The 144179-nt window shown below is 43.2% G+C and overlaps 1 protein-coding gene and 1 long non-coding RNA gene across 6 annotated transcripts; both read left to right on the top strand.

The window, feature by feature from the left end:
- Positions 1 to 27738: 27738 nt before the first annotated feature.
- LOC121564195 lies at positions 27739 to 29135 on the top strand. The gene is made up of 3 exons (XR_006657508.1): positions 27739 to 27816; positions 28512 to 28574; positions 28687 to 29135. It is a non-coding gene; the product is annotated as an uncharacterized LOC121564195 (long non-coding RNA).
- A 1787-nt stretch (positions 29136 to 30922) lies between these two features.
- Positions 30923 to 113295, top strand: arfip2b (ADP-ribosylation factor interacting protein 2b). Of its 5 annotated transcripts, none has more exons than XM_045208215.1 (10): positions 30923 to 31229; positions 72307 to 72417; positions 84194 to 84226; positions 97352 to 97460; positions 99613 to 99669; positions 102336 to 102451; positions 103418 to 103639; positions 105836 to 105993; positions 112015 to 112189; positions 112754 to 113295. In XM_045208215.1, the coding sequence occupies exons 2-10, from the start codon at positions 72331 to 72333 to the stop codon at positions 112907 to 112909; spliced, it is 1113 nt and encodes a 370-aa protein (XP_045064150.1). In that variant the 5' UTR covers positions 30923 to 31229; positions 72307 to 72330; the 3' UTR covers positions 112910 to 113295. The 5 variants fall into 5 exon arrangements, with proteins under 5 accessions (XP_045064150.1, XP_045064148.1, XP_045064151.1 ...); XM_045208213.1 differs by having other exon boundaries at positions 84194 to 84250; XM_045208216.1 differs by lacking the exon at positions 99613 to 99669 and having other exon boundaries at positions 84194 to 84250.
- The last annotated feature ends 30884 nt before the right edge of the window (positions 113296 to 144179 follow it).

Below are 144179 nucleotides of genomic sequence, written 5' to 3'. Positions count from 1 at the left end.
GCACACTCGAGGTTGTGCAAAACAACTTTTTTGCTGTGCGGTATCAGAGAGAACAGTATATGGTCTTTGACACATTTTTTGGGCCTGGCCATCCCTTGGAGCCTGGTTCCTCTCTAGGTTTCTTCCTAGGTTCCTGCCTTTCTAGGGAGTATTTCCCAGCCACTGTTTCTACATTTGCTTTGCTTGCTCTTTGGGTTTTTAGGCTGGGTATCTGTATAAGCACGTTGTGACAGCTTCTGATGTAAAAAGGGCTTTATAAAAATAAATTTGATTGATTGATAGCAATTGTTTTAGATAATTTTTCCTTCTGATCGATGGAGACGAATGTGAAACTAGTCATGGAAGCAAACCGAAAAGCTTATCAACATGACAGGCATTATCGCTTAGACCTTATGCATCATTTTAATTGTATAGCCTTTAAACTTGCAGTGATGAAACTGGGAGACGCAAGCCAAATGGGTAGCCTACTGCAATCTGGTGCAAGTCATAATGATACAAAGCATTGTGCAATGACAGTCAAGCCGAAATTTAACCTTTGGGCACTCGCAAATGTTTTAATTATATCCCTCGACTTTCTCTGTTTCCTACTATTTCTATCATGTAAAATATTAGCCACTATTAGTATCGACCGTCAGTAATACCCACATACATATTATAACTGTCACGTTAGCGTTAGTTCCCTAAAGTTCGTATGAATTCATTTAATGACATCGTTTTGTTCACCTTCATTTGCGTCCTGTGTAAACACCGTCACGTCCGTATGGTTGTTGCTGACGATCACTAGTAATAGCTGATAATATGTAAAAAAAAATAATAATAATAAAACAATTGGCTAATTAAATCGTTATGGAGAGCAGACCAAGCTGTGGCGGTTGGAACCTGGCTCATGGCGCACTACTTGGCCGTGTCATCACACAGTTTCATGGTTAGTGCAGGCAACAGACGAGGGTTTAGCCTACTATTGTACACTATGCACCCTATTATAATGACATGTTCACTAATCTACCAGGTTAATGAATGAATAAAACCACCGGTTTCTTTTCTTTCTCCAATAATTTTTTCCATGAAGTCGGGTTTCATGAAAACTTCTCTAAACATACATATTGTGAAATATCGGCTGTTGTCAAATCTAGGCAAGTATGGGTAGCTGGAGCCCAATATGGCGACCGGAGTATAGTGCCGTGGATTTGTCGAAAGGAGTGGGTATGAGGACAGCTAATTGGGCAGATTTGTTGCCACTCAAGACCGTTTTGTTGATTGGGCTGCACGACATAGAACGGCGACCAGCCGGAGGTGCTTCCCACTGGGCAGCTGTATGGCGCCGCCGGTAGTTACCATGGTGACCAGTACACCAGTGTTGTTTCGATGTGCCTGCTGACCGGAGGTGCTTCCCACTGGGCAGCTGTATCACGCCACCGGTAGTTACCATGGTGACCAGTACACATTTTACATTTTAGTCATTTTAGCAGACGCTTTTATCCAGAGCGACTTACAGTTAGTGAGTGCATACATTTTCATACTGGTCCCCCCATGGGAATCGAACCCACAACCCTGGCGTTGCATGCGCCATGCTCTACCAACTGAGCTACACGGGACTACACCAGTGTTGTTTCGATGTGCTTGTTGACCGGAGATGCTTCCCACCGGGCAGCTGCACGGTGGTGTCGCCGACGGTAGCACATTTTTCCCCTCCCATGATTATATTTTAAGTAGGGTAGCAGCCTTCACAATAAATAACTAATACTGATAACTATATACTGTAGATGTCACCTTGAGACATACAGTCTAGTCAATGGGGAGGGCATGAACGGCAACAACACCGGGACAGCGCCCTTCGCTCCTGCTTGACAAGCACTACTGTCCGGCAACTGCGTGAAGTAGCTACCTAGTAGCCAATATCAGGGTGACAGTCGCAGTAAGCACACGCATACAACTCATGAAGCAAGCCTACTTTTAATTACAAAATAAACAATCGTCAGTTTTATAACTGAAAATGTAGCATGTGTAAAACTAACAGTGAAATAGGACTCAGACTCATCCTCAAAACAGAAGTCCAAACTCTCGTGGTATGGTAGCTCAAATGTGCGGTAGTTGCGTGATAAGAAATTGAATAAAAAAACACTGCTCAATCAGAGCCATCTAACCTATAGCAGAGCGCTTTGACACGCCCACTCCTTTCCACACGCCCACTCCTTTCCTTTCCACACGCCCACTCCTTTCCACACGCCCACTCCTTTCCTTTCCACACGCCCACTCCTCTCCTTTCCACCCGCCCACTCCTTTCCTTTCCACACGCCCACTCCTTTCCTTTCCACACGCCCACTCCTTTCCTTTCCACACGCCCACTCCTTTCCTTTCCACACGCCCACTCCTTTCCTTTCCACACGCCCACTCCTTTCCACACGCCCACTCCTTTCCTTTCCACACGCCCACTCCTCTCCTTTTCCACACGCCCACTCCTTTCCTTTCCACACGCCCACTCCTTTCCTTTCCACACGCCCTCCTTTCCTTTCCACACGCCCACTCCTTTCCACCACGCCCACTCCTTTCCTTTCCACACGCCCACTCCTTTCCTTTCCACACGCCCACTCCTTTCCTTTCCACACGCCCACTCCTTTCCTTTCCACACGCCCACTCCTTTCCTTTCCACACGCCCACTCCTTTCCTTTCCACACGCCCACTCCTTTCCTTTCCACACGCCCACTCCTTTCCTTTCCACCCCCCCTCCTTTCCTTTCCACACGCCCACTCCTTTCCTTTCCACACGCCCACTCCTTTCCTTTCCACACGCCCACTCCTTTCCTTTCCACACGCCCACTCCTTTCCTTTCCACACGCCTCACTCTTTCCTTTCCACACGCCCACTCCTTTCCTTTTCCACACGCCACTCCTTTCCTTTCCACACGCCCACTCCTTTCCTTTCCACACGCCCACTCCTTTCCTTTCCACACGCCTCCTTTCCTTTCCACACGCCCACTCCTTTCCTTTCCACACGCCCACTCCTTTCCTTTCCACACGCCCACTCCTTTCCTTTTCCACACGCCCCTCCTTTCCTTTCCACACGCCCACTCCTTTCCTTTCCACACGCCTACCCTTTCCTTTCCACACGCCCACTCCTTTCCTTTCCACACGCCTACTTTCCTTTCCTCTCCTTTCCACACGCCCACTCCTTTCCTTTCCACACGCCCACTCCTTTCCTTTCCACACGCCCCTCCTTTCCTTTCCACACGCCCACTCCTTTCCTTTTCCACACGCCCACTCCTTTCCTTTCCACACGCCCACTCCTTTCCTTTCCACACGCCCACTCCTTTCCTTTCCACACGCCCACTCCTTTCCTTTCCACACGCCTACTCCTTTCCACACGCCACCTTTCCTTTCCACACGCCCACTCCTTTCCTTTCCACACGCCCACTCCTTTCCTTTCACACGCCCACTCCTTTCCTTTCCACACGCCCACTCCTTTCCTTTCCACCCACCACTCCTTTCCTTTCCACGCCCACTCCTTTCCTTTCCACACGCCCACTCCTTTCCTTTCCACACGCCCACTCCTTTCCTTTCCACACGCCCACTCCTTTCCTTTCCACACGCCCACTCCTTTCCTTTCCACACGCCCACTCCTTTCCTTTCCACACGCCCACTCCTTTCCTTTCCACACGCCCACTCCTTTCCTTTCCACACGCCCACTCCTTTCCTTTCCACACGCCCACCTCCTTTCCTTTCCACACGCCCCACTCCTTTCCTTTCCACATGCCCACCCTCCTTTCCTTTCCACACGCCACTCCTTTCCTTTCCACATGCCCACTCCTTTCCTTTCCACACGCCCACTCCTTTCCTTTCCACACGCCCTACTCCTATCCACACGCCACTCCTTTCCTTTCCACACGCTCCTTTCCACCGCCCACTCCTTTCCACACGCCACTCCTTTCCTTTCCACACGCCCACTCCTTTCCACACGCCCACTCCTTTCCACACGCCCACTCCTTTCCACATGCCCACTCCTTTCCTTTCCACACGCCCACTCCTTTCCTTTCCACATGCCCACTCCTTTCCTTTCCACACGCCCACTCCTTTCCTTTCCACACGCCCACTCCTTTCCACACGCCCACTCCTTTCCTTTCCACACGCCCACTCCTTTCCTTTCCACACGCCCACTCCTTTCCTTTCCACACGCCCACTCCTTTCCTTTCCACACGCCCACTCCTTTCCTTTCCACACGCCCACTCCTTTCCTTTCCACACGCCCACTCCTTTCCTTTCCACACGCCCACTCCTTTCCTATCCATACGCCACTCCTTTCCTTTCCACACGCCCACTCCTTTCCTTTCCACACGCCCACTCCTTTCCTTTCCAAACGCCCACTCCTTTCCACACGCCCACTCATTTCCTTTCCACACGCCCACTCCTTTCCACACGCCCACTCCTTTCCTTTCCACACGCCCACTCCTTTCCTTTCCAAACGCCCACTCCTTTCCTTTCCACACGCCCACTCCTTTCCACACACCCACTCCTTTCCTTTCGACACACCCACTCTCCCATACTCTGGTCGCCGAAGCCTGCCCGAACAAGGAGAGGAGGCAGCTTCGGAGGAAGTCGTGACAGTCAAGGTAACCTGCCTAAATGACTATCGCCATGTAGCACTCACATCTATAGCCATGAACTGTTTTGAAAGGCTGGTCATGGCTCACATCAACACCATCCTCCCAGACACCCTCCAATTCGCATACCACCCCAACAGATCCACAGATAACACAATTTCTATTGCATGCCACACTGCCTTCACCCATCTGGACAAAAGGAATACCTATGTAAGAATGCTGTTCATTGACTACAGCTCAGCATTCAACACCATAGTACCCTCCAAGCTCATCATTAAGCTCAGGACCCTTGGACTGAACACCTCCCTCTGCAGCTGGATCCTGGACTTCCTGACGGGCCACCCCCCAGGTGGTAAGGGTAGGCAACAACACATCCGCCACGCTGACCATCAACACGGGGGCCCCTCAGGGGTGTGTGCTTAGTCACCTCCTGTACTCCCTGTTCACCCACGACTGCTTGGCCACGCACGACTCCAACAACATCTTAAAGTTAGCTGACAACACGGTGGTGGTAGGACTGACGATGAGGCAGCCTATAGGGAGGAGGTCAGAGAAGTGGCAATAGACTGTTCTCTCTGAAACCACACGGTAAGCAGTACCAGTGCAAGTCTGGAACCAACAGGAAATTTAACAGCTTCTACTCCCAAACCGTAAGACTGCTAAACAAGATAATAAAATGGCAACACTGGACTCTACCCCCACACTGGACTCTACCCACACACTGGACTCTACCCACACACTGGACTCTACCCCCACACTGGACTCTACCCACACACTGGACTCTACCCCCACACTGGACTCTACCCCCACACTGGACTCTACCCCCACACTGGACTCTACCCCCACACTGGACTCTACCCACACACTGGACTCTACCCACACACTGGACTCTACCCCCACACTGGACTCTACCCACACACTGGACTCTACCCCCACACTGGACTCTACCACCACACTGGACTCTACCCACACACTGGACTCTACCCACACACTGGACTCTACCCCCACACTGGACTCTACCCCCACACTGGACTCTACACCCACACTGGACTCTACCCCCACACTGGACTCTACCCCCACACTGGACTCTACCCCCACACTGGGCTCTACCCCCACACTGGACTCTACCCACACACTGGACTCTACCCCCACACTGGACTCTACCCACACACTGGACTCTACCCACACACTGGACTCTACCCCCACACTGGACTCTACCACCACACTGGACTCTACCCACACACTGGACTCTACCCACACACTGGACTCTACCCACACACTGGACTCTACCCACACACTGGACTCTACCTTCACACTCCCACACACTGGACTCTACCCACACACTGGACTCTACCTACACACAAACTGGACTCTACCCACACACTGGACTCTACCCACACACTGGACTCTACCCACACACTGGATTCTACCCACAAACTGGACTCTACCCACAAACTGGACTCTACCCACACACTGGACTCTACCCACACACTGGACTCTACCCACACACTGGATTCTACCCACACACTGGACTCTACCCACACACTGGATTCTACCCACAAACTGGACTCTACCCACACACTGGACTCTACCCACACACTGGATTCTACCCACAAACTGGATTCTACCCACACACTCACACACTCTGGACTCTACCCACACACTGGACTCTACAAACACACTGGACTCTACCCACACACTGGACTCTACCCACACACTGGATTCTACCCACAAACTGGACTCTACCCACAAACTGGACTCTACCCACAAACTGGACTCTACCCACACACTCACACACACTGGACTCTACCCACACACTGGACTCTACAAACACACTGGACTCTACCCACACACTGGACTCTACCCACACACTGGATTCTACCCACACACTGGTTTCTACCCACAAACTGGACTCTACCCACAAACTGGACTCTACCCACACACTGGACTCTACCCACACACTCACACACACTTGACTCTACCCACACACTGGACTCTACCCACACACTAGACTCTACCCACACACACTGGATTCTACCCACACACTGGATTCTACCCACACACTGGACTCTACCCACACACTGGATTCTACCCAAACACTGGATTCTACCCACAAACTGGACTCTATCCACACACTGGACTCTACAAACACACTGGATTCTACCCACAAACTGGACTCTACCCACAAACTGGACACTACCCACAAACTGGACTCTACCCACAAACTGGACTCTACAAACACACTGGATTCTACCCACAAACTGGACTCTACCCACAAACTGGACTCTACCCACAAACTGGACTCTACCCACACACTGGACTCTACCCACACACTCACACACACTGGACTCTACCCACACACTGGACTCTACAAACACACTGGACTCTACCCACACACTGGACTCTACCCACACACTGGATTCTACCCACACACTGGTTTCTACCCACAAACTGGACTCTACCCACAAACTGGACTCTACCCACACACTGGACTCTACCCACACACTCACACAAACTGGACTCTACCCACAAACTGGACTCTACCCACAAACTGGACTCTACCCACACACTGGACTCTACCCACACACTGGATTCTACCCACACATTGGATTCTACCCACAAACTGGACTCTACCCACAAACTGGTCTCTACCCACAAACTGGACTCTACCCACACACTCACACACACTGGACTCTACCCACACACTGGACTCTACCCACACACTGGACTCTACCCACACACACTGGACTCTATCCACACACACGTGACTCTATCCACACACTGGACTCTACCCACACACTGGATTCTACCCACACACTGGATTCTACCCACAAACTGGACTCTACCCCCACACTGGACTCTACCCACACACTGGACTCTACCCACACACACTGGACTCTATCCACACACACGTGACTCTATCCACACACTGGACTCTACCCACACACTGGACTCTACCCACACACTGGACTCTACCCACACACTGGATTCTACCCACACACTGGACTCTACCCACACACTGGATTCTACCCACAAACTGGACTCTACCCACACACTGGACTCTACCCACACACTGGATTCTACCCACAAACTGGATTCTACCCACACACTCACACACTCTGGACTCTACCCACACACTGGACTCTACAAACACACTGGACTCTACCCACACACTGGACTCTACCCACACACTGGATTCTACCCACAAACTGGACTCTACCCACAAACTGGACTCTACCCACAAACTGGACTCTACCCACACACTCACACACACTGGACTCTACCCACACACTGGACTCTACAAACACACTGGACTCTACCCACACACTGGACTCTACCCACACACACTGGACTCTACCCACACACTGGACTCTACCCACACACTGGACTCTACCCACACACTGGATTCTACCCACACACTGGAATCTACCCACAAACTGGACTCTACCCACACACTGGACTCTACCCACACACTGGACTCTACCCCCACACTGGACTCTACCCCCACACTGGACTCTACCCCCACACTGGACTCTACCCACGAACTAGACTCTACCCACACACTGGACTCTACAAACACACTGGACTCTACCCACACACTGGATTCTACCCACACACTGGACTCTACCCACACACTGGATTCTACCCACAAACTGGATTCTACCCACACACTCACACACACTGGACTCTACCCACACACTGGACTCTACCCACACACTGGACTCTACCCACACACTGGACTCTACCCACACACTGGATTCTACCCACAAACTGGATTCTACCCACACACTCACACACACTGGACTCTACCCACACACTGGACTCTACCCACACACTGGACTCTACCCACACACTGGACTCTACCCACACACTGGATTCTACCCACACACTGGATTCTACCCAAACACTGGATTCTACCCACACACTCACACACACTGGACTCTACCCACACACTGGACTCTACCCACACTCTGGACTCTACCCACACACTGGATTCTACCCACACACTGGACTCTACCCACACACTGGACTCTACCCACACACTGGACTCTACCCACACACTGGACTCTACCCACACACACACTGGACTCTACCACACACTGGACTCTACCCACACACTGGACTCTACCCACACACTGGACTCTACCCACACACTGGACTCTACCCACACACTGGACTCTACCCCCACACTGGACTCTACCCACACACTGGATTCTACCCACACACTGGACTCTACCCACACACTGGACTCTACCCACACACTGGACTCTACCCACACACTGGACTCTACCCCCACACTGGACTCTACCCACACACTGGACTCTACCCACACACTGGACTCTACCAACACACTGGACTCTACCCACACACTGGACTCTACCCACACACTGGACTCTACCACACACTGGACTCTACCCACACACTGGACTCTACCCACACACTGGACTCTACCCACACACTGGACTCTACCCACACACTGGACTCTACCCACACACTGGACTCTACCAACACACTGGACTCTACCCACACACTGGACTCTACCCACACACTGGATTCTACCCACACACTGGATTCTACCCACAAACTGGACTCTACCTACAAACTGGACTCTACCTACACACTGGAATCTACCCACACACTGGACTCTACCCAACACACACATGCACACACTACATACGCCCCCACACACATAACTCGTGCACACATGTATATTGACGCCACACAAAACACCACACAGACACTCACACACACCACATACGCTGCTGCTACTGTCTATTATCTATCCTGTTGTCTAGTCACTTTACCCCTACCTACAGTATACTGCTGCTACTGTCTATTATCTATCCTGTTGACTAGTCACTTTACCCCTACCTACAGTATACTGCTGCTACTGTCTATTATCTCTCCTGTTGCCTAGTCACTTTAACCCTACCTATATGTACATAGTAACCTCAATTACCTCGTACCCCTGAACATCGACTCAGTACTGGTACCCCTGTATATAGCCATGTTAATACCTCATACCCCTGCACATTGACTCGGTACTGGTACTCCCTGTATATAGCCATGTTAATACCTTGTAACCCTGTACATTGACTAGGTACTGGTACTTCCTGTTACTGGTACTTCCTGTTCCTGTTACTGGTACTTCCTGTATATAGCCATGTTGTTATTGTTATTCACTGTGTATTTATTTATTTATTATTTATTCCTAGTGTCACTATTTCTATTTTTTATTTTATTTTGTATCTTTAACTCTGCGTTGTTATTAAAGGACCCTTAAGTAAGTGTTTCACTGTTAGTCTACACCTGTTGTTTACAAAGCGTGTGACAAATACTATTTTATTTGATAGATGTACAGTACAGTATAGTAGTAAACCTATCTTCTCTATAACCCTCCATACACTCTGAAGGGAATTAGAAGATATTTAATAGTTCTTCACAGAAGTGTCTTAGTGGTAAGTGATAGCCCTGTAAGAGTACTTCATAGAGAGAGAGAGAGAGAGAGAGAGAGAGGAGAGAGAGAGAGAGAGAGAGAGAGAGAGAGAGAGAGAGAGAGAGAGAGAGAGAGAGAGAGAGAGAGAGAGAGAGAGAGAGAGAGAGAGAGAGAGAGAGAGAGAGAGAGAGAGAGAGAGAGAGAGAGAGAGAGAGAGAGAGAGAGAGAGAGAGAGAGAGAGAGAGAGAGAGAGAGAGAGAGAGAGAGAGAGAGAGAGAGAGAGAGAGCGAGCTTTGGGTGTATTTACATTAAGAGTACTTCAGGCTGATAGGACTAGTGTAGATGACAAGTCATAGTAAAACGCTTTGAGAAGCACATTGATGAGTCAGCCTGTAAAAAAGCTAAACATCCCCAAATAAGTGAAGAGAGTTGGATAAAGTCTTCTCCTTTCAGTCTTACAGGAAGAGAAGAGAGTTGGATAAATTCCTCTCCTTTCAGTCTTACAGGAAGAGAAGAGAGTTGGATAAAGTCTTCTCCTTTCAGTCTTACAGGAAGAGAAGAGAGTTGGATAAAGTCATCTCCTTTCAGTCTTACAGGAAGAGAAGAGAGTTGGATAAAGTCCTCTCCTTTCAGTCTTACAGGAAGAGAAGAGAGTTGGATAAAGTCCTCTCCTTTCAGTCTTACAGGAAGAGAAGAGAGTTGGATAAAGTCTTCTCCTTTCAGTCTTACAGGAAGAGAAGAGAGTTGGATAAAGTCTTCTCCTTTCAGTCTTACAGGAAGAGAAGAGAGTTGGATAAAGTCCTCTCCTTTCAGTCTTACAGGAAGAGAAGAGAGTTGGATAAAGTCTTCTCCTTTCAGTCTTACAGGAAGAGAAGAGAGTTGGATAAAGTCTTCTCCTTTCAGTCTTACAGGAAGAGAAGAGAGTTGGATAAAGTCCTCTCCTTTCAGTCTTACAGGAAGAGAAGAGAGTTGGATAAAGTCATCTACTTTTAATCTTAAAGGAAGAGAAGAGAGTTGGACAAAATCCCCTCCTTTTAATCTTACAGAAAGAGAAGAGAGTTGGATAAAGTCCTCTCCTTTCAGTCTTACAGGAAGAGAAGAGAGTTGGATAAAGTCTTCTCCTTTTAATCTTACAGGAAGAGAAGAGAGTTGGATAAAGTATTCTCCTTTTAATCTTACAGGAAGAGAAGAGAGTTGGATAAAGCCCTCTCCTTTTAATCTTACAGGAAGAGAAGAGAGTTGGATAAAGTATTCTCCTTTTAATCTTACAGGAAGAGAAGAGAGTTGGATAAAGAGTGGATTCTTTTTTTCTCAAGTATTGTTCTCTCTTTCTTTCTGTGGACGTTCAGCTTTTTCAACCGGAATGCAGGTATTGTGGGTAATTTTGATTGGCTTACCCTCCCCAGGGCTGTTCCTTTAAATATCCCCTCGTTGAGACGGTATTATAGGATGACAGCAGTGGGAAAGAGGGAGGGAGATAAAGAGAGAGAGAGAGAGGGGGATGGTGTATGTGACTGGGAGCAATCTGGAGAAAGAGGCGAGAAGAGAGAACAAGGAAGAGGAGAGAGGAAGAGAGATGACAGTGATGGGGTTAGTGCCAGCGGGCAGGAGAGAGGAAGAGAGGGAGAAAGAAAGAAACAAAGAAAGAAAGTGGAGAAAGAGAGGAAGCGAGAGAAAGGGGGAGAAAGAGAGAGAAAAAAGAGAGAGAGAAGAGAGAGAGAGAGAGAAAAAGAGAGAGAGAGAGAATAGAGAGAGAGAGAGAAAGAGAGAGAGAGAGAGAGAGAGAGAGAGAGAGAGAGAGAGATAGAGAGAGAGAGAATAGAGAGAGAGAAAGAGAGAGAGAGAGAGAGAGAGAGAGAGAGAGAGAGAGAGAGAGAGAGAGAGAGAGAGAGAGAGAGACAGAGAGAGAGAGAGAGAGAGAGAGAGAGAGAGAGAGAGAGAGAGAGAGAGAGAGAGAGAGAGAGAGAGAGAGAGAGAGAGAGAGAGAGAGAGAGAGAGAGAGAGAGAGAGAGAGAGAGAGAGAGAGAGAGAGAGAGAGAGAGAGAGAGAGAGAGAGAGAGAGAGAGAGAGAGAGAGAGAGAGAGAGAGAGAGAGAGAGAGAGAGAGAGAGAGTGTGTTATGTGGGTAAGGAATCACACCATACTTCCTAATAAGGGCATTCTGGTCACGGTCTGTGTCAACCCACAGAGGCAGGAAGATGTGTTGCTCTTGGATGACCCTTCCATGAGAGAGAGTGTGGTGTACATGTGTGCGTGTGCATGTGTGTGTGTGTGCGTGTGATCTAGATTAAAGGAAATAACTGAATCATATTCTTCTTCTCTTCTTCTTTCTATTCTATTTAAGAACATGGAAACAAAACAATGTCCGAACTTTGCGTTTTGTGGAGGACTTCCGTTGTGGCGTTCTTGCCGTTTTGCGAACGTTAGCTAGCTAGCTCAAAATATCGTGGGATCATACCAAGAAAAACCTTTCAAAGTCGAATGGCAAGTCCCTGCCACATCTGCAGATTTTTCAAGAGTGGGAGGACGATATGAAAAAAAGGGCCACATATCACCTACGAAGACGTCTTCAGTTATTTGGTCTCGTCTCTCGGTGGGACGGGTCAGACATGAGGAGCTACAAAAGCACAGAGGCGTATTAATACCTCCACAGGGGTGCTTATTCACTGACTTGAGGATGACAACCTGGTGTTCCTCAAAGCAGACGTCCAGCCCAGTCAGAGCAAAACCACACCATCATTCTGCCTGGATTCTTGTATCATCTGTCGGCACGGTGGAGACTGCAGGGTGTTCTTGTGTTGCAGGGGAAGTCTTGCAGCCATGCAGCTGCAATACCATGGAAGGTAGCTAGCTCGCCGGCTTTTTTGTCTATCATAACCCTATCTATGACTGATACGTTTGACGTTAGCTAGTTACTTAGCTAGCTAGCTAATTGTGATGATACCATATCACTGACCAGAACTGATAACATTAACTATTACAACATGCACACAGAGGTTTTTGGTTTCAATGGCTCATTGTGTAAGTATATCAGTCTAATCTCGAAAGGCAATGAGGTAGGTACAGAATCAAGGTGAGTTTTACAATCAAATAGGAAATTACCAACATAACCTAAACCTACTAGTTAAAAAGAAACTGTGTAAACTAGTCAGCTGTGAACACCATGTAAACTAATGTTCTGTACTGTAATTGACTATTCTAACAGTAGTGTTTTGTTGAAGGTGCTGAATGCTGTGTATGGAGGATTGACAGGGATGTCCTGTACAGATGAGTAAGGCCAGTGGAACTCGGCGACGCAGTGGAATTTATCTCCAAGAAGGTTGAGTCGAGATCTGTTTAAAACGTCACAAACCAAGTGACGAGTTCTCTGACAGCACCCCGGGCCGCTTCTCCATCTCTACTACCTCCAGCCCCTGCGTAACACTCCCACAACGCACTTTAGAAGAGTCTGGAAGGGGTCAATGTTCCACATGGGGAGCCTTCTCCATCAAGTGCATCAAAGCTAAAAAACCAAACAGTCATCCGGCTCCAGCAGCAGCCACACAGCTACAGCAGCCTTGCGGTGAACACGGCAAAAAAACACGCAGTGTCAGAAATGCTTGTCATTTCATGACGTTTATGTTAAGCTGGAGGAGTGGAAATGTGACAGCTTGGAGGAGGTCGCTAAATCACATGCGTGCCTCCGATGCGTGGTGTGACGCGCGTAAACTTCGGTTCACTGCTAGCTCAGCAAAAGAAGGTTCCGGTGCGCACCTCAACAAATCCCGACAACTTTTGTGCGGGAGCGTCTCTTACCCCAGGTTCCAGGGGGAACTCAGCAGCCACACGTGACAAGGAGAAGGAGCAGGTGGCCTACACACGGATGGAGAGCTGCGGGTTTTAGTCTGGAGAGTAGAGGCACAGTAGTGAGTGTCAAGGAGCCTACACACGGATGGAGAGCTGCGGGTTTTAGTCTGGAGAGTAGAGGCACAGTAATGAGTGTCAAAGAGCCTACACACGGATGGAGAGCTGCGGGTTTTAGTCTGGAGAGTAGAGGCACAGTAATGAGTGTCAAGGAGCCATGGCTTTCTGCAAGCCCAGCAGGTGGAGTGTTAAACTCTCAAGAACTTCTAGAAATCAAATGTCCTGTTCGGAGTAAGAAGTGTGAGTCTCTGACCGAACTGTTCTCTACGCAAAACTCACCGACGTGAAGCTGGTGGATGGGGTTCGTCATGCTGCCACCTGATGGAGACCGTGGGTACTACATGCAGGTGTACATGGGCATGTTCTGCACAGGACTGGAGAGATGCAAACTGCTTGACTGGGCTCCATCCAAGCAGGCTGTTATTGATGTGCCTTTTGATGTGAAGTTCTGTGCTGATGTCATCCCTAAACTGAAGGTATTCTATTTCACACATATGATGCCAAGGATAGTAGATGAGTTCCAGTGAGGCAGACTAACTACGTGCTCCAAATATTTTCATCTACGTGGTATCTAGGGGCCTTGTGTTTTTAAATAGTTCCTATATTTAGTGCCTTGTAAAGCTCTCTGTCAGCGCTACCTTATTATCTAAGCATAACTCTTGATTGGTGTTTTTTTGTTGTTGTCTTGCACAGTTCTCTTCATATGCACATTTACCAGATTATATTTGCATAATTCTTTTTTTTTTTTATATCTTGCCTTGTACAGCTCTCTTCATACATGTTTATCTAATGACTACGGATAACTCCTTATGATTTATGAATATTTTGTATTGTACTTTGTATAGCTCTTTCTCTTCATATGGCACTTCAACTTATCCAAGCATGCCGTAATTCATCTCGCACTTGGTAAATTATGGTGTTAATAAAAACACTGTGAAATTCCACTTTGTTGACATTTTCTTTGATACTTAACATTTTGAAATGAAGAACGAGGAGGAATGTCTAAGGGTTTCAAATGTGTTTTCAGTTTGATTCTGGGTTTGGTTTTCAAGGGCACAAATTAAGAAAACAGTGTGACACTTCATAAACAGTTGTCTTCCCTCTTGGTCTGTTAGAGACATTTTGGTGTTGAAGAAAATGTGTTTTAATTAAAGATCGTACCCTTTTTTTCAATTATCGCCTATAATGACATACCCAAATCTAACTGCCCGTAGCTCAGGACCTGAAGCAAGGATATGCATATTATTGGTATCATTTGAAAGGAAACACTTAGAAGTTTGTGGAAATGTGAAATTAATGTAGGAGAATATAACACATTAGATCTGGTAAAAGACAATACAAAACAAAACAAAAACATGCGTGAATCCATGTTTGGAAAGTTGTGAGAAGCGATACTGAGTTACTTAGCTAGCTAGCAACTTAGCTAGCTGTGAACTATTGGCCGGAAGTGCTTAACTGGAAGTCCCCCACAAAAAAAAAAAAACTAAACAGACCCGCCCATATTTCCGTTGAAAATAAGGTGAATGCAATGTCCCAAATGGTGTTCTTACACTGAGCAATCCAAATGGTACCCTATTACCAAATAGTGCATTATTTAATTACTTCTATACCTGGTGACCAGAGCCCCATGGAGAATAGTGTCACGTTCGTCGAAGGACGGGACGGACCAAGGCGCAGCGTGATATACATACGTGTTTATTTACACTGAATAAACACACGACAAAAAACAACAAACAAACTAAATGTCCTAAGGTTGTACATACAACAAACCTTACCCGGAACAAGATCCCACAACTAGACAGTGCCAATAGGCTGCCGAAGTATGGTCCCCAATCAGAGACAACGAGCGACAGCTGCCTCTGATTGGGAAACCACACCGGCCAACATAGAACTATACATACTAGCATAACACCGACTGAATAAACACCACAAAGAATATACACACCCTGACTCAATATATAAGCGTCCCCTGAGTCAGGGCGTGACAAATAGGGTGTTATTTAGTATGTATAGTTCTATGTGTTTCAGAGCTAGATGTAGTTTGTTAGAAACATTCTGTAGAATTTCACCCCTGAAAAACCCATCTGGGTCTAGAACTCATTGACTGCATCCCAAATGTTACCCTATTCCTTCTGTAGTGCACTACTTTTGACCATGGCCGTAGTAGTCCACTGTTGGAGCTAGGAACACAAGCATTTCGCTACACCCCGCAATGACATCTGCTAAACATGTGTATGTGACCAATTAAATTTGATTTGATATATGGACTAGGGAGCCATTTGGGATGCAGCCAATCTGTTCATGGTAGGGGAACTCAGGGTCAGAGAGAGAGGAGAGAGAGAGAGATAGGAGAGAGAGAGAGAGAGAGAGAGAGAGAGAGAGAGAGAGAGAGAGAGAGAGAGAGAGAGAGAGAGAGAGAGAGAGAGAGAGAGAGAGAGAGAGAGAGAGAGAGAGAGAGAGAGACAGAGAGAGAGAGAGGAGAGAGAGAGAGAGAGAGAGAGAGAGAGAGAGAGAGAGAGAGAGAGAGAGAGAGAGAGAGAGAGAGAGAGAGAGAGAGAGAGAGAGAGAGAGAGGAGGAAAACATGGAGAGTAAAAAAAAGAGAGTATAAAGGCTTGGGTCCTGAGAGAAAGCAGGTGGTCTGACTTATACTCTGTGGGTTCAGTGTGTGTGCGTGTTTGTCTGTGTGTATGTGCGTGCGTGCATTTGAGAAGCTAACTTCTGGGCCATTAAAACCTCTGGGACGTGTGTGCGTATGTGCATGCATTTGTGTGTGTGTGTGCAATGGTCCCTTTCCATCGCTCATATCTTAACTAGTTCAGTTCATCAAATGGAAGATCATCAAGGACCCTCGAGCCACGGTCTGTTCACCCGGCTACCATCGAGAAGGCCGGAGACTGTACAGGTGCATCAAAGCTCGGACTGAGAAAATGAAAAACAGCTTCTAACTCCATCAGACGGTTAAACAGTCACCACTAGCCGGCCTCCGCCCAGTACCCTGCCCTGAACCTTAGTCACCGTTACTAGCCGGCTACCACCCGGTACTCTACCCTTCACCTTAGAGACTGCTGCCCCTATGTACATAGTCATTGAACACTGGTCACTTTAATAATATCAACATTCTGTTTTACCCACTTCAAATGTATATGTATTGTTTTGTATTGTTAGGTATTATTACTGCATTGTTGAAGCTAGAAAGATCAGCATTTCGCTGCACCTGCGATAACATCTGCAAATCTGTGTATGCAACCAATAAACTTTGATTTGATTTTGATTTTGATTTGATTTGAGCCACCAACACAGAGAATAGTGAGGCGATGGACAGAGGAGGCAGGCTGTTTTGAGAATACTGATTTGGAATATGTTCAAAGATTCATCCACCCAGGACTCATCCACCACCACTGAGGAATATACATTGTCAGTCACAGACTTCATGAGGAAATGTGTTGATGACGTTGTACCCCACAATAACAATCCGGACATACCCCAACCAAAAACCCTGGATGAACGGAGATATCCGTACCATGCTGAGAGCTCGTACCGCAGCGATGTCAGCAGAACGAACCCCGATGACACGGTGACGCACGACGCTTACAAGCCAAGCAGGTACGAGCTCCGCAAAATCCATTAGGGACGCTAAAAGACAATACAGACTCAAACTTGAAATCGAAGGTCGACAACTCAGACTCATGACGCATGTGGCAAGGACTACAGGCTATCACGGACTACAAAGGCAAATCCAGCTGTTTGGTGCCAACCGAAGCCTCCCTCCCAGATGAGCTTTACACATTCTATGCTCGCTTCGAGGCAGACATTACAGAGCCATCCAGGAAGACTCTTGCTGCTCCGGATGACCAGCTGCTTGTCCTCTCCGAGGCTGACGTGAGGGAAACTCTCAAAAAGAGTGTATACTCACAAAGCCGCCGGTCCAGACGGCTTCCCAGCGTCCTCAGAGTGTGTGCCGACCAGCCAGCGGGCATCTTCTCTGACATCTTCAACCTGTCCCTGTCCCAGGCTGTAGTCCCCACCTATTTCAAGCAGACCACCATAGTCCCTGTGCACAAGAACGTCAAGGTAACCTGCCTAAATGACTATCGCCACGTAGCACTCACATCTATAGCCATGAAATGCTTTGAAAGGCCATGGCTCACATCAACACCATCCTCCCAGACACCCTCCGATTCGTATACCGCCCCAACAGATCCACAGATAACACAATTTCTATTGCACGCCATACTGCCCTCACCCATCTGGACAAAAGGAATACCTATGTGAGAATTCTGTTCATTGACTACAGTTCAGCATTCAACACTATTGTTCCCTCCAAGCTCGACACCAAGCTCAGAGCCCTGGGTCTGGACACCACCCTCTGCAACTGGATCCTGGACTTCCTGACGGGCAGACCACAGGCTGTGAGGATTGGCAACAACACTTCCTCCACACTGACTCTTCACACAGGGGCCCCCCAGGGGTGTGTCCTCAGCCCTCTGCTGTACTCCCTGGTCACCCATGACTACGTCAGCAAAACAAAGGAATTGATTGTTGTCTTCAGGAAGCAGAGGAGGTAACATGCCCCGATCCACATCAACAGGACTGCAATAGAGAGAGTCAACAGTTTTAAGTGTCTCGGCGTCCACATCACCGAGGACTTGTCATGGACCAACAACTCCACCACTCTTGTCAAGAGGGAGCAACAGCGTCTCTACTTCCTGAGACGGCTGAAGAAATTCGGCATGCCGACCCAAGGGTCCTCTCCAAATACTACCACTGCACCATCGAGAGCGTCCTGACCGGTTGCATCACGGCCTGGTACGGGAATTGCTCTGTCCACGACCGCAAGGCCCTTCAGCGGGTGGTGAAAACGGCCCAGTATATCACCGGGACCATGCTCCCACCCATCCAGGACCTCTCAACTGGCTTACCTGGTTAAATAAAGGTGAAATAAAAAATTTAAAAAAAATTCCAGGACCTCTACTCAAGGCCCGCAGCATCATCAAAGACCCCACACAACCCTGTCACGAGCTGTTCTCTCCCTTACCGTTGGGCAGATGGTATCGGAGCATGAGGTCTGATACCAACAGGCTCAGAGACAGTTTCTATCTACAAGCCATCAGACTGCTGAACACTTGAACTGGACTGACCACCTGCACTGACTCTCCACACCTTAGCACACATTGTCATGCCCTGGCTCTGGGGACTCTTGTATGTTGAGCCAGGGTGTTAGTTTCTTTGTGTAGTGTCTATGTTTCGTTTCCTATGTTCTGTTCTAGGTTATGTGTTTCTATGTTGGCCGGGGGTGGTTCTCAATCAGAGGCAACGAGAATCAGCTGTTGCTGGTTGTCTCTGATTGGGAACCATACTTAGGCAGCCTTTTGTGCACTTGTGATTCGTGGGATCTTGTTCCGTGTAGGTTTGTGTATGACCGAGGACTTCACGTTTCGTTTTGTTGTTTTGTTGTTTTTGTATCGTGTTGCTAAGTACACTATTAAAGAGATGTACGCATATCACGCTGCGCCTTGGTCCACTCATTATAACGAGCGTGACACACATGCACTCTCTCACACACACACACACACACACACAGACATACACACATCCACACACACACATCACAACTGCTGCTACCCGACTCTTATTATGATTTCTAAATGCTGCACAATTTACACATTCCACCCCTCCCCAAAACATGTGTAAATATAGGAGTCACGGGGTCAACCATTGTTGTTCATTTATCTTTCTCTCTTCTGTTCAGGATGGGATGACCTCAGGCCAGGGGAATGAGGGAGAGGGAGAGGGAGAGGGAGAGGGAGAGGGAGAGGGAGAGGGAGAAGGAGAGGGAGAATACGCAAGAGAATAGGCGAGAGGGTATTTGTTTTATCAACAGGGATGGACGGTGAGAGCGAGGGAGATAAGGAGGGAGAGAGGGTTTTTGTCGTTTTAAGGAGTTCTGAGGGAGTGTTTGCTCACCCTCTTAACGTCTTGCTGGGGGGGGTGGAACCATCCATCTTTCACTCCACGCGTTTCAGGGGGAGCCCAGAAGGGGACGGGCCAGTGTATTTGCACAGCTACACAGGACTGCCCCACGGTACACATGAATAACACTACCATGGATCTAAATATCATGGTCCAGCTATGGTTCATATATTATGGACATCTAAACATCATGGTCCAGCTATGGTCCATACATTATGGACATCTAAACATCATGGTCCAGCTATGGTCCATATATTATGGACATCTAAACATCATGGTCCAGCTATGGTCCATATATTATGGACATCTAAACATCATGGTCCAGCTATGGTCCATATATTATGGACATCTAAACATCATGGTCCAGCTATGGTCCATATATTATGGACATCTAAACATCATGGTCCAGCTATGGTCCATATATTATGGACATCTAAACATCATGGTCCATCTATGGTCCATATATTATGGACATCTAAACATCATGGTCCAGCTATGGTCCATATATTATGGACATCTAAACATCATGGTTCATCTTCTATCATGTATATAACACTCTGATACTGAGTCATATGGAATAAAGTGTTAGACTTTAAAAAGTGAGGGTCAACATCGGAAAATATAAGCATAAGACTAATCTAGAGTTGTTTGCTGTTGGCCTTCAGACAGAGTGCAACAGGGAGTTGTTTGCTGTTGGCCTTCAGACAGAGTGCAACAGGGAGTAGTTTGCTGTTGGCCTTCAGACAGAGTGCAACAGGGAATTGCATAAAGTAGATATGAGCATTATAAGCAGAATGCTTTCTACATGGTGTTACATGGTTTGTAGCATGGACTCCAGACAATGTTTTCCCTAGGTCCATGACCTGCTGTTTTCCCTAGGTCCATGACCAGCTGTTTTCCCTAGGTCCACGACCAGCTGTTTTCCCTAGGTCCATGACCAGCTGTTTTCCCTAGGTCCACGACCTGCTGTTTTCCCTAGGTCCACGACCAGCTGTTTTCCCTAGGTCCACGACCAGTTGTTTTCCCTAGGTCCACGACCAGCTGTTTTCCCTAGGTCCACGACCTGCTGTTTTCCCTAGGTCCACGACCTGCTGTTTTCCCTAGGTCCATGACCTGCTGTTTTCCCTAGGTCCACGACCTGCTGTTTTCCCTAGGTCCACGACCAGCTGTTTTCCCTAGGTCCACGACCAGCTGTTTTCCCTAGGTCCACGACCAGCTGTTTTCCCTAGGTCCACGACCAGCTGTTTTCCCTAGGTCCACGACCAGCTGTTTTCCCTAGGTCCACGACCAGCTGTTTTCCCTAGGTCCACGACCAGCTGTTTTCCCTAGGTCCACGACCTGCTGTTTTCCCTAGGTCCACGACCTGCTGTTTTCCCTAGGTCCACGACCTGCTGTTTTCCCTAGGTCCACGACCAGCTGTTTTCCCTAGGTCCACGACCTGCTGTTTTCCCTAGGTCCACGACCAGCTGTTTTCCCTAGGTCCACGACCAGCTGTTTTCCCTAGGTCCACGACCAGCTGTTTTCCCTAGGTCCACGACCAGCTGTTTTCCCTAGGTCCACGACCAGCTGTTTTCCCTAGGTCCACGACCTGCTGTTTTCCCTAGGTCCACGACCTGCTGTTTTCCCTAGGTCCACAACCTTCTGTTTTCCCTAGGTCCACGACCAGCTGTTTTCCCTAGGTCCACGACCTGCTGTTTTCCCTAGGTCCATGACCAGCTGTTTTCCCTAGGTCCACGACCAGCTGTTTTCCCTAGGTCCACGACCAGCTGTTTTCCCTAGGTCCACGACCAGCTGTTTTCCCTAGGTCCACGACCAGCTGTTTTCCCTAGGTCCACGACCTGCTGTTTTCCCTAGGTCCATGACCAGCTGTTTTCCCTAGGTCCACGACCAACTGTTTTCCCTAGGTCCACGACCAGCTGTTTTCCCTAGGTCCACGACCAGCTGTTTTCCCTAGGTCCACGACCAGCTGTTTTCCCTAGGTCCACGACCAGCTGTTTTCCCTAGGTCCATGACCAGCTGTTTTCCCTAGGTCCATGACCAGCTGTTTTCCCTAGGTCCACGACCAGCTGTTTTCCCTAGGTCCACGAACGGCTGTTTTCCCTAGGTCCATGACCAGCTGTTTTCCCTAGGTCCATGACCTGCTGTTTTCCCTAGGTCCATGACCAGCTGGTTTCCCTAGGTCCACGACCAGCTGTTTTCCCTAGGTCCACGACCAACTGTTTTCCCTAGGTCCATGACCTGCTGTTTTCCCTAGGTCCATGACCAGCTGTTTTCCCTAGGTCCATGACCAGCTGTTTTCCCTAGGTCCACGACCAGCTGTTTTCCCTAGGTCCACGACCTGCTGTTTTCCCTAGGTCCACGACCTGCTGTTTTCCCTAGGTCCACGACCAGCTGTTTTCCCTAGGTCCATGACCTGCTGTTTTCCCTAGGTCCACGACCTGCTGTTTTCCCTAGGTCCACGACCAGCTGTTTTCCCTAGGTCCACGACCAGCTGTTTTCCCTAGGTCCACGACCAGCTGTTTTCCCTAGGTCCACGACCAGCTGTTTTCCCTAGGTCCACGACCTGCTGTTTTCCCTAGGTCCACGACCAGCTGTTTCCCCTAGGTCCACGACCAGCTGTTTTCCCTAGGTCCATGACCAGCTGTTTTCCCTAGGTCCACGACCTGCTGTTTTCCCTAGGTCCACGACCAGCTGTTTTCCCTAGGTCCACGACCAGTTGTTTTCCCTAGGTCCACGACCAGCTGTTTTCCCTAGGTCCACGACCTGCTGTTTTCCCTAGGTCCACGACCTGCTGTTTTCCCTAGGTCCATGACCTGCTGTTTTCCCTAGGTCCACGACCTGCTGTTTTCCCTAGGTCCACGACCAGCTGTTTTCCCTAGGTCCACGACCAGCTGTTTTCCCTAGGTCCACGACCAGCTGTTTTCCCTAGGTCCACGACCTGCTGTTTTCCCTAGGTCCACGACCTGCTGTTTTCCCTAGGTCCACGACCTTCTGTTTTCCCTAGGTCCACGACCAGCTGTTTTCCCTAGGTCCACGACCTGCTGTTTTCCCTAGGTCCATGACCAGCTGTTTTCCCTAGGTCCACGACCAGCTGTTTTCCCTAGGTCCACGACCAGCTGTTTTCCCTAGGTCCACGACCTGCTGTTTTCCCTAGGTCCACGACCTGCTGTTTTCCCTAGGTCCACGACCAGCTGTTTTCCCTAGGTCCACGACCTGCTGTTTTCCCTAGGTCCACGACCAGCTGTTTCTGTGTGTTTGGTTTCCACACCATGCTTCTCTTCTCTGGACCAAGAAATCCTGATATTCACCCTACACTCCCAGACCCTCACTCATACAGTGTGTGTGTGTGTGTGTGTGTGTCTGTGTCAGCGTAAGTGCGTGCGCTAAGTGTCTGTGTGTGCAATAACATATGTTTGTGGGTATGTGCTTTACTGATGAGAATACAGGTGTGTCCCAAGAGTACTATCAATAAAATCTCCAAAGACATCCAAGCGTGAAAGCAAGAGAGAGAGAGAGAGAGAGAGAGAGAGAGAGAGAGAGAGAGAGAGAGAGAGAGAGAGAGAGAGAGAGAGAGAGAGAGAGAGAGAGAGAGAGAGAGAGAGAGAGAGAGAGAGAGAGAGAGAGAGAGAGAGAGAGAGAGAGAGAGAGAGCGAGAGAGAGAGAGAATGTGAAAGAGAGAAAGAGAGAGAGAGAGAATGAGAGAGAAAGAGAGAGAGAGAGCGAGAGAGAGAGAGAGAGAGAGAGAGAGAGACACAGAGAGAGAGATCTCAGTCTGTTTGACATACAGCCCGTCCAGCCCATCCTGCAATCCATGGATCAACCCAACAAGCTTTATCAGCTGACACACACACACACACCCATGCTGCCATGGCGCTGTGCGTCATCAGTGCTAAATCAGGCTGCCGCGGAGCAGAACAGAGCAGAGCAGAACAGAGCAGAACAGAGCAGAACAGAACAGAGCAGAACAGAGCAGAACAGAACAGAACATAGCAGAGCAGAACAGAACAGAACAGAGCAGAACAGAGCAGAACATAGCAGAACAGAGCAGAACAGAGCAGAACAGAGCAGAGCAGAACAGAACATAGCAGAACAGAGCAGAACAGAGCAGAACAGAGCAGAGTTAGTGACAGTAGTCTGTAGCCGTGTCGGTGCGAACCTCGACCCCCACGTGGAGTCTGGGACTGTAGTTGACAGCCAGCCCTGACACATGATCACAAAATGGGCCTGGGAACCTCTGGGGAGCTGGCTGGGATCCATCATCCCCCCCTTATGCCTCAACACATCTGGCCCACTGGAGGACATCAGGGAGAGGTGGAGAGGAGGGAAGGAGGGGCAGAGCGGGGGGAGAGTGGGGAGGGTAAGGGAGGGAGAGGGTTAGGAGAGAAGAGATTAAGGAGGGGAGAGCGGGAGATGAAGTGGAGAGGGTAGAAGGGGGGGTAAGGAGGGGAGAGGGTTAGGAGAGAAGAGATTAAGGATGGGAGAGCGGGAGATGAAGGGGAGAGGGGACATATCTGTTTCGCCTATGAATCTGTTTCTCCTATGAATCTGTTTCTCCTATGAATCTGTTTCTCCTATGAATCTGTTTCTCCTATGAATCTGTTTCTCCTATGAATCTGTTACTCCTATGAATCTGTTTCTCCTATGAATCTGTTTCTCCTATGAATCTGTTTCTCCTATGAATCTGTTTCTCCTATGAATCTGTTTCTCCTATGAATCTGTTTCTCCTATGAACCTGTTTCTCCTATGAATCTGTTTCTCCTATGAATCTGTTTCTCCTACTGTCTCCATAATGTGTAAAAGACACTAAAGAAAGCAAGAAAACAAAGAAACAGTGAAGTACAGAGTGGAGTACAGAGTGGAGTACAGAGTGGAGTACAGAGTGGAGTACAGAGTGGAGTACAGAGTGGAGTACAGAGTGAAGTACAGAGTGGAGTACAGAGTGGAGTACAGAGTGGAGTACAGAGTGAAGTACAGAGTGAAGTACAGAGTGAAGTACAGATTGGAGTACAGAGTGAAGTACAGAGTGAAGTACAGAGTGGAGTAAAGAGTGAAGTACAGAGTGGAGTACAGAGTGGAGTACAGAGTGGAGTACAGAGTGGAGTACAGAGTGAAGTACAGAGTGGAGTATAGAGTGGAGTACAGAGTGAAATACAGAGTGGAGTACAGAGTGGAGTACAGAGTGGAGTACAGAGTGGAGTACAGAGTGGAGTACAGAGTGGAGTACAGAGTGAAGTACAGAGTGGAGTACAGAGTGAAGTACAGAGTGGAGTACAGAGTGAAGTACAGAGTGGAGTACAGAGTGGAGTACAGAGTGGAGTACAGAGTGAAGTACAGAGTGGAGTACAGAGTGAAGTACAGAGTGGAGTACAGAGTGAAGTACAGAGTGGAGTACAGAGTGGAGTACAGAGTGGAGTACAGAGTTTAGTACATAGTTTAGTACAGAGTGAAGTACAGAGTGGAGTACAGAGTGAAGTACAGAGTGGAGTACAGAGTGGAGTACAGAGTGGAGTACAGAGTGAAGTACAGAGTGGAGTACAGAGTGAAGTACAGAGTGGAGTACAGAGTGGAGTACAGAGTTTAGTACATAGTTTAGTACAGAGTGAAGTACAGAGTGAAGTACAGAGTGGAGTACAGAGTGAAGTACAGAGTGGAGTACAGAGTGGAGTACAGAGTGGAGTACAGAGTGAAGTACAGAGTGAAGTACAGAGTGGAGTACAGAGTGGAGTACAGAGTTTAGTACATAGTTTAGTACAGAGTGAAGTACAGAGTGAAGTACAGAGTGGAGTACAGAGTGAAGTACAGAGTGGAGTACAGAGTGGAGTACAGAGTTTAGTACATAGTTTAGTACAGAGTGAAGTACAGAGTGGAGTACAGAGTGGAGTACAGAGTGGAGTACAGAGTGAAGTACAGAGTGGAGTACAGAGTGAAGTACAGAGTGGAGTACAGAGTGGAGTACAGAGTGGAGTACAGAGTTTAGTACATAGTTTAGTACAGAGTGAAGTACAGAGTGAAGTACAGATTGGAGTACAGAGTGAAGTACAGAGTGGAGTACAGAGTGAAGTACAGAGTGGAGTACAGAGTGGAGTACAGAGTGGAGTACAGAGTGGAGTACAGAGTGAAGTACAGAGTGGAGTATAGAGTGGAGTACAGAGTGAAACACAGAGTGGAGGACAGAGTGGAGTACAGAGTGGAGTACAGAGTGGAGTACAGAGTGGAGTACAGAGTGGAGTACAGAGTGGAGTACAGAGTGGAGTACAGATAAAGGGAGAAATGAAATGATAGGGGGATGAAAACCACTTAGAAGGGTGATTACCAGTGGTTCTGCTATGTTTATCTAACTCTCTATGAAGGACACGCACACACACACACAAACACACACACACAAACACACACACAGCCTGCGGAGTCCTCTTTAGCCGGAGGGCGGTGGAACTATGTGTTATTGTTGCTATTGTACATAGCAGCGGTGTCCGGACACCAGACAATTGCTGAGTGCCAAATGCACCCTATTCCCCTATTTAGTGGACTACTTTTAACCAGAGCCCATCAAAAGTAGTGCACTTTTACACAGAGTGTACAAAACATTAAGGACACCTTCCTAATATTGAGTTGCACCCCATTTTTCCCTCAGAAGAGCCTCAATTCGTCGGGGCATGGACTCTCCAAGGTGTCGAAAGCATTCCACAGGGATGCTGGCCCATGTTGACTCCAATACTTACCATGACCAAGTTGGCTGGATGTCCTTTGGGTGGTGGACCATTCTACAGGGATATAGCAGCCACTCTAGACCAGGTGATTAATGGAACTACAGGGATATAGCAGCCACTCTAGACCAGGTGGATAACAAGGTTATTTGATGTTGTTTTGGTGGCCAGGCCACCGGTGTAGAGCCTTGCTTTCATATGCAAAAAGAGCATCAAGCATACAGTGCCTTCAGAAAGTATTCATACCCCTTGACCTATTCCACATTTTGTTGTGTTATAGCCTGAATACAAAATTGTTTATTTTTATTTTATTTTTTTGTGTGAAAAAGGTTCTATACCCAGTAAAGGCAAAGAACCTTGAGGGTTCTATCCCTACCCCAGAGTGTAATCGGGATTTTAGAAAACAACAGCAAACCCAGTCACATCAAACTCTGAATTGTACATCTACATTTTAGTCATTTAGCAGACGCTCTTATCCAGAGCGACTTACAGTTAGTGAGTGCGTAAATTTTTCATACTGGCCCCCCGTGGGAATCGAACCTACAACCCTGGCGTTGCAAGCGCCGTGCTCTACCGACTGAGCTACAGGAGGCCTTACGACAGCTAACATTCCCTTTTAATTTGTTTCAGCTGTTTTGCATTGACATTTATATCCATATTAATGATGCTGCATGATTTTGCCTGGTCAGAAAAATGGTTAGCTGACGTCAGAGTTTGCAAACAGGTCGAGTGGCAAACAGCTAGTTCAGAAAGCAAAGAAATATAATTTTGATAAAGCATAATGTTAATTAAAATGAACGATTAAAAAAGACCAGCATGCAAGAATCTGGGTGAAGGAGTACAATAGCACTATACGTAAAGGTAACAAAGTGAATGAATAAATATATGACTAAAATAGAAAACAAGGCTAGATAAATGAACATTATAACATTTTTAAAATGTGAGCATGTTTGTAACCTAGCTAGCTAGCTTACTTAGCTAACTAAACAGAAAAAGCTAGGCTACTTTAATTCACCACTTTACAAGCTCGCCAGTCAACTCTTTAAATAAATATATATTTGTATTATGGGATATACCAAATAGAGCTACAGACCCAGCCTGACTTTGGCAATTAGCTAATTGTTACTTTTCTTTTAGTATTTCAGTGTAGAGTCAATTGTGGGGACTATGTTTCATGAAGCCATTAGAAGACTGTTTGCTGACTGAGGGGGTATGTATAAAGTATTTATAATAAATTATGTATAATAAGTCTTGGTGATTCAATAGTCAAGTTAATCATTACATGACTTTTAACCAGTGGTGGAAAAAGTACCCAATTGTCAAAGTTGAGTAAAAGTAAAATAACTTAATAGAAAATGACTCAAGTAAAAGTGAGTCACCCAGAAAATTACTACCTAAGACAAAAGTCTAAAAGTATTTGGTTTTAAACATACTTAAGTATCAAAGGTTAAAGTATAAATAATTTCAAATTCCTTGTATTAAGCAAACCAGATGGAACCATTCTTGTTTTTTTTTATTTACGGATAGCCAGGGGCACACGCCAACACTCAGACATCATTTACAAACGAAGCATGTGTGTTTAGTGAGTCGGGTAGACCAGAGGCAGTAGGGATGACCAGGAATGTTCTCTTGATAAGTGCGGGAATTTGACCATTTTCCTGTCCTGCTAAGCATTCAAAATGTAATGAGTACTTTTGGGTGTCAGGGAAAATGTATGGAGTAAAAAGTACATTATTTTATTTAGGAATGTAGTGAAGTAAAAGTTGTTGAAAAGATAGATAGTAAGTAGTACTTTAAAGTATTTTTACTTAAGTAATTTACACCACTGCTTTTGTAGTACTTTAAGTATTTTTACTTAAGTAATTTACACTACTGCTTTTAACACACTATCTATGTTTTACTCAGTCTGGCAGTAACACAGAATGATCAGAGGATCTCTCTTTCGGCTGCTGCTGACAACAACTGCATGTAAGTTGTTCTTCTACATCATAATAATTATATGGCTGCATAGCATTCTTGACTTCATTTTGGCAGATTAACTCATGTTTTTACTTGTTTTTTTATTTTTCTCTGTAACCAGTCAGGCCACAACCCTGTACTGGTGGTAGTTGGACCTGTGGCCGAAAGGTGGCCGGTTCGAATCCCAGGCCGGGCCCTGGAAAATATGTGTGGAATTGATCTGACAACTGGAGGGCTGCTGAGTTCACATCCTCAAAACATTCCCCTACCATTGGGTTATTGAGCAAGGCCCTTAACCCAACAACATGCTCTCCATCCAGGGGCTCTGCACTGCAGCTTGATCCTGTGCTGGTCTCAACTGTATGTGTGAGGTCTGCTGTTTGGTGGGGTTGAGAACGGAGCAGAAGCCACATGTTTGCTGTAACTAATGGACAAAGCTGTATTGTATTGTATTGTAAAGAAGACAGACAGAGTTGATGTGGGTCATCATTCAAACAAAGAGATGCCTCCCTGGCCACCAGTGCACATTTCCAAACTACGTTTGCATATAATGAAACATTCTAAAAACTATGCTGGTATTCTTTTGTCAATTATTTAATTGTTTGTTAAATTATATTATTTGCAAAAAATATTACTGTTTAATAAATCATAAATGGCACCAGGAAGGGTTCCATATGGAACCATTTTGGATCAGTGAAGAGGAACCTCTATGGTTCTGATCAAAGAACTCTATAAAAGGGTTCTATATAGAAGCAAGCGACAGAACCCTTTTCGGATCTATAAGGAACCTTTTTTTCTAAGAGTGTGTTTTATTGCCGGAAGAGAAAACCATGCACGTTTAAAAAAGATATGCTACTTTATTATTTGTATCTATAAAATGTCTTGCACAACTAACTACATTTGTTTTTATCACTTTATACATTTATTTTGAGATTCCACCCTGTAAATGTAATTTGCCTGATGACGCGCAATTGCAGAAGGATAGTCTCATTTCATACAAGTGCATTTCCTTCTCCTCGCCGCCTCTCCTAGATGACCTTTGACCCTTTTCAAAAGGAGGCCAGAGAGGTTTGAGGAAAGAGGATGCAGGAGTTGAGCAAATCCAATTGAGAAAAGGCCCAGGTGTCATCAAGGATCCAGCCGATTCAGCACTTCCTGTTTTTTAACCAATCTTCTTCAGGGTCTGTTTTGACTTAAGACTTAATCACTCTCCTTACCGTAAGGACCGTGAGAGGGCAACCATAGTCAGAGGGCTAGTCATGGTTGCGGTCAACTCAAACACTGCCCAAAAAACTCTGAAAGCACACATCAGCAACTAATGATATTTAGGGGATATTAGCGTTCCTATCTGATGTTTGGTTTTCATTTTTATAATCACACTCTACCCAGGTGAGTTGGCATGGCAGATTGAGTAGTAGGATTAGTCATGCTGTTTCAGTTCTTACTGTATCCATTTCAATGTTATCCACTGATTTACTGTATCCATTTCAATGTTATCCACTGATTTGAAAAATAGCTAAACATTTTATTAATGGACTCCATCAGACACAAAGAGAGAGAGAGAGAGAGAGAGAGAGAGAGAGAGAGAGAGAGAGAGAGAGAGAGAGAGAGAGAGAGAGAGAGAGAGAGAGAGAGAGAGAGAGATGGAGACAGAGAGACAAGAGAGAGAGAGAGAGAGAGAGAGAGAGAGAGATAGAGACAGAGAGAGAAAGAGAGAGAGAGAGATAGAGACAGAGAGAGAAAGAGAGAGAGAGAGAGAGAGAGAGAGAGAGAGAGACAGACAGAGAGAGACAGAGAGAGAGACAGACAGAGAGAGAGATAGAGAGAGAGAGAGAGAGAGATAGAGACAGAGAGAAAGAGAGAGAGAGAGAGAGATAGAGATAACAGCCTGCTACCTGATTTCTAAAGTAACACTGACACCCGCTGACCAAAATACTACATGTACCCTACTCTCTTTGTCTCTCTCTCGTTTGTTTGTGTTTGTTTGTGTGTGTGTGTGTATTTCTTTCTGCCTATCTGTGTCTAGATAGGCAGCCCAATTTTGATTTTTTTCTCACTTGGTCTTTTGACCAATCACAACAGAACTTTTCACATCAGATCTTTTTCAGAGCTTATCTGATTGGTCAAAAGACCAATTCGTGTCTAAACGCAGTCTAAGTGTCTCTGTGTGTGCTTGTTTCTGTGTTGCTGTCTCTGTGTACTATAGCCTACAATCAGTCGTCTCCTCTCTTGTTTGGCTGAATTAGATGTTAGTCCAATTCCCTCAAACACGATCTGCAGTGCCCCTAGCTGTTCATTCCCAGAATAATCGAAGTGCGCGCACATAGTAGTCCGTGAACGCGCATCACGCTGTCCAGAAAAAAAAGGTGCTGAAATGTCGTCAGTTCCGCGAAGCATTTCTAGCCTGGAAAAGCGGGGTTGGACCTCTGTACAAACAACAAGCCGGAGAGTGATCAGCCTGTTTAGCAGCCATGCCATAAGACAACACTGAAACCAGATGAATCTGTCATCGGTTCGTAAATTAATTCGATCTTGTCATTTTCCACGACTGACGGACACGCACAACGCGTCTCGACGAAGCCGCGCATTAACTGGAATGCACTGACGTTAGCCAGTTGGCTAGCTAGCTTTCTGAATAGCTCATTCAAGACGAAGCTTCAACAGGTAACAACCATATGTTCTGTTTTCGGACCCCCTTTGTTTAGTTTGTTTCGGACATATTTGAAAGTAGCTAGTTAGCTGGCTTATCAAGAGAGCTGTGTATAGATGCTGATCTGGGTTAACAGTTAGGTAACGTTAGCCAGCTAGCTAACTAGTTATCCAGGCCATTTTACTGACCTGTTTCCCAACCGGACCTTGCTTATTTATTTACTCCAACGACGTTATTTTGTTGTAGAATTTGAGATGTCAGCTGTCTTGGCAGTCTTGGCAAGTTAGCTCATTGCCTTAATAGACATTTTATAACATTTAGCTTTATAACTAGCTAAAGAGTTTGTAGAAAGCTTTCTATTTGCCGCTAATAAACTAGACTCGCCCATGTCACCGCTGCAAACGTTACCTGTTGAAATTCACCTGCGCTGCACCTGCCTGTCTTGGTGGTGTCAGTTTAGACTGATTAATCAGGCTCTAATACACAATTAAATGGTATATACAGCCTGAAACTAATGCCTGCAAAATCGTGTAAATGTTCCTTACAAGCCGTAATGTTGAATAAATAAAATGTTAATTTACTCTACGGTTGCCTGTATGGTTTGACCTTAAGCTGTTCGAAATTTGAGACAAAATATCCACAGGAAAGTATTGTTTACCCGACTTTTTAGAGAGCCAGTAGATATGTGGTTCGGTCAAGTTAACTTGTTCGGTTTTCTCTCGTCAATAGCTATTGAACCAAGCATTCGTTTACAATGAATCATGGGAGGTTGGAGAACAATCAACACTTTTTGTGTGTGAATTCAATTTTTTTTAAACATTGAAACCCAAATAAAATAATACAAAATTCACACTGTCGATTGTTCTTCATCCTCCCCTGATTCAGAATATACCATTTTCATTGTCATGGCATACTTGGTTCAATAGCTACTGACGAGAGAGAACTGAAAATCCAATATAAATTAACTTTACCTTGGTGCTGAACTGAACCATATATACTGAACAAAAATATAAACGCAACATAGGCCCTAATCTATGGATTTCACATGACTGGGCAGGGACAGAGCTGTGCCTGGCTCCATAGTGGGTGGGCCTGGCTCCCAAGGGGTGGGCCTGTGCCCTCCCAGGCCCACCCACTAGGGAGCCAGGCCCAGCCAATCAGAATGAGTTTTTTCCCCCCACAGAAGGGCTTTATTACAGACAGAAATACTCCTCAGCACCCACCCAGCACAAGGTGCACCTGTGTAATGAGCATGTGGTTTAATCCGCTTTTTAATATGCCACACCTGTTAGGTGGATGGATTATTTTAGCAAAGGATAAATGCTCACTAACAGGGATGTAAACACATTTGTGCAGACCATTTTAGAGAAATAAGCATTTTGTGCGTATGGAACATTTCTGGGAACTTTTATTTCAGCTCATGAAAAATGGGACCAACACTTTACGTGTTGCATCTATAGTTTTGTTCAGTATAGATGCGGGAAGGAAACGATCTTGGAGGAAAGACCTCCGGAAGGTGGTGAGTGACTCCGCTGTCCTGGCGTCGTTAGGGAGATTGTTCCACCATTGGGGTGCCAGAGTAGCGAACAGTTTTGACTGGGCTGAGCGGGAACTGTGCTTCCGCAGAGGTAGGGGGGCCAGCAGGCCAGAGGTGGATGAACGCAATGCCCTCGTTTGGGTGTAGGGACTGATCAGAGCCTGAAGGTACGGAGGTGCCGTTCCCCTCACAGCTCCATAGGCAAGCACCATGGTCTTGTAGCAGATGCGAGCTTCAACTGGAAGCCAGTGGAGTGTTCGGAGGAGCGGGGTGACGTGAGAGAACTTGGGAAGGTTGAACACCAGACGGGCTGCGGCATTCTGGATGAGTTGTAGGGGTTTAATGGCACAGGCAGGGAACCCAGCCAACAGCGAGTTGCAGTAATCCAGACAGGAGATGATAAGTGCCTGGATTAGGACCTGTGCCGCTTCCTGTGTAAGGCAGGGTCGTACTCTCCGATTGTTGTAGAGCATGAACCTACAGGATCGGGTCACCGCCTTGATGTTAGCGGAGAACAACAGGGTGTTGTCCAGGGTCACGCCAAGGCTCTTCGCACTCTGGGAGGAGGACACAACGGAGTTGTCAACCGTGATGGCGAGATCATGGAACGGGCAGTCCTTCCCCGGGAGGAAGAGCAGCTCCGTCTTGCCGAGGTTCAGCTTGAGGTGGTGATCCGTCATCCACACTGATATGTCTGCCAGACATGCAGAGATGCGATTCGCCACCTGGTTATCAGAAGGGGGAAAGGAGAAGATTAGTTGTGTGTCGTCTGCGTAGCAATGATAGGAGATGCCATGTGAGGATATGACAGAGCCAAGTGACTTGGTGTATAGTGAGAATAGGAGAGGGCCTAGAACTGAGCCCTGGGGGACACAAGTGGTGAGAGCACGTGGTGCGGGGACAGATTCTCGCCACGCCACTTGGTAGGAGCGACCGGTCAGGTAGGACGCAATCCAAGAGTGAGCCACGCCAGAGATGCCCAACTCAGAGAGGGTGGAGAGGAGGATCTGATGGTTCACAGTATCAAAGGCAGCAGACAGGTCTAGAAGGACAAGAGCAGAGGAGAGAGAGTTAGCTTTAGCAGTGCGGAGAGCCTCCGTGACGCAGAGAAGAGCAGTCTCAGTTGAATGACCAGTCTTGAAACCTGACTGGTTTGGATCAAGAAGGTCATTCTGAGAGAGATGGCAGGAGAGTTGGCTAGAGACGGCACGCTCAAGAGTTTTGGAGAGAAAAGAAAGAAGGGATACTGGTCTGTAGTTGTTGACATCAGAGGGATCGAGTGTTGGTTTTTTGAGAAGGGGTGCAACTCTCGCTCTCTTGAAGACGGAAGGGACATAGCCAGTGGTCAAGGATGAGTTGATGAGCGAGGTGAGGTAAGGGAGAAGGTCACCGGAGATGGTCTGGAGAAGAGAGGAGGGGATAGGGTCAAGCGAGCTGGTTGTTGGGCGGCCGGCCATCACAAGTCGCAAGATTTCATCTGGAGAGAGAGGGGAGAAAGAAGTCAAAGCATAGGGTAGGGCAGTGTGAGCAGGACCAGCAGTGTCATTTGACTTAACAAACGAGGATCGGATGTCGTCAACCTTCTTTTCAAAATGGTTGACGAAGTCATCCACAGAGAGGGAGGAGGGGGGGAGCGGGAGGAGGATTCAGCAGGGAGGAGAAGGTGGCAAAGAGCTTCCTAGGGTTAGAGGCAGATGCTTGGAATTTAGAGTGGTAGAAAGTGGCTTTAGCAGCAGAAACAGATGAAGAAAATGTAGAGAGGAGGGAGTGAAAAGATGCCAGGTCCGCAGGGAGTCTAGTTTTCCTCCATTTCCGCTCGGCTGCCCGGAGCCCTGTTCTGTGTGCTCGCAATGAGTCGTCAAGCCACGGAGCTGGAGGGGAGGACCGAGCCGGCCGGGAGGATAGGGGACATAGAGAGTCAAAGGATGCAGAAAGGGAGGAGAGGACGGTTGAGGAGGCAGAATCAGGAGATTGGAGGGAGAAGGATTGAGCAGAGGGAAGAGATGATAGGATGGAAGAGGAGAGAGTAGCGGGAGAGAGAGAGAGCGAAGGTTGCGACGGCGCATTACCATCTGAGTAGGGGCAGAGTGAGTAGTGTTGGAGGAGAGCGAGAGAGAGAAAAGGATACAAAGTAGTGGTCGGAGACTTGGAGGGGAGTTGCAGTGAGATTAGTAGAAGAACAGCATGTTCACGTTATTGTAAATAAATAAATGTTTGACTACCACCGCTAACCAGCTTATACGAACGAGAGTTAGCGTTTAACAGTCACTTCTTCTAAATTGGACTTAAGTAACAACATTGTTGGCCTGTTACAATGCATAAATCAATGACGGATTTGACGAATATCCACTTTGTTAGATCAGATTTGTTGAATGTGCGACTCTGGCTTTACCTCATCTATACTTACCAGCTCTCTAACAAGTCGAGTAAACAATACTTTCCTGTAGATATTTTGTCTCAAATTTCGAGCAGCTGAAGGACAAAATGCACAGACAACCGGTAGAGTAAGATTTTTAAATGTAATTTTATTCAACAATCTGGCTTGTAAGGAACATTTTACACATTTGCAGGCAAGGTCTGATATGTTGCATCAGCCTCATAGAGCCCACAGTGGAGGTGTCATAATACCCATAAAACCTAGCGGTCAAACAGGGAAATGGTTCCAATCGTTTGGCGTAACGTTTTGATAACCATGTACATCTCAGAGAAGGTGACTTTTATCAATATATTGGGCTCTATTTACTCTCAGATTCTAAAATGCTAATTAGCATCAACGTAGACATCATGCAAGACTACAAATCCCTGTCTTGCAGGTCTCTAGCTGACACCTTTGCTAATATGTATTGTGTCAATTTCAAACTTGCACAAAACAGTACACAGAATTTAAAAATATTTAGCCAATTTATTCATTACTACATTAAGCTAACAGATAGTTAATCCAGAGATTCTTACCTTTGCCTCGATTTGGCAGTCTCGTCGAGATCATCATGGCATTTGTAGTTGTTTATGATGGCCACATTAGCATTTCATTTTGGGGGGGTAAATACAGGCGAATATATTGATAAAAGTCACCTTGTCGTAGAGAGATTTACACGAAAGACAGCCCTTATTTTAAGTGTTTCTAAAATCCCCAATGGGAAATATAAATGGTGGAAAAATGATTGGAAAGATTTCCCTGTTTGACCGCTAGGTTTTATGGGTATTATGACACCTCCACTGTGGGGCTCTATGAGGCTGATGCAACAGATCAGACCGTTTCGCTTAAAATGTTAATAAAGTTTGATTTCTTCATATTATAAGCTTAAAGCGCACATGGCTGTAGGCTGTTCGCGAATGTTCCAAAATGTAATTAGCGGGAAAACACTGTTATCAAAAGCACACCGCACGTGCGAGCGGTTTCATGTGACATTTTCAATGGCATATTAAGTGTTTTTATAGAATAATTCCGGTTGTATTTTGGCTAGGCTACTTTGAAACAAGGTAAGACATGCTTCTTAAAATTACATAAAACGTCCAGGTTGTAAACCGTTATGGTTAAATAGTTTGAAAATGCTGACTGCCTCCTCTGATTCAAGGTGGGTGATGTGCGGTGCGCAACAGGCACTGTCCTTCACTCTCCGGCTCTTGTGACCATTTTGATATGAACAAACCGTGTCTCGTTGACAGAATCAAGCCTTTAGACGTTAACGTTAATTATCCTTCATTATATTTGTCAAACATGACTAGCGTCTACATTGTTTTGCAAACGTATTCATCCCCCTTGGTGTTTTTCCTATTTTGTTGCATTACAGCCTGTAATTTAAATTGATATTTATTTGGATTTCATGTAATGGACATTCACAAAATAGTCCAAATTGGTGAAGTGAAATGAAAAAAATAACTTGTTTCATAAAATTCTAAAAATAAATAACGGAAAAGTGGTGCATGCATATGTTTTCACCCCCTTTGCTATGAAGCCCCTAAATAAGATCTGGAGCAACCAATTACCTTCAGAAGTCACATAATTAGATGAATAAAGTCCACCTGTGTGCAATCTAAGTGTCACATGATCTCAGTATATATACACCTGTTCTGAAAGGCCCCAGAGTCTGCAACACCACTAAGCAAGGGGCACCACCAAGCAAGCGGCACCATGAAGACCAACGAGCTCTCCAAACAGGTCAGGGACAAAGTTGTGGAGAAGTACAGATCAGGGTTGGGTTATAAAAAAATATCTGAAACTTTGAACATCCCACAAAACACCATTTAAATCCATTATTTAAAAAATTGAAAGAATATGGCACCACAACAAACCTGCCAAGAGAGGGCCGCCCACCAAAACTCTGTTGAGATGAGACTAAAAGCTTTTTGGCCATCAAGGAAAACGCTATGTCTGGCGCAAATCCAACACCTCTCATCACCCCGAGAACATCATCCCCACAGTGAAGCATGGTGGTGGCAGCATCATGCTGTGAGATGTTTTTCATCGGCAGGGACTGGGAAACTGGTCAGAATTGAAGGAATGATAGATGGTGCTAAATACAGGGAAATTCTTGAGGGAAACCTGTTTCAGTCTTCCAGAGATTTGAAACTGGGATGGAGGTTCACCTTCCAGCAGGACAATGACCCTAAGCATACTGCTAAAGCAACACTCAAGTGGTTTAAGGGGAAACGTTTAAATGTCTTGGAATGGCCTAGTCAAAGCCCAGAACTCAATCCAATTGAGAATCTGTGGTATGACTTAAAGATTGCTGTACACCAGCGGAACCCATCCAACTTGAAGGAGATGGAGCAGTTTTGCCTTGAAGAATGGGCCAAAATCCCAGTGGCTAGATATGCCAAGCTTATAGAGACATACCCAAGAGACTTGCAGCTGTAATTGCTGCAAAAGGTGGCTCTACAAAGTATTGACTTTGTGGGGGGTGAATAGTTATGCACGCTCAAGTTTTTTTGTCTTATTTCTTGTTTGCTTCACACAAAAATATATATTTTGCAACTTCAAAGTGGTAGGCATGTTGTGTAAATCAAATGATACAATCCCCCCCAAAAAACAATTTTAATTCCAGGTTGTAAGGCAACAAAATAGGAAAAATGCCAAGGGGGGTGAATACTTTCGCAAGCCACTGTAGCCTATGTATATGCAATTAAAGGTCTCATTAAAGTTTGGCTACATTTTCTGGCGCATGGGTTTGGACACGAAGCTGTAGTCATTATGCATATCACCTACACTTTGACCTGTAGGCTTTTTTTTATTTGTGTACATGGAAAAGAGATCCAATTCGGATCAGAGTAATTATTGTGATTTATTTGTTAGTTTTTTTACTTGTCCATTCAGACAAATTAAATGTATATTATTCTTGTCCTACTATAAAAAATAAAATAAAAAATTGTTACAGACCAGAGGACAAGCCTTAATGTTGAGCCCTGCATTACTAGCTACAGGTAACTGCCAAAATAAAGCAAACACTTGATTAAATGATAAAGTATATTGAAAGCAGGTGCTTCCAGACAGGTGTGTTTCCTGAGTTAATTAAGCAATTAACGTCCCATCATGCTTAGGGTCATGTATGGGAAAAAAAAAAAAAAAAAAAGCCCAGTTGCCCATTATTTTGGCTACCATGGCTAGAAGAGATCTCAGTGACTTTGAAAGAGTCAGTCACCAGATCTCAACCCAATTGAACACTTATGGGAGATTCTGGAGCGGTGTATGAGACTGTGTTTTCCACCACCATAAACAAAACACCAAATGATGGAATTTGCTGTGGAAGAATGGTGTCGCATCCCTCCAATAGAGTTCCAGACACTTGTAGAATCTATGCCAAGACACACTGAAGCTGTTCTGGCACTCTCTGATTGGCCCAACACTCTATTAAGACACTGTATGTTGCTGTTTGCTTTATTTCTGCAGTTATCTGTAGCTACCAAATGATTTGATTGTTCCATTGTGCTCGTGATGCACTGCCATGATGCCTACAGTGAGGGAAAAAAGTATTTGATCCCCTGCTGATTTTGTACGTTTGCCCACTGACAAAGAAATTATCAGTCTATAATTTTAATGGTAGGTTTATTTGAACAGTAAGAGACAGAATAACAACAACAAAATCCAGAAAAACACATGTAAAAAATGTTATAAATTGATTTGCATTTTAATGAGGGAAATAAGTATTTGACCCCTCTGCAAAACATGACTTAGTATTTGGTGGCAAAACCCTTGTTGGCAATCACAGAGGTCAGACGTTTCTTGTAGTTGGCCACCAGGTTTGCACACATCTCAGGAGGGATTTTGTCCCACTCCTCTTTGCAGATCTTCTCCAAGTCATTAAGGTTTCGAGGCTGACGTTTGGCAACTCGAACCTTCAGCTTCCTCCACAGATTTTCTATGGAATTAAGGTCTGGAGACTGGCTAGGCCACTCCAGGACCTTAATGTGCTTCTTCTTGAGCCAGTCCTTTGTTGCCTTGGCCGTGTGTTTTGGGTCATTGTCATGCTGGAATACCCATCCACGACCCATTTTCAATGCCCTGGCTGAGGGAAGGAGGTTCTCACCCAAGATTTGACGGTACATGGCCCCGTCCATCGTCCCTTTGATGCGGTGAATTTGTCCTGTCCCCTTAGCAGAAAAACACCCCCAAAGCATAATGTTTCGACCTCCATGTTTGACGGTGGGGATGGTGTTCTTGGGGTCATAGGCAGCATTCCTCCTCCTCCAAACAGTGGGCAAACGTACAAAATCAGCAGGGGATCAAATACTTTTTTCCCTCACTGTAGGTGTAGCCTATCTAATCAATGGGGTACAAAATATTTGTTTGTGGTACCTCATCTCTCCTAATCACAAGTGGTTTTCTTAAAGTGGCAATCAGCAGTTGAAACAATAACAAAGCGCCAAACCCAGCCCGTTTCTGTAAAAAAGCTGAGCGACGGGGCTGAAGAAATGTAACCACTCTCAAATTCATAGACAGAGCAATGGATTCAAGGACTGACCATCCATGATATCAACGTTTATAGTATTAACAATGTGTTGAGGCTATACACTGTTTGTTTACATTGTTTACAAAGATTGGAGTAAAACAAGCTCCTATTTGGGGTTCTGATGGGGAACGACAGTTGAACTAAGCTCATGAGGAATTTATAAGTGATATTCTTCAAGAATCAGTGGGTACATATCGTTCATTTCTAAGTCCAAAAATAGATGCAGCAACTGCAGATTGCCTCTAAAGACAAGGTGATCTGAAGTCAGTTACAGTGACAGTGATGGATCCAAACTGCTCTGTGCTTTAAAGACAAGCTGATCTGAAGTCAGTTACAGTGACAGTGATGGTTCCAAACTGCTCTGTGCTTTAAAGACAAGGTGATCTGAAGTCAGTTACAGTGACAGTGATGGATCCAAACTGCTCTGTGCTTTAAAGACAAGGTGATCTTAAGTCAGTAACAACTTTTTTTTTTAAAAGCTCAAACCGTATAACTACATATGCCACCCCGTCTGTTAGACTTCAAGGCTATTCAATCGTTTTTCTGTCCCACCATTGATGGTAATCTCATGCACTTTGGAATAGCGAGTGTTTTTATTATTGTAATTGAGTTTATCAGCTGCACATCAGTCCTCCTGAGAGCCATCCTAGCAGTTGTCATGGTGACAGGACAGACGCGGCCTTGCTGAAAGGACACAACTAGGCTATCTATTCTGTTGTCTGTAGAGAACCACTCTTCTGTCTCCTTCTCTCTCCCCCCCTTCACTCTTTCTCCCTCACCCTCTCTCCATGTCTCTTTTGTATAGCCCTAATGGTTTCTGCCAATTTTATTCCACTGTCAGTAGGACTTTTTGTGGGTTCCATTTGAACAGATCAGAAAAGGTTTTGTTCGTTTTTTATAAATGATTCTACTAGACATACAAATGTATGCAAATGTACAGTCGTGGTCAAAAGTTTTGAGAATGACACAAGTATTGGTCTTCACAAAGTTCGCTGCTTCAGTGTTATGAGATATTTTTGTCAGATGTTACTATGGTATACTGAAGTATAATTACAAGCATTCCATAAGTGTCAAAGGCTTTTATTGACAATTACATTAAGTTTATGCAAAGAGTCAATATTTTTCAAGACCTCTGCAATCCGCCCTGGCATGCTGTCAATTAACTTCTGGGCCACATCCTGACTGATGGCAGCCCATTCTTGCATAATCAATGCTTGGAGTTTGTCAGAATTTGTGGGTTTTTGTTTGTCCAGCCGCCTCTTGAGGATCGACCACAAGTTCTCAATGGGATTAAGGTGTGGGGAGTTTCCTGGCCATGGACCCAACATTTTGATGTTTTGTTCCCCGAGCCACTTAGTTATCACTTTTGCCTTATGGCAAGGTGCTCCATCATGCTGGAAAAGGCTGTGTTCTTAGGCGAAATTGTGAGTGAGCCCACTCCCTTGGCTGAGAAGCAACCCCACACATGAATGGTCTCAGGATGCTTTACTGTTGGCATGACACAGGACTGATGGTAGCGCTCACCTTGTCTTCTCCGGACAAGCTTTTTTCCGGATGCCCCAAACAATCAGAAAGGGGATTCATCAGAGAAAATGAGTTTACCCCAGTCCTCAGCAGTCCAATCCCTGTACCTTTTGCAGAATATCAGTCTGTCCCTGATGTTTTTCCTGGAGAGAAGTGGCTTCTTTGCTGCCCTTCTTGACACCAGGCCATCCTCCAAAAGTCTTCGCCTCACTGTGCGTGCAGATGCACTCACACCTGCCTGCTGCCATTCCTGAGTAAGCTCTGCACTGGTGGTGCCCCGATCCCGCAGCTGAATCAACTTTAGGAGACGGTCCTGGCACTTGCTGGACTTTCTTGGGCGCCCTGAAGCCTTCTTCACAACAATTGAACCTCTCTCCTTGAAGTTATTGATGATCCGATAAATGGTTGATTTAGGTGCAATCTTACTAGCAGCAATATCCTTGCCTGAGAAGCCCTTTTTGTGCAAAGCAATGATGACGGCACGTGTTTCCTTGCAGGTAACCATGGTTAAGAGGAAGAACAATGATTTCAAGCACCACCCTCCTTTTAAAGCTTCCAGTCTGTTATTCTAACTCAATCAGTATGACAGAGTGATCTCCAGCCTTGTCCTCGTCAACACTCTCACCTGTGTTAACAAGAGAATCACTGACATGATGGCAGCTGGTCCTTTTGTGGCAGGGCTGAAATGCAGTGGAAATGTATTTTTGGGATTAAGTTCATTTTCATGGCAAAGAGGGACTTTGCAATTAATTGCAATTCATCTGATCACTTTTCATGACATTCTGGAGTATATGCAAATTGCCATCATCAAAACTGAGGCAGCAGACTTTGTGAAAATTAGTATTTGTGTCATTCTCAAAACTTTTGACCACGACTGTAGTCAGGCAGGCCTGGGCTCTATTCACTAGAAACCAAACAGAAGCAAACGTTTTGCAACGGTGTCCTACTAATGAATAGACCCCTGGTGTGGATCAGTGGATGGATCATGGCCATATCGCCACGTTGCTTTTTTTACCAGCAGCTCTCTGTCTGCCTATCTGTCTCTGTCTGTCTGCTACAGTAAATACATCTGTGTGTGTGTCCTTACATTAATATCTTACATTGTAATGCGTAATAACCTTATTTGGCCTATGCCCTCCAACTAAAATTACCACACAGGCTGCAACCAACCAACCGACCGACAGAAATGAGGCTATGACTAAATATGAAAACAACCACTCCTCAATATGTCCACTGACTTAACTGACTGCAGTCTTTTGAGTAGTTTTTTCTTTCTTTCTTTTTAGCCATTAGTTGAGTCATAAACCAGGCTGTGTAATTAGTGTCCAGGCCAGGGCTTGGTGTCCCGCCCTAGGCCTACACTGCAAGGAGAGAGAGTCTCTCTCAACCCTCCCACTTTTCCCACCGCATTTAATGTCCAGGTTCTGGAGCCGACGTGGCCAAGTCGCCCTGTCTTCCTCAGAGAAAAACGGCTTGATTCTAGCCCTTAGGCTACCGTTCAAAAGACATGACCTGTAATACCGGCGCTACATTTTATTTATTTCAATCTTTCATTGGCAGGCCGCATTTTACATTCATAAAGCATATCGCGGGCTGTTTTAAGACGAGGCTACTTGCAGACTGGACCGTTAACCATTTGTTTAGGCTACAACTTGTTCAGTAATGTTACCTCATTAGCTAGCTATAGCTAACTACCTGGGGCGCGTTCAGCAGGACGCAACGTTTTGGAACCTTCAGATAGCATATTTCTATGTAGAAAAAACATTCATATTAATTAAGGAATAATTTCTATCTGCAACATTCAAGAACGTTTTTCAACTGAACGTGGCCATGGTAACATTACCAGTAGCCTACTGAACGTAGCCATGGTAACATTACCAGTAGCCTACTGAACGTAGCCATGGTAACATTACCCGTAGCCTACTGAACGTAGCCATGGTAACATTACCAGTAGCCTACTGAACGTAGCCATGGTAACATTACCAGTGGCCTACTGAACGTAGCCATGGTAACTTTACCAGTAGCCTACTGAACGTAGCCTTGGTAACATTACCAGTAGCCTACTGAACGTAGCCATGGTAACATTACCAGTAGCCTACTGAACGTAGCCATGGTAACTTTACCAGTAGCCTACTGAAGATAGCCATGGTAACTTTACCAGTAGCCTACTGAATGTAGCCATGGTAACATTACCAGTAGCCTACTGAACGTAGCCATGGTAACATTACCAGCAGTCTATATGCTGGGTTAATAACTCCTCTTACCACTACACTATATCTGACTGGGTAAATAACTCCTCGTCACTACACTATATCTGACTGGGTTAATAACTCCTCTTACCACTACACTATATCTGACTGGTTAATAACTCCTCTTACCACTACACTATATCTGACTGGGTTAATAACTCCTCATCACTACACTATATCTGACTGGTTAATAACTCCTCTTACCACTACACTATATCTGACTGGGTTAATAACTCCTCTCACCACTACACTATATCTGACTGGGTTAATAACTCCTCTTACCACTACACTATATCTGACTGGGTTAATAACACCTCTTACCACTACACTATATCTGACTGGGTTAATAACTCCTCTTACCACTACACTATATCTGACTGGGTAAATAACTCCTCGTCACTACACTATATCTGACTGGGTTAATAACTCCTCTTACCACTACACTATATCTGACTGGTTAATAACTCCTCTTACCACTACACTATATCTGACTGGGTTAATAACTCCTCTTACCACTACACTATATCTGACTGGGTTAATAACTCCTCTTACCACTACACTATATCTGACTGGGTTAATAACTCCTCTTACCACTACACTATATCTGACTGGGTTAATAACTCCTCTTACCACTACACTATATCTGACTGGTTAATAACTCCTCTTACCACTACACTATATCTGACTGGGTTAATAACTCCTCTTACCACTACACTATATCTGACTGGGTTAATAACTCCTCTTACCACTACACTATATCTGACTGGGTTAATAACTCCTCTTACCACTACACTATATCTGACTGGGTTAATAACTCCTCTTACCACTACACTATATCTGACTGGTTAATAACTCCTCTTACCACTACACTATATCTGACTGGGTTAATAACTCCTCTTACCACTACACTATATCTGACTGGGTTAATAACACCTCTTACCACTACACTATATCTGACTGGGTTAATAACTCCTCCTACCACTACACTATATCTGACTGGGTTAATAACTCCTCTTACCACTACACTATATCTGACTGGTTAATAACTCCTCTTACCACTACACTATATCTGACTGGGTTAATAACTCCTCTCACCACTACACTATATCTGACTGGGTTAATAACTCCTCTTACCACTACACTATATCTGACTGGTTAATAACTCCTCTTACCACTACACTATATCTGACTGGGTTAATAACTCCTCTTACCACTACACTATATCTGACTGGGTTAATAACTCCTCCTACCACTACACTATATCTGACTGGGTTAATAACTCCTCTTATCACTACACTATATCTGACTGGTTAATAACTCCTCTTACCACTACACTATATCTGACTGGGTTAATAACTCCTCTCACCACTACACTATATCTGACTGGGTTAATAACTCCTCTTACCACTACACTATATCTGACTGGGTTAATAACACCTCTTACCACTACACTATATCTGACTGGGTTAATAACTCCTCCTACCACTACACTATATCTGACTGGGTTAATAACTCCTCTTACCACTACACTATATCTGACTGGTTAATAACTCCTCTTACCACTACACTATATCTGACTGGGTTAATAACTCCTCTTACCACTACACTATATCTGACTGGGTTAATAACACCTCTTACCACTACACTATATCTGACTGGGTTAATAACTCCTCCTACCACTACACTATATCTGACTGGGTTAATAACTCCTCTTACCACTACACTATATCTGACTGGTTAATAACTCCTCTTACCACTACACTATATCTGACTGGGTTAATAACTCCTCTCACCACTACACTATATCTGACTGGGTTAATAACTCCTCTTACCACTACACTATATCTGACTGGTTAATAACTCCTCTTACCACTACACTATATCTGACTGGTTAATAACTCCTCTTACCACTACACTATATCTGACTGGGTTAATAACTCCTCTTACCACTACACTATATCTGACTGGGTTAATAACTCCTCCTACCACTACACTATATCTGACTGGGTTAATAACTCCTCTTATCACTACACTATATCTGACTGGTTAATAACTCCTCTTACCACTACACTATATCTGACTGGGTTAATAACTCCTCTCACCACTACACTATATCTGACTGGGTTAATAACTCCTCTTACCACTACACTATATCTGACTGGGTTAATAACTCCTCTTACCACTACACTATATCTGACTGGGTTAATAACTCCTCTTACCACTACACTATATCTGACTGGGTTAATAACTCCTCTTATCACTACACTATATCTGACTGGTTAATAACTTCTCTTACCACTACACTATATCTGACTGGTTAATAACTCCTCTTACCACTACACTATATCTGACTGGTTAATAACTCCTCTTACCACTACACTATATCTGACTGGGTTAATAACTCCTCCTACCACTACACTATATCTGACTGGGTTAATAACTCCTCTTACCACTACACTATATCTGACTGGGTTAATAACTCCTCTTACCACTACACTATATCTGACTGGGTTAATAACTCCTCTCACCACTACACTATATCTGACTGGTTAATAACTCCTCTTACCACTACACTATATCTGACTGGTTAATAACTCCTCTTACCACTACACTATATCTGACTGGGTTAATAACTCCTCTTACCACTACACTATATCTGACTGGGTTAATAACTCCTCCTACCACTACACTATATCTGACTGGGTTAATAACTCCTCTTATCACTACACTATATCTGACTGGTTAATAACTCCTCTTACCACTACACTATATCTGACTGGGTTAATAACTCCTCTTACCACTACACTATATCTGACTGGTTAATAACTCCTCTTACCACTACACTATATCTGACTGGGTTAATAACTCCTCTTACCACTACACTATATCTGACTGGGTTAATAACTCCTCTCACCACTACACTATATCTGACTGGTTAATAACTCCTCTTACCACTACACTATATCTGACTGGGTTAATAACTCCTCTTACCACTACACTATATCTGACTGGGTTAATAACTCCTCTTACCACTACACTATATCTGACTGGGTTAATAACTCCTCTTACCACTACACTATATCTGACTGGGTTAATAACTCCTCTTACCACTACACTATATCTGACTGGGTTAATAACTCCTCTTACCACTACACTATATCTGACTGGGTTAATAACTCCTCTTACCACTACACTATATCTGACTGGGTTAATAACTCCTCTTACCACTACACTATATCTGACTGGGTTAATAACACCTCTTACCACTACACTATATCTGACTGGGTTAATAACTCCTCTTACCACTACACTATATCTGACTGGTTAATAAATCCTCTTACCACTACACTATATCTGACTGGGTTAATAACTCCTCTTACCACTACACTATATCTGACTGGTTAATAACTCCTCTTACCACTACACTATATCTGACTGGGTTAATAACTCCTCCTACCACTACACTATATCTGACTGGGTTAATAACTCCTCTTACCACTACACTATATCTGACTGGGTTAATAACTCCTCTTACCACTACACTATATCTGACTGGGTTAATAACTCCTCTCACCACTACACTATATCTGACTGGTTAATAACTCCTCTTACCACTACACTATATCTGACTGGTTAATAACTCCTCTTACCACTACACTATATCTGACTGGGTTAATAACTCCTCTTACCACTACACTATATCTGACTGGGTTAATAACTCCTCCTACCACTACACTATATCTGACTGGGTTAATAACTCCTCTTATCACTACACTATATCTGACTGGTTAATAACTCCTCTTACCACTACACTATATCTGACTGGTTAATAACTCCTCTCACCACTACACTATATCTGACTGGGTTAATAACTCCTCTTACCACTACACTATATCTGACTGGGTTAATAACTCCTCTTACCACTACACTATATCTGACTGGGTTAATAACTCCTCTTACCACTACACTATATCTGACTGGGTTAATAACTCCTCTTACCACTACACTATATCTGACTGGTTAATAACTCCTCTTACCACTACACTATATCTGACTGGGTTAATAACTCCTCTTACCACTACACTATATCTGACTGGGTTAATAACTCCTCTCACCACTACACTATATCTGACTGGTTAATAACTCCTCTTACCACTACACTATATCTGACTGGGTTAATAACTCCTCTTACCACTACACTATATCTGACTGGGTTAATAACTCCTCTTACCACTACACTATATCTGACTGGTTAATAACTCCTCTTACCACTACACTATATCTGACTGGGTTAATAACTCCTCTTACCACTACACTATATCTGACTGGGTTAATAACTCCTCTTACCACTACACTATATCTGACTGGTTAATAACTCCTCTTACCACTACACTATATCTGACTGGGTTAATAACTCCTCTTACCACTACACTATATCTGACTGGGTTAATAACTCCTCTTACCACTACACTATATCTGACTGGTTAATAACTCCTCTTACCACTACACTATATCTGACTGGGTTAATAACTCCTCTTACCACTACACTATATCTGACTGGTTAATAACTCCTCTTACCACTACACTATATCTGACTGGTTAATAACTCCTCTTACCACTACACTATATCTGACTGGTTAATAACTCCTCTTACCACTACACTATATCTGACTGGTTAATAACTCCTCTTACCACTACACTATATCTGACTGGTTAATAACTCCTCTTACCACTACACTATATCTGACTGGTTAATAACTCCTCTTACCACTACACTATATCTGACTGGTTAATAACTCCTCCTACCACTAACCTATATCTGACTGGTTAATAACTCCTCTTACCACTACACTATATCTGACTGGGTTAATAACTCCTCTTACCACTACACTATATCTGACTGGGTTAATAACTCCTCTTACCACTACACTATATCTGACTGGGTTAATAACTCCTCTTACCACTACACTATATCTGACTGGTTAATAACTCCTCTTACCACTACACTATATCTGACTGGTTAATAACTCCTCTTACCACTACACTATATCTGACTGGTTAATAACTCCTCTTACCACTACACTATATCTGACTGGGTTAATAACTCCTCTTACCACTACACTATATCTGACTGGTTAATAACTCCTCTTACCACTACACTATATCTGACTGGGTTAATAACTCCTCTTACCACTACACTATATCTGACTGGTTAATAACTCCTCTTACCACTACACTATATCTGACTGGTTAATAACTCCTCTTACCACTACACTATATCTGACTGGTTAATAACTCCTCTTACCACTACACTATATCTGACTGGTTAATAACTCCTCTTACCACTACACTATATCTGACTGGGTTAATAACTCCTCTTACCACTACACTATATCTGACTGGGTTAATAACTCCTCTTACCACTACACTATATCTGACTGGTTAATAACTCCTCTTACCACTACACTATATCTGACTGGTTAATAACTCCTCTTACCACTACACTATATCTGACTGGGTTAATAACTCCTCTTACCACTACACTATATCTGACTGGGTTAATAACTCCCCTTACCACTACACTATATCTGACTGGGTTAATAACTCATCTTACCACTACACTATATCTGACTGGGTTAATAACTCCTCTTACCACTACACTATATCTGACTGGGTTAATAACTCCTCTTACCACTACACTATATCTGACTGGTTAATAAATCCTCTTACCACTACACTATATCTGACTGGGTTAATAACTCCTCTTACCACTACACTATATCTGACTGGGTTAATAACTCCTCTTACCACTACACTATATCTGACTGGTTAATAACTCCTCTTACCACTACACTATATCTGACTGGGTTAATAACTCCTCTTACCACTACACTATATCTGACTGGGTTAATAACTCCTCTTACCACTACACTATATCTGACTGGGTTAATAACTCCTCTTACCACTACACTATATCTGACTGGGTTAATAACACCTCTTACCACTACACTATATCTGACTGGGTTAATAACTCCTCTTACCACTACACTATATCTGACTGGGTTAATAACACCTCTTACCACTACACTATATCTGACTGGGTTAATAACTCCTCTTACCACTACACTATATCTGACTGGGTTAATAACTCCTCTTACCACTACACTATATCTGACTGGTTAATAACTCCTCTTACCACTACACTATATCTGACTGGTTAATAACTCCTCTTACCACTACACTATATCTGACTGGGTTAATAACTCCTCTTACCACTACACTATATCTGACTGGTTAATAACTCCTCTTACCACTACACTATATCTGACTGGGTTAATAACTCCTCTTGCCACTACACTATATCTGACTGGGTAAATAACTCCTCTTACCACTACACTATATCTGACTGGGTTAATAACTCCTCTTACCACTACACTATATCTGACTGGTTAATAACTCCTCTTACCACTACACTATATCTGACTGGGTTAATAACTCCTCTTACCACTACACTATATCTGACTGGGTTAATAACTCCTCTTACCACTACACTATATCTGACTGAGTTAATAACTCCTCTTACCACTACACTATATCTGACTGGTTAATAACTCCTCTTACCACTACACTATATCTGACTGGGTTAATAACTCCTCTTACCACTACACTATATCTGACTGGGTTAATAACTCCTCTTACCACTACACTATATCTGACTGGTTAATAACTCCTCTTACCACTACACTATATCTGACTGGTTAATAACTCCTCTTACCACTACACTATATCTGACTGGGTTAATAACTCCTCATCACTACACTATATCTGACTGGTTAATAACTCCTCTACCACTACACTATATCTGACTGGGTTAATAACTCCTCTTACCACTACACTATATCTGACTGGGTTAATAACTCCTCTTACCACTACACTATATCTGACTGGTTAATAACTCCTCTTACCACTACACTATATCTGACTGAGTTAATAACTCCTCTTACCACTACACTATATCTGACTGGTTAATAACTCCTCTTACCACTACACTATATCTGACTGGGTTAATAACTCCTCTTACCACTACACTATATCTGACTGGTTAATAACTCCTCTTACCACTACACTATATCTGACTGGGTTAATAACTCCTCATCACTACACTATATCTGACTGGTTAATAACTCCTCTACCACTACACTATATCTGACTGGGTTAATAACTCCTCTTACCACTACACTATATCTGACTAGGTTAATAACTCCTCTTACCACTACACTATATCTGACTGGTTAATAACTCCTCTTACCACTACACTATATCTGACTGGTTAATAACTCCTCTTACCACTACACTATATCTGACTGGTTAATAACTCCTCTTACCACTACACTATATCTGACTGGGTTAATAACTCCTCTTACCACTACACTATATCTGACTGGTTAATAACTCCTCTTACCACTACACTATATCTGACTGGTTAATAACTCCTCTTACCACTACACTATATCTGACTGGTTAATAACTCCTCTTACCACTACACTATATCTGACTGGGTTAATAACTCCTCTTACCACTACACTATATCTGACTGGTTAATAACTCCTCTTACCACTACACTATATCTGACTGGGTTAATAACTCCTCATCACTACACTATATCTGACTGGTTAATAACTCCTCTACCACTACACTATATCTGACTGGGTTAATAACTCCTCTTACCACTACACTATATCTGACTGGTTAATAACTCCTCTTACCACTACACTATATCTGACTGGGTTAATAACTCCTCTTACCACTACACTATATCTGACTGGTTAATAACTCCTCTTACCACTACACTATATCTGACTGGGTTAATAACTCCTCTTACCACTACACTATATCTGACTGGGTTAATAACTCCTCTTACCACTACACTATATCTGACTGGGTTAATAACTCCTCTTACCACTACACTATATCTGACTGGGTTAATAACTCCTCTTACCACTACACTATATCTGACTGGTTAATAACTCCTCTTACCACTACACTATATCTGACTGGTTAATAACTCCTCTTACCACTACACTATATCTGACTGGGTTAATAACTCCTCTCACCACTACACTATATCTGACTGGGTTAATAACTCCTCTTACCACTACACTATATCTGACTGGGTTAATAACTCCTCTTACCACTACACTATATCTGACTGGTTAATAACTCCTCTTACCACTACACTATATCTGACTGGTTAATAACTCCTCTTACCACTACACTATATCTGACTGGTTAATAACTCCTCTTACCACTACACTATATCTGACTGGGTTAATAACTCCTCTTACCACTACACTATATCTGACTGGTTAATAACTCCTCTTACCACTACACTATATCTGACTGGGTTAATAACTCCTCTTACCACTACACTATATCTGACTGGTTAATAACTCCTCTTACCACTACACTATATCTGACTGGTTAATAACTCCTCTTACCACTACACTATATCTGACTGGGTTAATAACTCCTCTTACCACTACACTATATCTGACTGGTTAATAACTCCTCTTACCACTACACTATATCTGACTGGGTTAATAACTCCTCTTACCACTACACTATATCTGACTGGTTAATAACTCCTCTTACCACTACACTATATCTGACTGGGTTAATAACTCCTCTTACCACTACACTATATCTGACTGGGTTAATAACTCCTCTTACCACTACACTATATCTGACTGGTTAATAACTCCTCTTACCACTACACTATATCTGACTGGTTAATAACTCCTCTTACCACTACACTATATCTGACTGGTTAATAACTCCTCTTACCACTACACTATATCTGACTGGGTTAATAACTCCTCTTACCACTACACTATATCTGACTGGTTAATAACTCCTCTTACCACTACACTATATCTGACTGGTTAATAACTCCTCTTACCACTACACTATATCTGACTGGTTAATAACTCCTCTTACCACTACACTATATCTGACTGGGTTAATAACTCCTCTTACCACTACACTATATCTGACTGGTTAATAACTCCTCTTACCACTACACTATATCTGACTGGGTTAATAACTCCTCATCACTACACTATATCTGACTGGTTAATAACTCCTCTACCACTACACTATATCTGACTGGGTTAATAACTCCTCTTACCACTACACTATATCTGACTGGTTAATAACTCCTCTTACCACTACACTATATCTGACTGGGTTAATAACTCCTCTTACCACTACACTATATCTGACTGGTTAATAACTCCTCTTACCACTACACTATATCTGACTGGGTTAATAACTCCTCTTACCACTACACTATATCTGACTGGGTTAATAACTCCTCTTACCACTACACTATATCTGACTGGGTTAATAACTCCTCTTACCACTACACTATATCTGACTGGGTTAATAACTCCTCTTACCACTACACTATATCTGACTGGTTAATAACTCCTCTTACCACTACACTATATCTGACTGGGTTAATAACTCCTCTTACCACTACACTATATCTGACTGGGTTAATAACTCCTCTTACCACTACACTATATCTGACTGGGTTAATAACTCCTCTTACCACTACACTATATCTGACTGGGTTAATAACTCCTCTTACCACTACACTATATCTGACTGGTTAATAACTCCTCTTACCACTACACTATATCTGACTGGTTAATAACTCCTCTTACCACTACACTATATCTGACTGGTTAATAACTCCTCTTACCACTACACTATATCTGACTGGGTTAATAACTCCTCTTACCACTACACTATATCTGACTGGTTAATAACTCCTCTTACCACTACACTATATCTGACTGGGTTAATAACTCCTCTTACCACTACACTATATCTGACTGGTTAATAACTCCTCTTACCACTACACTATATCTGACTGGTTAATAACTCCTCTTACCACTACACTATATCTGACTGGTTAATAACTCCTCTTACCACTACACTATATCTGACTGGGTTAATAACTCCTCTTACCACTACACTATATCTGACTGGGTTAATAACTCCTCACCACTACACTATATCTGACTGGTTAATAACTCCTCTTACCACTACACTATATCTGACTGGGTTAATAACTCCTCTTACCACTACACTATATCTGACTGGGTTAATAACTCCTCTTACCACTACACTATATCTGACTGGTTAATAACTCATCTTACCACTACACTATATCTGACTGGTTAATAACTCCTCTTACCACTACACTATATCTGACTGGTTAATAACTCCTCTTACCACTACACTATATCTGACTGGGTTAATAACTCCTCTTACCACTACACTATATCTGACTGGTTAATAACTCCTCTTACCACTACACTATATCTGACTGGGTTAATAACTCCTCTTACCACTACACTATATCTGACTGGTTAATAACTCCTCTTACCACTACACTATATCTGACTGGGTTAATAACTCCTCTTACCACTACACTATATCTGACTGGGTTAATAACTCCTCTTACCACTACACTATATCTGACTGGTTAATAACTCCTCTTACCACTACACTATATCTGACTGGGTTAATAACTCCTCTTACCACTACACTATATCTGACTGGTTAATAACTCCTCTTACCACTACACTATATCTGACTGGTTAATAACTCCTCTTACCACTACACTATATCTGACTGGGTTAATAACTCCTCTTACCACTACACTATATCTGACTGGTTAATAACTCCTCTTACCACTACACTATATCTGACTGGGTTAATAACTCCTCTTACCACTACACTATATCTGACTGGTTAATAACTCCTCTTACCACTACACTATATCTGACTGGGTTAATAACTCCTCTTACCACTACACTATATCTGACTGGTTAATAACTCCTCTTACCACTACACTATATCTGACTGGGTTAATAACTCCTCTTACCACTACACTATATCTGACTGGTTAATAACTCCTCTTACCACTACACTATATCTGACTGGGTTAATAACTCCTCTTACCACTACACTATATCTGACTGGGTTAATAACTCCTCTTACCACTACACTATATCTGACTGGGTTAATAACTCCTCTTACCACTACACTATATCTGACTGGGTTAATAACTCCTCTTACCACTACACTATATCTGACTGGTTAATAACTCCTCTTACCACTACACTATATCTGACTGGTTAATAACTCCTCTTACCACTACACTATATCTGACTGGGTTAATAACTCCTCTTACCACTACACTATATCTGACTGGGTTAATAACTCCTCTTACCACTACACTATATCTGACTGGGTTAATAACTCCTCTTACCACTACACTATATCTGACTGGTTAATAACTCCTCTTACCACTACACTATATCTGACTGGGTTAATAACTCCTCTTACCACTACACTATATCTGACTGGTTAATAACTCCTCTTACCACTACACTATATCTGACTGGGTTAATAACTCCTCTTACCACTACACTATATCTGACTGGTTAATAACTCCTCTTACCACTACACTATATCTGACTGGGTTAATAACTCCTCTTACCACTACACTATATCTGACTGGTTAATAACTCCTCTTACCACTACACTATATCTGACTGGGTTAATAACTCCTCTTACCACTACACTATATCTGACTGGTTAATAACTCCTCTTACCACTACACTATATCTGACTGGTTAATAACTCCTCTTACCACTACACTATATCTGACTGGGTTAATAACTCCTCTTACCACTACACTATATCTGACTGGTTAATAACTCCTCTTACCACTACACTATATCTGACTGGGTTAATAACTCCTCTTACCACTACACTATATCTGACTGGGTTAATAACTCCTCTTACCACTACACTATATCTGACTGGTTAATAACTCCTCTTACCACTACACTATATCTGACTGGTTAATAACTCCTCTTACCACTACACTATATCTGACTGGTTAATAACTCCTCTTACCACTACACTATATCTGACTGGGTTAATAACTCCTCTTACCACTACACTATATCTGACTGGTTAATAACTCCTCTTACCACTACACTATATCTGACTGGGTTAATAACTCCTCTTACCACTACACTATATCTGACTGGTTAATAACTCCTCTTACCACTACACTATATCTGACTGGGTTAATAACTCCTCTTACCACTACACTATATCTGACTGGTTAATAACTCCTCTTACCACTACACTATATCTGACTGGGTTAATAACTCCTCTTACCACTACACTATATCTGACTGGTTAATAACTCCTCTTACCACTACACTATATCTGACTGGGTTAATAACTCCTCTTACCACTACACTATATCTGACTGGTTAATAACTCCTCTTACCACTACACTATATCTGACTGGGTTAATAACTCCTCTTACCACTACACTATATCTGACTGGGTTAATAACTCCTCTTACCACTACACTATATCTGACTGGTTAATAACTCCTCTTACCACTACACTATATCTGACTGGTTAATAACTCCTCTTACCACTACACTATATCTGACTGGGTTAATAACTCCTCTCACCACTACACTATATCTGACTGGTTAATAACTCCTCTTACCACTACACTATATCTGACTGGGTTAATAACTCCTCTTACCACTACACTATATCTGACTGGTTAATAACTCCTCTTACCACTACACTATATCTGACTGGTTAATAACTCCTCTTACCACTACACTATATCTGACTGGTTAATAACTCCTCTTACCACTACACTATATCTGACTGGGTTAATAACTCCTCTTACCACTACACTATATCTGACTGGTTAATAACTCCTCTTACCACTACACTATATCTGACTGGGTTAATAACTCCTCTTACCACTACACTATATCTGACTGGTTAATAACTCCTCTTACCACTACACTATATCTGACTGGTTAATAACTCCTCTTACCACTACACTATATCTGACTGGTTAATAACTCCTCTTACCACTACACTATATCTGACTGGTTAATAACTCCTCTTACCACTACACTATATCTGACTGGGTTAATAACTCCTCATCACTACACTATATCTGACTGGTTAATAACTCCTCTACCACTACACTATATCTGACTGGGTTAATAACTCCTCTTACCACTACACTATATCTGACTGGGTTAATAACTCCTCTTACCACTACACTATATCTGACTGGTTAATAACTCCTCTTACCACTACACTATATCTGACTGGTTAATAACTCCTCTTACCACTACACTATATCTGACTGGTTAATAACTCCTCTTACCACTACACTATATCTGACTGGTTAATAACTCCTCTTACCACTACACTATATCTGACTGGTTAATAACTCCTCTTACCACTACACTATATCTGACTGGGTTAATAACTCCTCTTACCACTACACTATATCTGACTGGTTAATAACTCCTCTTACCACTACACTATATCTGACTGGGTTAATAACTCCTCTTACCACTACACTATATCTGACTGGTTAATAACTCCTCTTACCACTACACTATATCTGACTGGGTTAATAACTCCTCTTACCACTACACTATATCTGACTGGTTAATAACTCCTCTTACCACTACACTATATCTGACTGGGTTAATAACTCCTCTTACCACTACACTATATCTGACTGGTTAATAACTCCTCTTACCACTACACTATATCTGACTGGTTAATAACTCCTCTTACCACTACACTATATCTGACTGGGTTAATAACTCCTCTTACCACTACACTATATCTGACTGGTTAATAACTCCTCTTACCACTACACTATATCTGACTGGGTTAATAACTCCTCTTACCACTACACTATATCTGACTGGTTAATAACTCCTCTTACCACTACACTATATCTGACTGGTTAATAACTCCTCTTACCACTACACTATATCTGACTGGGTTAATAACTCCTCTTACCACTACACTATATCTGACTGGGTTAATAACTCCTCTTACCACTACACTATATCTGACTGGGTTAATAACTCCTCTTACCACTACACTATATCTGACTGGTTAATAACTCCTCTTACCACTACACTATATCTGACTGGGTTAATAACTCCTCTTACCACTACACTATATCTGACTGGGTTAATAACTCCTCTTACCACTACACTATATCTGACTGGTTAATAACTCCTCTTACCACTACACTATATCTGACTGGTTAATAACTCCTCTTACCACTACACTATATCTGACTGGTTAATAACTCCTCTTACCACTACACTATATCTGACTTGTTAATAACTCCTCTTACCACTACACTATATCTGACTGGTTAATAACTCCTCTTACCACTACACTATATCTGACTGGTTAATAACTCCTCTTACCACTACACTATATCTGACTGGGTTAATAACTCCTCTTACCACTACACTATATCTGACTGGGTTAATAACTCCTCTTACCACTACACTATATCTGACTGGTTAATAACTCCTCTTACCACTACACTATATCTGACTGGGTAATAACTCCTCTTACCACTACACTATATCTGACTGGGTTAATAACTCCTCTTACCACTACACTATATCTGACTGGTTAATAACTCCTCTTACCACTACACTATATCTGACTGGTTAATAACTCCTCTTACCACTACACTATATCTGACTGGGTTAATAACTCCTCTTACCACTACACTATATCTGACTGGGTTAATAACTCCTCTTACCACTACACTATATCTGACTGGGTTAATAACTCCTCTTACCACTACACTATATCTGACTGGTTAATAACTCCTCTTACCACTACACTATATCTGACTGGTTAATAACTCCTCTTACCACTACACTATATCTGACTGGGTTAATAACTCCTCTTACCACTACACTATATCTGACTGGGTTAATAACTCCTCTTACCACTACACTATATCTGACTGGTTAATAACTCCTCTTACCACTACACTATATCTGACTGGGTTAATAACTCCTCTTACCACTACACTATATCTGACTGGGTTAATAACTCCTCTTACCACTACACTATATCTGACTGGTTAATAACTCCTCTTACCACTACACTATATCTGACTGGTTAATAACTCCTCTTACCACTACACTATATCTGACTGGGTTAATAACTCCTCTTACCACTACACTATATCTGACTGGGTTAATAACTCCTCTTACCACTACACTATATCTGACTGGTTAATAACTCCTCTTACCACTACACTATATCTGACTGGTTAATAACTCCTCTTACCACTACACTATATCTGACTGGTTAATAACTCCTCTTACCACTACACTATATCTGACTGGGTTAATAACTCCTCTTACCACTACACTATATCTGACTGGTTAATAACTCACTCTTACCACTACACTATATCTGACTGGTTAATAACTCCTCTTATCACTACACTATATCTGACTGGTTAATAACTCCTCTTACCACTACACTATATCTGACTGGGTTAATAACTCCTCTTACCACTACACTATATCTGACTGGGTTAATAACTCCTCTTACCACTACACTATATCTGACTGGGTTAATAACTCCTCTTACCACTACACTATATCTGACTGGGTTAATAACTCCTCTTACCACTACACTATATCTGACTGGGTTAATAACTCCTCTTACCACTACACTATATCTGACTGGGTTAATAACTCCTCTTACCACTACACTATATCTGACTGGGTTAATAACTCCTCTTACCACTACACTATATCTGACTGGGTTAATAACTCCTCTTACCACTACACTATATCTGACTGGGTTAATAACTCCTCTTACCACTACACTATATCTGACTGGTTAATAACTCCTCTTACCACTACACTATATCTGACTGGTTAATAACTCCTCTTACCACTACACTATATCTGACTGGGTTAATAACTCCTCTTACCACTACACTATATCTGACTGGGTTAATAACTCCTCTTACCACTACACTATATCTGACTGGGTTAATAACTCCTCTTACCACTACACTATATCTGACTGGGTTAATAACTCCTCTTACCACTACACTATATCTGACTGGTTAATAACTCCTCTTACCACTACACTATATCTGACTGGTTAATAACTCCTCTTACCACTACACTATATCTGACTGGGTTAATAACTCCTCTTACCACTACACTATATCTGACTGGGTTAATAACTCCTCTTACCACTACACTATATCTGACTGGTTAATAACTCCTCTTACCACTACACTATATCTGACTGGGTTAATAACTCCTCTTACCACTACACTATATCTGACTGGTTAATAACTCCTCTTACCACTACACTATATCTGACTGGGTTAATAACTCCTCTTACCACTACACTATATCTGACTGGTTAATAACTCCTCTTACCACTACACTATATCTGACTGGTTAATAACTCCTCTTACCACTACACTATATCTGACTGGTTAATAACTCCTCTTACCACTACACTATATCTGACTGGGTTAATAACTCCTCTTACCACTACACTATATCTGACTGGTTAATAACTCCTCTTACCACTACACTATATCTGACTGGGTTAATAACTCCTCTTACCACTACACTATATCTGACTGGTTAATAACTCCTCTTACCACTACACTATATCTGACTGGTTAATAACTCCTCTTACCACTACACTATATCTGACTGGGTTAATAACTCCTCTCACCACTACACTATATCTGACTGGGTTAATAACTCCTCTTACCACTACACTATATCTGACTGGTTAATAACTCCTCTTACCACTACACTATATCTGACTGGGTTAATAACTCCTCTTACCACTACACTATATCTGACTGGTTAATAACTCCTCTTACCACTACACTATATCTGACTGGGTTAATAACTCCTCTTACCACTACACTATATCTGACTGGTTAATAACTCCTCTTACCACTACACTATATCTGACTGGGTAAATAACTCCTCTTACCACTACACTATATCTGACTGGTTAATAACTCCTCTTACCACTACACTATATCTGACTGGGTAAATAACTCCTCTTACCACTACACTATATCTGACTGGGTAAATAACTCCTCTTACCACTACACTATATCTGACTGGGTAAATAACTCCTCTTACCACTACACTATATCTGACTGGTTAATAACTCCTCTTACCACTACACTATATCTGACTGGGTTAATAACTCCTCTCACCACTACACTATATCTGACTGGGTTAATAACTCCTCTTACCACTACACTATATCTGACTGGTTAATAACTCCTCTTACCACTACACTATATCTGACTGGGTTAATAACTCCTCTTACCACTACACTATATCTGACTGGTTAATAACTCCTCTTACCACTACACTATATCTGACTGGGTTAATAACTCCTCTTACCACTACACTATATCTGACTGGTTAATAACTCCTCTTACCACTACACTATATCTGACTGGTAAATAACTCCTCTTACCACTACACTATATCTGACTGGGTTAATAACTCCTCTTACCATTACACTATATCTGACTGGTTAATAACTCCTCTTACCACTACACTATATCTGACTGGGTTAATAACTCCTCTTACCACTACACTATATCTGACTGGTAAATAACTCCTCTTACCACTACACTATATCTGACTGGGTTAATAACTCCTCTTACCATTACACTATATCTGACTGGTTAATAACTCCTCTTACCACTACACTATATCTGACTGGGTTAATAACTCCTCTTACCACTACACTATATCTGACTGGGTTGATAACTCCTCTTACCACTACACTATATCTGACTGGTTAATAACTCCTCTTACCACTACACTATATCTGACTGGGTTAATAACTCCTCTCACCACTACACTATATCTGACTGGGTTAATAACTCCTCTTACCACTACACTATATCTGACTGGTTAATAACTCCTCTTACCACTACACTATATCTGACTGGGTTAATAACTCCTCTTACCACTACACTATATCTGACTGGTTAATAACTCCTCTTACCACTACACTATATCTGACTGGGTTAATAACTCCTCTTACCACTACACTATATCTGACTGGTTAATAACTCCTCTTACCACTACACTATATCTGACTGGTAAATAACTCCTCTTACCACTACACTATATCTGACTGGGTTAATAACTCCTCTTACCATTACACTATATCTGACTGGTTAATAACTCCTCTTACCACTACACTATATCTGACTGGGTTAATAACTCCTCTTACCACTACACTATATCTGACTGGTAAATAACTCCTCTTACCACTACACTATATCTGACTGGGTTAATAACTCCTCTTACCATTACACTATATCTGACTGGTTAATAACTCCTCTTACCACTACACTATATCTGACTGGGTTAATAACTCCTCTTACCACTACACTATATCTGACTGGGTTGATAACTCCTCTTACCACTACACTATATCTGACTGGGTTAATAACTCCTCTTACCACTACACTATATCTGACTGGTTAATAACTCCTCTTACCACTACACTATATCTGACTGGGTTAATAACTCCTCTTACCACTACACTATATCTGACTGGGTTAATAACTCCTCTTACCACTACACTATATCTGACTGGGTTAATAACTCCTCTTACCACTACACTATATCTGACTGGGTTAATAACTCCTCTTACCACTACACTATATCTGACTGGTTTAATAACTCCTCTTACCACTACACTATATCTGACTGGGTTAATAACTCCTCTTACCACTACACTATATCTGACTGGGTTAATAACTCCTCTTACCACTACACTATATCTGACTGGTTAATAACTCCTCTTACCACTACACTATATCTGACTGGTTAATAACTCCTCTTACCACTACACTATATCTGACTGGTTAATAACTCCTCACCACTACACTATATCTGACTGGTTAATAACTCCTCACCACTACACTATATCTGACTGGGTAAATAACTCCTCTTACCACTACACTATATCTGACTGGTTAATAACTCCTCTTACCACTACACTATATCTGACTGGTTAATAACTCCTCACCACTACACTATATCTGACTGGTTAATAACTCCTCACCACTACACTATATCTGACTGGGTAAATAACTCCTCTTACCACTACACTATATCTGACTGGTTAATAACTCCTCTTACCACTACACTATATCTGACTGGGTTAATGTCTCCTCTTACCACTACACTATATCTGACTGGGTTAATAACTCCTCTTACCACTACACTATATCTGACTGGGTTGATAACTCCTCTTACCACTACACTATATCTGACTGGGTTAATAACTCCTCTTGCCACTACACTATATCTGACTGGTAAATAACTCCTCTTACCACTACACTATATCTGACTGGTTAATAACTCCTCTTGCCACTACACTATATCTGACTGGGTTAATAACTCCTCTTACCACTACACTATATCTGACTGGTTAATAACTCCTCTTACCACTACACTATATCTGACTGGGTTAATAACTCCTCTTACCACTACACTATATCTGACTGGGTTAATAACTCCTCTTACCACTACACTATATCTGACTGGGTTAATAACTCCTCTTACCACTACACTATATCTGACTGGTTAATAACTCCTCTTACCACTACACTATATCTGACTGGGTTAATAACTCCTCTTACCACTACACTATATCTGACTGGGTTAATAACTCCTCTTACCACTACACTATATCTGACTGGGTTAATAACTCCTCTTACCACTACACTATATCTGACTGGGTTAATAACTCCTCTTACCACTACACTATATCTGACTGGGTTAATAACTCCTCTTACCACTACACTATATCTGACTGGTTAATAACTCCTCTTGCCACTACACTATATCTGACTGGGTTAATAACTCCTCTTACCACTACACTATATCTGACTGGTTAATAACTCCTCTTACCACTACACTATATCTGACTGGTTAATAACTCCTCTTACCACTACACTATATCTGACTGGTTAATAACTCCTCTTACCACTACACTATATCTGACTGGGTTAATAACTCCTCTTACCACTACACTATATCTGACTGGTTAATAACTCCTCTTACCACTACACTATATCTGACTGGGTTAATAACTCCTCTTACCACTACACTATATCTGACTGGGTTAATAACTCCTCTTACCACTACACTATATCTGACTGGGTTAATAACTCCTCTTACCACTACACTATATCTGACTGGGTTAATAACTCCTCTTACCACTACACTATATCTGACTGGTTAATAACTCCTCACCACTACACTATATCTGACTGGTTAATAACTCCTCACCACTACACTATATCTGACTGGGTAAATAACTCCTCTTACCACTACACTATATCTGACTGGGTTAATAACTCCTCTTACCACTACACTATATCTGACTGGGTTAATAACTCCTCTTACCACTACACTATATCTGACTGGGTTAATAACTCCTCTTACCACTACACTATATCTGACTGGGTTAATAACTCCTCTTACCACTACACTATATCTGACTGGTTAATAACTCCTCACCACTACACTATATCTGACTGGTTAATAACTCCTCACCACTACACTATATCTGACTGGGTAAATAACTCCTCTTACCACTACACTATATCTGACTGGGTTAATAACTCCTCTTACCACTACACTATATCTGACTGGTTAATAACTCCTCTTACCACTACACTATATCTGACTGGGTTAATAACTCCTCTTACCACTACACTATATCTGACTGGGTTGATAACTCCTCTTACCACTACACTATATCTGACTGGGTTAATAACTCCTCTTACCACTACACTATATCTGACTGGTTAATAACTCCTCACCACTACACTATATCTGACTGGTTAATAACTCCTCTTACCACTACACTATATCTGACTGGGTTAATAACTCCTCTTACCACTACACTATATCTGGCTGGGTTAATAACTCCTCTTACCACTACACTATATCTGACTGGGTTAATAACTCCTCTTACCACTACACTATATCTGACTGGGTAAATAACTCCTCTTACCACTACACTATATCTGACTGGGTTAATAACTCCTCTTACCATTACACTATATCTGACTGGTTAATAACTCCTCTTACCACTACACTATATCTGACTGGGTTAATAACTCCTCTTACCACTACACTATATCTGACTGGTAAATAACTCCTCTTACCACTACACTATATCTGACTGGGTTAATAACTCCTCTTACCACTACACTATATCTGACTGGTTAATAACTCCTCTTACCACTACACTATATCTGACTGGGTTAATAACTCCTCTTACCACTACACTATATCTGACTGGGTTAATAACTCCTCTTACCACTACACTATATCTGACTGGTTAATAACTCCTCTTACCACTACACTATATCTGACTGGGTTAATAACTCCTCTTACCACTACACTATATCTGACTGGGTTAATAACTCCTCTTACCACTACACTATATCTGACTGGTTAATAACTCCTCTTACCACTACACTATATCTGACTGGTTAATAACTCCTCTTACCACTACACTATATCTGACTGGGTTAATAACTCCTCTTACCACTACACTATATCTGACTGGGTTAATAACTCCTCTTACCACTACACTATATCTGACTGGGTTAATAACTCCTCTTACCACTACACTATATCTGACTGGTTAATAACTCCTCTTACCACTACACTATATCTGACTGGTTAATAACTCCTCTTACCACTACACTATATCTGACTGGGTTAATAACTCCTCTTACCACTACACTATATCTGACTGGGTTAATAACTCCTCTTACCACTACACTATATCTGACTGGGTTAATAACTCCTCTTACCACTACACTATATCTGACTGGTTAATAACTCCTCACCACTACACTATATCTGACTGGGTTAATAACTCCTCTTACCACTACACTATATCTGACTGGGTTAATAACTCCTCTTACCACTACACTATATCTGACTGGGTTAATAACTCCTCTTGTCACTACACTATATCTGACTGGTTAATAACTCCTCTTACCACTACACTATATCTGACTGGGTTAATAACTCCTCTTACCTCTACACTATATCTGACTGGTTAATAACTCCTCTTACCACTACACTATATCTGACTGGTTAATAACTCCTCTTACCACTACACTATATCTGACTGGGTTAATAACTCCTCTTACCACTACACTATATCTGACTGTGTTAATAACTCCTCTTACCACTACACTATATCTGACTGGTTAATAACTCCTCTTACCACTACACTATATCTGACTGGTAAATAACTCCTCTTACCACTACACTATATCTGACTGGGTTAATAACTCCTCTTACCATTACACTATATCTGACTGGTTAATAACTCCTCTTACCACTACACTATATCTGACTGGGTTAATAACTCCTCTTACCACTACACTATATCTGACTGGTAAATAACTCCTCTTACCACTACACTATATCTGACTGGGTTAATAACTCCTCTTACCATTACACTATATCTGACTGGGTTAATAACTCCTCTTACCACTACACTATATCTGACTGGGTTAATAACTCCTCTTACCACTACACTATATCTGACTGGGTTAATAACTCCTCTTACCACTACACTATATCTGACTGGGTTAATAACTCCTCTTACCACTACACTATATCTGACTGGGTTAATAACTCCTCTTACCACTACACTATATCTGACTGGGTTAATAACTCCTCTTACCACTACACTATATCTGACTGGTTAATAACTCCTCTTACCACTACACTATATCTGACTGGTTAATAACTCCTCTTACCACTACACTATATCTGACTGGGTTAATAACTCCTCTTACCACTACACTATATCTGACTGGGTTAATAACTCCTCTTACCACTACACTATATCTGACTGGTTAATAACTCCTCTTACCACTACACTATATCTGACTGGGTTAATAACTCCTCTTACCACTACACTATATCTGACTGGGTTAATAACTCCTCTTACCACTACACTATATCTGACTGGTTAATAACTCCTCTTACCACTACACTATATCTGACTGGGTTGTCCAATAATTACACTAAGCACTATATCTGACTGGGTTAATAACTCCTCTACCACTACACTATATCTGACTGGGTTAATAACTCCTCTTACCACTACACTATATCTGACTGGGTTAATAACTCCTCTTACCACTACACTATATCTGACTGGTTAATAACTCCTCTTACCACTACACTATATCTGACTGGTTAATAACTCCTCTTACCACTACACTATATCTGACTGGGTTAATAACTCCTCTTACCACTACACTATATCTGACTGGGTTAATAACTCCTCTTACCACTACACTATATCTGACTGGGTTAATAACTCCTCTTACCACTACACTATATCTGACTGGTTAATAACTCCTCTTACCACTACACTATATCTGACTGGTTAATAACTCCTCTTACCACTACACTATATCTGACTGGGTTAATAACTCCTCTTACCACTACACTATATCTGACTGGGTTAATAACTCCTCTTACCACTACACTATATCTGACTGGGTTAATAACTCCTCTTACCACTACACTATATCTGACTGGTTAATAACTCCTCACCACTACACTATATCTGACTGGGTTAATAACTCCTCTTACCACTACACTATATCTGACTGGTTAATAACTCCTCTTACCACTACACTATATCTGACTGGGTTAATAACTCCTCTTACCACTACACTATATCTGACTGGGTTAATAACTCCTCTTACCACTACACTATATCTGACTGGGTTAATAACTCCTCTTACCACTACACTATATCTGACTGGTTAATAACTCCTCTTACCACTACACTATATCTGACTGGTTAATAACTCCTCTTACCACTATATCTGACTGGGTTAATAACTCCTCTTACCACTACACTATATCTGACTGGGTTAATAACTCCTCTTACCACTACACTATATCTGACTGGGTTAATAACTCCTCTTACCACTACACTATATCTGACTGGGTTAATAACTCCTCTTACCACTACACTATATCTGACTGGTTAATAACTCCTCTTGTCACTACACTATATCTGACTGGGTTAATAACTCCTCTTACCACTACACTATATCTGACTGGTTAATAACTCCTCTTGTCACTACACTATATCTGACTGGGTTAATAACTCCTCTCTCTCCTGGCTGTGTAGGACTAGGGCAGTCCACCAACCTTCCTTGACTATGTCTCTGACTATGTCTCTGTCGGTTGGTGTACTGCCCTAGTCCTACACAGCCAGGAGAGAGACCGACTAGAGACATAGTCAAGGAAGGTTGGTGTACTGCCCTAGTCCTACACAGACAGGAGAGAGACGGACAGAGACATAGTCAAGGAAGGTTGGTGTACCGCCCTAGTCCTACACAGCCAGGAGAGAGACCGACAGAGACATAGTCAAGGAAGGTTGGTGTACCGCCCTAGTCCTACACAGCCAGGAGAGAGACCGACAGAGACATAGTCAAGGAAGGTTGGTGTACCGTCTTAGTCCTACACAGCCAGGAGAGAGACCGAGACATATCGGATGGTTTTATCTTTAATTTGCGGGCTGAGCAAGGAGCCAATAGCCTATAATGATCTACCCTCCAAACACAAATAATTGCATTTTAACTTGGCAATATCATATTAACATTTATTGTTTGCGCAAAGGTTTTATTTGTTCCTTCCAATCTCAAAAAGGGTGTTATTATGTTAGCGATTTTCAACAGTCAGCTGCCTCTGCATTCTTTATTTGTTTCCTGTTTTTTCATCTAGGTTTCAGATTTTTTTTTTTTCAGGTTTTCACTTCTTTTAAATTAAGCATATAGGAGGACCTGTTTCTTTGTTAACCTCTCAACACAGAATAGCCGCATTGTGCGCACTCCCTCAAATCGTTTGGAGAAAATATCCTTTCTATTTTATTCGGCTTTGTTTAATTGTATTCTTCATACTATAAAATAATGCCATGGAATTCTAAGCAAATCTTGTCTGCTAAATGATCTAGTGTAGCCCACAGACATATGGCATAGCCAGATCAGGACCTAACATAAGGACAACTCAGAGTATGCTATTCTGATCTTCTGAATTAAAAATAATAATAATTCATATCATAATGTTTCTTTAGACCCGCCTAAAATAAATAATGGAATAAATTGATTTATTAGACTTTTTAGAATGTAGATGTTCCAAAGGTCCACATCAGTGGCTTGTAGGCTATGCGTGGAAGCCAGAGATGCTAAATGTGTTTGTTTATTAACTGTCAATTACTGAGGCCAGCAGTTATTTGAATGACAATCACTGGCTGATAAAATGTCATGACCGCCACAGCCCTGATAAGCCTTCAGTTAGCCCTCTAACCTCACCCTTATTAACCTGAGCAAACCACACACACACACACACACACACACACACACACACACACACACAGTCATCTCCACTGTGGTCTACATACCACATCATCTCATCAGCATTCAGTAATAGAGAATGAATTAGCGTTAGTTGAGTTGTATGTGTGTTAGCACTCAGTAGGCTAATTAAATGTGGTGGTGTGTGTGTGTGTGTGTCTGCTGAGTGGTGTGTGTGTGTGTGTGTCTGCTGAGTGGTGTGTGTGTGGGTGTGTCTGCTGAGTGGTGTGTGTGTGGGTGTGTGAGTGTCTGCTAAGTGGTGTGTGTGTGTGTGTGTGTGTGTCTGCTGAGTGGTGTGTGTGTGTGTGTGTCTGCTGAGTGGTGTGTGTGTGGGTGTGTCTGCTGAGTGGTGTGTGTGTGGGTGTGTCTGCTGAGTGTGTGTGTGTGTGTGTGTGTGTGTGTGTCTGCTAAGTGGTGTGTGTGTGTGTGTGTGTGTCTGCTGAGTGTGTGTGTGTGTGTGTGTGTCTGCTGAGTGGTGTGTGTGTGTGTGTGTGTGTGTCTGCTGAGTGGTGTGTGTGTGTGTGTGTCTGCTGAGTGGTGTGTGTGTGTGTGTGTGTGTCTGCTGAGTGGTGTGTGTGTGTGTGTGTGTCTGCTGAGTGGTGTGTGTGTGTGTGTGTGTGTGTGTGTGTGTGTGTGTGTGTGTGTCTGCTGAGTGGTGTGTGTGTGTGTGTGTGTGTGTGTGTGTGTGTGTGTGTGTGTGTGTGTGTGTGTCTGCTGAGTTCTGTCATTCGGTCCTCCGAATGACAGAAATCACATTTATATGATACAAATGTATCTTAACAAAACATGCAACTCCTGTAATTAAGCAGCCAATAAAACGTCATTTTCAAACATTTGCCAAAATGCAATTCATGGGAAAAAGGGAAAACATGACAGAGATTAAAATCTCATTTTAGAGACGTAGAAAAAGGGTGAATCTAAAGATGCAACAACTAGGATGTGTTGCTAATATAACTGGGATGGGTTGCTAATATAACTAGGATTGGTTGCTAATATAACTAGGATTGTGCGTTCGGCTTCTGGACAACGACGGAAAGTTTATATGAAAACCAATAGAACAGGAGAGAGATGGCATATGAGGAAGTCTTTCAAAGTCAGCGTGAGTGGCAAAAGGCCTAATTGATTATTGAGTTGGGCAAAAGGCCTAATTGATTATTGAGTTGGGCTGTCAGTGAAAATCATCTCAAATATGTGTGAAGATAAAGTGTCTTGAGAATAATTGAAAATGTTGAGACGAAGAAGAAGGAGTGTGATGAAGATAGCCGTGAAATTGATTTTGAGAAACTAACAACGTTATTATTGAAATGAAACTGTTCCACGAAAATGCACATATGAAAATCAGAACTGACACGCAGATCGGTAGAAATGCTAGGATAAATTGTATGCTCCCCCAAACTTGAAACTCACACACACCCCCTAAGAAGATTTTATAAAATAATTGTCTCCACCTTTCCATGGTCGGATTTTCAAGCAAGGTAAGACATTCCTCATAATATGAAGTAAAACATTCGGGTTTCAAACAATTAAGTATGTTTTCAAAATGCAGCTTCCAGCTTCCAGCTCACATTGTAAAGTGGTGGGTGACACGCTGATAGTCTGCCAACCGTTGTTTTGTTTCTTCCGGTCAATTTGGCCAGGAACAATTTTAATTTATCAGCTTTTATTTATTTTTTACGGCCAATAGCCGGCAACGGTAACAGATACTAATTTTAACGTAGCCTCCTAATACAGCTGAATGAATGGTTGGCCACTTGAACATGCGGTCTCATTGTCAGTACACTGACCTTTATATATATATATATACACACACACACACAAGGCCTTGTTTCATATGTGACCGACTGGCTCGATTCGGTCCGATGTAGAAACATTTGAAATTGTGTTTTTTATATTGGATAAAAGTAGAGACTCCGAGCTAGAAAACTGTATATCATACACTACAGTTGAGGAACAATGGGAAAGTAATTCTGTAACCTCACTTTTGAGAAAATTGCCCTTGTTTTGGTACACCCACTGGAGAGCTCTTCTTTGTCTGCACCCATTTAGCCGCGTTCACACCCTCTTAAGCTTTAGCCCCACCCATCTCTTTAAGGGTTGATCCGAGCGTTCTGTCCTAACAACAGCACTCAATCACCCAAGCTAACTGGCTAACATTGGCTAGCTTGCTAGCTACTTCCAGACACAAACGAGAGAACATCTCACTCTGACCATTTTACTCGCCCTAGCAGAGCTGGTTAGGCTGTTTTTATGTTATCCAGAGCGTTGGTGACTGCAACTGTGCTGCTGGGAACAATTTACGCTTTTTTGCCAATGTTTACTGACACCGGCCATATTCAACGGGTGTTGAGCGTTTGTAAATTCGACAGTTATTCTGCGCTCTGGCACACTCAGACGAGAGTGCTCTGAAATCGGAGGAGATAACCAGAGCGAATTTACCAGCTACGTCTATCAACAGTTGTTGCAGTGACATCATTAACATTCTGTTGAAATAGTTACTTGCATAGTGGAGTCTTTTGCCAAGACATAGCTAGCTAAACAATGAACCATAATCCCAACTCATGACGTTACTACCCTGCATGAATCTGCAGGTAGCTAACCAACCAGGTTCAATGTTAGCTAGCTAACATTAGGCTATAACTAGCAAAGCAAATGGCTCTGAGATACAAATAGTATGTTTCTGTGGCTAAACCAACTAGGCTCGTAATTTTAACAATTGTATTCGTATTTACAGATGGCATACAAGTTTGGTATTAAGGCCCATGAAAGTTCACATGTTCCAGAAGGCATTTCTGCCAAAATAAATGCATTTTGATTTTAAAAAATAATAAATGTTTACGTTCAAATGCCTCTCCTGTGAAGTAGTGACGTGTGACATATGCCTAGTTTCCTGAAACGAGTCACATATACTGAGAGTGAGACATGCTCTTTGAAAACACATTTAGGGCCCTACATAGACCGCATAATAGTCTGCCTGTGGTTATTGTGTTCTATTATTTGACTAATTCCATGTTTTTACTCTCTCTCTCTCCTCTCTCACTCTCCTCTCTTTCTCTCCTATCTTTCTCTCCTCTCTCTCTCTTTCTCTCCTCTCTCTCTCTCTTTCTCTCCTCTCTCTCTTTCTCTCCTCTCTTACTCTCCTCTCTTTCTCTCTCTCTCTCTCTCTCTCTTTCTCTCCTCTCTCTCTCCTCTCTCTCTCCTCTCTTTCTCTCCTCTCTTTCTCTCCTCTCATCATTTCAATTTCTTCATCTTGCCTCCGTCTCTCTCTCATATTCTGTCTTCCCACTATCTCTCCCTCTCCTTTTCTCTCTCTACTCTCTATCCCCTCCCTTTCTCTCTCTCTCTCTATCCCATCCCATCCCTTCTCCCCTCCTCCCCCATCTCTCCCCTACCCTCTCCCTCTCTCAGGTCTAGGTCAGTAGGACAGATAGTATGCTGAGTAAAGCGGCCACTATGGAGATCTCTATCAACAGGAACGGAGACACAGGGACGCTGCCGGAGGACGACAGCCTTGAACAGGTGAGTCACACACCCCCCCAAAACACCCCTCTACCTGACTTACCGGCTCTTTCATGTCTTACCACAGGAGTGCTGTAGGCTGGTCCCAGATCTGTTTGAGCTCTTGCCTACTCCATTGCTGTCATTTGTCAGGCAGCACAAATATACTGGCACTCAGGATAGATGTGATGCGAGCCACATTCTCATATGTACAGTGCATTTGGAAAGTATTCAGACCTCTTGACTTTTTTCCACATTTTTGTTTACGTTACAGCCTTATTCTAAAAATGGATTAAATCGCATTTTTCCCCCCTTCGTCAATCTACACACAACACCTCAAAATGACAAAACGAAAACAGGTTTTTAGAAATGTTCTGCAATGTAAAAAATAAAGAAAAACCCTGGAATGAGTAGATGTGTCCAAACTTTTGACCGGTAGTGTAGTTCCATTAACAGGTAGCTATTAAGGGGCTTCAGCTAGGCGGTTTGTTTTATCAAATCAAATTGTATTTATGTGTTTGTTTTATCTCTGTGGGTGTATGAGAGAACCTGTTCGGGAGGTATTGCCTAACAAAGTTAACAGTGTGGTAAGTGTTCCTTCAGGAATAGGGTTGGACTTGAGGATCCTTTTGAATCTGGTAATGTAAGGAAACCGTTGATTTCCATGCAAACAGTGTAATCATGCCTTGACAGGCTATGTGTAACGTGGGAAGATATCTTTTATTTTTTTAGTAGTGACTAGTTTAGAAGGTGGTCCCTCTGGTTAAAACCAGTCTTCCATATGGTGTGATACTATTTAAGGCTGTAAACTATAGACTTATAGCTCTGCAGAACGCAAACATGTTGATAAGATCTTAGGTACGTAGCCTTACTGTTCTAGATTAGAGATTAAGTCAGTGGAATGAGGTGTGATGGTTGTCAGTGTGTAACAGTTCGCCCCTAAAGCACACCTTGTTGAGCAAACACAACCAAGGTTAATGGGGACTGCAGATCCTGGAGGGAGGGAGGGAGGGAGGGAGGGGGGAGGGAGGGAGGGAGGGAGGGGGGGAGGGAGGGAGGGAGGGAGGGAGGGAGGGGGGAGGGAGGGAGGGAGCGTAGGTTTAAGGCAGTTAACAGGCTGGTGTTTGCCAACCTTGAGACAACCTCGCTGCGTTCCAGTAGTAAAGAGACAACCTCACTGTGTTCCAGGTTCCAGTAGTAAAGAGACAACCTCACTGTGTTCCAGTAGTAAAGAGACAACCTCACTGTGTTCCAGTAGTAAAGAGACAACCTCACTGTGTTCCAGTAGTAAAGAGACAACCTCACTGTGTTCCAGGTTCCAGTAGTAAAGAGACAACCTCACTGTGTTCCAGGTTCCAGTAGTAAAGAGACAACCTCACTGTGTTCCAGGTTCCAGTAGTAAAGAGACAACCTCACTGTGTTCCAGGTTCCAGTAGTAAAGAGACAACCTCACTGTGTTCCAGGTTCCAGTAGTAAAGAGACAACCTCACTGTGTTCCAGTAGTAAAGAGACAACCTCACTGTGTTCCAGTAGTAAAGAGACAACCTCACTGTGTTCCAGGTTCCAGTAGTAAAGAGACAACCTCACTGTGTTCCAGGTTCCAGTAGTAAAGAGACAACCTCACTGTGTTCCAGGTTCCAGTAGTAAAGAGACAACCTCACTGTGTTCCAGGTTCCAGTAGTAAAGAGACAACCTCACTGTGTTCCAGTAGTAAAGAGACAACCTCACTGTGTTCCAGTAGTAAAGAGACAACCTCACTGTGTTCCAGGTTCCAGTAGTAAAGAGACAACCTCACTGTGTTCCAGGTTCCAGTAGTAAAGAGACAACCTCACTGTGTTCCAGTAGTAAAGAGACAACCTCACTGTGTTCCAGTAGTAAAGAGACAACCTCACTGTGTTCCAGGTTCCAGTAGTAAAGAGACAACCTCACTGTGTTCCAGGTTCCAGTAGTAAAGAGACAACCTCACTGTGTTCCAGGTTCCAGTAGTAAAGAGACAACCTCACTGTGTTCCAGTAGTAAAGAGACAACCTCACTGTGTTCCAGGTTCCAGTAGTAAAGAGACAACCTCACTGTGTTCCAGGTTCCAGTAGTAAAGAGACAACCTCACTGTGTTCCAGGTTCCAGTAGTAAAGAGACAACCTCACTGTGTTCCAGTAGTAAAGAGACAACCTCACTGTGTTCCAGTAGTAAAGAGACAACCTCACTGTGTTCCAGGTTCCAGTAGTAAAGAGACAACCTCACTGTGTTCCAGGTTCCAGTAGTAAAGAGACAACCTCACTGTGTTCCAGGTTCCAGTAGTAAAGAGACAACCTCACTGTGTTCCAGGTTCCAGTAGTAAAGAGACAACCTCACTGTGTTCCAGTAGTAAAGAGACAACCTCACTGTGTTCCAGTAGTAAAGAGACAACCTCACTGTGTTCCAGGTTCCAGTAGTAAAGAGACAACCTCACTGTGTTCCAGGTTCCAGTAGTAAAGAGACAACCTCACTGTGTTCCAGTAGTAAAGAGACAACCTCACTGTGTTCCAGTAGTAAAGAGACAACCTTACTGTGTTCCAGGTTCCAGTAGTAAAGAGACAACCTCACTGTGTTCCAGGTTCCAGTAGTAAAGAGACAACCTCACTGTGTTCCAGGTTCCAGTAGTAAAGAGACAACCTCACTGTGTTCCAGTAGTAAAGAGACAACCTCACTGTGTTCCAGGTTCCAGTAGTAAAGAGACAACCTCACTGTGTTCCAGGTTCCAGTAGTAAAGAGACAACCTCACTGTGTTCCAGTAGTAAAGAGACAACCTCACTGTGTTCCAGGTTCCAGTAGTAAAGAGACAACCTCACTGTGTTCCAGGTTCCAGTAGTAAAGAGACAACCTCGCTGTGTTCCAGGTTCCAGTAGTAAAGAGACAACCTCGCTGTGTTCCAGTAGTAAAGAGACAACCTCGCTGTGTTCCAGTAGTAAAGAGACAACCTCGCTGTGTTCCAGTAGTAAAGAGACAACCTCACTGTGTTCCAGTAGTAAAGAGACAACCTCGCTGTGTTCCAGTAGTAAAGAGACAACCTCGCTGTGTTCCAGTAGTAAAGAGACAACCTCACTGTGTTCCAGTAGTAAAGAGACAACCTCACTGTGTTCCAGTAGTAAAGAGACAACCTCACTGTGTTCCAGTAGTAAAGAGACAACCTCACTGTGTTCCAGTAGTAAAGAGACAACCTCACTGTGTTCCAGTAGTAAAGAGACAACCTCGCTGTGTTCCAGGTTCCAGTAGTAAAGAGACAACCTCACTGTGTTCCAGTAGTAAAGAGACAACCTCACTGTGTTCCAGTAGTAAAGAGACAACCTCACTGTGTTCCAGTAGTAAAGAGACAACCTCACTGTGTTCCAGGTTCCAGTAGTAAAGAGACAACCTCGCTGTGTTCCATTAGTAAAGAGACAACCTCACTGTGTTCCAGTAGTAAAGAGACAACCTTGCTGTGTTCCAGGTTCCAGTAGTAGAGACAACCTCACTGTGTTCCAGTAGTAAAGAGACAACCTCACTGTGTTCCAGTAGTAAAGAGACAACCTCACTGTGTTCCAGTAGTAAAGAGACAACCTCGCTGTGTTCCAGTAGTAAAGAGACAACCTCGCTGTGTTCCAGGTTCCAGTAGTAAAGAGACAACCTCACTGTGTTCCAGTAGTAAAGAGACAACCTCACTGTTTTCCAGTAGTAAAGAGACAACCTCACTGTGTTCCAGTAGTAAAGAGACAACCTCACTGTGTTCCAGTAGTAAAAAGACAACCTCACTGTGTTCCAGGTTCCAGTAGTAAAGAGACAACCTCACTGTGTTCCAGTAGTAAAGAGACAACCTCGCTGTGTTCCAGTAGTAAAGAGACAACCTTGCTGTGTTCCAGTAGTAAAGAGACAACCTCGCTGTGTTCCAGGTTCCAGTAGTAAAGAGACAACCTTGCTGTGTTCCAGGTTCCAGTAGTAAAGAGACAACCTCACTGTGTTCCAGTAGTAAAGAGACAACCTCGCTGTGTTCCAGTAGTAAAGAGACAACCTTGCTGTGTTCCAGGTTCCAGTAGTAAAGAGACAACCTCACTGTGTTCCAGTAGTAAAGAGACAACCTCACTGTGTTCCAGTAGTAAAGAGACAACCTCGCTGTGTTCCAGTAGTAAAGAGACAACCTCACTGTGTTCCAGTAGTAAAGAGACAACCTCACTGTGTTCCAGTAGTAAAGAGACAACCTCACTGTGTTCCAGTAGTAAAGAGACAACCTCGCTGTGTTCCAGTAGTAAAGAGACAACCTCACTGTGTTCCAGTAGTAAAGAGACAACCTCACTGTGTTCCAGTAGTAAAGAGACAACCTCACTGTGTTCCAGTAGTAAAGAGACAACCTCACTGTGTTCCAGTAGTAAAGAGACAACCTCACTGTGTTCCAGTAGTAAAGAGACAACCTCGCTGTGTTCCAGGTTCCAGTAGTAAAGAGACAACCTCACTGTGTTCCAGGTTCCAGTAGTAAAGAGACAACCTCGCTGTGTTCCAGTAGTAAAGAGACAACCTCGCTGTGTTCCAGGTTCCAGTAGTAAAGAGACAACCTCACTGTGTTCCAGGTTCCAGTAGTAAAGAGACAACCTCACTGTGTTCCAGGTTCCAGTAGTAAAGAGACAACCTCACTGTGTTCCAGTAGTAAAGAGACAACCTCGCTGTGTTCCAGTAGTAAAGATACAACCTCGCTGTGTTCCAGGTTCCAGTAGTAAAGAGACAACCTCACTGTGTTCCAGTAGTAAAGAGACAACCTCGCTGTGTTCCAGTAGTAAAGAGACAACCTCGCTGTGTTCCAGTAGTAAAGACACAACCTCACTGTGTTCCAGTAGTAAAGATACAACCTCGCTGTGTTCCAGTAGTAAAGATACAACCTCGCTGTGTTCCAGGTTCCAGTAGTAAAGAGACAACCTCGCTGTGTTCCAGTAGTAAAGAGACAACCTCACTGTGTTCCAGTAGTAAAGAGACAACCTCACTGTGTTCCAGTAGTAAAGAGACAACCTCACTGTGTTCCAGGTTCCAGTAGTAAAGAGACAACCTCACTGTGTTCCAGGTTCCAGTAGTAAAGAGACAACCTCACTGTGTTCCAGTAGTAAAGAGACAACCTCACTGTGTTCCAGGTTCCAGTAGTAAAGAGACAACCTCACTGTGTTCCAGGTTCCAGTAGTAAAGAGACAACCTCACTGTGTTCCAGGTTCCAGTAGTAAAGAGACAACCTCACTGTGTTCCAGGTTCCAGTAGTAAAGAGACAACCTCACTGTGTTCCAGGTTCCAGTAGTAAAGAGACAACCTCACGATCTGGATCTGGACTGAAATAGTCGTTCTTTTTTAGCCAGTCCTTCAGTCAGAGACACAGAGACACAGAGACACTGTAGGCCTACTGTAAGTCAGCATCCCTATTCGTGTAAACAGGGTCCTTCAGTCAGAGACACAGAGACACAGAGACACTGTAGGCCTACTGTAAGTCAGCATCCCTATTCGTGTAAACAGGGTCCTTCAGTCAGAGACACAGAGACACAGAGACGCTGTAGGCCTACTGTAAGTCAGCATCCCTATTCGTGTAAACAGGGTCCATAGGCTCTGTTCAAAAGTGCTGTCAGTTGGACGCAGCCCAGCAGTGTGCTGGAGGATGCTTTTTTTCATCAGGGGTTGAAGAATCAAGGCTATTTATTGTTCTTTTAGATGAATATTTACAGACGTTGTCATAGGAACAAGGCCATTTTTCTTCCGGAAACTGCTATGACTTTGTCCTTGGAGCTTTAACCTAGTCCAGTCGTTCTCCATTATTGCTGGTCTAGTCTATATTAACCCTGTTGTTAGGGATGTGCATTTGAAACAGTTTCTGTGTTGGAATAGCCCGCTCTCATGAAAATTATTTTGAGTAGTTTGCATGTGAACGATTCGTGGTTTCTGTGATCTTACTGTTGTTCTTCCAATAGTCTGTCTGGTAAGCATGCCAGCAGTGGGGCTGTTTTTTAAAAGTTTCTTTCTGCTGTAATCTGATGCCGACTGTCTGCGCTGTCTATGGTGTAACACGCAAATACCCACGAGATACCGGCAAGGTGGCTGTTTGGAAAGTTCCTTAGTAATCTGATAGGTGCAGTTGCCTAACTGCAGTCTGTGCTGGTTGTGGTGTAACACACAGAGAGATGGCGGTAGAGACTCACACCAACACACCACACCAACACAACACACCAACACACCACACCAACACATCACACCACATCACACCACACCACACCACATAATAATAATAATATGCCATTTAGCAGACACTTTTATCCAAAGCGACTTACAGTCATGCGTGCATACATTTTTTTTGTGTATGGGTGGTCCCGGGGATCGAACCCACTACCTTGGCGTTACAAGCGCCGTGCTCTACCAGCTGAGCTACAGAGGACCACACACCACACCAACACACCACACCAACACAACACACCAACACAACACACCAACACAACACACCAACACAACACACCAACACAACACACCAACACAACACACCAACACAACACACCAACACAACACACCATCACACCATACCACACCAACACACCACACCAACACCAACACCAACCCACCACACCACACCAACACCAACACCAACACAACACACCAACACAACACACCAACACAACACACCATCACACCACACCACACCAACACACCACACCAACACAACACACCAACACAACACACCATCACAACACAACACACCACAACACCAACCCACCACACCAACACCAACACCAACACAACACAACACACCAACACCAACACCAACACAGAGAGATGAGACAATACGGGCCAGTGTGTTTAGTGGAAACTGTAGCACAATGATAATGCAATTGTTGTGGTGTGTGTGTGTGTGTGTGTGTGTGTGTGTGTGTGTGTGTGTGTCTCAGCAGGAGTATGCTACTGTTACAGAGAGGTGGACTGGACATTGACCAGAATACAGGTGCCAAACTTACGGCTTCCCCCACCTGTCCAGAGAGAGAAAGGCATAGTGTTCCCACCATAAGTCCAAGCTGCAAAGTCAAAATGGTCTATATTGTACAAAATTATATAAAAACTAAAATGAGCTTTTCGGTTAGGGATAAGGTTAGCAGTGTGTTTAGGGTTAGGGATAAGGTTAGCAGTGTGGTTAGGGATAAGGTTAGCAGTGTGGTTAGGGATAAGGTTAGCAGTGTGTTTAGGGTTAGGGATAAGGCTAGCAGTGTGGTTAGGGATAAGGTTAGCAGTGTGGTTAGGGTTAGGGATAAGGTTAGCAGTGTGTTTAGGATTAGGGATAAGGTTAGCAGTGTGTTTAGGATTAGGGATAAGGTTAGCGGTGTGTTTAAGGTTAGGCATAAGGTTAGCGGTGTGTTTAGGGTTAGGGATAAGGTTAGCACTGTGTTTAGGATTAGGGATAAGGTTAGCACTGTGTTTAGGGATAAGGTTAGCAGTGTGTTTAGGATTAGGCATAAGGTTAGCAGTGTGGTTAGGGTTAGGGATAAGGTTAGCAGTGTGGTTAGGGTTAGGGATAAGGTTAGCAGCAGTGTGTTTAGGGATAAGGTTAGCAGTGTGGTTAGGGATAAGGTTAGCAGTGTGGTTAGGGATAAGGTTAGCAGTGTGGTTAGGGTTAGGGATAAGGTTAGCAGTGTGTTTAGGATTAGGCATAAGGTTAGCAGTGTGGTTAGGGTTAGGCATAAGGTTAGCAGTGTGGTTAGGGTTAGGGATAAGGTTAGCAGTGTGGTTAGGAATAAGGTTAGCAGTGTGGTTAGGGTTAGGGATAAGGTTAGCAGCAGTGTGTTTAGGGATAAGGTTAGCAGTGTGGTTAGGGATAAGGTTAGCAGTGTGGTTAGGGTTAGGCATAAGGTTAGCAGTGTGGTTAGGGTTAGGCATAAGGTTAGCAGTGTGGTTAGGGTTAGGCATAAGGTTAGCAGTGTGGTTAGGGTTAGGGATAAGGTTAGCAGTGTGGTTAGGGTTAGGGATAAGGTTAGCAGTGTGGTTAGGGTTAGGGATAAGGTTAGCAGCAGTGTGTTTAGGGATAAGGTTAGCAGTGTGGTTAGGGATAAGGTTAGCAGTGTGGTTAGGGTTAGGCATAAGGTTAGCAGTGTGGTTAGGGTTAGGCATAAGGTTAGCAGTGTGGTTAGGGTTAGGGATAAGGTTAGCAGTGTGGTTAGGGTTAGGGATAAGGTTAGCAGCAGTGTGTTTAGGGATAAGGTTAGCAGTGTGGTTAGGGATAAGGTTAGCAGTGTGGTTAGGGTTAGGGATAAGGTTAGCAGTGTGGTTAGGGTTAGGGATAAGGTTAGCAGCAGTGTGTTTAGGGATAAGGTTAGCAGTGTGGTTAGGGATAAGGTTAGCAGTGTGGTTAGGGTTAGGCATAAGGTTAGCAGTGTGGTTAGGGTTAGGCATAAGGTTAGCAGTGTGGTTAGGGTTAGGGATAAGGTTAGCAGCAGTGTGTTTAGGGATAAGGTTAGCAGTGTGTTTAGGGATAAGGTTAGCAGTGTGGTTAGGGATAAGGTTAGCAGTGTGGTTAGGGTTAGGCATAAGGTTAGCAGTGTGGTTAGGGTTAGGCATAAGGTTAGCAGTGTGGTTAGGGTTAGGGATAAGGTTAGCAGTGTGGTTAGGGTTAGGGATAAGGTTAGCAGTGTGGTTTGGGATAAGGTTAGCAGTGTGGTTAGGGTTAGGGATAAGGTTAGCAGTGTGGTTAGGAATAAGGTTAGCAGTGTGGTTAGGGTTAGGGATAAGGTTAGCAGCAGTGTGTTTAGGGATAAGGTTAGCAGTGTGGTTAGGGATAAGGTTAGCAGTGTGGTTAGGGTTAGGCATAAGGTTAGCAGTGTGGTTAGGGTTAGGCATAAGGTTAGCAGTGTGGTTAGGGTTAGGCATAAGGTTAGCAGTGTGGTTAGGGTTAGGGATAAGGTTAGCAGTGTGGTTAGGGTTAGGGATAAGGTTAGCAGTGTGGTTAGGGTTAGGGATAAGGTTAGCAGCAGTGTGTTTAGGGATAAGGTTAGCAGTGTGGTTAGGGATAAGGTTAGCAGTGTGGTTAGGGTTAGGCATAAGGTTAGCAGTGTGGTTAGGGTTAGGCATAAGGTTAGCAGTGTGGTTAGGGTTAGGGATAAGGTTAGCAGCAGTGTGTTTAGGGATAAGGTTAGCAGTGTGTTTAGGGATAAGGTTAGCAGTGTGGTTAGGGTTAGGGATAAGGTTAGCAGTGTGGTTAGGGTTAGGGATAAGGTTAGCAGTGTGGTTAGGGTTAGGGATAAGGTTAGCAGCAGTGTGTTTAGGGATAAGGTTAGCAGTGTGGTTAGGGATAAGGTTAGCAGTGTGGTTAGGGTTAGGCATAAGGTTAGCAGTGTGGTTAGGGTTAGGCATAAGGTTAGCAGTGTGGTTAGGGTTAGGGATAAGGTTAGCAGTGTGGTTAGGGTTAGGGATAAGGTTAGCAGTGTGGTTTGGGATAAGGTTAGCAGTGTGGTTAGGGTTAGGGATAAGGTTAGCAGTGTGGTTAGGGATAAGGTTAGCAGTGTGGTTAGGGTTAGGCTTAAAATCAACAAATAATAAAATAGAAATAGACGGGACTTTGCCTCTTGGTCGCATTAACGCAGGATTCTTTGTTTTTCACACAGAAAAGGAAAGAGAAAATGCAGAAAAAATATCTTGCTGTGTTTTGTAAACGCAGATTTAAAATGCTTCTTATTGTAAATTCTGCTCGGCTTCAGTCAGGATTCGCTCCAAATCATGAATGTAAAAGGACTAATTTCGTGCTTCAGTTGCACTTAAATATCTTTGCTCTCCTCGTTGGATCACAAACAGACTCGGACTGATGTGCAGGTTACTTTCCTCTGGCATAGTTTTTCTCCGGTAGCAAGTTAAAATGCAAGATTAACTTCAAGCAAAACATTAGGAAATGTAGCTGGCTACATTCTTTCTATGATAAACATTAGAAATATGATGGCCATCCATCATTAAAAAAAACTAAAAATACCTTGCTTTTTCATTATAAGCTAATTTGATTGTGTGGCTGCTAGCCAAATGGCGTTGCACGTCTGCCATCTGATGAAAATGATTTTCGGCCAAATGTGTTGCAATGTATTTTGTGTGACGAAAATCTATAGTTGCACGCCCCTTATCACAAAACACCACTGTTGACTTTCAATATAATATACTGAACAAAAATATAAATGCAACATGTAACAATTTCAAAGATTTTCCAGCCAATCAGAATGAGTTTTTCCCCACAAAAGGCTTTTATTACAGACAGAAATACTCCTCAGCATATATATAGAAATACCCCCCCGCCCCCTCAGACGTTCCCGCAGGTGAAGAAGCCAGATATGGAGGTCCTGGGCTGGCGTGGTTACATGGTCTGCGGTTGTGAGGCCGGTTGGATGTACTGCCAAATTCTCTAAAATGACGTTGGCGGTGGCATATGGTAGAGAAATGAACATTTATCTTGGCAAAGTGGAAATGCTGACTAACAGGGGTGTAAACAAATTTGTGCACAACATTTTGAGAGAAATAAGCTTTTTGTGCGTATGGAACATTTCTGGGATCTTTTTATTTCAGCTCATGAAACATGAGACCAACACTTGACATGTTGCTTTTATATTGTTGTTCAGTGTAAAACGCAGGTGAAATGGTTTAAAACACAGATATTTTTTTTTATGGTCTGCATTTTGAAAATGCAGATTTCTGAAAGCTAATGCGGCCCCCTGATAGTGAAGATCTGCAATAGATTATTTAATTTGTAGATGGATGGAGGATCCTTCTACCAATGGGGGCCTGTCCACAAAACTTACAGAACATTACAGTATATCACGGTTTCAGTTTTGGGCTCAAATGTCCTGGTACTGGGTAAAGTTCATGATGCTGTTGACCTTAACAAAGGCCCCAGGACCAGTAACATCAAAGCCCCATAACATCAAAGATCCACCGGCATATTTTACAGTAGGTACATGGTTCTGTTCTGCTCACGCCAAACCCACCACTGGTCAGGCATGGCCAAAGAGCTTTTTATTTTCAAGTCATCTGACCAACGCACAGGTTCCAATCCAAGAGCCAATGCCGTTTAGGGAAACTCCAGGCATTTTACATTTGTTGGATGACATGAAAATGGAGCTCTTTGGCCACGCATACCAATGGTGGGTTTGGCATCAAAATGAGAATGCATGAGCAGAAAATAACCCCATACCTACTGTAATATGCTTCCACTGGTCCTTGGGGCCCTTGTTAAGGTCAACGGCATTATGAATTTTACCCAGTACCAGGACATTTTAGCCAAAAACTTGGTTGCCTCTGCCAGTTTTTGCCTAAAATGTCTTTATTTATTTGAACTCTGGGTCTTCTTTTACTGTGGCGGTCCTCATGAGAGCCAGTTTCATCATAGCGCTTGATGGTTTTTGCGACTGCACTTGAAGAAACTTTCAGAGTTCTTGACATTTTCCGTGTTGACTGACCTTCATGTCTTAAAGTAATGATGGACTGCAGTTTCTCTCCTTGAATGAATAGGTGTGTCCAAACTTTTGACTGGTACTGTATATCATTGTTTAAAACTTTGATTTCCTAGCCTGAGTGTCAATGGAGTTAGCAAGAGAACTAACAGATCTGGGACCAGGTTACTGACTTCCCCATATCACTACATTCCGTAGCCCATGAAGAGAACTAACAGATCTGGGACCAGGTTACTGACTTCCCCATATCACTGTCTTTTGCAACCTGTCTTGATTCAGTTACACATTTGTCTTTTTTTTGTTTTCTGTCTGTCGGTTTTCACCCCCCCCCCCCCCACCCCCCCTCCATCTGTGTCCAGGTTGCTAAGCTACAGTGGCGCTTAGATGAGAAGGTAGGGAGTTCCACAATTACCAGGGTGAGAAGAACAACACTGTCACTGTGTGTTTTGTGTGTACTATAGATTCAAGCAATGCCACCTAATGCTTTGTTCACGTCTGACTTGATGAATGAAATAGGCCTTGTTGTTATTACACCAAGCATAACTTAAGATGGCTGCTAGGCTGCACATGGTGTATTTGTACGTTGATGACAAAGCATTAGGCAGGTTGACTGAACCTGTGTGTTGTGGTGTTGGCCCCTCCTCTTCTTGGCTAACCTCTGGCGGAAGCTCTGTCCAAATCAAATCAAATCAAATCGAGGACATGTCTCAGGGCTCTACAGTGCCACCATTTTACTTGCATAAATATTTTTCTGTGTGACCTGGATTTGTTTATTTAGGAGCACTAGAAGAATTAAGGGCTCTAGCTTTATTACCTCAAATATTTCTCATTGTGCTTGTTGTGTCAATTCCTGACTACAAGCTACAAGCCTAAATCCACCCAGGGTGCTCAAAGCACTCCCAACCTGCAGGGGCAACCATGCAACCGGAGCTGTTGAAACCAACCACCAGGAAGTGCTCTGGGGACCATATTAACGTGCGCACCCACAAGCAGTGCATGTGCATGGCACCGAAATGTTTGGTAAAAGCTTACTTGGCTCTCACTCATTCCTGAGAAGAGATACCAATGACCACGGCTCCTGATCATCCAAAGACGCAACTGGTAGGACAGAATGTGTTGTGAATTCATGCTTCTATATGCCCTTTTGTTTGGGTGTAACATACAATACAATTATTAATTAAATTAAATAGTAAGACTTCATTATGTGAACGTAGTACTTGACAGTAACGTTACTATAATCATGTGTATTGTTAAATGTTTAATTATGATATTGATATTTAATTATTAACTTGCAATGATCCTAGGTTAATCTAAATGATGAAATGATTGTTTGGTTAGGTTTGAGGATTCAGTAACATTAGTTTATGCTTATTTTTGAGAAAGTGGAATTGAGAGTTATTTGTAACTAATCCATGGTTTTTTGTTTGTGTGGTTTGAAGGTTATCAACCTATTCTGTTCCACCTTTATGACAATAAAAAATCATAAAGTGAACAGTTTTGAGTTGTCCTTTGCGTTCATCAAGGATAAAGCCGTTTTCAAGTTTGGGCAGAGCTGTGGTCAGCCAAAAATCACGCATAACTTGACAGTTGATAACCAGCGTGGCAGTGAGGACGAGGTCAAAGGGCTGAAGTCAAGCTGTCGACGCAAAGGAAGAATTGCCTGTGAAACTCTACACCATGGCCAAGGAAACTTTTGGGAAAACAGTCAAGCAACTGAAGCAAGAGCGGACCTTAGCCAAATCTGCTTTCACCAGACAAGCGAACTACCTGAGTAAAGCTGCAGCTGGTATGATTAAGCATGAACTACAAGAGGAGTTCAGCAAGCTCAGTTCCCTGGCTAGAAGTGTCGGTGATTCAAATGATGACTACGCGGCTGGCCTACTGGCTGAAGCGGGAACTAAGGGAGATGAAGAGGTCAAGCTCGACAAGGACCAGCATGCTGATCTTGAAAGGACGATTGAAGAGTGCGACATGAAATTGGAGGAAATCCGAGAGGCAGTCCAATTCAACCTCTGGCCAAGATACGGTAAAGAGGAGGTAGACTTTGCAATCCAAGAAGCGGAGAAAGCCTGTGACAGAGCCAAAGAAACCCCCCGTCACTGCTATTAACAGGGACGGCTATGAACTACAGCTGGAAAGAGCGAGGAAGCTAATCCATGATGCAAGTGAAAGCCTGAAAGACTGGGAAAAATGGGTCCCACACGATGAGACTGCAGATCTGAAAGGCAGAGTAAAAGATCTGAGAATATTCGGCAGTAACCTCGAGGCCAAAAGAACAGAATTCCTCATCGCACAGAGAATTGCAGAAGAGGACAGAAGACCTACAGAGCTTCAACCAAGAGCAGTCCCACAACCAGTGGTGAGAATAAAACCAACCAGTCTACCTAAATTCACTGGGCTTAGGAGGAATTTCCACAGATGGAGGAAAGACTGGGAGAGCCTGCAAAAGCAGGGAGAGCCGAGTGGTTCAGTGGAGGTGAAGAAGTTTCAACTTCTTGACAGTGTGGACGAGAGAATATGTAGAGACCTGCGCCTGTCATCATATAACAGTGCTGAAGACATGTTTAGAGTACTCCAAAACCGGTATGGAAACAAGCCAACAATTGCTTTGGAGATAATTGAGGACCTGGAGAGGATCCCTCCTTTAAAGTCACACCAACCAAGGAAGGTTATTGACCTGATTCAAGCTGTGGAAAAGGCCCTGAATGACCTCACGGAGCTCGAAAGCAGTGGAGCCATAAAGAATCCCCTTGTCATCAGATCCATAGAGAGCAAGCTGCCGGATAACATGAAGAGGGACTGGCTGACATTCATGGTCAACCCAAGAAATGGAGTCACACCTGACAATCACTTGACAGCCTTCTAAGATTTTTAAAGACACAAGAGGACATACTGGAGAAACTAGACCAGTTGGGTGTAAGTGAAAACCCTGAAAAGAAAGCTACGTACCCGGAGAAGCGGTATGCTTCCACAAGGTCCACGAGAAAGGGAGGATGCGTTGTGTGTGGAGATGAAAAGCACCGTGAGAAGATTTTCTTTTGTAAGCAGTTCAAAGAACTAAAGCCTAGTGAGAAGCTGAATGCTGTCGAAAGACTGGGAGCATGCAGAAGATGCCTCAGATGTCATGGAGAGGATGAGGAATGTACGGACACTTACCTTTGCAGAAACAGAGACTGCAAAAGAGGAAGCTCCTCGGATCACCATTTCTTTCTCTGCCTTAAAGGAGGGGCTAAGAGGAAAGAATACGTGAAAGTGGAAAAACCCAGCACCAGGAGGCAAACATTCACAGAGGAGCAAGAGAGATTAATACATGAGCTCACCCCGGACGTGGCAGAAAAATTCAGGAATGCTTTCACCAACATGGCAAAATCACACTGCACTGGAGGAAGCCTTCCTGGGGTAATGGACTCAAGCACACGTGAATTACCAGTTATTCTTATGCTTCTCGAAGTAACTACTAACGCAGGGCAGAAAATTGGAACTCTCATTGACTTAGCATCAGACACCAACTACATCACTCACACAGCCGCCAGGAGACTGAAGCTTCAAGTGAAAGGATCACACTAGTCGTCCATGGAGTTGGAGGCATGGCCATGAAGGTGAAGACCAAAAGATACTTACTCAAGGTGAGAGTCAAGACACCAAGAGGCACGGAGAAAGCTCATGAGCTGATCTGTTATGGGTTGGATGAGATTGCAAAAGTTCACAGAGCAATCAAAGCACAACACCTCAAGAAGTTCTTCCCCGATACCAACCTGGAAGACCTTCACAGACCAGAACATGTTGAGCTTCTCATAAGCCACCGGGAAGGAAGACTTGCTCCACAGAGAGTTAAGGTAGTAGGAGATCTTGTCCTGTGGGAGAGCCCTTTAGGAAAGACCGTTGGAGGAGCACATCCAGACCTCTGTGAAGTAGTGGACATGGCCCTGCACAATTCTGAAACTCATTTTGCACGATCTATGAGAATCACAGCAGTAAAGTATCAAGAAATTGCTGAGATGCAAGAATCTAGAGCTGAAACTAAAACCACTGTTATTGGCAAAGAGTTCTTGGACTGGTGGAAGTGGGACAGCATTGGTGCGGCCTGTGAACCCATGTGTGGAGGATGTCGTTGTGGTAACTGTCAACCAGGAGGCAAAGACATGACTCTTAGTGAAGAAAGAGAGCTTGAGATAATCAGGCAAGGTCTCAGTTACGTGGAGTCAGATGTGCATAGTCAGGAGCCTCACTGGGACACAAAATACCCTTGGATTGAAGATCCAAGTTCCCTGCCCAACAACAGAAGCGCAGTGGAAGCCACGTTTCTGAGGACGGAGAAACAACTCAAGAGAGAACCAGATTGGCGTGCAGCATACACAACTCAAGTTCATGAGATGGTGGAAAGGAAGGCAGCAAAGAAACTCACTAGAAAGACCATTGCCGACTGGAAAGGTCCAGTATGGTACGTCAGTCACTTGATAGCACCAAACCCACACTCTATAACTACACCTGTCCGACTGGTATGGAACAGCAGCCAGAGGTTTAGAGGAAGCAGCATGAATGACCTTCTTCTGAAAGGGCCTGATGTACTTAATCCTATTCGAGCGGTACTGCTAAGGTTCAGGAGAGGAATCCATGCTGCTCTCGGCGACATCAAAAAGATGTACAATTCTGTGTGGCTCGAAGACCTGGAGATGCACCTCCATAGATTCCTCTGGAGAGACGGTGATGATGGGGACATTGAGGAATATGCCATCACCAGGGTCAACATGGGCGATCGACCAGCAGGGTGTATCGCACAACTAGCCATGAGAGAAACAGCGAAGTTGCCCATGTTCACACATCTGAAAGAGGAACGGAGGGTCCTTGAAGAGGATTCCTACGTAGATGACATCCTGACATCCCATAATGACCTGGAAAAGCTAGACGGAACCACCAAAAAAGTCGAAGAAATCCTAAAGGCAGGTGGATTCTTCCTCAAGCCGTGGGTCCGATCAGGCCAAAGTGGGAGGCAAACATCTACATCAGAACATCCAACATCATCAGATGAAGTCTTCATCCTCCCCAACCAAGTGAGAGAAGGAGACAACAGAGCCCTTGGAGTTGGTTATTTAGTCGAATCAGACAAACTGTACCTCATGACCTCGATAAACTTCTCAAAGAGACAAAAGAAGATGAGGATCAGTCAAGATCTCGTTGGAGAGGAAGTGAGAATGAAAACTCCAAACCCACTGACCAGAAGGCAACTGCTTAGCCAAGTAGCTAGTTTGTATGACCCAATAGGCCTTGCAACACCTGCCAAACAGAAAGGAGCCATTTTAGTCAGAAAAGCATTCCAAGAAACTGGAGGCAAAGCTCTAACAAGAGACACATGGGACACACCTCTGTCTGAGAAACTTAGAGGAGAAGCAATCCACCTGTTTGAGGAATACAGACACCTCAACCAAATTACCTTCCATAGAAGCCTGACTCCAGTCAAAAGGATTGGAGAACCCTGGGGAATAACATTCTCAGATGGGAGCGACCAGAGTTATGGAGCAGTGGCATACTTCAGGTGGGAGACCGAGCAAGGCATCCTGGTCCGACTTGTTGAGTCCAAAGCCAAGCTTACACCACTTGACCAAAAGGGAGAACCAGTGAAGGCTGAAGTCTGTGGTGCTGTGTTCGCTGCAAGACTCAGGAAATACATTGAAAAGCACAGTCGGATGCAAGTAGGACGTTGGATCCATCTGTTAGATAGTCAAACTGTGCTGGGTGCAATCCAAAGGGACAGTTATGGGTACCAGACCTTTTTTGCAAACAGAGTGGGAGAGATCCAGAAGTCCACATCAGTTGAGGACTGGAGATGGATTCCAGGTGAGCAAAACATTGCTGACCTCATGACAAGAGGAGCAACCCCAGAGGACCTCAAAGAGAACTCTGTGTGGCAGAACGGCCCAGAGTTTCTGAAACGACCTGTAGAGGATTGGCCGACAAAGTCAGCCAAAGAAGTCACTGCAGATGCCAAAGAAGGCATAAACAAGCTCCAAAGGAAATGTTTTACAGCAGCACTGACCCGAGCGCAGGTGGGGAAAAAAATCCAACATGCTCCACGTATACCAATATCTCCAACCTCTGACAAAGGTAAAGACCTGCAAAGCAGCCCTAATGGAAGAGGGCACCAAATCCAAGTCCAAAGACCACCTTCTGGTTATTCAGTGGGGAATATCCTTAACATCAGCAAGTTCAGCAGTTTAACCAGATTGACAAGAGTCATTGCCTGGGTGTGGAGAGCTGCCACAAGGTGGAAAGAAATGCTAGCCAAGACCACCACCACAAGCAAGCCAAAGAAAAAGGAAATTCCTTCAGCTCTTGAGATCAAGTCCAGAATCAAGAGAGCTACACTTACCATCATGGAGTGTGAAGATGCACTCAGGGATCTCTTCCTTGCAGCCCAAAGGGATGTAACCTGGCCAGACACCACACTCAGCAGGCTTGCTGTGGTCAAAGAGGAAAACACTGGACTCTTGCTCTGTGGAGGAAGATTCCAAATCTTTAATGAAGAAAAAACTGCAGTACAGGCTTGCCAGAGTTATTGACGTTAACACTGACAAGAAGGGAATTGTGAGGGATGTATATCTCCGATCCTTCCCCAGCTACCCAGTCACAACTGTGAAGCCCACTAAAAAGATGGAAAACCATTCAATCAAGATACCAGCAACAGTTCTTCACAGGGATGTCAGACGGATAGTTGTCTTGCTTCCAGTTGAAGAGCAGCAGCAACAGGATCAAAAATAGAGTAACTGAATCCAACACATCACAGTTCTGTGTGACCTCCTTGGGTTGAAGAACCAGGAGGTCAAGTGGGAGGTGTTGTGTCAATTCCTGACTACAAGCTACAAGCCTAAATCCACCCAGGGTGCTCAAAGCACTCCCAACCTGCAGGGGCAACCATGCAACCGGAGCTGTTGAAACCAACCACCAGGAAGTGCTCTGGGGACCATATTAACGTGCGCACCCACAAGCAGTGCATGTGCATGGCACCGAAATGTTTGGTAAAAGCTTACTTGGCTCTCACTCATTCCTGAGAAGAGATACCAATGACCACGGCTCCTGATCATCCAAAGACGCAACTGGTAGGACAGAATGTGTTGTGAATTCATGCTTCTATATGCCCTTTTGTTTGGGTGTAACATACAATACAATTATTAATTAAATTAAATAGTAAGACTTCATTATGTGAACGTAGTACTTGACAGTAACGTTACTATAATCATGTGTATTGTTAAATGTTTAATTATGATATTGATATTTAATTATTAACTTGCAATGATCCTAGGTTAATCTAAATGATGAAATGATTGTTTGGTTAGGTTTGAGGATTCAGTAACATTAGTTTATGCTTATTTTTGAGAAAGTGGAATTGAGAGTTATTTGTAACTAATCCATGGTTTTTTGTTTGTGTGGTTTGAAGGTTATCAACCTATTCTGTTCCACCTTTATGACAATAAAAAATCATAAAGTGAACAGTTTTGAGTTGTCCTTTGCGTTCATCAAGGATAAAGCCGTTTTCAAGTTTGGGCAGAGCTGTGGTCAGCCAAAAATCACGCATAACTTGACAGTGCTCCTACATTTATTTGTGTGCTCCTACATTTCTTTGTGTGCTCCTACATTTCTTTGTGTGCTCCTACATTTCTTTGTGTGCTCCTACATTTCTTTGTGTGCTCCTACATTTCTTTGTGTGCTCCTACATTTCTTTGTGTGCTCCTACATTTCTTTGTGTGCTCCTACATTTCTTTGTGTGCTCCTACATTTATTTGTGTGCTCCTACATTTCTTTGTGTGCTCCTACATTTATTTGTGTGCTCCTACATTTCTTTATGTGCTCCTACATTGATTTGTGTGCTCCTACATTTCTTTGTGTGCTCCTACATTTCTTTGTGTGCTCCTACATTTATTTGTGTGCTCCTACATTTCTTTGTGTGCTCCTACATTTATTTGTGTGCTCCTACATTTCTTTATGTGCTCCTACATTGATTTGTGTGCTCCTACATTTCTTTGTGTGCTCCTACATTTCTTTGTGTGCTCCTACATTTCTTTGTGTGCTCCTACATTTCTTTGTGTGCTCCTACATTTCTTTGTGTGCTCCTACATTTCTTTGTGTGCTCCTACATTTCTTTGTGTGCTCCTACATTTCTTTGTGTGCTCCTACATTTATTTGTGTGCTCCTACATTTCTTTGTGTGCTCCTACATTTCTTTGTGTGCTCCTACATTTCTTTGTGTGCTCCTACATTTCTTTGTGTGCTCCTACATTTCTTTGTGTGCTCCTACATTTCTTTGTGTGCTCCTACATTTATTTGTGTGCTCCTACATTTATTTGTGTGCTCCTACATTTCTTTATGTGCTCCTACATTGATTTGTGTGCTCCTACATTTCTTTGTGTGCTCCTACATTTCTTTGTGTGCTCCTACATTTATTTGTGTGCTCCTACATTTCTTTGTGTGCTCCTACATTTATTTGTGTGCCCCTACATTTTCCAACTTAGGCGCACACGTGCTCCTTGTAAGAAAAAAAAAAAGGCAGCGCCTGTATCTTCTACAGACCCACTTTTTCTGACACAATCCTGTGATAAAGGAAACTAATCGTCATTCAGGCTAAAAGAGGGCGGCACCATAGAGAATGATAGAGGACTCTTCTTTGTATCTGTCCCATTATGGTGTCTGTGAGTGCACAGGCAGCGCCATTTTTTGAGGTCATCTCCATTTTGAAGCAGTCACTTTTCTTCTCCAACTACTTCTATGAGTTGATAAACCAACTGAAAGGGTGCATACTGCCCCCTGGAGTGTGTTGTTTGAACAGGTATGAAGCCAAGGTTGGTGATTTTACTGCCACCTGCAGTTGTGGAAACAACATCATTTGAGAAAATATTTGGGAAGGTGGGGGAAAAAATCACAGATTTTAGAGTTGTTTATTAACCATTATTTTACCAGGTATGTTGACAGAAAACATACTGCACTACTTTCTCTTGTACACTAAGGACCAGGGGAAGAGTTGACAACATAGTGCACTACTTTCTCTTGTACACTAAGGACCAGGGGAAGAGTTGACAACATAGTGCACTACTTTCTCTAAGGACCAGGGGAAGAGTTGACAACACAGTGCACTACTTTCTCTAAGGACCAGGGGAAGAGTTGACAACATAGTGCACTACTTTCTATAAGGACCAGGGGAAGAGTTGACAACACAGTGCACTACTTTCTCTAAGGACCAGGGGAAGAGTTGACAACATAGTGCACTACTTTCTCTAAGGACCAGGGGAAGAGTTGACAACACAGTGCACTACTTTCTCTGAGGACCAGGGGAAGAGTTGACAACATAGTGCACTACTTTCTCTGAGGACCAGGGGAAGAGTTGCAGAGGAGAGGAGAAGAATGGGCCTATTTGAAAACTATAAAAAAAATAAGTAGCTTTCATGCTAGAAAAGGTTGGAGACCGCTGGTACACACACAGTAAATATGCAGATCAGAAGTGTGTTTCTAACTCCGGTGGTCACTGACACAGTAACATTAGTGTGTTAGTTATTGCCTGGGCCCTGTGTGGGTTTTATTCTTTGTGCCCAACAACAACAACAACAACAACATACCAGTACAACTGTTGCTTTGTCTGTAGCATAACTTCCTACATATCTACTGTAGTCTACATGAACGCATCAGAATGTTTAGGCTACATTTGGTTACTTCCCTTCTAGAGCAGCAGTCCCTGTCTCTGTCCCCTCTCTGTCTCTGTCCCCTCTCTGTCTCTGTCCCCTCTCTGTCTCTGTCCCCTCTGTCTGTCCTCTCTCTCTCTCTCTCTCTCTCTCTCTCTCTCTCTCTCTCTGTCTCTGTCTCTGTCTCTGTCTCTGTCTCTGTCTCTGTCTCTGTCTCTGTCTCTGTCTCTGTCTCTGTCTCTGTCTCTGTCTCTGTCTCTGTCTCTGTCTCTGTCTCTCTCTCTCTCTGTCTCTGTCTCTGTCCCCTCCTGTCTGCCTGTTTCAGCTGTATTTGTATTTATTTTACCAGGCAGGTCAATTATCAACTAATTCTTATTTACAACGACTGCCTGGCAAGAGCCAAACAAAACATACACAACTACTACTGTCAAATCTGTGGCGGTATGCGTCAAGCATGTCAGAGTAGGCGTGCTGATCTAGGATCAGCCCCCCCCCCCTCTCCATGCAATCTTATTCATTGTGATCTAAAAGGCTGAACTGATCCTAGATCAACACTCTTAATCTGGGACACCAGGCTACATACAGCCCCTGATCTGCACACGTTTGACACCCAGCCTACCACGTTACCTGTCCGTCTCTGCATTAGCTAGCTCTATGGAGCTCTATGTCCTGGTGGGGACCCACGTTGTTTATTTTTTTTTTGTCCTATCACTAACGCACCTGATTTGAAATGAAAGGCTTGATGATGATGATAACGTTGATTCGTTTGATCGAGTGTTTGAGTAATAGGGCGAACACCAAAATGTGATGGGAGGGGGAATCGATACAGTTTGACGTCGGGATATTATTTTTGACGATATGTCGTAATGTAACGATTTGACAATATCGCAATATTATTTTTTGCGGTAGTTGGCTCTACCTGCACTAAAACGCCAGTATTTTTCCCTCCGTAGGGTGTTCTCCATCTTCTTTTTAAATAGGGAGACCGTTTTGTTTTCAGCACTGTTATTTCCATGACCTGATCAGAACTAGTTTTCTCATGGCGCTCTCTTGCCCCTCTGCAGCAGACCATATGGTGGAACATCAAATCGCAATACATATAGAATCATGAGCATAGCAATAGATACCCAAGTATGGTGATAATATCGTATCGTGAGGTGCCTAGCAATTACCAGCCCAATTCCCTATAGGACTAGGATTGAGAAACGCTGTTCTATAATATGGTGACTGACTGTGGAAATAATACACACAACTAGTGAGTAGAACTAGACACAACTAGTGAGTAGGACTAGACACAACTAGTGAGTAGGACTAGACACAACTAGTGAGTAGGACTAGACACAACTAGTGAGTAGGACTAGACACAACTAGTGAGTAGGACTAGACACACCTAGTGAGTAGGACTAGACACCTAGTGAGTAGGACTAGACACCTAGTGAGTAGGACTAGACACCTAGTGAGTAGAACTAGACACCTAGTGAGTAGGACTACACTAGTAGAACTAGACACCTAGTGAGTAGGACTAGACACCTAGTGAGTAGGACTAGACACCTAGTGAGTAGGACTAGACACCTAGTGAGTAGGACTAGACACAACTAGTGAGTAGGACTAGACACCTAGTGAGTAGGACTAGACACCTAGTGAGTAGAACTAGACACCTAGTGAGTAGGACTACACTAGTAGAACTAGACACCTAGTGAGTAGGACTAGACACACCTGGTGAGTAGGACTAGACACCTAGTGAGTAGGACTAGACACACCTAGTGAGTAGAACTAGACACCTAGTGAGTAGGACTAGACACCTAGTGAGTAGGACTAGACACACCTAGTGAGTAGGACTAGACACAACTAGTGAGTAGGACTAGACACAACTAGTGAGTAGGACTAGACACAACTAGTGAGTAGGACTAGACACAACTAGTGAGTAGGACTAGACACAACTAGTGAGTAGGACTAGACACAACTAGTGAGTAGGACTACACTAGTAGAACTAGACACCTAGTGAGTAGGACTAGACACCTGGTGAGTAGGACTAGACACCTAGTGAGTAGGACTAGACACACCTAGTGAGTAGAACTAGACACCTAGTGAGTAGGTCTAGACACCTAGTGAGTAGGACTAGACACCTAGTGAGTAGAACTAGACACCTAGTGAGTAGGACTACACTAGTAGAACTAGACACCTAGTGAGTAGGACTAGACACACCTGGTGAGTAGGACTAGACACCTAGTGAGTAGGTCTAGACACCTAGTGAGTAGGACTAGACACCTAGTGAGTAGGACTAGACACACCTAGTGAGTAGGACTAGACACAACTAGTGAGTAGGACTAGACACAACTAGTGAGTAGGACTAGACACACCTAGTGAGTAGGACTAGACACACCTAGTGAGTAGGACTAGACACACCTAGTGAGTAGGACTAGACACAACTAGTGAGTAGGACTAGACACAACTAGTGAGTAGGACTAGACACAACTAGTGAGTAGGACTAGACACAACTAGTGAGTAGGACTAGACACCTAGTGAGTAGGACTAGACATCTAGTGAGTAGGACTAGACACCTAGTGAGTAGGACTAGACACCTAGTGAGTAGGACTAGACACCTAGTGAGTAGGACTAGACACCTAGTGAGTAGGACTAGACACCTAGTGAGTAGGACTAGACACCTAGTGAGTAGGACTAGACACCTAGTGAGTAGGACTAGACACCTAGTGAGTAGGACTAGACACCTAGTGAGTAGGACTAGACACCTAGTGAGTAGAACTAGACACCTAGTGAGTAGGACTAGACACCTAGTGAGTAGGACTAGACACCTAGTGAGTAGGACTAGACACCTAGTGAGTAGGACTAGACACCTAGTGAGTAGGACTAGACACCTAGTGAGTAGGACTAGACACCTAGCCACACCACGGGAGGTTGGTGGCACCTTAATTGGGGAGGAAGGGCTCGTGGTATTATTATGAGCCGTTCTCCCCTCAGCTGCCTCCACTGAGTAATAAAAGGTCATCATTGACAGACACAGTATTTAACGGTGGGTTCTTTTAAGTCTTGGGTTCCTTAATATTTTACTAACTGACATTTTGAAGGTCTTTCTGATCACCTCACGTGTTTGTTTTAGTCTGTAGTTGTCACAGTATGCTGTAGTAGAGTACTGTAATGAGCCTGTAGAGACCATTAACCAACTTAAATAGACTACTACTCCTTTAACAACGTCTCTCTGTCTCTCTCTCTCTCTGTCTCTCTCTCTCTCTCTCTCTCTCTCTCTCTCTCTGTCTCACCTTCTCTCTCTCTCTCTCTCTCTCTGTCTCACCTTCTCTGTCTCACCTTCTCTCTCTCTCTGTCTCACCTTCTCTGTCTCACCTTCTCTCTCTCTCTCTCTCTCTCTGTCTCTCTCTCTCTCTCTCTCTGTCTCACCTTCTCTGTCTCACCTTCTCTCTCTCTCTCTCTCTCTCTCTCTCTGTCTCTCTCTCTCTGTCTCACCTTCTCTGTCTCACCTTCTCTCTCTCTCTCTGTCTCTCTGTCTCTCTGTCTCACCTTCTCTCTCTGTCTCTCTCTCTCTCTCTCTCTCTCTCTCTCTCTCTCTCTCTGTCTCTCTGTCTCTCTCTCTCTCCTCTCTCTCTCTCTCCTTCTCTCTCTGTCTCCTTCTCTTTTGCTTCTCTCTGTCTCTCTCCGTCTCTCTGTCTCTCTCTCTGTCTCCTTCTCTTTTGCTTCTCTCTCTCTCTCTCTCTCTCTCTCTCTCTCTCTCTCTCTCTCTCTCTCTCTCTCTCTCTCTCTCTCTCTCTCTCTCTCTCTCTCTCTCTCTCTCTCTCTCTCTCTCTCTCTGTCTCCTTCTCTTTTGCTTCTCTCTCTCTAGGACCTACAGCAGGTGATGGTATCGGGACCCAACCTGAATGAGACCAGTATCGTATCCGGGGGTTACGGGGGTACAGCCGAGGGAATCATTGCTACCAGCTCCATTAAAGGTACAGTTCTCTCTGTCTCTGTCTCTGTCTCTGTCTCTCTCTGTCTCTCTCTCTGTCTGTCTGTCTCTCTCTCTCTCTCTCTCTCTCTCTCTCTCTCTCTCTCTCTCTCTCTCTCTCTCTCTCTCTCTCTCTCTCTCTCTCTCTCTCTCTCTCTCTCTCTCTCAATTCAATTTCAATTTCAAGGGCTTTATTGGCATGGGAAACGTGTGTTAACATTGCCAAAGCAAGTGAAGTAGATTAACAATAAATATTAACAGTAAACATTACACTCAGAAGTTTCAAAGGAATAAAGACATTTCAAATGTCATATTATGTGTATATATACAGTGCTGTAACAATGTGCAAATAGTTAAAGTACAAATGGGAAAATAAATAAACATAAATATGGGTTGTATTTACAATGGTGTTTGTTCTTCACTGGTTGCCCTTTTCTTGTGGCAACAGGTCACAAATCTTGCAGCTGTGATGGCACACTCTCTCTCTCTCTCTCTCTGTCTCTCTCTCTCTGTCTCTCTCTCTCTCTCTCTCTCTCTCTCTCTCTCTCTATCCCACTCTTTCTCATTCTGCAGGTTTTTCTCTTCACTCTCTCTTCTCATGACAGGTTTTAAAAAAATGTTTTAATATGTTTTAAGTCTAAGGGGGTCTGTAGTTGTCAAAACATCTACATGGCAGCCATGTAAAGTGATATGTCTGGCTGGTTTTAGGCCGGTTCAGCTCTTCCTCTGGTACGCTCATTAAATAGTTGATAAATGCTCTCTTCAAGACAATTTCCTCTAGACCTCTCTCTTTCTGGATGGGCAGGATCTAGTTTACTGTCTGTTCAGTAGTGATGGTGTCTCTCTATTGGCTAGGATCTAGTTTACTGTGTTCAGTAGTGATGGTGTCTCTATTGGCTAGGATCTAGTTTACTGTCTTGTTCAGTAGTGATGGTGTCTCTCTATTGGCTAGGATCTAGTTTACTGTCTGTTCAGTAGTGATGGTGTCTCTATTGGCTAGGATCTAGTTTACTGTCTTGTTCAGTAGTGATGGTGTCTCTCTATTGGCTAGGATCTAGTTTACTGTCTTGTTCAGTAGTGATGGTGTCTCTCTATTGGCTAGGATCTAGTTTACTGTCTTGTTCAGTAGTGATGGTGTCTCTATTGGCTAGGATCTAGTTTACTGTCTTGTTCAGTAGTGATGGTGTCTCTCTATTGGCTAGGATCTAGTTTACTGTCTTGTTCAGTAGTGATGGTGTCTCTCTATTGGCTAGGATCTAGTTTACTGTCTGTTTAGTAGTGATGGTGTCTCTATTGGCTAGGATCTAGTTTACTGTATGTTCAGTAGTGATGGTGTCGATTGGCTAGGATCTAGTTTACTCTCTGTTCAGTAGTGATGGTGTCTCTCTATTGGCTAGGATCTAGTTTACTCTCTGTTCAGTAGTGATGGTGTCTCTCTATTGGCTAGGATCTAGTTTACTGTCTGTTCAGTAGTGATGGTGTCTCTATTGGCTAGGATCTAGTTTACTGTCTGTTTAGTAGTGATGGTGTCTGTCTATTGGCTAGGATCTAGTTTACTGTCTGTTCAGTAGTGATGGTGTCTCTATTGGCTAGGATCTAGTTTACTGTCTGTTCAGTAGTGATGGTGTCTCTCTATTGGCTAGGATCTAGTTTACTGTCTGTTCAGTAGTGATGGTGTCTCTATTGGCTAGGATCTAGTTTACTGTCTGTTTAGTAGTGATGGTGTCTGTCTATTGGCTAGGATCTAGTTTACTGTGTTCAGTAGTGATGGTGTCTCTCTATTGGCTAGGATCTAGTTTACTGTCTTGTTCAGTAGTGATGGTGTCTCTCTATTGGCTAGGATCTAGTTTACTGTCTTGTTCAGTAGTGATGGGGTCTCTCTATTGGCTAGGAGAATCCCAGTCCCATATTAGCATAATCTTCCAGTTTAGTGGATGAACTACTGTTGTTCCCATGGTTACATGTGAGACAATACAAGGGAGGGGCTAGGGACTGAACAGAGACTAGAACAGTAAGGAACTGAACTGCTTTATTGATTCAAACTCCTCCCGCTTCACTAATATGGTGCACTCATCTTTTAAGAATCAACATCTCTCTCTCTCTCTCCCTCTCTATCTTTCTCTCTCTCTCTCTCTCGCTCTGTCACTCTCTCTCAGGCCCTGCTGTGCGCTACAACGCTCAGTTTAACAGACGCATCCCAGTCACAGGACAAGGTGGCTCATCCATCACTCTCATTCCTCATTTGGTTTCCTCTTTCCTCTCCTCCTCTCTCTGCTCCCTTGTTCTTCTTCTGCTGTGGAGATGGGGATCACTGTCTGGAATACTGCCTCTCTTCCTGGCATCCCGTTAAACTCTCTCTCTCTCTCTCTCTTTCAGGGGACAGTACATTTCTCTTGTTGTAATGTTTATCCTCTCTTGGTCGCTCTGTCAGGTGATTCTGTTTGTCTGGTGCATCAGGAGCTGCTGTTTTCACATCTCTCCTCTTTTCTTAGTTTTCACACTAAATAACGTATCTCTGTGTCACATTTACACTCTCTTGTGTTTTCCTGAGAATCTTTCTGGGTGACTTTCGGTCAGACTCTTCACTGTGGGCTGGCATTAGTCTGTCTCATTTCTGTCCTCTGTTGAATGAGACACTTAAGAGATGTAGCATTCTTTCAGATGGAAACATCAAAATAAACTTGACCTGTTTTTCATGTTTGTCATTTGCCTCACAGTAAGTAGACACACAACTAGGGATACATACTGGGCTAGTCCCAAATGGCACCCTGTTCCCTACATGAAGCCCTAGGGGCCCTGGGTTAAAGTAGTGCACTATATAGGGAATAGGGTGCCATTTGGGACTCAAGCTCTGACTCATGAGATCAGGTGACTACATGCCATCACTACTGCTGTCACTGTGTATCTGTCGCCGTGGTTTCCATTTTGTTTCCATTCTTTCTGTATTGTTCGCTGATCACCATGCACTAACCATTCTGTCTTCATCTGTTCACATCCCTCTCTCCGTCTTACTCGCCTCCCGTCTCCTCATCTCTTCCTCCTCTCATCTCGTCTTGTCTTCCTATCTTCCTCTCCTCCTCCTCCCCTCTCCTCTCCTCTTCCTCCCCTCTTTCCTCTCCTCTCCTCCTCCTCTCCTCTTTCCTCTCCTCTCCTCCTCCCCTCTCCTCCTCCTCCCCTCTTTCCTCTCCTCTCCTCTTCCCCTCTTTCCTCTCCTCTCCTCCTCCTCTCCTCTTTCCTCTCCTCTCCTCTCTAACCCATCCTTGGTTCTGTCCTTCATTTATTCATTCCATCCATCTGTCCTAAACACTCATCCCTCCAGATCTTCACCTTTACTGATCATTTCAACCCTGGGTGAAACTCTTCTCCAACCCTACCAACCTTACCCCAGCCCGCAAAAAAAATCATACCCCTAAACGGACACTTCCCGTGCCCCGTGACAAAATCGGACACATACCCGGACCCCAATGCCTCTTACTTTACGTACCCCACTCTTACCCCTCTGCCCTACACCCCCAACCTAACCCTACCCACCTAACCCCCAACCTAACCCTGACCCTCAACCTAACCCTACCCACCTACCCCTAACCCCCAACCTAACCCTGACCCCAATCCTAACCCTACCTACCTACCCCAACCTAACCTAACCCTGAGCCCCAACATAACCCTGACCTCCAACCTAACCCTACCTACCCAAACCCCCAACCTAACCCTACCCACCTAACCCTGACCCCCAAACTAACCCTACCCACCTAACCCTGACCCCCAAACTAACCCTACCCATAACCCTAATCCTACATCCAGCCAGTCATATACAGCCATACACAGGTATAACTTACCCCTTCATTAACTACTGTTTCTAGGTGAGTCAGCCAGTCAGCCCTTTCCCTAATCACTGGTCCACGGTCAGTTCTTATTCCCATCCCACTATGGTTAAAGTGGGGACTCTGGGTAAGGGCTGATCCTAGATATGTGGTTAGTAGTGAACCTCTACCTTGAGTATCCAGGTATTCTCCAGGGCCCCAGTCACCTCCTACTTCCTGCCACTCTGCCACTTCTCTCTCTCTCTCTCTCTCTCTCTCTGTCTCTCTCTCTCTCTCTCTCTCTCTCTCTCTCTCTCTCTCTGTCTCTCTCTCTCTCTCTCTCTTTCTCTCTCTCTCTCTCTCACTATCTCTCTCTCTCTCGCTCTCACTCTCTCTCTCTTTCTCTCTCTCTCTCTCTCTCTGTCTCTCTCTCTCTCTCTGTCTCTCTCTCTCTGTCTCTCTCTCTCTGTCTCTCTCTCTCTCTCTCTCTCTCTCTCTCTCTCTCTGCTCTCTCTCTCTCTCTGTCTCTCTCGCTCTCTCTCTCGCTCTCTCTCTCTCTCTCTCATTCACTGTCTGTGTCGGTTGATCACCGACTCGCACTGCTTTTCATGCTGTTATGGTGACGGGGGAAGTTGTTGTTAGGATATTGTTCTGAGAGTGGTGTGAGATGGTGTTTAGTGTAGAGTATGCTGCTACATACAATAACATACTACCACATTTAATCCAACAAAGCACAAACAATGGATATGTTCTGTGAGTATTTATTTGTCTGAATGTGTCACTTTACCATGGTGTTGGATGTACTGTCTACTCACTCCCCCTCCTCCTCCCCTCATCCTCTCCTCTTCCTCCTCCTCCTCCTCCCCATCCCTCCCTGTCCTCCTCCCCCTCATCCTCCTCCCCATCCCTCCCTCCCTTCCTCCTCCTCCTCCTCCCCATCCCTCCCTTCCTCCTCCTCCTCCCCATCCCTCCCTTCCTCCTCCTCCTCCTCATCCCTCCCTGTCCTCCTCCCCATCCCTCCCTTCCTCCCCCTCCCCCTCCTCCTCCTCCCCATCCCTCCCCCCTCCTCCTTCTCCCAGGTTCCAGTATGCAGGATAGTAGCAGCAGCAGTTCCATGACTGCAGAGGAGGCCTCTAGAGGAGTGGCTGTAGAGAAACTGGACTTTATGAAGAAATGGGGCCTCAACACCTACAAGGTACTGTAATCTACCTTACCACCTCAACACCTACAAGGTACTGTAATCTACCTTACCACCTCAACACCTACAAGGTACTGTAATCTACCTTACCACCTCAACACCTACAAGGTACTGTAATCTACCTTACCACCTCAACACCTACAAGGTACTGTAATCTACCTTACCTTACCACCTCAACACCTACAAGGTACTGTAATCTACCTTACCTTACCACCTCAACACCTACAAGGTACTGCAGTTTGCCTGTGTGTCAGAATGCCTGGGTCTACCTGGAACAGAACACTTATACACCTTAAAGACCCATACACAGGGGACTCAACATCTACAAGGTACCGTGAAATACCGGTCTGTTAGTCTATATGTTAACATACCTGAACACACCTGAGAGACCCATACACAGGGGACTCAACACCTACAATATACCTGAATGAATATGTTTGGCTACCTGTGTTCACTTACCTGTGTCAGAATACCTGGGTCTATATCTGGAATTCCTAGTGCCACACCTCAATGGACCTCAATACCTCTAGAGCACTACACTGTCTGTGGTAACTTACCTGTGAACCACTTAACTAGTCTGTGTTAACTTACCTGTGAACCACTTAACTAGTCTGTGTTAACTTACCTGTGAACCACTTAACTAGTCTGTGTTAACTTACCTGTGAACCACTTAACTAGTCTGTGTTAACTTACCTGTGAACCACTTAACTAGTCTGTGTTAACTTACCTGTGAACCACTTAACTAGTCTGTGTTAACTTAACTAGTCCGTGTTAACTAGTCCGTGTTAACTAGTCTGTGTTAACTAGTCCGTGTTAACTTACCTGTGTTTTTAATGATTTCCATCTAACTCCTTCTCATCTCAAACACACCTCCCTCCCTCCCTCTCCTCCCTCCCTCCCTCTCTCTCCTCCCTCCCTCCCTCTCTCTCTTCCCTACCTCCTTCTCTCCCTCTCTCTCTCCAGTGCACTAAGCAGATGATCTCAGAGCGGTTTGGTCGTGGTTCTAGGACTGTTGACCTAGAACTGGAGGCTCAGATAGAAGTTCTCCGGGACACCAAGAGGAAGTATGAGAATGTGCTGCGATTGGCTAGAGCCCTGACCAATCATTTGTACAGCATGGTGCAGACGCAACACGCCCTCGGGGACACCTTCACCGACCTCAGCCTGAAATCACCTGAACTACGGGTGAGAACCTGACCTATAACCCCTAACCTCTAGCCTAGACCCCAGCCTGAAATCACCTGAACTACGGGTGAAAACCAGACCTATGACCCCTAACCTCTAGCCTAGACCCCAGCCTGAAATCACCTGAACTACGGGTGAAAACCAGACCTATGACCCCTAACCTCTAGCCTAGACCCCAGCCTGAAATCACCTGAATTACGGGTGAAAACCAGACCTATGACCCCTAACCTCTAACCTAGACCCCAGCCTGAAATCACCTGAACTACGGGTGAAAACCAGACCTATGACCCCTAACCTCTAGCCTAGACCCCAGCCTGAAATCACCTGAACTACGGGTGAAAACCAGACCTATGACCCCTAACCTCTAACCTAGACCCCAGCCTGAAATCACCTAAACTACGGGTGAAAACCAGACCTATGACCCCTAACCTCTAACCTAGACCCCCAGCCTGAAATCACCTGAACTACGGGTGAAAACCAGACCTATGACCCCCTAACCTCTAACCTAGACCCCAGCCTGAAATCACCTGAACTATGGGTGAAAACCAGACCTATGACCCCTAACCTCTAACCTAGACCCCAGCCTGAAATCACCTGAACTACGGGTGAAAACCAGACCTATGACCCCTAACCTCTAACCTAGACCCCAGCCTGAAATCACCTGAACTACGGGTGAAAACCAGACCTATGACCCCTAACCTCTAACCTAGACCCCAGCCTGAAATCACCTGAACTACGGGTGAAAACCAGACCTATGACCCCTAACCTCTAACCTAGACCCCAGCCTGAAATCACCTGAACTACGGGTGAAAACCAGACCTATGACCCCCTAACCTCTAACCTAGACCCCAGCCTGAAATCACCTGAACTACGGGTGAAAACCAGACCTATGACCCCTAACCTCTAACCTAGACCCCAGCCTGAAATCACCTAAACTACGGGTGAAAACCAGACCTATGACCCCTAACCTCTAACCTAGACCCCAGCCTGAAATCACCTGAACTACGGGTGAGAACCTGACCTCTAACCTCGAGGCTGACCCCTAACCCCTGACCCCTCAGCCAGAAATCACCTGAACTACGAGTGAGAACCTGACCTCTAACCTCGAGGCTGACCCCTGACCCCTCAGCCAGAAATCACCTGAACTACGGGTGAGAACCTGACCTCTAACCTCTAACACCAGACCCCTGACCCCTCAGCCAGAAATCACCTGAACTACGGGTGAGAATCTGACCTCTAACCTCGAGGCTGACCCCTAACCCCTGACCCCTCAGCCAGAAATCACCTGAACTACGAGTGAGAACCTGACCTCTAACCTCGAGGCTGACCCCTGACCCCTCAGCCAGAAATCACCTGAACTACGAGTGAGAATCTGACCTCTAACCTCGAGGCTGACCCCTAACCCCTGACCCCTCAGCCAGAAATCACCTGAACTACGAGTGAGAACCTGACCTCTAACCTCGAGGCTGACCCCTGACCCCTCAGCCAGAAATCACCTGAACTACGAGTGAGAACCTGACCTCTAACCTCGAGGCTGACCCCTAACCCCTCAGCCAGAAATCACCTGAACTACGAGTGAGAATCTGACCTCTAACCTCGAGGCTGACCCCTAACCCCTGACCCCTCAGCCAGAAATCACCTGAACTACGAGTGAGAATCTGACCTCTAACCTCGAGGCTGACCCCTGACCCCTCAGCCAGAAATCACCTGAACTACGAGTGAGAACCTGACCTCTAACCTCGAAGCTGACCCCTGACCCCTCAGCCAGAAATCACCTGAACTACGAGTGAGAACCTGACCTCTAACCTCTAGGTTAACCCCTGACCCCTAACCTCTAACCCAGAAATCACATGAGCTACGGGTGAGAACCTGACCTATAACCTCTAACCCAGACCCCTCAGCCAGAAATCACCTCTAACCCCTGACCTTTAATCCTGACACTAAATCAAGAGGTGGGGCTGCCACTTAACACTGTTTGGTCTTTGGGGGCTTTAGGTCAAGTTATTTATTTTTTTAAAGCACTTTGTGACGAATCTGAAAAGTGTCATGAATACATTGGTTGATTTGATTTATTGGTTGATTGATTGATATATTGGTTGATTGATTCAATAGATCAGATTGATCAGTAACACCCTCAACCAGAGTTGTGTGTGTGTTTGTGTTTGTGTGTGTGTAATGGCCTGATGTTTCCTCCAGGATGAGTTTGGGTACAACGCAGAGACCCAGAAGTTGTTGTGTAAGAACGGAGAGACGCTGCTGGGAGCCATCAACTTCTTTGTGTCCAGCATCAATACACTGATTAACAAAACCATGGAGGACACACTGATGACCATCAAGATGTACGAGGCTGCTAGGTAACACACCATCATCTCCATGGCAACTATAAAGGGAGACAGTGCCCAGACAGTCTGTTCCAGGCAGGAAGTATTAGGTTACTCTGCACGCACTCTGATCTACTCCAGACACACTGACCGATATTCATGTCTATAATAATGGATCTGTCCTTAGTCAGAGTTGTTAGGAGTTGTCTCGTCTCCTCCTCTCTCTCTCTCTCTGTCAGGTTGGAGTTGTCTCTCGTCTCCTCCTCCTCCTCTCTCTCTGTCAGGTTGGAGTTGTCTCTCGTCTCCTCCTCTCTCTCTCTCTCTGTCAGGTTGGAGTTGTCTCTCGTCTCCTCCTCCTCCTCTCTCTCTCTGTCAGGTTGGAGTTGTCTCTCGTCTCCTCCTCTCACTCTCTCTCTGTCAGGTTAGAGTTGTCTCTCGTCTCCTCCTCTCTCTCTCTGTCAGGTTGGAGTTGTCTCTCGTCTCCTCCTCCTCTCTCTCTGTCAGGTTGGAGTTGTCTCTCGTCTCCTCTCTCTCTGTCAGGTTGGAGTTGTCTCTCATCTCCTCCTCTCTCTCTGTCAGGTTGGAGTTGTGTCTCGTCTCCTCCTCTCTCTCTCTCTGTCAGGTTGGAGTTGTCTCTCGTCTCCTCCTCTCTCTCTCCCTCTGTCAGGTTGGAGTTGTCTCTCGTCTCCTCTCTCTCTGTCAGGTTGGAGTTGTCTCTCGTCTCCTCCTCTCTCTCTCTCTGTCAGGTTGGAGTTGTCTCTCGTCTCCTCTCTCTCTCTCTGTCAGGTTGGAGTTGTGTCTCCTCCTCTCTCTCTCTCTGTCAGGTTGGAGTTGTCTCTCGTCTCTCTCTCTCTCTCTCTCTCTCTGTCAGGTTGGAGTTGTCTCTCGTCTCCTCCTCTCTCTCTCTCTCTCTGTCAGGTTGGAGTTGTCTCTCGTCTCCTCCTCTCTCTCTCTCTGTCAGGTTGGAGTTGTCGCTCGTCTCCTCCTGTCTCGCTCTCTGTCAGGTTGGAGTTGTCTCTCATCTCCTCCTCCTCCTCTCTCTCTGTCAGGTTGGAGTTGTCTCTCATCTCCTCCTCCTCCTCTCTCTCTCTCTCTGTCAGGTTGGAGTTGTCTCTCATCTCCTCCTCCTCCTCTCTCTCTCTCTGTCAGGTTGGAGTTGTCTCTCATCTCCTCCTCCTCCTCCTCTCTCTCTGTCAGGTTGGAGTTGTCTCTCATCTCCTCCTCCTCCTCCTCTCTCTCTGTCAGGTTGGAGTTGTCTCTCATCTCCTCCTCCTCCTCTCTCTCTGTCAGGTTGGAGTTGTCTCTCGTCTCCTCTTGTCTCTCTCTCTGTCAGGTTGGAGTTGTCTCTCATCTCCTCCTCCTCCCCTCTCTCTGTCAGTTTGGAGTTGTCTCTCATCTCCTCCTCCTCCTCTCTCTCTGTCAGGTTGGAGTTGTCTCTCGTCTCCTCTCTCTCTGTCAGGTTGGAGTTGTCTCCTCCTCTCTCTCTCTCTGTCAGGTTGGAGTTGTCTCTCGTCTCCTCTCTCTCTGTCAGGTTGGAGTTGTCTCTCGTCTCCTCTCTCTCTCGCTGTCAGGTTGGAGTTGTCTCTCGTCTCCTCTCTCTCTCTCTCTGTCAGGTTGGAGTTGTCTCTCGTCTCCTCCTCTCTCTCTCTCTCTGTCAGGTTGGAGTTGTCTCTCGTCTCCCTCTCTCTCTCTCTGTCAGGTTGGAGTTGTCTCTCGTCTCCTCCTCTCTCTCTCTCGCTGTCAGGTTGGAGTTGTGTCTCGTCTCCTCCTCTCTCTCTCGCTGTCAGGTTAGAGTTGTCTCTCGTCTCCTCCTCTCTCTCTCTCTCTGTCAGGTTGGAGTTGTCTCTCGTCTCCTCTTGTCTCTCTCTCTGTCAGGTTGGAGTTGTCTCTCATCTCCTCCTCCTCCCCTCTCTCTGTCAGTTTGGAGTTGTCTCTCATCTCCTCCTCCTCCTCTCTCTCTGTCAGGTTGGAGTTGTCTCTCGTCTCCTCTCTCTCTGTCAGGTTGGAGTTGTCTCCTCCTCTCTCTCTCTCTGTCAGGTTGGAGTTGTCTCTCGTCTCCTCTCTCTCTGTCAGGTTGGAGTTGTCTCTCGTCTCCTCTCTCTCTCGCTGTCAGGTTGGAGTTGTCTCTCGTCTCCTCCTCTCTCTCTCTCTCTGTCAGGTTGGAGTTGTCTCTCGTCTCCTCCTCTCTCTCTCTCTCTGTCAGGTTGGAGTTGTCTCTCGTCTCCTCTCTCTCTCTCTGTCAGGTTGGAGTTGTCTCTCGTCTCCTCCTCTGTCTCTCTCGCTGTCAGGTTGGAGTTGTCTCGTCTCCTCCTCTCTCTCTCGCTGTCAGGTTAGAGTTGTCTCTCGTCTCCTCCTCTCTCTCTCTCTCTGTCAGGTTGGAGTTGTCTCTCGTCTCCTCCTGTCTCTCTCTCTGTCAGGTTGGAGTTGTCTCTCATCTCCTCCTCCTCCTCTCTCTCTGTCAGGTTGGAGTTGTGTCTCGTCTCCTCCTCTCTCTCTCTCGCTGTCAGGTTAGAGTTGTCTCTCGTCTCCTCCTCTCACTCTCTCTGTCAGGTTGGAGTTGTGTCTCATCTCCTCCTGTCTCTCTTTCTCTCTCTGTCAGGTTGGAGTTGTGTCTTGTCTCCTCCTCTCTCTCTCTCTCTCTCTGTCAGGTTGGAGTTGTCACTCGTCTCCTCTCAATTTAATTCAATTCAATTCAAAGGGTTTTATTGGCATGGGAAACATATGTTTACATTGCCAAAGCAAGTGAAATAGATAATGAACAAAAGTGAATTATCAATAAAAAATGAACATTACACTCACAAAATTTCCAACAGAATAAAGACATTTCAAATGTCATTATGTGCAAATAGTTAAAGTACAAAAGGGAAAATAAATAAACATAAATATGGGTTATATTTACAATGGTGTTTGTTCTTCACTGTTTGCCCTTTTCTTGTGGCAACAGGTCACAAATCGTGCTGCTGTGATGGCACACTGTGGTATTTCACCCAGTAGATAAGGGAGTTTATCAAAATTGGGTTTGTTTTCGAATTCTTTGTGGGTCTGTGTAATCTGAGGGAAATATGTGTCTCTAATATGGTCATACATTTGGCAGGAGGTTAGGAAGTGCAGCTCAGTTTCCATCTTATTTTGTGGGCAGTGTGCACATAGCCTGTCTTCTCTTGAGAGCCAGGTCTGCCTACGGCGGCCTTTCTCAATAGCAAGGCTATGCTCATGGAGTCTGTACATAGTCAAATGTCTCCTTAATTTAGGGTCAGTCACAGTGGTCAGGTATTCTGCCGCTGTGTACTCTCTGTTTAGGGCCAAATAGCATTCTAGTTTGCTCTGTTTTTTTGTTACTTCTTTCCAATGTGTCAAGTAATTATATTTTGTTTTCTCATGATTTGGTTGGGTCTAATTGTGTTGCTGTCCTGGGGCTCTGTGGGGTCTGTGTGTGTTTGTGAACAGAGCCCCAGGACCAGCTTACTTAGGGGTCTCTTCTCCAGGTTCGTCTCTCTGTAGGTGATGGCTTTGTTATGGAAGGTTTGGGAATCGCTTCCTTTTAAGTGCTTTATGTTGTACACAGGGGAAATATTTGCAGAATTCTGCATGCAGTCTCAATTTGGTGTTTGTCTCATTTTGTGAATTTTTGGTTGGTGAGTGGACCCCAGACCTCACAACCATAAAGAGCAATGGGTTCTATAACTTATTCAAGTATTTTTAGCCAGATCCTAATTGGTATGTCAAATTGTATGTTCCTTTTGATGGCATAGAAGGCCCTTCTTGCCTTGTCTCTCAGATCGTTCACAGCTTTCTGGAAGTTACCTGTGGTGCTGATGTTTAGGCCGAGGTAGATATAGTTTTTTGTGTGCTCTAGAGCAACAGTGTCTAGATGGAATTTGTCCTGGCAACTGGACCTTTTTTGGAACACCATCATTTTTTGTCTTACTGAGATTCACTGTCAGGGCCCAGGTCTGACAGAATCTGTGCAGAAGATCTAGGTGCTGCCGTAGGCCCTCCTTGGTTGGGGACAGAAGCACCAGATCATCAGCAAACAGTAGACATTTGACTTCAGATTCTAGTAGAGTGAGGCCGGGTGCTGCAGACTGTTCTAGTGCCCTCGCCAATTCATTGATACATATGTTGAAAAGGGTGGGGCTTAAACTGCATCCCTGTCTCACCCCACGGCACTGTGGAAAGAAATGTGTGTGTTTTTTGCCAATTTTAACCGCACACTTGTTGTTTGTGTACATGGATTTTATAATGTCGTATGTTTTTCCCCCAACCCCACTTTCCATCAATTTGTATAGCAGACCCTCATGCCAAATTGAGTCAAAAGCTTTTATGAAATCAACAAAGCACGAGAAGACTTTGCCTTTGCTTTGTTTTGTTTGTTTGTTATTAGGGTGTGTAGGGTGAATACGTGGTCTGTCGTACGGTAATTTGGTAAAAAGCCAATTTGACATTTGCTCAGTACATTGTTTTCACTGAGGAAATGAACTAGTCTTCTGTTAATGATAATGCAGAGGATTTTCCCAAAGTTGCTGTTGACGCATATCCCACGGTAGTTATTGGGGTCAAATTTGTCTCTACTTTTGTGGATTGGGGTGATCAGTCCTTGGTTCCAAATATTGGGGAAGATGCCAGAGCTAAGGATGATGTTAAAGAGTTTAAGTATAGCCAATTGGAATTTGTGGTCTGTATATTTTATCATTTCATTGAGGATACCATCAACACCACAGGCCTTTTTGGGTTGGAGGGTTTGTATTTTGTCCTGTAGTTCATTCTATGTAATTGGAGGATCCAGTGGGTTCTGGTAGTCTTTAATAGTTGATTTTAAGATTTGCATTTGATCATGTATATTTTTTTGCTGTTTGTTCTTTGTTATAGGGCCAAAAAGATTGGAGAAGTGGTTTACCTATACATCTCCGTTTTGGATAGATAACTCTTTGTGTTGTTGTTTATTTAGTGTTTTCCAATTTTCCCAGAAGTGGTTAGATTCTATGGATTCTTCAATTACATTGAGATGATTTCTGACATGCTGTTCCTTCTTTTTCCGTAGTGTATTTCTGTATTGTTTTAGTGATTCACCATAGTGAAGGTGTAGGCTCAGGTTTTCTGGGTCTTTATGTTTTTGGTTGGATAGGTTTCTCAATTTCTTTCTTAGGTTTTTGCATTCTTCATCAAGCCATTTGTCACTGTTGTTACTTTTCTTCGGTTTTCTGTTAGAGATTTTTAGATTTGATAGGGAAGCTGAGAAGTCAAATATGCTGTTTAGGTTTTCTACTGCCAAGTTTACACCTTCACTATTACAGTGAAACGTTTAGTCCAGGAAGTTGTCTAAAAGGGATTGAATTTGTTGTTGCCTAATTGTTTTTTGGTAGGTTTTGACACTACTTTCCTTCCATCTATAGCATTTCTTAATATTATTCAGTTCCTTTGGCTTTGATGCCTCATGATTGAGTATTGCTCTGTTCAAGTAGACTGTGATTTTGCTGTGGTCTGATAGGGGTGTCAGTGGGCTGACTGTGAACGCTCTGAGAGACTCTGGGTTGAGGTCAGTGATAAAGGAGTCTACAGTACTACTGCCAAGAGATGAGCTATAGGTGTACCTACCATAGGAGTCCCCTCGAAGCCTACCATTGACTCTGTACAGACCCAGTGTGCGACAGAGCTGCAGTAGTCGTGACCCGTTTTTGTTGGTTATGTTGTCGTAGTTGTTCCTAGGGGGGCATATGGGGGAGGGAATGCTGTCACCTCCAGGTAGGTGTTTGTCCCCCTGTGTGCTGAGGGTGTCAGGTTCTTGTCCAGTTCTGGCATTTAGGTCGCCACAGACTAGTACATGTCCCTGGGTCTGGAAATGATTGATTTCCCCCTCCAGGATGGAGAAACTGTCTTCATTAAAGTATGGGGATTCTAGTGGGGGGATATAGGTAGCACACAGGAGGACATTTTTCTCGGTTGAGATCATTTCCTTTTGAATTTCTAACCAAATGTCTCTCTCTGTCTTCTCTCTCTCTCTCTCTCTCTCTCTCTCTCTCTCTCTCTCTGTCTCTCTGTCTCTGTCTCTGTCAGGTTGGAGTTTGATGCGTACAGGGCAGATCTAGAGGAGTTAAGTGTTGGTCCCAGGGATGCGGTGACCATGGCCCGTATAGACACAGCCCAGGAGCAGTACCAGATCCACAAGGACAAATATGAACGCCTTCGCTCTGACGTCACTATCAAACTCAAGTTCCTGGATGAAAACAAGGTAGGAAACCTTGTAACCTTGATAACATCCTTGTTCCTTTCTTTTTGTTGTTCTCCACTTATTCCATCCCTCCATCACCCCCTACACAAGTACACACTCAGACACAAACACAATGACACAAGCACTCAGACACTCATACACAGATGTCTGTCTGTATCTGTTTTTGTATCAGTGTATTAATTTATCTCTCTCTCTCTCCCCCCTCTCCCCTCCCTCTCTCCCTCTCTCCCCCTCCCTCTCCCCCCTCCCTCCTCCCTCCCTCTCTCTCTCTCTCCCCCTCCCTCTCCCTCTCTCCCCTCTCCCCCCCTCCCCCTCCCTCCTCCCTCTCTCCCTCCTCCCTCTCTCCCTCCTCCCTCTCTCTCTCTCCCCCTCCCTCTCTCCCCCTCCCCCTCTCTCCCCTCTCTCTCCCCCTCTCCCCTCCCTCTCTCCCCCCTCCCCTCCCCTCCCTCCCCTCCCTCTCCCCTCCCTCTCCCTCTCCCTCTCCCTCTCCCTCTCCCTCTCCCTCTCCCTCTCCCTCTCTCCCTCTCCCTCTCCCTCTCTCCCCTCTCTTTCTCTCTCCTACAGGTAAAGGTGATGCATAAACAGCTGCTCCTCTTCCATAATGCCATCTCAGCCTACTTTGCTGGGAACCAGCAGCAGTTGGAGCAGACCCTGAGGCAGTTTAACATCAAGCTGAGGCCCCCAGGGGCCGACAAACCCTCTTGGCTTGAGGAACCATGAGGGAGGGGGCCACATGAAACAGGGCAGCCCAGGAGAGGCCCTCCTAACCTGGGAGCAAGAGGATACCCAAACCCCTACTATCCACTACAGTGGACCACGGACGGACAGGAATACGTAAAGATGGATGAATGGGCATTGAATCTATAGAGGACAGTGTCATGAACAGTGATCAGGGACTTTTGGTGCCTCTCTCCTTTTCTGTCTTTATCCACCAATTGCTTTTCTTTCAATTCCCTCTCCTCTATAATAATATCTCCTCTCCTGTTCTCCTCCTCCTCCTCGGTGCCATGCTGACCTCTAGCCTGATCTGTTTATTCCTTCCCCTTCTCTCTCTCTCTCTCTCTCTCTCTCTCTCTCTCTCTGTCTCTCTGTCTCTCTGTCTCTCTGTCTCTCTGTCTCTCTGTCTCTCTCTCTCTCTCTCTCTCTCTCTCTCTCTCTCTCTCTCTCTCTCTCTCTCTCTCTCTCTCTCTCTCTCTCTCTCTCTCTCTCCCGCTTTCTCTCTCTCTCTCTCTTTCCCTCTCTCCCTCTTTCTCTCTCTCCCTCTTTCTCTGAGTTTGTGTCTTAGTCACTTTAAATCACTACTCTCACCACCCAGTGCCCCCCACTCCCAAACGCTCCAGGACCAGTGTGTACCCCACAATAACAATGATGACAGCAGCAACAACTGCAGCATCAATGATGACAGCAGCAACAACTGCAGCATCAATGATGACAGCAGCAACAACAGCCACACCAAGACTCCTATATCTATCTATCTATATATATATATATGATTACCTTTAGACTTTGTCTGGCTTGGTGGGTGGAAGGAAGGTCAACAAGCACTATCTGGGTTTTGGAGGAGGAGGGGGTGTTGTGGAAACTCCCCACATTTCAAACCAGGGACAGGTCTGTCATCTGGATACATAACGACTGGATTTGACCTTTTTTCATTTGAAACACAATGTTGTGCTTTTTATTTTATTTTAATGTCAGTAAATGTTTGTTTTCTTGTTCGAAGAGTAATCAAATCAACTCTAGGTCCATCGGCATTTCTTATTTTGCTACACTGGTGTGTGGATTGTGTGCGTGTGCGTGCGTGCGTGTGTGTGTGTGTGTAGCATGCACTCACACAATTTATTGCTTGCTGCATGGGATACTACTGTGACAGAATGCCCATGTTTCAATTTCAATAGTGACCTTAAAAATAATGTGTTTTTGTATTGTTGGAGATAGGAAGATGATCACCAAGTGGTAGATGTTGGAGAATGGAAGGTAGTGGTAGATGTTGGTACTGTAGTCAGAGAGGGGAGAGGAGGAAGCTCAGGAGAATGGAAGGTAGTGGTAGATGTTGGTAGTTTGTATACTAGTCTAGGACACTCATATGGACTGACTTGATCCACTCCATGGTTCCTTTGTTTGGATAGACTGCTATCCAGAAGAGAGAGAATCAACTGTCTTTATTTTGACAGGAGAGTTGTTAAGACGTCCACATGAGAAGAACTGTGGTGGTAGTGGGGCAGCAATCATCCACACTGACTGAATCCACTCCATGGTGGTTTGTGCTCTCCTTGGTTGTGATCCAGGACTGTTACTTTTTTGTGAGAGAATCTCTCACTTACTTTCTTTTGAAAAATACACATTTCATTTTGATGAGAGAGCTGTTTTTGTTGAGTGAATATCCTTTTGTGTACAGTTGGTTTTCTTAGTTAACAATCAACGTCCTGAAATCATTTGATTGACATGTATCATTTCAAAAGAGGACTTTTGTCAAATATTTTATACCAAATATATATATCTGATTGACAACATTTCAGAGATGTACCACCTAATGTCAATCATTCTAATACTTTTCCATAGTAAGTAATGGATTGTATTCCTTCATAAATGATTACTAATTACTGATGATTATTTATTTGAACTGAACCACTGGTAAAACATCTATCGCTGATATAGCTACATGACAATGTCAACCTGTACCTTTTCTTAGTTGCTATGGTTAATAACAAGATGTTATTTTGTTAGTCGGTATGGCCAATGACAATGCAGAGAAATTAAACGAATAACAACATTGATGTAATGTATGTTTCCTGATTTAGGGTAAAAAACTATTCTGGAAGGTTTCCAAATCCCCAGGTTTACCAGAAATCCTGGTTGGAAGATTCCTGAAATCAGTAGGGGGAAAAAGGAGGAAATCTGGTGCCTCATTTATAACCGCTGTGTAAATGTAACACTAAACATCTGCATACGCCAAAATCATACAATGTGATTTTCTGGATTTTTGTTTTAGATTCCGTCTCTCACAGTTGAAGTGTACCTATGATAAAAATTACAGACCTCTACATGCTTTGTAAGTAGGAAAACATGCAAAAACGGCAGTGTATCAAATACTTGTTCTCCCCCACTGTATATATATATTTTAGAAGATACCTTATTTACATAAGTATTCTGACCCTTTGCTATGAGACTCGAAATTGAGCTCAGGTGCATCCTGTTTCCATTGATCATCCTTGAGATGTTTCTACAACTTGATTGGAGTCCACCTGTGGTAAATTCAATTGATCGGACATGATTTGGAAAGGCACACACCTGTCTATATAAGGTCCCACAGTTGTCAGAGCAAAAACCAAGCCGTGAGGTCGAAGGAATTGTCCGTAGAGCTCCGAGACAGGATTGTGTCGAGGCACAGATCTGGGGAAGGGTACCAAAAAATGTCTGCAGCATTGAAGGTCCCCACGAACACAGTGGCCTCCATCATTCTTAAATGGAAGATGTTTGGAACCACCAAGACTCTTCCTAGAGCTGGTCGCCCGGCCAAACTGAGCAATCGGGGGAGAAGGGCCTTGGTCAGAGAGGTGACTGAGGGTGATTACTTAATAAACCAATACCTGCTCTTCTGACTGAGGGTGATTACTTAATAAACCAATACCTGCTCTTCTGACTGAGGGTGATTACTTAATAAACCAATACCTGCTCTTCTGACTGAGGGTGATTACTTAATAAACCAATACCTGCTCTTCTGACTGAGGGTGATTACTTAATAAACCAATACCTGCTCTTCTGACTGAGGGTGATTACTTAACAAAACCAATACCTGCTCTTCTGACTGAGGGTGATTACTTAACAAAACCAATACCTGCTCTTCTGACTGAGGGTGATTACTTAACAAAACCAATACCTGCTCTTCTGGGGGGCACGCGTAGACAAGATGGCGTATTGAATAGAAATCGGTACAAAACACCTCAAGATAAAAACATAATATTCAAAATCAGTAAGTTAGACTAAATATTAGCATTTCATATATTCGCAGTTAATATAATTCAATCTGGATAATAACACAAAACAGATCATAAGGCTAGAGAAATATATCGACAAATATTACAACAACACGCAACACCCAAACATGAATGAAGACAAGCGTGGAGAGCCGATCCCCAAAAGGAAAACGCGACTCATCGACTGATACAGATGATATATGCTTTTCACCACTGGGTATGGTAAGTGTGAAAGCGACCTGTTGAAGTCGATAAATGACAAATTGGACATACTAGAATTGGTCAGTAAAGACGTAAAAGAGTTGAAAGCGAGTCTTCAAATGAGTGACGAAAAAGCTTTGGTAATGGAGAATTAAAAGTGACAGTCTCTAAGATGGAAACCGACGTTAGGGAACTAAAAAAGGAGAACAACCTTCTGAGAGAAGCCTTACTAGACATCCAAACTAGATCGATGAGGGAAAATCTAGTACTTACGGGTATTCAGGAAAAGGAGGGAGAAATAACAGAATATTATGAAGGACTTCCTGCATACAGCGCTACAAATCCCACTCGAGGCTGTCGATAAAATCCAACTCGAACGTGTACATCGTTTCGGAAAAAGAGGACAGAAATATGAGCGCCCAATCGTTGCCAAATTTGCTTTTTTAAGGATAAAGCTATGGTGAAAAGCCTAGGAAAAAGACTTGCTGGCACGAAAATAGGCATGAATGATCAGTTCCCGAGGGAGATTGTAGAAAGGCGCAAAGTTCTATATCCAATCTTCAAGGAAAACAGATTAAAAGGGAAACGTGTTGCACTAGTGGTGGATAAATTATATATTGACAACCAAATGTTCAGAGAAACAAAGACTACTCCATGGCTATTCTAAAAGTTGTAATAGAGGAGTCAAATATTGGAGCACCTGATACTAGCAACGATAGGGATTGTAATATTAAATAACATTTATAGTAAGTATAGTATTTGGACCACAGGAATTATTTGCTAGGATAATAATTGCTTGTCAATGAATTAAATGTAATACAATGGCAATCCGGGTTATATGTTAGAATCCTACGCGTGAACTGCCGACATTGTTACGCATATTAATTGATAATGATGGAAAATAGGATATGCATAATAAAAATAAAAAAAATAGTTATGTAGAGATATATATATAGAGGTGAAAGCATTGGAAATGCTTTTGGCGGTTAATCTGCTTCTGTTTTGTGGGTGGCACTGTGTGCTGTTTTCGATGGATGGGTCCTGGCCTCTCGGGGCCATAGGGATACGGAGGGACGTGAGTGGGATGCTGATCACTGGGATGACGGCTCAACTTGGAATGGGGAGGGGCTTTAGCGGGGGAATTAGTGGAGATCAATTGAAGGGTTACTCCGTAGCAATGCAAATATCACGGTACAGCTATATGGACACTCAATCATTACGCTATTTTTTATTGGTAAATTTACAAACATATATAATGATAAATAGACTTGAAACTTGTATCTCATTATGGTGTATGGTGAAATAAGTATAGCCAGTTATAATTGCAATGGCTTAGCTGATAATAACAAAAGAAGAACAATATTTACATGGCTCAAAGAGAAGGAATATAATATCTATTGTATACAGGAAACTCATTCAACAATTCGAGATGAAGTAGCATGGAAAAAATAATGGGGGGGGAATATACTTCTCCCATGGGCAAAGAAATTCAAAAGGGGTGATGATATTAATTTATAGTAATTTCGATCCGAATGTGCAAATTGTCCAAATAGATACGCAAGGTAGATGGATTATTTTAAATATGTTATTGGACCATAAACAGATATGGCTCATTAACCTTTACGGACCAAATAATGACGATCCACAATTCTTTGACAATATATATAATAAATTATCAAGCCTGCAAGCAACTCAAGACAATATTATTATGGTGGGGTAGCTCAATGGACCGTAAAGGAAATCACACCACAAACAATCACCCACATGCTCTTAAGGTAATTGTGAATGTCATGGATACATTAGAACTAGTAGATATATGGAGGCTTAAATATACTGATCTAGTGAGATATACATGGCGGAGACTGAATCAAGCTAGTCGTCTTGACTTCTTTCTTATCGGCACCAAAAGTAAAAAAAAAGTGTTGATAGGGGACAGAATGCGGTCGGACCATCATATAATTGGCATATACATTACTCTTACTGAATTTCCACGTGGGCGAGGATATTGGAATTTAATCAAAGCCTATTGGATGATAATTTATTTATAATTAGAACAAAGGAATTTATAACTGACTTTTTCCAACATAACATAGGTACAGCGAATCTCCTTATTGTATGGGACACCTTTAAATGTGCCTTTAGAGGCCATGCAATTCAGTACTCATCTCGAAAACAAAAGCAATTTAGGTCAAAAGAGTTTATACTAAGAAAGGAAATAGAAAGTCTAACAGAACAGATAGATGGCAATAAAAACTGTAACATAGAGGCTCAGAATAAATTAGAGGAAAAACAAAAAGAAATTGAGAAACTTATTAAAGAAAGATCAAGTGTAATATATTATAAAAATAAAGCAAACTGGATGGAATATGGGGAAAAATGCACAAAATTCTTTTTTAATCTTCAACATAGGAATGCTACCAAAAAGAACTTAATGAAACTGGTTACAATTGACGGAGTCACCCATAATTCACCAAATGATATTTTGAAGGAAGAAACAAAGTACTTTAAGCATATGTTTTCTTTTCAGTCGCCTCCATCTCCTCTAACTGAAGCTAATTGTAGAGATTTTTTTTCTATTGATAATGTCAAATTAACAGCCACACAGAAAGACTCATGTGAAGGTGAAATTACAGAGGAGGAACTTCTGGATGCAATTAAAGATTTTAAGTCCGGGAAAACTCCAGGGTTGGATGGCATACCAGTCGAGGTATACCAAACCTTTTTTGATATACTAAGAGGACCATTATTAGCATGTTTTAACCACTCCTATGTAAATGGTAGATTATCTGACACTCAAGAAGAAGGTCTGATCTCATTATTACTGAAACAGGATACAAGTGGAAAATATAAAGATCCAGTCCATTTACAGAATTGGAGGCCCCTTATACTTCAGTGTTGTGATGCAAAAATCCTAGCAAAATGTATAGCGCATAGAATTAAAAAGGTATTGTCGGATATTATTCATTCTAATCAGACAGGTTTTTTACATGGAAGATACATTGGAGATAATATAAGGCAAGTATTGGAAACAATAGAACACTATGGAAAATATGGGAAACGAGGCCTGCTATTCATAGCAGACTTCGAAAAGGCATTTGATAAAGTTCGACTGGGGTTTATATATAAAAAAATGGGTCAAAATCATGTATAGTAACCATAGGTGTAAAATAGTAAATAATGGCTATTTCTCAGAAAGTTTTAAAATGTCAAGAGGAGTGAAACAAGGTTGTCCACTATCGGCATATCTATTTATTGTGGCCATCGAGATGTTAGCTATTAAAATCAGATCCAATAATAATATCAGAGGATTAGAAATACAGGGCTTAAAAACAAAGGTGTCATTGTAACGCTGATGATTCATGTTTTCTTTTAAATCCACAACTAGAATCCCTCCACAGCCTCATAGAGGATCTAGATACATTTTCTAACCTCTCTGGATTACAACCAAATTATGACAAATGTACTATATTACGTATTGGATCACTAAAACATACAATTTTTACATTACCATGTAGTTTACCAATAAAATGGTCTGATGGTGATGTGGATATACTCGGAATACATATCCCAAAGGAAATAAATGATCTCACTTCAATAAATGTTAATAGAAAGTTAGCAAAAATAGATAAGATCTTACTACCATGGAAAGGAAAATACCTGTCAATTTGTGGAAAAATCACCCTGATTAACTCTTTAGTATTATCCCAGTTTACCTATTTGCTTATGGTCTTGCCTACGCCTAGCTAACAGTTTTTTAAATTATATGAGAAAAAAATATTCAATTTTATTTGGAACGGCAAGCCAGACAAAATTAAAAGGGCATATTTATATAATGAACACCCAAACGAGGGCATTGCGTTCATCCACCTCTGGCCTGCTGGCTCCCCTTCCTCTGCGGAAGCATAGCTCCCGCTCAGCCCAGTCAAAACTGTTCGCTGCTCTGGCACCCCAATGGTGGAACAAGCTCCCTCACGACGCCAGGACAGCGGAGTCACTCACCACCTTCCGGAGACATTTGAAACCCCACCTCTTTAAGGAATACCTGGGATAGGATAAAGTAATCCTTCTAACCCCCCCCAAATTGTAAAGTGGTTATCCCACTGGCTATAGGGTGAACGCACCAATTTGTGAGTCGCTCTGGCTAAGAGCGTCTGCTAAATGACGTTAATGTGCCCTTGAGCAAGGCACTTAACCCTAATTGCTCCTGTAAGTCGCTCTGGATAAGAGCGTCTGCTAAATGACTAAAATGTAAATGTAAATGTAAATTCGGAGGACAGAAATGATTAAATATTAAAGCATTAGACCTATCACTAAAAGCTTCAGTCATACAAAAGTTATACTTAAATCCGAACTGGTTCTCAAGCAAATTAGTAAGATTGTCTCACCCAATGTTCAAGAAAGGCCTTTTTCCCTTTATTCAGATTACAACCTCTCACTTTCAGTTATTTGAAAAGGAAATAATCTCCCAAATATCACTATTTCTAAAACAAGCCATAGAAAGTTGGTTGCAATTTCAATTTAATCCTCCAGAAACGACAGAACAAATAATGCAACAAATATTGTGGTTAAATTCAAATATACTAATTGACAAAAAACCTTTATTTTTGACAGAATGTTAAAAAAAGGTATAATCTTCGTAAATGATATCATCGGTAGGACTGGTGGAGTTATGTCGCACATGCAGCTAACAAAAACATATGGAAATGTCTGCTCTACCCAAAATTACAACCAAATAATTGCAGCCTTACCGCAAAAGTGGAAGAGGAAAGTGGAAGGGGGGAGAAAGTAAGGAACTTGTCTGTCGGCCTTCCATTAAAGAACATAATTGGTTAAGGAAAACTGTGATAAATAAAAAAGTATATCAGTTTCACTTAAGGACCAAAGGATTGACAGCCGTCCCATATAGATTGCAAAATAGTTGGGAAGAGATCTTTGACGTACCGATCCCATGGCATAGTGTTTATGAACTGACACGCAAAACGACACCGGATTCAAAAATTAGAATCTTTCAATTTAAATTATTATATAAAATTCTTGCTACCAATAGAATGTTATTTATATGGGGGGATACAATATTCCCAGCTCTGCAGATTTTGCTGTGAAGAGACAGAATCATTAGATCATTTGTTTTGGTTCTGTCCATTTGTAGCTTGTTTTTGGACACAGGTCCAGGAATGGCTAAAGGATTGCAATATTTACCTGGAGCTAACCTTGCAGATAGCATTACTGGGTGATCTGAAAAGTCATAGTCAATCAATCAATAATATAATAATACTTTTAGCAAAAATGTTTATTTTTAATTCACAATCTATAGAAGCAATGAGAATAGAAAGGTTCAGAACTTTTGTAAAACATCACAGTACGGTTGAAATATATATGGCAAATAGAAATCCTATATGGATGGTGTTAAGAGATAGATGGGAGGTATTGAATAGAGTTGAAGGATGGGACTAATAACAAATAACAACAAATAATAACAAAGATAGCTAATAATGTAAGCATACTGTGTCCATAATAAGTATATAGGTTGTATGTTGGGAGCTTTTGGGAAAGAGCACAGTTAGAAAGATATGCCATATAGAAGCAAACCGGATGGACATCATGAAAATGATCGGAGAGGTTGAGAGTAGAAGAAGTTCAGGAGCAAAATTTTGTTTTATATATATATATATATAATATAATTATTGTAAAATTAACTCTGTCCATAAGGTGTAGATAGTAAGTATAGACCGGAAGTAGAGGCCTGGGCATTGTTGTTCACTAATTTACTCCAAGTAGGGAAAGGATGGTGGGGTTGAAAAGTAATAAAGGGGAGTATATATATATAAAAAAAAACATGGGGGATTGGAAGTGATGCAGACAATTACATTGATAGAAGATACAATCTATCTGCAATATTAAGTATTGAGAAACTTTTGTTATTGACCAAATACTTATTTTCCACCATAATTTGCTAATAAATTCATTAAAAATCCTACAATGTGATTTTCTGGAAAAAAAATTCCTCAATTTGTCTGTCATAGTTGACGTGTACCTATGATGAAAATTACAGGCCTCTCTCATCTTTTTAAGTGGGAGAACTTGCACAATTGGTGGCTGACTAAATACTTTTTTCCCCCACTGTATATATATATATATATATATATATATTGTGATGTCACGAGAGGCTGTGTCCTGGAGGGACGTTACATCCCCCTGAGGTGGCTGCAAACCCAGACAGCTATGGCTCCATCTGCTGGTATGGTCGGGAACTCCACCCCTCTATGGCCAATCTTCCCACGCAGCTGAAACAAATGAGGAGCTGATGGGCTGGAGTGGTTTGGAAGGGAAGAGACACGGTCTGGAGGGTGGGTTGGAGGAAGAAGAGAATTGTGTTATAATTTTGTTTGTTGCCGAAGACCTTTAATAAAAATCCTTGTTTTGGTTGAACCTGGACTCCTTGCACTACTTGGGCAACCCCGCTGGAAGCGGTAGCCTCTCGTGACATCACAGATGGTGGAGAATACGGGCACGCTCAAGCGTTGATAGTGCATGTCGGAGGAGGATACCGAAGGTTTGATCACCCAGTTTTCCAAGTTGGCCGTAGGCTCCCCGCCGACTGAAATGGAGGACATATTGAAAGCCCTTGTTGCTGGCCAGCAAGCCCAGATGCAAGCAAACGTGGCTCTCTTGGAGGAGCAAAAGAAAGCCAACCTTCTGAAGGCAGAGGAATTGCAGTTGCAGAGACAGAGGGTGGTCCAAAATACCCGCCCAATAAAGGCAAGTGACTTTATATCTAAGATGGGAGCTACCGATGACATTGAGGCATACCTGCATGCATTTGAGGCCACGGCCACTAGGGAAGCCTGGCCCAAGCAACAGTGGGTTGGTCTGTTAGCCCCCTTTCTAACCGGGGAATCGCTGAATGCTGTCCGGGACCTGGGCCCTGACCAGGTTACTGACTATGATGCCCTGAAGTCTGAGATCCTCAGCAGATATGGACTCACAAAGTTTGGTATGGCCCAGCGCTTTCACAGCTGGACCTTCCAACCAGACCAACCTCCTCGGGCGCAGATGCATGAACTTGTCCGAATCGCAAGGAAATGGCTGGATCCGCAGAGGAATACAGCAGCCGTTGTGGTGGATCGTTACCTACGCGCCCTGCCTTATGAGGCAAAACGGTTCATCAGTCAACAGGCCTTGACCACGGCTGATCTGACCGTGGAAGCTGTGGAAAAGTACCAGGCCACAGCGGAGATGCTGAATGCTTCCCGAAAAGACCCCAGGAGTGCGGCCCCACCACAAATGGGAAGAACCCGTCCAAAGGACCCCAAGGTCTCGAACCCAGCCACGTCAGGACTTATCCCGGCTCCAGGGGGAGCCAGAAACCAGGTGGGTCCAAGAAGAGTACACCAGGAGGGGGAAACTCGACAGTGTTACCGGTGTGGGGAGATGGGACATATCTCCTGGCAGTGTGGGAAACCAGCCGATGAACCTATGCCCACTGCGGAGTCCTCCAGCTCAGCACCCACACACCGTTTTGCCTCGCTCTTGGGAGTCGTAGATGGCGGCCCAGATCGACCCCCCACCTGCCCGGTAACTGTGAATCACCATGATGTGGAGGCCTTACTGGATTCTGGTAGCCGGGCCACCCTGGTGCGTAAGGATTTGGTGGGCCCAACGTGTCTGACCCCGGGGAAAGTCCTCCCAGTTTCCTGTGTCCATGGGGACACCAGAGAATACCCCATTACTGAACTTACAATGACCAGCACACGGGGAACCATACACACGACGGCGGGGGTGGTTGATTCCCTCCCCGTCCCTGTCCTAATTGGACGAGACTGCCCAGCCTTTTACCCACTCTGGAGAGAGTCTCAGGAGAGGATAACCCGAGTACCTCGGAAACGGAGAGGCAAGACTCATCCTGGGAAGGCTCCGGTGCAATCCTCCGAGTTACTCACTCCCGCCCGGGCTCTGATAGGGATGGCAGGTGCCCAGACCGACACAGAGACGGAGCTACAGAATCTGGACAAAGAACTGTCTGGTCTGAAGGGGACCGCTGAGAGGTATCGTTTGTTAAAGCAACAGTTAGACATGAAGACAGAAGAGTTAGATATCCTCCAGGCTAAACTCCAACAGAGCTCCTTCCCTAAGCAACAGGAGGAGCTGGAGAGGCTGCGCAGGACCATCGAGGAGTGTGAGGAGACCCTGCGCAGTAGTAAGGAGGTCCAGAAGAAGGCAGAGGAGAAGTACAAGGTGTTGGAGAACAAGATGAAGAATGCGGAGGCAGAGAGAGGGAAGGAACTGAAAGCTGCTCAACAGAAGCTAAACTCTGCTAAAACCAAGGCTGATGCGTTCAGTAAGAAACTCAAGGAGAGACAACAGGAGGCTGAGTCCCTGGTCCTAGAGGTGGAGGAGTTGAAGAGAGAGCAGGCTGGCAAGCACCACGGCAATGCGGACGCCCTCTCCCGGCGTGATGCCTTCTTCGCTGCCTTTACCCGACGAGGACGTCGGTCCCGAGAGGGGGGATGTGTGATGTCACGAGAGGCTGTGTCCTGGAGGGACGTTACATCCCCCTGAGGTGGCTGCAAACCCAGACAGCTATGGCTCCATCTGCTGGTATGGTCGGGAACTCCACCCCTCTATGGCCAATCTTCCCACGCAGCTGAAACAAATGAGGAGCTGATGGGCTGGAGTGGTTTGGAAGGGAAGAGACACGGTCTGGAGGGTGGGTTGGAGGAAGAAGAGAATTGTGTTATAATTTTGTTTGTTGCCGAAGACCTTTAATAAAAATCCTTGTTTTGGTTGAACCTGGACTCCTTGCACTACTTGGGCAACCCCGCTGGAAGCGGTAGCCTCTCGTGGCATCACAATATATATATATATATATATATTTTTTTTTTTTTATAGCTATATATAATGCAAATCGAGGTGAGGGCGATGGAAATGCTTTTGGCATTGATCTGCTTATTTTCTGTGGGTGTCACTGTGTGCTCTTTTCGAAGGATGGGTCCCGGTCTCTCGTGGTCCCTGGGATCCGGGGGGACGGGGGTGGTCTGCCGGTCACTGGGATGACAACCCAACTTGGGATGGGGAGGGGATTTAGCGGGTGGAATAGTGGAGAACAAATGGAGGGTTACTTAGTAGCAATGCAAATATCATGGTACAGCTTTATGGACACTCAATCACTATGGTACTTTTTAATGGTGAGTTTACAAACATATATTATGATAAATAGATTTGAAACTTGTATCTCATTATGGTAAATGGTGAAATAAGTATAGCCAGTTATAATTGTAATAGCTTAGCAGATAAGAAAAGACTATCAGTATTTACCTGCTAAAAGAGAAGGAATATAATATATATTGTTTACAGGAAACTCGTTCAACAATTTTAGAGGAAGTTGTATGGAAAAACGACTGGGGGGGGGCGAAATATGTTTCTCCCATGGGCAAAGAAATTCGAAAAGGGGTGATGATATTACAGATCCTCAAGGTAGATGGATGATTTTAAAAATGTTTTGGACCATACACAGATATGGCTCATTAACCTATACGGTCCAAATAATGATGATCCACGCTTCTTTAAAAATATATATAATAATGTATCAACCCTACAAGCAATACAAGACACTATTATTATGGTGGGAGATTATAATACGGTTTTAAAAAGGAAATCACAGTCGTGGTCAAAAGTTTTGAGAATGACACAAATATTAATTTTCACAAAGTCTGCTGCCTCAGTTTTTATGATGGCAATTTGCATATAATCCAGAATGTTATGAAGAGTGATCAGATGAATTGCAATTAATTGCAAAGTCCCTCTTTGCCATGAAAATGAACTTAATCCCAAAAAAACATTTCCACTGCATTTCAGTCCTGCCACAAAAGGACCAGCTGACATCATGTCAGTGATTCTCTCGTTAACACAGGTGAGAGTGTTGACGAGGACAAGGCTGGAGATCACTCCGTCATGCTGATTGAGTTAGAATAACAGACTGGAAGCTTTATAAGGAGGGTGGTGCTTGAAATCATTGTTCTTCCTCTGTTAACCATGGTTACCTGCAACGAAACACGTGCCGTCATCATTGCATTGCACAAAAAGGGCTTCACAGGCAAGGATATTGCTGCTAGTAAGATTGCACCTAAATCAACCATTTATCGGATCATCAATAATTTCAAGGAGAGAGGTTCAATTGTTGTGAAGAAGGCATCAGGGCACCCAAGAAAGTCCAGCAAGCGCCAGGACGGTCTCCTAAAGTTGATTCAGCTGCGGGATCGGGGCACCGCCAGTGCAGAGCTTGCTCAGGAATGGCAGCAGGCAGGTGTGAGTGCATCTGCACGCACAGTGAGGCAAATACTTTTGGAGGATGGCCTGGTGTCAAGAAGGGCAGCGAGGAAGCCACTTCTCTCCAGGAAAAACATCAGGGACAGACTGATATTCTGCAAAAGGTACAGGGATTAGACTGCTGAGGACTGGGGTAAAGTCATTTTCTCTGATGAATCCCCTTTCCGATTGTTTGGGGCATCCGGAAAAAAGCTTGTCCGGAGAAGACAAGGTGAGCGCTACCATCAGTCCTGTGTCATGCCAACAGTAAAGCATCCTGAGACCATTCATGTGTGGGGTTGCTTCTCAGCCAAGGGAGTGGGCTCACTCACAATTTTGCCTAAGAACACAGCCATGAATAAAGACTGGTACCAACACATCCTCCAAGAGCAACTTCTCCCAACCATCCAAGAACAGTTTGGTGACGAACAATGCCTTTTCCAGCATGATGGAGCACCTTGCCATAAGGCAAAAGTGATAACTAAGTGTCTCGGGGAACAAAACATCAACATTTTGGGTCCATGGCCAGGAAACTCCCCAGACCTTAATCCCATTGAGAACTTGTGGTCAATCCTCAAGAGGCGGGTGGACAAACAAAAGCCCACAAATTCTGACAAACTCTAAGCATTGATTATGCAAGAATGGGCTGCCATCAGTCAGGATGTGGCCCAGAAGTTAATTGATAGCATGCCAGGGCGGACTGCAGAGGTCTTGAAAAAGAAGGGTCAACACTGCAAATATTGACTCTTTGCATAAACTTAATGTAATTGTCAATAAAAGCCTTTGACACTTATGGAATGCTTGTAATTATACTTCAGTATACCATAGTAACATCTGACAAAAAATATCTCATAACACTGAAGCAGCAAACTTTGTGAAGACCAATACTTGTGTCATTCTCAAAACCTTTGGCCACGACTGTACAAACTATCACCCTCATGCACTTAAGGAAATCACGAATGTCATGGATATATTGGAACTAGTGGATATATGGAGACTTAAAAATCCTGATCTAGTGAGATATACATGGCGGAGGCTCAATCAAGCTAGTCGTCTTGATTACTTTCTTATGTCATTCTCTATGGCACCAAAAGTTTAAAGAGTGTTGATAGGGGACAGAATGCGGTCGGACCATTACATAATTGACATATATCTTACTCTTACAGAATTTCCACGTGGGTGAGGATATTGGAAATTGAATCAAAGCCTATTGGATGATAACTTGTTTTTAACTAGGTCAGAAGAATTTATAACTGAATTTTTCCGACATAACATAGGTACAGCAAATCCCCTTACTGTATGGGACACCTTTAAATGTGCCTTTAGAGGCCATGCAATTCAGTACTCATCTCGAAAACAAAAGCAATTTAGGTCAAAAGAGTCCATATTAACAAAGGATATGTGTCACGATCGTCTAAGGAGGGAGAGGACCAAGGCGCAGCGTTGAAAGCAAACATATTTATTTTATCAAGATCACACGATCAAAACAACGAAACGTGACGTCCTTGGTTACAAAAACAAACCAACACGGAACAAGAAACCACAACACAAAGTGAAAAGACCGATAGTTAAATATGGCTCCCAATCAGAGACAACCAGCTGACACTCGTTGTCTCTGATTGGGAGTCATTCAGGCCAACCTAGATATATAAAACATAGACTTACACACCCTGGCTCAACATAACATAGTCCCCAGAGCCAGGGCGTGACAGTACCCCCCCCCAAAGGCGCGGACTCCGGCCGTGCCAAACAACCACAACAGGGGAGGGACCGGGTGGGCACTCCGCCTCGGCGGCGGATCCGGCTCGGACATGACCCAGGCACGGGTTGTGCTGGACTGACGACGCACACCCCTGGCTTGATGCGTGGAGGAGGAACGGGCCGGACCGGGCTGACGAAGCGCACCCCTGACTTGGTGCGGGGAGCAGGACTGAGCCGGACCGGGCTGACGACGCGCACCACTGACCTGGTGCGGGGGAGCTTGGATGGGCCGGACTGGGCTGGCGACGCGCACCACAGACTTGGTGCGGAGAGCAGGAACGGGCCGGACAGGGCTGACGAAACGCACCATAGACTTGGTGCGGAGAGCAGGCACGGGCCGGACAGGGCTGGCGACGCGCACCACTGACCTGGTGCGGGGAGCAGGACTGAGCCGGACCGGGCTGACGACGCGCACCACTGACCTGGTGCGGGGAGCTTGGATGGGCCGGAATGGGCTGGCGACGCGCACCACAGACTTGGTGCGGAGAGCAGGAACGGGCCGGACAGGGCTGACGAAACGCACCATAGACTTGGTGCGGAGAGCAGGCACGGGCCGGACAGGGCTGGCGACGCGTACCACTGACCTGGTGCGGGGAGCTTGGATGGGCCGGACTGGGCTGGCGACGCGCACCACAGACCTGGTGCGGAGAGCAGGAACGGGCCGGACAGGGCTGACGAAACGCACCATAGACTTGGTGCGGAGAGCAGGCACGGGCCTGACAGGGCTGGCGACGCGCACCACAGACTTGGCGCGGAGAGCAGGAACGGGCCGGACAGGGCTGACGACGCACACCACTGGCTTGGTGCGGGGAGCTTGGATGGGCCGGACTGTACTGGGGACACACACCACTGGCCCTACACCGGGATCTGGAACGGGCCGGACCGGACTGGCAACACACGCCAGTACCTCTCGCCGTGCCTCTACTTCCTCCATCCCCTCTTCGACCAGTGGCCCCCGTAACCCGGCGGCCTCCTCCGGCAACCGGACTGGGCTGACGACGCGCACCACTGATCTGGTGCGGGGAGCTTGGATGGGCCGGACTGGGCTGGCGACGCGCACCACAGACTTGGTGCGGAGAGCAGGAACGGGCCGGACAGGGCTGACGAAACGCACCATAGACTTGGTGCGGAGAGCAGGCACGGGCCGGACAGGGCTGGCGACGCGCACCACTGACCTGGTGCGGGGAGCTTGGATGGGCCGGACTGGGCTGGCGACGCGCACCACAGACCTGGTGCGGAGAGCAGGAACGGGCCGGACAGGGCTGGACGAAACGCACCATAGACTTGGTGCGGAGAGCAGGCACGGGCCTGACAGGGCTGGCGACGCGCACCACAGACTTGGCGCGGAGAGCAGGAACGGGCCGGACAGGGCTGACGACGCACACCACTGGCTTGGTGCGGGGAGCTTGGATGGGCCGGACTGTACTGGGGACACACACCACTGGCCCTACACCGGGATCTGGAACGGGCCGGACCGGACTGGCAACACACGCCAGTACCTCTCGCCGTGCCTCTACTTCCTCCATCCCCTCTTCGACCAGTGGCCCCCGTAACCCGGCGGCCTCCTCCGGCAACCCACTGGACCGCTCTATCGCGGCCTCCTGCTGGTCCGACGTCGTGAGCCCCCCCCTAAAAATTTTCTGGGGTTCTCTCCTCTTCGTGGACCAGGCCTCCATCGTTCTCGCCAGACTCTCACCCCACTGCTCCAAAGTCCAACCTCTCTCCTCTTCTCTTGGCTTGGCCCAGTCGAGACTCCTACTCAACTGCTCCCAAGTCCATCCTCTCTTCTTCACGCTGCTTGGTCCTGTTATGGTGGTTTCTTCTGTCACGATCGTCTAAGGAGGGAGAGGACCAAGGCGCAGCGTTGAAAGCAAACATATTTATTTTATCAAGATCACACGATCAAAACAACGAAACGTGACGTCCTTGGTTACAAAAACAAACCAACACGGAACAAGAAACCACAACACAAAGTGAAAAGACCGATAGTTAAATATGGCTCCCAATCAGAGACAACCAGCTGACACTCGTTGTCTCTGATTGGGAGTCACTCAGGCCAACCTAGATATATAAAACATAGACTTACACACCCTGGCTCAACATAACATAGTCCCCAGAGCCAGGGCGTGACAATATGGAAGGACTAACGGTACAGATAGATAGTAGGGGTGTAACGATTCGTTTTAACAACGATTCGATTTGTATCACGATTCGTGGTTGTCGATACGATTCAAGGACGATATTGGTTCATTTAGAACGATACGATCCGAAACGATTCAGTGACTTGAAATCGATTCAGTAACCTTTTAACCAAAAATTCAACCAGTGTGACTGAAATAAATACCTGGTAACCAGTTGCATTTTAATGGCTGGCAATAGTCTTGATATTTTTAACAGTGTTTCATGACTCCATGCAGACCATCTGGTATTGTGAAACTTACCAAAAGTCTCACAAGTCCGTCTGTTATGGCCTGTGCGGTTCGGTCAGCACCCAATTCAATCAGTCCAATAAAGTCCGAAGTAAACTCTCCGTTGCTGGACACAGACACAATGTAAACTATTTCCTGCTCAGTTTTTGTGATGTCCTCAGATCCATCAAAAAGCATTCAGTAAAGGAACATCCTCAGAATAGGAAGACATGGGACGTGCGTGTTTAGCTTTATGGAAAGAGAAAAATATTAAACAGAGCTTGCCGCTGTTCTTCATTCAGCTTGTCTCGGCGACTGGACATTTATTCTCGGCTAGCTTTTAGCAATGGCTTGCGCCACATTCGTGTGCTCCTTGCTCTTTCATGTTTGTCAAATAAAGGATGGTTGAAATTCTTTGAGCCTTTATAAAATGCACCTGTTTTGTCTGCTAGATGTGGATTTGAGCGGCAAATCTTGCACCACATTTCAGTGCGCTCATCGTTAGCTTCAAGCCACTTTTCCGAAAAAGTATTTTCTTCGGCTCTGGCTCCAGTTGGCGTTTCTTTGTAGGTGGCGAAACGCCAAAGAATCTGCTTAATGTCTGTTGCTTTTTGGACATCCCTGACAGTAGTTGACAAGCAACATGTCATGTGTAAGGTTAGATGAGAAGATCGGTCAAGTACGCAAAGGCGCGTAGTAACACAAGTGGCATTACGCATTCCTGATTTTTGTCGCGCTTGCGTATCTGCGTACTAGTTATGTGCACCCCTGCATATAAAGTCTGACGTGCTTAAATCCAATGGGTTATTTCCTAGTATCGATACAATCGATTTATTACATTTTAAAACGATGTTAGATCGATATATGTTGTCCAAAAGGCCAACTCGCCGAGCACAGATCGATGTAGTTGGATCATATGAATATAAATCGATACATCGATGTAGTAGATGGATCGTTACACCCCTAATAGATAGCAATAAAACTGTACCATAGAGGCTCAGAATAAGTTATGAGGAAAAACAAAAAGAAATGGAGGAACTTATTCACGAAAGATAAAGTGTAATATATTATAAAAAATTAACCGAACTGGATGGAATATGGGGAAAATGCACCAAATTATTTTTTAATCTTCAACATAGAAATATGCTACCAAAAATAATTTACTGAAACTTGTTACAAATGACAGAGTCAGCCATGATTCATCAAACTATATTTTGAAAGAGGAAGTAAAGTACGTTAAGCATATGTTTTTGTTTCAGTCTCCCCCATCTCCACTAACCGAAGTTCATTTTTTCAATTAATAATGTAAAATTAACAGCTGCACAGAAAGACTCATGCGAAGGCCAAATTACAGAGGAGGAACTTCTTGATGCAATTAATGCATTTAAGTCCGGGAAAATTCCAGGGCTGGATGGCATACCAGTGGAAGTATACCAAACCTTTTTTGATATACTCAGAGGACCGTTATTAGCATGTTTTAACCACTCCTATGTAAATGGTAGATTATCAGACACTCAAGAAGAAGGTCTGATTTCATTATTACTGAAACAGGACCCAAGTGGTAAATATAAAGATCCAGTCCATAAAAAAATTGGAGGCTCCTTACACTTCAGTGTTGTGATGCAAAAATTCGAGCAAAATGCTAAGCGCATAAAATTAAAAAGGTATCGTTGGATATTATTCATCCTAATCAGTACTGTATATAGCCATGTTATTACCTGGTACTGTATATAGCCATGTTATTACTGGTACTGTATATAACCATGTTATTACTGGTACTGTATATAGTCATGTTATTACTGGTACTGTATATAACCATGTTATTACTGGTATTGTATATAGCCATGTTATTACTGGTACTGTATATAGCCATGTTATTACTGGTACTGTATATAGCCATGTTATTACTGGTACTGTATATAGCCATGTTATTACTGGTACTGTATATAACCATGTTATTACTGGTACTGTATATAGCCATGTTATTACTGGTACTGTATATAGCCATGCTATTACTGGTGCTGTATATAACCATGTTATTACTGGTACTGTATATAGCAATGTTATTACTGGTACTGTATATAACCATGTTATTACTGGTACTGTATATAACCATGTTATTACTGGTACTGTATATAGCCATGTTATTACTGGTACTGTATATAACCATGTTATTACTGGTACTGTATATAGCCATGTTATTACCTGGTACTGTATATAGCCATGGTATTACTGGTACTGTATATAACCATGTTATTACTGGTACTGTATATAGCCATGTTATTACTGGTACTGTATATAGCCATGCTATTACTGGTACTGTATATAGCCATGTTATTACCTGGTACTGTATATAACCATGTTATTACTGGTACTGTATATAGCCATGTTATTACCAGGTACTGTATATAGCAATGTTATTACCTGGTACTGTATATAGCCATGTTATTACTGGTACTGTATATAGCCATGTTATTACCTGGTACTGTATATAGCCATGTTATTACCGGTACTGTATATAGCCATGTTATTACTGGTACTGTATATAGCCATGTTATTACCTGGTACTGTATATAGCCATGTTATTACCTGGTACTGTATATAGCCATGTTATTACTGGTACTGTATATAGCCATGTTATTACTGGTACTGTATATAGCCATGTTATTACCTGGTACTGTATATAACCATGTTATTACTGGTATTGTATATAGCCATGTTATTACCTGGTACTGTATATAGCAATGTTATTACCTGGTACTGTATATAGCCATGTTATTACTGGTACTGTATATAGCCATGTTATTACCTGGTACTGTATATAGCCATGTTATTACCGGTACTGTATATAGCCATGTTATTACCGGTACTGTATATAGCCATGTTATTACCTGGTACTGTATTTAGCCATGTTATTACTGGTACTGTATATAGCCATGTTATTACCTGGTACTGAATATAGCCATGTTATTACTGGTACTGTATATAGCCATGTTATTACTGTTACTGTATATAGCCATGTTATTACTGGTACTGTATATAGCCATGTTATTACTGGTACTGTATATAGCCATGTTATTACTGGTACTGTATATAGCCATGTTATTACTGGTACTGTATATAAACATGTTATTACCGGTACTGTATATAGCCATGTTATTACCTGGTACTGTATTTAGCCATGTTATTACTGGTACTGTATATAGCCATGTTATTACCTGGTACTGAATATAGCCATGTTATTACTGGTACTGTATATAGCCATGTTATTACTGGTACTGTATATAGCCATGTTATTACTGGTACTGTATATAGCCATGTTATTACTGGTACTGTATATAACCATGTTATTACTGGTACTGTATATAGCCATGTTATTACTGGTACTGTATATAGCCATGTTATTACTGGTACTGTATATAACCATGTTATTACTGGTACTGTATATAGCCATGTTATTACTGGTACTGTATATAGCCATGTTATTACTGGTACTGTATATAAACATGTTATTACTGGTACTGTATATAGCCGTGTTATTACTGGTACTGTATATAGCCATGTTATTACTGGTGCTGTATATAACCATGTTATTACTGGTACTGTATATAGCCATGTTATTACTGGTACTGTATATAGGCATGTTATTACTGGTACTGTATATAACCATGTTATTACTGGTACTGTATATAACCATGTTATTACTGGTACTATATATAGCCATGTTATTACTGGTGCTGTATATAACAATGTTATTACTGGTACTGTATATAGCCATGTTATTACTGGTACTGTATATAACCATGTTATTACTGGTACTGTATATAGCCATGTTATTACTGGTACTGTATATAGCCATGTTATTACTGGTACTGTATATAACCATGTTATTACTGGTACTGTATATAGCCATGTTATTACTGGTACTGTATATAACCATGTTATTACCGGTACTGTATATAGGCATGTTATTACAGGTACTGTATATAGCCATGTTATTACTGGTACTGTATATAGCCATGTTATTACTGGTACTGTATATAACCATGTTATTACTGGTACTGTATATAGCCATGTTATTACTGGTACTGTATATAGCCATGTTATTACTGGTACTGTATATAACCATGTTATTACTGGTACTGTATATAGCCATGTTATTACTGGTACTGTATATAGCCATGTTATTACTGGTACTATATATAGCCATGTTATTACTGGTACTGTATATAGCCATGTTATTACTGGTACTGTATATAACCATGTTATTACTGGTACTGTATATAGCCATGTTATTACTGGTACTGTATATAGCCATGTTATTACTGGTACTGTATATAACCATGTTATTACTGGTACTGTATATAGCCATGTTATTACTGGTACTGTATATAGCCATGTTATTACTGGTACTATATATAGCCAAGTTATTACTGGTACTGTATATAGCAATGTTATTACCTGGTACTGTATATAGCCATGTTATTACTGGTACTGTATATAGCCATGTTATTACCTGGTACTGTATATAGCCATGTTATTACCGGTACTGTATATAGCCATGTTATTACTGGTACTGTATATAGCCATGTTATTACCTGGTACTGTATATAGCCATGTTATTACCTGGTACTGTATATAACCATGTTATTACTGGTACTGTATATAGCCATGTTATTACCTGGTACTGTATATAGCCATGTTATTACTGGTGCTGTATATAGCCATGTTATTACCTGGTACTGTATATAGCCATGTTATTACTGGTACTGTATATAACCATGTTATTACTGGTACTGTATATAGCCATGTTATTACTGGTACTGTATATAACCATGTTTTTACTGGTACTGTATATAGGCATGTTATTACTGGTACTGTATATAACCATGTTATTACTGGTAATGTATATAGCCGTGTTATTACTGGTACTGTATATAGCCATGTTATTACTGGTACTGTATATAACCATGTTATTACTGGTACTGTATATAGCCATGTTATTACTGGTACTGTATATAACCATGTTATTACTGGTACTGTATATAGGCATGTTATTACTGGTACTGTATATAACCATGTTATTACTGGTACTGTATATAACCATGTTATTACTGGTACTGTATATAGCCATGTTATTACCGGTACTGTATATAGGCATGTTATTACTGGTACTGTATATAGCCATGTTATTACTGGTACTGTATATAGCCATGTTATTACTGGTACTGTATAAAACCATGTGATTACTGGTACTGTATATAGCCATGTTATTACTGGTACTGTATATAGCCATGTTATTACTGGTACTGTATATAGCCATGTTATTACTGGTACTGTATAAAACCATGTTATTACTGGTACTGTATATAACCATGTTATTACTGGTACTGTATATAGCCATGTTATTACTGCACATTGACTCATTAGTGGTACTGTATATAGCCATGTTATTACTGGTACTGTATATAACCATGTTATTACTGGTACTGTATATAGCCATGTTATTACCTGGTACTGTATATAACCATGTTATTACTGGTACTGTATATAGCCATGTTATTACCTGGTACTGTATATAACCATGTTATTACTGGTACTGTATATAGCCATGTTATTACCTGGTACTGTATATAGCCATGTTATTACTGGTGCTGTATATAGCCATGTTATTACCTGGTACTGTATATAGCCATGTTATTACTGGTACTGTATATAACCATGTTATTACTGGTACTGTATATAACCATGTTATTACTGGTACTGTATATAGCCATGTTATTACTGGTACTGTATATAGCCATGTTATTACTGGTACTGTATATAACCATGTTATTACTGGTACTGTATATAGCCATGTTATTACTGGTACTGTATATAGCCATGTTATTACTGATACTGTGTACAACCATGTTATTACTGGTACTGTATATAGCCATGTTATTACTGGTACTGTATATAACCATGTTATTACTGGTACTGTATATAGCCATGTTATTACTGGTACTGTATATAGCCATGTTATTACTGGTACTGTATATAGCCATATTATTACTGGTACTGTATATAACCATGTTATTACTGGTACTGTATATAGCCGTGTTATTACTGGTACTGTATATAACCATGTTATTACTGGTACTGTATATAGCCATGTTATTACTGGCACTGTATATAGCCGTGTTATTACTGGTACTGTATATAACCATGTTATTACTGGTACTGTATATAGCCATGTTATTACTGGTACTGTATATAACCATGTTATTACTGGTACTGTATATAGCCATGTTATTACTGGTACTGTATATAGCCATGTTATTACTGGTACTGTATATAGCCATGTTATTACTGGTACTGTATATAGCCATGTTATTACTGGTACTGTATATAGCCATGTTATTACTGGTACTGTATATAGCCATGTTATTACTGGTACTGTATATAGCCATGTTATTACTGGTACTGTATATAGCCATGTTATTACTGGTACTGTATATAGCCATGTTATTACTGGTACTGTATATAGCCATGTTATTACTGGTACTGTATATAGCCATGTTATTACTGGTACTGTATATAGCCATGTTATTACTGGTACTGTATATAGCCATGTTATTACTGGTACTGTATATAGCCATGTTATTACCTGGTACTGTATATAGCCATGTTATTACTGGTACTGTATATAGCCATGTTATTACTGGTACTGTATATAGCCATGTTATTACTGGTACTGTATATAGCCATGTTATTACTGGTGCTGTATATAACCATGTTATTACTGGTACTGTATATAACCATGTTATTACTGGTACTGTATATAGCCATGTTATTACTGGTACTGTATATAGCCATGTTATTACTGGTACTGTATATAGCCATATTATTACTGGTACTGTATATAGCCATGTTATTACTGGTACTGTATATAGCCATGTTATTACTGGTACTGTATATTACCGTGTTATTGCTGGTTCTGTATATAGCCATGTTATTACTGGTACTGTATATAACCATGTTATTACTGGTACTGTATATAACCATGTTATTACTGGTACTGTATATAGCCATGTTATTACTGGTACTGTATATAGCCATGTTATTACTGGTACTGTATATAACCGTGTTATTACTGGTACTGTATATAACCATGTTATTACTGGTACTGTATATAGCCATGTTATTACTGGTACTGTATATAGCCATGTTATTACTGGTACTGTATATAGCCATGTTATTACCTGGTACTGAATATAGCCATGTTATTACTGGTACTGTATATAGCCATGTTATTACTGTTACTGTATATAGCCATGTTATTACTGGTACTGTATATAGCCATGTTATTACTGGTACTGTATATAGCCATGTTATTACTGGTACTATATATAGCCATGTTATTACTGGTACTGTATATAAACCATGTTATTACTGGTACTGTATATAGCCATGTTATTACCTGGTACTGTATATAGCCATGTTATTACCGGTACTGTATATAGCCATGTTATTACCTGGTACTGAATATAGCCATGTTATTACTGGTACTGTATATAGCCATGTTATTACTGGTACTGTATATAGCCATGTTATTACTGGTACTGTATATAGCCATGTTATTACTGGTACTGTATATAACCATGTTATTACTGGTACTGTATATAGCCATGTTATTACTGGTACTGTATATAGCCATGTTATTACTGGTACTGTATATAGCCATGTTATTACTGGTACTGTATATAACCATGTTATTACTGGTACTGTATATAGCCATGTTATTACTGGTACTGTATATAGCCATGTTATTACTGGTACTGTATATAAACCATGTTATTACTGGTACTGTATATAGCCATGTTATTACTGGTACTGTATATAGCCATGTTATTACTGGTGCTGTATATAACCATGTTATTACTGGTACTGTATATAGCCATGTTATTACTGGTACTGTATATAACCATGTTATTACTGGTACTGTATATAGCCATGTTATTACTGGTACTGTATATAACCATGTTATTACTGGTACTGTATATAGCCATGTTATTACTGGTACTGTATATAACCATGTTATTACTGGTACTGTATATAGCCATGTTATTACTGGTACTGTATATAGCCATGTTATTACTGGTACTGTATATAACCATGTTATTACTGGTACTGTATATAGCCATGTTATTACTGGTACTGTATATAGCCATGTTATTACTGGTACTGTATATAGGCATGTTATTACTGGTACTGTATATAGCCATGTTATTACTGGTAGTGTATATAGCCATGTTATTACTGGTACTGTATATAACCATGTTATTACTGGTACTGTATATAGCCATGTTATTACTGGTACTGTATATAGCCATGTTATTACTGGTACTGTATATAACCATGTTATTACTGGTACTGTATATAGCCATGTTATTACTGGTACTGTATATAGCCATGTTATTACTGGTACTGTATATAGCCATGTTATTACTGGTACTGTATATAGCCATGTTATTACTGGTACTGTATATAACCATGTTATTACCGGTACTGTATATAGCCATGTTATTACTGGTACTGTATATAGCCATGTTATTACTGGTACTGTATATAACCATGTTATTACTGGTACTGTATATAGCCATGTTATTACTGGTACTGTATATAGCCATGTTATTACTGGTACTATATATAGCCAAGTTATTACTGGTACTGTATATAGCCATGTTATTACCTGGTACTGTATATAGCCATGTTATTACTGGTACTGTATATAGCCATGTTATTACCTGGTACTGTATATAGCCATGTTATTACCGGTACTGTATATAGCCATGTTATTACTGGTACTGTATATAGCCATGTTATTACCTGGTACTGTATATAGCCATGTTATTACCTGGTACTGTATATAACCATGTTATTACTGGTACTGTATATAGCCATGTTATTACCTGGTACTGTATATAGCCATGTTATTACTGGTGCTGTATATAGCCATGTTATTACCTGGTACTGTATATAGCCATGTTATTACTGGTACTGTATATAACCATGTTATTACTGGTACTGTATATAGCCATGTTATTACTGGTGCTGTATATAACCATGTTATTACTGGTACTGTATATAGGCATGTTATTACTGGTACTGTATATAACCATGTTATTACTGGTACTGTATATAGCCATGTTATTACTGGTACTGTATATAGCCATGTTATTACTGGTACTGTATATAACCATGTTATTACTGGTACTGTATATAGCCATGTTATTACTGGTACTGTATATAACCATGTTATTACTGGTACTGTATATAGGCATGTTATTACTGGTACTGTATATAACCATGTTATTACTGGTACTGTATATAACCATGTTATTACTGGTACTGTATATAGCCATGTTATTACTGGTACTGTATATAGCCATGTTATTACTGGTACTGTATATAGCCATGTTATTACTGGTACTGTATATAGCCATGTTATTACTGGTACTGTATAAAACCATGTGATTACTGGTACTGTATATAGCCATGTTATTACTGGTACTGTATATAGCCATGTTATTACTGGTACTGTATATAGCCATGTTATTACTGGTACTGTATATAGCCATGTTATTACTGGTACTGTATATAGCCATGTTATTACTGGTACTGTATATAGCCATGTTATTACTGCACATTGACTCAGTAGTGGTACTGTATATAGCCATGTTATTACTGGTACTGTATATAACCATGTTATTACTGGTACTGTATATAGCCATGTTATTACTGGTACTGTATATAACCATGTTATTACTGGTACTGTATATAGCCATGTTATTACTGGTACTGTATATAGCCATGTTATTACCGGTACTGTATATAGCCATGTTATTACCTGGTACTGTATATAGCCATGCTATTACTGGTACCGTATATAACCATGTTATTGCTGGTACTGTATATAGCCATGTTATTACTTGTACTGTATATAACCATGTTATTACTGGTACTGTATATAACCATGTTATTACTGGTACTGTATATAGCCATGTTATTACTGGTACTGTATATAGCCATGTTATTACTGGTACTGTATATAACCATGTTATTACTGGTACTGTATATAGCCATGTTATTACTGGTACTGTATATAGCCATGTTATTACTGGTACTGTATATAGCCATATTATTACTGGTACTGTATATAGCCATGTTATTACTGGTACTGTATATAGCCATGTTATTACTGGTACTCTATATAACCATGTTATTACTGGTACTGTATATAGCCGTGTTATTACTGGTACTGTATATAACCGTGTTATTACTGGTACTGTATATAGCCATGTTATTACTGGTACTGTATATAGCCATGTTATTACTGGTACTGTATATAACCATGTTATTACTGGTACTGTATATAGCCATGTTATTACCTGGTACTGTATATAGCAATGTTATTACTGGTACTGTATATAGCCATGTTATTACTGGTACTGTATATAGCCATGTTATTACTGGTACTGTATATAACCATGTTATTACTGGTACTGTATATAGCCATGTTATTACTGGTACTGTATATAGCCATGTTATTACTGGTACTGTATATAGCCATGTTATTACTGGTACTGTATATAGCCGTGTTATTACTGGTACTGTATATAACCGTGTTATTACCTGGTACTGTATATAACCATGTTATTACTGGTACTGTATATAACCATGTTATTACTGGTACTGTATATAACCATGTTATTACTGGTACTGTATATAGCCGTGTTATTACTGGTACTGTATATAGCCATGTTATTACTGGTACTGTATATAGCCATGTTATTACTGGTACTGTATATAACCATGTTATTACTGGTACTGTATATAACCATGTTATTACTAGTACTGTATATAACCATGTTATTACTGGTATTGTATATAACCATGTTATTACTGGTACTGTATATAACCATGTTATTACTGGTACTGTATATAGCCATGTTATTACCTGGTACTGTATATAGCCATGTTATTACCTGGTACTGTATATAGCCATGTTATTACTGGTACTGTATATAACCATGTTATTACTGGTACTGTATATAGCCATGTTATTACCTGGTACTGTATATAGCCATGTTATTACTGGTACTGTATATAGCCATGTTATTACTGGTACTGTATATAGCCATGTTATTACTGGTACTGTATATAACCATGTTATTACTGGTACTGTATATAGCCATGTTATTACTGGTACTGTATATAGCCATGTTATTACTGGTACTGTATATAGCCATGTTATTACTGGTGCTGTATATAACCATGTTATTACTGGTACTGTATATAGCCATGTTATTACTGGTACTGTATATAACCATGTTATTACTGGTACTGTATATAACCATGTTATTACTGGTACTGTATATAGCCGTGTTATTACTGGTACTGTATATAACCATGTTATTACTGGTACTGTATATAACCATGTTATTACTGGTGCTGTATATAGCCATGTTATTACTGGTACTGTATATAACCATGTTATTACTGGTGCTGTATATAGCCATGTTATTACTGGTACTGTATATAGCCATGTTATTCCTGGTACTGTATATAGCCATGTTATTACTGGTACTGTATATAGCCATGTTATTACTGGGACTGTATATAGCCATGTTATTACCTGGTACTGTATATAGCCATGTTATTACCTGGTACTGTATATAGCCATGTTATTACCTGGTACTGTATATAGCCATGTTATTCCTGGTACTGTATATAACCATGTTATTACTGGTACTGTATATAGCCATGTTATTACTGGTACTGTATATAGCCATGTTATTACTGGTACTGTATATAGCCATGTTATTACTGGTACTGTATATAACCATGTTATTACTGGTACTGTATATAGCCATGTTATTACTGGTACTGTATATAGGCATGTTATTACTGGTACTGTATATAGCCATGTTATTACCTGGTACTGTATATAGCCATGTTATTACTGGTACTGTATATAACCATGTTATTACTGGTACTGTATATAGCCATGTTATTACCGGTACTGTATATAGCCATGTTATTACCGGTACTGTATATAGCCATGTTATTACCGGTACTGTATATAGCCATGTTATTACTGGTACTGTATATAACCATGTTATTACTGGTACTGTATATAGCCATGTTATTACTGGTACTGTATATAGCCATTTTATTACTGGTACTGTATATAGCCAGGTTATTACTGGTACTGTATATAGCCATGTTATTACTGGTACTGTATATAGCCATGTTATTACTAGTACTGTATATAGCCATGTTATTACTGGTACTGTATATAGGCATGTTATTACTGGTACTGTATATAGCCATGTTATTACCTGGTACTGTATATAGCCATGTTATTACTGGTACTGTATATAACCATGTTATTACTGGTTGTTCCATTTGCTCTATTCCAGTTATTAATATGAGCCGTCCTCCCCTCAGCAGCCTCCACTGACACACACAGGACAACAATCTCTTCCTCCACATGATCAAGACAAAGGAGATGATCGTGGACTACAGGAAAAGAAGGGCCAAGCATGCCAACATTCTCACCAACAAACTATCATGGTCCAAACACACCAAAACAGTCGTGAAGAGGGTACGACAATGCCTATTCCCCCTCAGGAGACTGAAAAGATTTGGCATGGGTCCTCAGATCCTCAAAAAGTTATACAGCTGCACCATCGAGAGCATCCTGACTGGTTGCATCACCACCTGGAATGACAACTGCTCAGCATCCGACTGCAAGGCGCTACAGAGGGTAGTGCTTACGGCCCAGTACATCACTGGGGCCAAGCTTCCTGCCATCCAGGACCTCTATACCAGGCGGTGTCAGAGGAAGGCCCTAAAAATTGCCAAAGACTCCAGCCACCCTAGTCATAGACTGTTCTCTCTGCTACCGCACGGCAAGCGGTACCGGAGCGCCAAGTCTAGGTCCAAAAGGCTCCTTAACAGCTTCTACCCCCCAAGCCATAAGACTGCTGAACAGCTAATCAAACGTCTACCCGGACTATTTACACTGCTGCTACTCGCTGTTTATTATCTTTGCATAGTGTCACGCTCTGGCTCCGGGACTTTGTGTGTTGAGCCAGGGTGTGTTCGTTTCGTGGTGTTTTGTTTGGTTGGGTGGTTCTATGTGTTGTATTTCTTTGTTGGGTTCAATGACTCCCAATCGGAGGTAACGAGTGTCAGCTGTCGGCTCGTTATCTCTGATTGGGAGCCATATTTATCTGTATGTTTTCCTGTGGGTGTTGTGGGTTTTGTTCCATGTTCTGTCAGTTTAGCAGA

Source organism: Coregonus clupeaformis, chromosome 27, assembly GCF_020615455.1.
Source record: "Coregonus clupeaformis isolate EN_2021a chromosome 27, ASM2061545v1, whole genome shotgun sequence".
Lineage (NCBI taxonomy): Eukaryota > Metazoa > Chordata > Actinopteri > Salmoniformes > Salmonidae > Coregonus > Coregonus clupeaformis.
The sequence above is the reverse complement of the archived record's forward strand: the minus strand, read 5'-3'. Positions and strand labels throughout refer to the sequence as shown.

Coding starts and splice junctions, on each gene's coding strand:
- arfip2b (XM_045208213.1), top strand. CDS start 72,331: ATGCTGAGTAAAGCGGCCACTATGGAGATCTCTATCAACAGGAACGGA. Junction 99,670..102,335: donor CATCCCAGTCACAGGACAAG/GTGGCTCATCCA, acceptor TCCTTCTCCCAG/GTTCCAGTATGCAGGATAGT. Junction 102,452..103,417: donor GGGGCCTCAACACCTACAAG/GTACTGTAATCT, acceptor CTCTCTCTCCAG/TGCACTAAGCAGATGATCTC.